The 144179-nt window shown below is 43.2% G+C and overlaps 2 protein-coding genes and 1 long non-coding RNA gene across 4 annotated transcripts; 2 read left to right on the top strand and 1 right to left on the bottom strand.

Annotated features, from left to right (window-relative positions):
• Positions 1–28241: 28241 nt before the first annotated feature.
• Positions 28242–29706, top strand: LOC122621248 (endonuclease G, mitochondrial). Its single transcript, XM_043799060.1, has 3 exons — positions 28242–28570; positions 28623–28799; positions 28855–29706. Exons 1-3 carry the CDS (start codon positions 28412–28414, stop codon positions 29656–29658), a joined length of 1140 nt encoding a protein of 379 aa, XP_043654995.1. The 5' UTR covers positions 28242–28411; the 3' UTR covers positions 29659–29706.
• Positions 29707–41038: 11332 nt separating this feature from the next.
• LOC122621537 lies at positions 41039–42149 on the bottom strand. The gene is made up of 2 exons (XR_006326225.1): positions 41936–42149; positions 41039–41604 (listed from the first exon to the last, which is right to left on the bottom strand). It is a non-coding gene; the product is annotated as an uncharacterized LOC122621537 (long non-coding RNA).
• A 25824-nt stretch (positions 42150–67973) lies between these two features.
• LOC122619976 (hemicentin-1) lies at positions 67974–125772 on the top strand. 2 transcript variants are annotated; one of them, XM_043797218.1, is made up of 16 exons: positions 67974–68387; positions 87230–87353; positions 87431–87554; positions 87643–87727; positions 88590–88700; positions 96161–96361; positions 99984–100135; positions 100190–100334; positions 103743–103873; positions 109029–109188; positions 111286–111494; positions 116642–116804; positions 120929–121150; positions 122216–122515; positions 123371–123528; positions 124332–125772. In XM_043797218.1, the coding sequence occupies exons 1-16, from the start codon at positions 68294–68296 to the stop codon at positions 125217–125219; spliced, it is 3267 nt and encodes a 1088-aa protein (XP_043653153.1). In that variant the 5' UTR covers positions 67974–68293; the 3' UTR covers positions 125220–125772. The 2 variants fall into 2 exon arrangements, with proteins under 2 accessions (XP_043653153.1, XP_043653154.1); XM_043797219.1 differs by lacking the exons at positions 67974–68387; positions 87230–87353; positions 87431–87554; ... (1 more) ...; positions 88590–88700; positions 96161–96361 and adding an exon at positions 99800–99896.
• The last annotated feature ends 18407 nt before the right edge of the window (positions 125773–144179 follow it).

Here is a 144179-nt window from a genome sequence, read left to right as displayed (position 1 = left end):
ACAAGAAATATAGACAATATTATGCCCCCGCACACACATACACATACACATAAAGGACACACTCAAAGGACATGCGGAGGGTCAGAGGCCCAGTGCAGACATGACAGGACATGTCGGCGCTGACACTTAACATGCCCGTAGACAGTTATTAGGGTCATTGCAGGAGCAAAACCAACACAGGCACAGGCACAGGCGATAGTCCACAAGATAAGTTTTTTGTTGTTTGCCGCCTGTTTGCTGGCTGTTTGTTGCCTGTTTGCTGTTTGCTGGCGTGTGTGTGCGTTTTAGAGTTTCAGGCCTGCTCGAAAGTATGCTACAATTTATAGAGCCTCCCTGCCCACAGCCCAAATGTTTATATCGACTTTATAGTGGCTTCTCTTTGGGGGATTGCTGTTGCTGCTCCTTTTTTCTTCCCTTTTTTTTTTTTGTAATTTTTTGTTTTTTTTGTGTGCCTTCTTCTGGTTTGCAGGGCAGGGGATGCAGTGAAGTGTCTTTGTCAATGGCGTCAGGGGAGAATTTACATATGACACTCACTGGCATCTGTGTGCGTGGCCAAGGGGGGTGGAAGTACGGGTTTTGGGGTCTGAAATGTGTGTATTTAGTGCTCTTTTGTGCACACTCACATACACACACACGAAGAAGCCTTTGTGTTATTTTTAGTAAATTGTATTATAGTTTTAGTGCTCCCAGCTTGACATTGTTATTTTTTTTCCCCCTGTAAACTGGCTCTTCCCTCTTCAAAGCGATTTTGATGTTGCAATTTCACGCTTTGCCAACTTTGTCGACTCCAGGGGCCGTAGACGAAACTCTGCTCTCGATCCAATCCTCAATCCTCGCAGGATGCTACTTTTAGTCTGGTCAGTTGCCTGGGGTTAAGCTAAAAAATTAGTTCATTTTGTTGGCTTTTATATCTGGTTTTTTGACAGCGAAGTGGCCCTCATTTGGGAAAAACACGCGCCGCAAATAGGCTGGCAAATTGCAGGCCAAAGTTAATGGGTTAGATAACTTCTAGAGGCATTTCTATTAGGTTTTATTGAAATGGAATATGGAATATGCCTGTCGAAGATATTTTAATTAAAACTAATACAGTTCGGAAATGTGCATACTTAAAAGTTTCGAGCAAAGTTCTGAAAAACTGCTCGTTCATAACTCATGAAATTTTACCCGCGTGCCGCACACATTCTGAATGTTTTATTAGATTTGGGTGGAGTGAAAGTTTAGCAGACAAATTCACCTCCGAAAGTGGATATATGTACATATGCACAAATGTGTATCCCTATCAGACCAAGCAACCAAGTTCTGTGGCCAACTTTAGCTTATTTGCCAACTTTTGTTATTTGGTCCAGAGAGATATTGGCTACCCGGCTACCCAATGGTAACCAACACCTTCCACCTTCCACCTTCTCGTATGTGGGCCACAACCAGCTCCTTCGAAATGCAGCGATTGGAATTCATTTGCCAACAAAAATACAACTTTTACATTTAACTGAGTAAATTTTCCAACATTTACGTTGCCTTCTCGCTAACCGTTTTTTTTTTGCGCTGGACTGAATTTTTTTATTTGGCGTCGAATTTGTTGCAAGTTTCAACTGTCAAACACAACATCAATTTGTTCAAAAAATAAGCATCGCCAACTTTCTCACCAATAAACTGTTTTTCCCTTTTCCCATTTGCATAAGTGTTCGTGTGCTTCACTCTTTGTCTGTGTGTGTTCGCATGTGAGAGTGTGTGTGTGTGTGTGCGTTCACGTTTGGGTGTGGGTGTGCAAACAACAATACAACATTAAAAAGTCACATTGCTGCTGATTTATTTCGTAATTCAAAGCAAACTTTCCGCCGCGGGCAAAACGTGCGAGACAATCGGCGGCATTTATGAGGCGTGGTGGGAGAGGGGGGTGGGTGAAGGGTTGGGATGGCGGGGATAAGATCATTAAAAAAACAATATTTTAAACTAAGTTGTGTGCATTACGCTGTAAGTTTGTATTGTGTGCTATATCGCTTGTTCTGCAAATTCGTTTGAGTTAAACTAAATACTTCAAGGACTCGTTTTATTCCAATCTATATGTATCAATTTATGGATCTATTGCAATCTATTGAGTTAATAAAGTATGAATTAAAACAAGACTCCGAATAAGATCAATCCTAAGCGGCTCCCCATGTATTATTATCAATTAATACCGTTTCGAGTGAAATTTAATTAAAAGTCCTGCGAGTTCTGACCCTCGGCTCAAACTTGCAACTTGGCGCACACACTTCGGGAAACTATTGCGCAAATTAAGTAAAATACCCAATGCGGTTATCATTTTTTTCCCTCCCTACCTCCCTCCATCCCTCCTCCTCTTTTTCCGCTTAGTTTTTGGCTTTTCCCCTGCGGCTTGGGCTGAGCAAAGTTTTTTTTTTGTGTTTTTCGCTTCCTTTTTGGCCACAAGTTGCGCGCTTGTTTGGCCAAGTTGGGATCTCGGGAGGGCGGCAGTGGCTGCTCCGCCGAAGTTGTGCACAATTTTCTAATTAAATTCATTTGAGACCCTCACGCACTCGGCGGGGCCAGCGAGCAGCTGCCGCGTGCCTTGCATTCGCGATGGGCGAACCCTTTTCGCGCTGACTGTACGGGCTGCACTCTGGCGAGTGACCGATGTGCAGTGCAGCTTCCTCAGGCCCCATTTGCAATCGGTATCTTGTTCTAGCAGATCCATAAGAAAGCTTGACTAGCTCAAAATCCTCAATAAGATCGAATTACTGTACTATATATAATATAATGTGTATTTTAAGGCTTCATTTGTCTGCGGCAAGGTATATGTATTGTCTTTCTGAGCTCAGTGTACCAATGCAGCCCACTTTCCCCCCCACCACCCCTCACCACATGCGTTGTCTGCGGCTGCTGCTGCTGTCTGCTTATGCGGCATCGATGACATTGTGTGTAGCATAAAGTAATTTCCGTCTTGCACAAGCAGTGCTTCCGGTGCGGCAAACGTGCGCCGATTCGAGTCCTGACACTTGCTGCATGTGTGCGAGTGTGTGTGTGTGAGCCTGCCGATGTGAGCCATCTCATTCTGGGCTTTCTTCTTCTGCTGCTGCTTGCCATCATCATTTTTTCCCCTGCTTGCACACACGCTAACATGGAAATAATCAAAATGTCGCATTGAGATTGAAAATCACTGCATTTGCCAACACTTCCGCTCAAGTGATGAGCCAGTTGTTGCCCCTCTGCTCGAGTGTGAGTATATGAGTCTGTGAGTGTGTGCGTGTGCGAGTGTGCGAGTGTGTGCGTGTCACAGCCAGCAGGCTGTCTGTGTAAGTGTGTGAGTGTGTTATCAGCCAAATTGACAATAAGTTGCTGTTAAAGACAGCCGTAAGAGAAATGTGCCATGTAAGCAATTTTGATGACTGCTTTTTGCTCGTTGACATTGGATTTCGGATTTTGGCTTAGCTTCGATTTTCTCTTAGCTGAGCTTAAAGGCGTGGTCGGTGGTACATTCTGGTACATTCGCTCGGCCCACGGAAAAGTGATGATCGAGCTGTAAGCGATGACACGTGGCGATTGGTTTGTTAGTTAGGCAATAAAGCAGCAGCATTTAATCATTGTTAACCAATCGATTGTATTTATAGGTCTGAATTAAAATTTAATATGAATTTATAAAAGTGGTGCATTACCTTTTAGATGTCTAATATTTCTTTCTATGAGTTTCAATAAAGTCACTTAAATGCCGACCACAATCTTTTTAAGAGAATTTCAAAACCAAAATTCGTAGGCAAACAATGTAAGCAAAAAAAAAGAAGGAACTTCCATAATAGTGCCACTAATGATAAAATAACAAGGCGAAAAGGCCAAAATCAACGTTTTTGGGGGCAGCAACTTCCTCGTCCGATGGCTAATGCAAAGTTCCCAGTTGCTTGTTCAACTGCTTAACATATTACGCATACGCCTAGTTGGCCCCGGGCATTAAGTATACGACCCACCATCAGCACACAAGATGGGGATGTGCGGGGGGGTGGGGAGGCAAAGCAGAAATAATATGGCCAACTAAAAGCCCAACACCCGTCAGCAGAATCAGCAACAACTGGCGGGCAGCTTCTTACTTAAAAAGCATTGAGCCTAAGTAAACTTTTACGCCAATCCCCACGCCCACGCTGACTGCACTTAAAGCGGCTGAAACCGCCGCAAGATGATCGTGGGGGGTTGGGTGGCGATGACAAGGACACGGCTCGGACCAAGGACACTGTGCTTGGAGAGCTTAATGCAAGCCAAATGATGTACAAACAGGCATTGGGCGGTGCGGTGGTGGCGGTGTCCCACGCTTTTGCTTTTGCTGCTGCTGCTGCTGTTGCTTTCGGGGGCATTAAAGTTATGCCAACTGCAAGTGAGAGTTACGCAAGGAAAAGCATCGGAGGGTCGCATGGAAAAATATTGACAGGCTCCTTGGCCGGCAGGAAAAGCGGGCAAGAAAAGCGGGCAGTAAAAGCGGGCGGTAAAAGCGGGCAGGAAAAGCGGGAGAGCTGGAAAGCCTCGCACTGCCAGTGGCAAGCGGCTTATAAATTAATGCAAAACAGATTGCCAAGCGCTGAGGGCGACACTTTGCACCTTTTTCGTCGCCGGCTTCGTCTTCCGTGTTTTTCGTTTCATTTTTATTCTTTTTTTTTTTTTCATTTTCATCTCAGCCGACTCTTAAATATTTACTCAGCTAGGAAAAACTACCCACCGTCCGTCGTTTAAATGGCACGCCCCAAGGTGGGCTTCCAAACACCTGAGTGGGGCTGCCTGTGACAACTGGTCGCTCCGCCCCTGATGAGGGTAACTGCTCCTGGGCTCCCTGGCTCTCGGGTTCCTGGCGGTTATCTTGAAGGCTTGATCAGCCGCTCTCGATGCCAGTATTTTCATTTTCAATTTGAATTTTTATGGCCGTCGCCTTGTAAAAAGCAAATATCCTGACCCTTGTTGCCGCGCCACCATTTCGTGCAGCAAATGTTTGTCGCTTTATTAGTTTATCACAACTTAAGCATCTCCTGGGAAGCGGAAGCAGCAGCAGATGTCCCAGCGCCCATTGTCCTTCATCAGTGCTGTTGCTTCCGTTTCCTGTGACTCTCCTCTTTTCTTTTTTTTTTTTGGCTCGCCAACATCTTAGACTCCATCTCAATCCAGTTGGCCAGCTCGCTTTCTATCGCACTTTCCCACTTATTGTTTCGCCACCTTCCCTTTATATTCACTCGCATATTTTTTGCTCTCGCGCGACATTCTATAAATTAATCAGACGGAGTGCTCTTGGCTCCGCCAGGTTCTTGCTCCTGGCGGAGTATCCAGCGAGGAGCCAGCGAGGAGCACTTCCTGGCCAGCCTCCCGCTGGCAACTCAATCGCGATAAAGCCCCAGGTGAATTATAGTTATTTGATTTTGTTTTGGTGATTTGTTTGCTTGAGTTTCGGTTCTTTAAAGCCCCGACATCTAATTGAATTGCCCTCGAGTTTTAGTGTAAGTTTTCCATTCCATTCCATTCCGTTCGAGTCCTCCTCTGTCCAGGATAACCAGAGACGGATGGGGGCGGGGGCAAAAGAAATAATAGTGCCCAAATTATGTGGCATGCATAAATTTTGCTGGCCAGGAAGCCGCCGACTCGTGCTGCTTATCGTCACGAAAACCAAAACGAAAACTTTGCATGTGTTAGGAATGCTCGGTGTGTGTGTGTGTGTGTCAGTGTGTGTGTGTGTGTGTGTGCTGCAGGAAACTCCATTAGGTTTAGAAACAAGAAGGATTCGTTATCGGGCTTTCACTTGAAGTGTGAATACACTTGCTTTATTTATCCCTCAAAAGATTTCATGCCGAACTGGAGAGCAACTTGTTAACATCACTAAATATTTTCATGCCGGATTCTTAATATATTTTTAAAAATAAAATGGAGTAATATATAATATACAAATATGCAAAATGGCTTAAAGATGTGTAATCTACTTCAAAAATTAAATTCTTCATAAATACTTTTATTTCAAAATTCATGACTTAGTTAACGAGCTCACCTCTTTGAAAGAGTATCAAGAAAGAGAATCTTGTGCTTGGAAAACCAGCCTGGCCAAGAAGGAGGAAGCGAGAGGGCACGATTAGGAGAGGGCGGGGAGTGAGCGAGACGGCAAGCACACTCCTGGCAGAATGGCAGTCAAATCTGTGCATACAAGTTGGCGGGATTGAAAGTGCATAAAGTTGAGTTTATTGTCGGCTAAAGTATATGCTTTATGCTCCATGCTTTATAGTGGTAATGCCGGCACTCCCTCTCGCTCGCACTGCGCACAAATACACTCGCAATCGCACTCACACTCACACTCAAACTCGTAGTTATACGCACACTAACTCACATGCACAAATCTTTATCTGGCGGGCCAAGAAATTATGACGGAAATCTAAAAAGTTGTGCATTAAAACTTGTTTGCGGTGGACTTTGTTCCCGACTGGAGTCATAAATATGAGAAGCAAGAAAGGCAAAGAAAAAACGTGTTGTTGTTGCTTAAATGGATAGCAATTATATGGGGATTTTCTGCGTGGCCCACAAAGCACTCACCTTTGGATTTGGAGAGGAAAACTTTGCAGAGTGCTTGCATTCCTGTAGCAGCTGCATGTATGCGTTTAATGTCCGACGCACTTTTCCAATTGTTTTGGCAATAAGTTGGCTTTTAACTATGCGCCGAGGTAGGCAAATGTTTTAGCTGAAGAATTTTTCCAAATGGTTTCATAAAGTTTTCATTTTGCTCGATGAATTTTAAACTCGTTTATATTGCTTGCCATTGAAAGTAAAAAAAACGGAGTAAGAACCCTTGCCATTCAGGCCAAACTGAATTGAAGCCATAACAAAATCCAATGAACATACAATAGGAATAGAAATGCTTGGTGACAGCTTCACCTGCAGATTTGGCTTTAGTCCGATGTCCTGACTTTTCCGACTTTCCCGGCTTTTCCGACTTTGGCCTTAGCTTTGGATTCTTGGATTCTTGGATTCCCGGGCTCAAGTTCGGCTTCTGCAACGACCGCAGCACAAGCACAAAAATATTTTCAATTATGATGCCGGAGTGAGGAACTCTAGAATTTTTCAATTAAGCTGCTTACTGCGGGGGGAGGGGCGGCGATGGGGAACTTGGCCAACTCAAAATGGAATTTCTTGGCAGCAACAAAAAATAAGTACGAAAAAAGATTGTCTGCAATAGTTTTCGACACTACTACTACTACTGCTGCTGCTGCTGCTGCTGTTGTTGTGGTTGTTGTTACTGCTGTTGTTCGGTGGGTAGTAAAAGTGTCGGACATAAAGGTAAAAGCATTAAAGTTATATGCGATTTAAACTAACAATTTCTGCCGATGTCGCCTCAGATGCTTGTGTTGTTGTTGCTGCTGCCGCTGCTTCTGTAAGGAAGTGGGCGGCACTTTTATGTGCCAAGGCAAAAGTTGTCGCAGCTTTAGTGGTGCCACCCAGCAACACCCACCAAACACCCACCACCACCCAATTTGCACCGCCCACAACGTGTCCGCGCGCCATAAAAATTTGCAACAGCTGCACCACTGCACCACCGCCTCGGGAATAGAGAGTGGTTTTGGTTGCGGGAGTGGGGAATTGGACTAAGAATGGGTCCGAGAGTTACCTTGACAGTAGTGAGCCAAAAAGGATTTCAGTTTTTTCGACCGGCTTTCCATACCCTGCAACCTAATTGCCAGGATGGGTAGATGGGGTTTCTTGGGAATATAATAAATATTATATATTTTCTATACATGATCATTACAAGTGCTATGCCTACTGCTTAGTCTTTGGGAAAACTGTTGAGTGAATATTAGTTTTCCTGGCACCTTTTCATTTCAATTTCAAAACTTAAAGCAAGCTGTAAGCATACTGTGCTATAGGGCATACATCTCGTCTCAGAGCTCTCAGGTTTTAGCCGCAACTTGCAGATCTTAGCCGGCTTTTGTTTTTGCGGTTGCTTTTGTCCAATAATTTGGTCTATCTAATGGCAGTCCCGAATGCAGTTGCAACGTATCTTCCAGTTGGCAAATAGCCTTAGACGCTCGGCCCCCAAAAGTCTGTGCATAAAATAACAATATAATGCAATGGCCAGAGTGCCAACTGGAAGCCAAGACGACTGGGGTTGGGTTGGCATAAGCAAGGATTGGCAACTGAGTGCGGGAGTATTGTACTTTGGGCGACTTACTTTTGCCCGGAGGATGTCAAGTTTTTAGTCCTCCAGTTTTGTGGGTGGCTGTTTTATTTGCCGGAGCTTTGCCGCACTGCTTAAGTTGCTTTTGCCTGTGGTGGTCAGCTTTGATGTTAATTTTTGGACAGCTGATTCGGTTTGCCCCTCGGCCTGATCCACATTCTATACCCACATACATATATGCGTATTTGTGCCAGTTAAGTCATACAGTACGCAGCTGAGTTGCCATTTACTTAATTAGTTTTCTTTGGCCGGCGCTTTAAAGCGCATCATTTATAAGTTATACAGATAGAAATGTATATATACATTCATTTCGAGTGGGGGCCAAAACGGTTCTCGGGTTTTTTGGCAGCCGAAACCTTGTGGCTGCTTTGGACGGGCCAATTACGATAATTGTCGCGTTCATTTTTCATTTGACAACGTGCGACAGTTACAATTTCAGTTTCAGTTTGCCAGTAGCCAGTTACCAGTTACCAGTAACCAGTATCCAGTAACCAGTAACCAGTAACCAGTTACTTGCCTTGACAACTCGCGCGTTGCCAACAAAAATAAAGAAATAAAAGGAAAAGGGGCAGTGGGAGTGGCTTTTGTAATAATTCAATGAGCGCTGCTTCATTTGTCACATTGCTCATACGCCATGTGCAACGGAAACGGAAACCTCGGCGACCAAGTGAAAGTATTCATTATACTTACATTACATCCTCCAGCTTCCTTGCCCCACCGCTTTCTCTGCCATCTCTCTCGCATTTTCTTGGTCGTCATTTCGGCTCTCGCCCTTTTCAGGCGAGCTTCTGCCATTATAATAAATATTTGATTATATATTTTTGCGCAAGGACCTTAAATCGGCACGGTGCGGTGCGGTAAATCGGGTTGAGCAGCATGTAAGCGAGAAATTGGCACACCTGCTCAGGGTTGCCACGTTGGCCAGGTTGGCCAGGCTGGCCGGGATTGCGACGACGCTTCGATGGAATGGAGTACAGTTGACCCAGTTGCCGGGCAGCTCAGCTCCGCAGCTCGGTTCCGTTCCGTTCCGTTCAGTTCAGTTCAGTTCAGTTGGTTCATAGTCCGTCCGGACGAGACGGAGATGAGATGAGATGAAGTTGGCTCGGTGCAGGGAATGAGCAAATTGAATGACCCCTGCCCTGAACTCCACTTGAGCAGTTCAATGCACCTTGGCGCTGGCTCAGAACTGGCGGGTTGTTCTTAAAGTTCTGCAAGTAAGTTCTACAGGTTATAACAATATGCATATTAATAACATATTTCTGATAAAGTTACTTTTACTACTCCTCCAATTACTGCTGTTCTAGTATTATTGGTATTGGGAAAAGTGTATTGTTGTGGCAAACTTAATTCAATAAGTGCCTGATAGCCAGAACCTCAATGGATTATATGACCTACACAATGGCATGGCACAAGCAAACTTTGCTCCCCACCCATTTAATAGATGGCTCTACATCTTGGGTCTACCCGAACATGCACCGACTCCTGTCAATGTATTTTAAAAGAAAACAAGAGGCGGCCATCGGCCCAGGCACTCGAACTCGAACTCTGTGATCAGAGGCACAGGCAGCTGGACGAATTTGCAAAAGTGCAACGTTATCTGCATGAGTAATTTGAAAGTTGCCAACCCCCCGTGTTGCAGTTGCAGTGGCTGCCGTGTTTCTGTTGATGTTGCTGCCGTGTTGCAATGGATGTTGCGGCTGCTGTTGCTCTGCCTAATCTCAATGCAATCACTCACAGCAGCAAACAGGGAAAGGACGACTACGACGCCGTCCAGGACATGGGAAAGGATGGCCAAGTTGGCCCTGCTGGTCGTAGGCTGTTCGGTTTCACACTTGCCTGTGTGGACCGAGAGCAACAAAGTGGCCGCTTGAGTTCGGTTTAAGTGCTGCCTGCTCTTATCCAATCCTCCAATGCCTTCCTGCCTCCCTGCCTCCCTGCCTCCCTGCCTCCCTGAGTTCCTGCCTTTCCTGCTGGCCAAATCTCGTTGCCTGCTACCCCTTCGAAGTCCCCCATCCATTGCACTTCCTGTTGCTGTTGGTGTCAATCACTTGGCAATTTACAAAATGCACTTTTAACCCCCGAAAAAAATGTGGGCTTGAAAGCGAATGAAACTCTGCTTGGAATGTCCTGCGGCTGACGTGGCCCTCGTATGATGAATGCCGTGCTTGTTTGGGGTTTTGTGCAAGTTTATTGTCTGCCATCCTCCAAAATCCATCCTCTAAAACTCCTCCCCAGCCGGGCCAGCACTCCATTTCACTATCACTTCTCCGCTGACAAGGAACGAGAGTCGAGGTGTCGTGTTGAGGCTTCTGACACGGATTGTCATTGGAGGAGTGCACGGCGAGAAATCAGACGTCGATATTCCATATTGGGTTGGTGGACTGAAGTAGCTTAATGAAGTTGAGGTATATGTTGTTCGAATTTAGTTTACAAATTTATCAGTGGTTATGCACAAGTTATTGATTTACAAGTGATATTGTGACTGTTAATTGTACTGTAACTACAAATGTCTTTACTAAGACTAGATGTATGGAATCATTAATTGTTACTAAGTATTTTAACTCCATATTTCATTCATTGCAGTTTGCAGTAGTGGGCGCCAAGTGAGTTACTGCCAAAGTCTAGACGATCGCCGCTTAGACAAGGCCCTCAAACACCTTTCCCACCCTCAAGTGGGTTCGCCAGAGCGGAAGTGCCTCCGAATCGGGCTTAGATCCCCAGATTAGTTGCCCCCCCACCCATCGGCCCACATATGTATGCATCTAGCCCCCTATTTGCGGGGGTGGCCATATTAATGTGCCAACAGCTCTCTCGGCTCCATGAACACACTACACACTACACCCTACACAGTCGCACAACAATTCACTGTTGGGGCGTTGGCATGTAGTTTAAAGTTTGGCGCGTCTCCTGACACTTAGACAGCAACAACTCATCAACGTCAGCAGCAGCAAAAACACTAGCTGGCTTTTGGACAAAAAAAATAAAAAGGGGGGAAAAAGCATGGCTAAAACTCAAAAACAACTAAACGAGCACTTGGCAAAAACTGTGAAACAATATTAGTGATAGTCTGGCTGGGTTACATTTCATTCCATTCCACATGTGTGAATTAAGCGTCAATCACAGTGAACACCACAGAAGCGGAATGAGCAGGGCGGAAAAACAAAATCGGGGATAAGCTGCTAAAATATTTTCCTTCTGACTTTTGGGCTCGTTGACAATTGGTGTGCTATTGTATGGGGGATTTTGTCAGGATTCAGGACTCGTGCTTAGGTGCTCAACTGCTACCTCAGTTAATGCGGATTTTGTTTAGAGTTCGAAATGCAATAGAGAATTCTAAGCCTGATACTCGATATTACAGAATCTATAATAAGTCAGTTGCAATGCATAAATTGAAGATCTATTCATTAGGTTTCAGTATGGGGACCTAAGTAGTGCCCAATGTCCAGTGCAAGAGTTAAATGAATCCAATGCCCGCCGGAGTTGTCCCCAGCAAATGAAATTAATCATGTAATCAAAGCTCCCATCGCGCTGATAGTGATTCCCATTTCTTTTTGGCCACGATGGCCGGTGGGTTTGCCTTTGACGCGACTGGGGGTCTGTCTGTTGACAGCCGGGTCTTGAAGTCTCAGAGTCTCCGAGTCTCAGGGTATCTGAGTCCTGGGGTCTCGGCACTCGGGACTCGGCTGGGTTGTCAACTTATTTGACTCCTGGCGACGGGGGAAGTGGCCCCCGGTTATGGCCTCCACTGGTTGCCCGGGGGTCCGCAGTTGAGCTCCTGGCTCTCGGGGAGTTGCTGCCTTAGTTTGGGACATTCTATTGTCTTTTCTTTTCTTTTCTTTTTCCTTTCTTTGGTTTCGTTGTGCGCTGTCATTAAGTTTTATTTAATTCGGCGTCCTTGTTGACTCGCTGGCTCCTGGTAGTTTTTATTGTTGCGACAGTTTTTGCTAACAAATTGCTTGGCGTCAAGTGTCGTGTAATTACGACGAACGGAGCGACTCGGCCCACATGTGCCAAAATGTTGTTATTAGATTGTTGCCGGCAAGTCGCTGGGGAAAGTTGCATTTAATTTTTTCTACTCCGCTGCCTTTGGCCCACAAATTGATGCCATAATAATAGCTGGCCCCCGTTTGTGGCTGCTAATGATGCCGAACTGGCCAACTGGCGGACTGGACAACTGGCCAACTGGACAACTGGCCAACTGGAGAACTGGACAACTGGACAAACTGAACAAACTGGCCAACTGGACTAACTGGCCAACTGTGGCCCCAATGCCAGCTGCTAATTATGCGTGGGTTGCCCTTTGACCGGACCCATGGGGGCGGAATGGTCGATGATGGACGATGATCGGAGTGAATCGAGGTCAGAGCGCCAAAAGAAAGTTTCGATTCCCTGGCAATTAAATCAGCTAACAGTTTTATGGGGGCCAAGCGTGGGCAAGCTGAAGAGAAAAAGTGAAAAAAGCTGGCGTTCAGCAATCATTTTGCATTGGCGATGTGATAGAAAGTCAATAGAAGAGTATTTAAAATTGATTGAATTGGGTTACCTGCTATCAAATAAGTTCGTAGAATTGCTGCAACAAACTGGTGCAACTTTCTCTCGACAAATTTAAACTGGCAATTTAGTGATTTAGATGGAGCCTTACTTTGTTATGTTGCTACTTTATATGTTTGATTTAGTGATTTAGATGGATCCTAACTTCGTTATGTTGCTACTTTATATGTATGATTTAGTGATTTAGATGGATCCCAACTTCGTTATTTGGGATATGTACTTTATATGACTTCATTTTGAAAACCACTGTTTTTCGCAATGCCTTCCACCTGACTACCGCTGCAGTAATATCTTTGCGAATTCCGCCCACTTTTTTGGCCATCCCAGGCTGCCAACATCATATCCAATTAACATCATTGGCTGGCCGCAGTGGACAACTGTGGCGGTGAGAGCATTTGGCTGGCCATAATTAAAACCAACTGCAATGAAAAAAGTGCGCCGGCTGGCCAAAACCAGAGTGCAGATACAAATGCCGCTGCAGTACTTGCCAGTGTGCCGCGTCCTGCAACCTGCGTCCTTCGTCCTGCATCCTTCTACCGCCGCTCAGTGTCCTGTTGGCCCGGCTAAATTGTTTGCCCTTCGCTGGCCGCATAATTACGGAGTTTCGGACAGAGGCCGCGTGTCAGGCGCCATGGCGACATTTTAAAATTGGCGCATAAAATGTCAATTTGATGTCATTGGATCAACTTAAATGCGCTGCTAGTCCGGCTAGTCCTTCCATCGCAACGGAGCCTGCCGGCTCCTGTTCGTCCTGGCGGGTTAATTTTGGCATCGCATAACACCCTAATGCACAGCAAAAATGTAAATTAATTTTCCCCACTTGTATTTCCATTGTATTTATTTTATACCTTTTATTTATTGTTTATTTATCTGCCTTTAATTATTATTTATTTGTTTTTTTCAAGTATTTCACTTAGTTTGGCTCAAATCATTTCTTCCTCTGCAGCTATTCACATGACTCTCGAGGAACATCCTCGCTCCCCCGAAAACGCCAACGATGTGTGTCATGTTATGTTGCAGGCCACGTTGTGCCATGAATTTCGTGGAGGACAGGGCATCTGGGGGCGGTGTGCTGCTGTCCTGTTGACATTGATGTTGTCATGTTGTGTTGGGCGTGGCCTTTCGGCCAGCTCGGCAAATACCTGTTTATGTTATGCCTGGCACATCAGGGCATCCTCCTTTCTCCTTACCCTCTCCACTGTCCACTGCCCAGTTTCCAGTGTCCGGTGTCCGGTGTCCGCTGTCCGGTGCTCAGTGCCCAGAGAGCTGTTGCCAGCGTCAAGCCGGAGCAGATTAGTTTGCTTAAATTGATGGCAACTTAGCGCTAATAACAATGCGCCGCCATGTGTTTGTGGCTCTTCACTGAGCAGAGGTAGAGGTTACCAATGGAAACGAACATGTCATTGAAAATATATAACACAAAGCAGTAAACAAGAATCCTACGATTCATAAAAAAATCACTAAAGCACTAAAATACGTTATTGTATATATAATTTTAACAAAAAGTAAATTTAAAAGGTAATAAACATAGGTTTCTCGCACTCCTTGCACCGCAATTTGAGCATCGACATCAAGCAATGGTAATTTAATGAAGGAATAACATATTCCCACCACTTATTTCCCACAGTGCATTGTGGCTGTATGCCTTGAGGCAATGCTAAGTGGGTCACCGAGTGGGCGGCGGCTGGTGGATTTCGGTGCATTAATGATGAAGTGGGGCCGCTGAGTGGTCAACGGTGTGCGGCTTAATTAAATGATCTGGCAGGTGCATTAATCAATTTTTTTTTTGCAACCCTCTGCTGTGCGGATCTGGCATAAAGTTTGCTTATTTCCCCGGCGATTTCGCCAGCTTCACCTGCCCAAGACACATGCATTATTTACCATTCTTATGGCGCCTTTTTTGGCATAACTTTGGCTTACTTTAAATAAATCAACGCTGGCCCGCCCAGACACGGCAACTCCCACTTTACTTTTAGGAGTAACTTTGCACGGGACGCGTGTGTGCAGGTTTTGAAATATGAGCAACCTACTGGGGGATGACCGCGCTGTAAAGTATGCAACAGTTGATGGGGAGTTTCCAGCGCAGGACACGAAGCTATTGGCTTCGAGTAATATATGACTGTGGGACAGTGAGGACTTACTCTGCGGATGAAGCTGGCTGAAAAATGGATGCCACCAAAAGCAGGTCAAGCAATGAGGTTCATATCCCTACGTATGGGTAAGTGCTGTTACTCAATCCATTTCAATTTGTTATTCATTGAATGTTCTGGTAACTCAAATTTCAAAAGATTCAAAGTACTCGTTTGGAAACACTTAATTTTAGCCTAAACATGGGATCGTCTTTAGGGGTCATCAATATGTGTAGCTTTAACCACTCTTGATAAAGTATTTCTACCCATCAATTTAATTCTATCACACATACTTAAGTTCTAGTCGTTAAATTAATCAATTTCAGCTCTCAGAAGTTGGAAACTTCGCTTTAAATTTGATCGAATATTCAGTCCATTCCTGTCAATCATTCGCCGTCAATTAACGCAAATATTTTAATTAGTTTCCAATTCAGTTATTTTCAGTGCCCAACTGCCCCGAGTCTAAGCCACAAAAAGGAAGCGGAAATTCTGGTGACAGCTGATTTACTCAGACCCAACTCCTTTGCAGCACCGAGTAGTCGGTTAATTATTTTTAGAAAATTCACGTGAAAATTATGAAAATTATAGCCCCGGCCAGGCTGGGTGAAAATATTCATTAAGTGCTCGCTGCTCATCAGAAATTTAGAGGCGACTGCTCGGAATCAAACCCTCCTGTAAAATTCTGGCCAAAAATAAATGGAGCAGAGAGTCGGGCCGAAACTATAGGTATTTTGAGAATGTAATTTTGCCGGCGACGATGAAAACTTTCCCCACTTTCCCCGAAAACGCTGGCCAGCAGGAGCAGCTCAGAAGCCGTTGGATGTTCGTGTTTATTACAGGTTTGCCTCTTGCACCTCGTTCAGTTTTTCACCTATACACTTGGAAAAATATAGACCTAAAAAAACCAATATGTGTATTTAATAAATATATATTAATAGGGAAATATGTTTTCTATAATGATGTTTTTATATCTGTTAGTCGTAGGAGAAGTAGTTACGGGTATGTGATAGGAACTTGATATATTATATCCTTATTATGTATAATAATGATACAAATTTTCTTTGTGTGTAGCTCGCCTTGGCCTTTTCTCTCTCGCTGGCCTTTATTTTATCTCTCCTCATCTCTTTAGTCCCGGCCTTTTGGGGTGAGGAACAACTTTTCATTTTTGTCTCGAGCGCACAGTTTGACACCCGGTGTCAAATGATGTGTCAAAATGTGCACAATTTACCGTATGCCGGACCTGCTAAAAGCTACCTGATGAGCAGATGAGCAGGTGGGCAGTGGGTGGGGGCTGTGGGTGGCTTTGGGTGGGATTTTATCTGGGCCGAGTGAGTGGAAGTGGGAGTGGGAGTGGGTCTGAGTTGGCGCTGTGGGGTTAAGTGTGTGCGGGATTAATAGCCGGCACACGCTGTGGAGTGCCTCTGGATTTGACTCTTGTACCTGTCACCTGCTCTCCATCCTGATCCCTCCACCGCCCCCGGCATCCAGCATCCAACTCCAGCTCCAACTCCACGGACACTTGGGCCTTTGTCAACGTGTTTCTTTGGGGGTCATAAATGTTTTGGCAACTTTAATGGGGCATCCGTTTATCCAGCACGTGTAATTGCCGTACAATTTTTCTTATGTGTGCGATATCTCTCGGCACTCAACCGGATCATTTTACCCCCTACAATGCCTTCTGGTTTCTTGCTCGTATTATAAATTATGCTTAGCTATTTGGGAAAATTAAAAGGCACACGGTACATTTTTAAATGCATACACGTGCATACGCCCAGTTTTCGACGCGTTTTGGGTTTCTCGCACCTTTGTGTTTTGCGCCAACGTCAATTTTTCACATAAAGTTTGTCAAACGCTTGACTTGCATATAAATGAGTTGGCCGGAAACGGAAAATGGAAAATGGAGAGCCGAGAGCGGGGCCACTGAGAAGGCCCCTCGTAGGTGGCGACCCAGGTGAGGGCTCCCAGAAGCATTCGAGTTGTCAACTCTTTCAACGTGCATTACATTTTCAGCTTGAGAACCGAACTGGCGATGGAAAATGGTAAATGGTAAATGGTTGCGAACATGCGAGCGAAAAAAATAATTTCCTTTGCGTAATATATGCTGTATGAGCTTCGCTTCGCTTTCCTTTCAATTTCTTTTCGCTTCCGTGTTTTGTTTTTCCAGCGCATAAAAAACGCTCACGGTGGGAGGTGTGAAAAATGTATGCCGGCTGTAGTTGCCGTCCGGTTTGGTGGAAATTTCAGTGCGGTTTTTGGAGGAAATGGAAAACACACAAGGGGAAACCAATTAAAAATGAAAACAAAGGTTTTTAGTCATTGGAAATAGTTACTACAATAATTATTTCCGGTTTTCTTTCAATGGAAATAATAGTAGAACCAATCCATTCGCAATTCATTAACTAAAGATTCCACTATTTTATTGTATCTCAGTATTCCCAAGCTGATAATTAAGTTTTGTACTTTTCAAGCGTTTTCAAGCCAATCGAAGGACCGAAACTGTTGCCCTACAGTAGGACATCGTTTTGGAACGTTAAAAGCTGCGCCCAAAGTGAATAATACTCCCACGACGTGCTGTCATTTCCAACTAAAATAAAAATAAAAACAGAAATACGCACAAGTACCCCGGCACTGGGGCATTATTCATAAATAGTACGCATATTACAGACAGTCACTAGATGGCTGAAGGAAATGAGATGGAGATGGAGATGAAGATGGAGTTTGAGTTTGAGTTGGATGTGGAGGTACTGGATCCGCTTCCTGCATTTGTAAGCGATCAAATTTGACGTGCACTTATGAAACAAATTGGCGTTCTTGCCGGCGAAGCACAGGCAACACTCGCTACGTGCAGCTATTTTTGCATAAATATGTTATACAGCTATTAAATTAAATTTTCGCACATTAAGTATACGCCATGTGGATGCTAAGTGTGCCAGGCAGAAACGTGTTTTCCAGCAAGTGCATTGAATCTGGAACTGCTAGACGCAGATGGCTTGGGGGATGCATTGGCAGCCAGATCAAAGCCTGAATCCATCCCATTTGTCATCAATCAAAGTTAAATCTCACCGTTTATGATTTGTGTCATTGCCGAAAACGACAGATGAGTGGAAATATAAAACTCCAGCAGATAAATAAATAAGCCTCCGAAAAATATCGCGTAAATGTGCGTGAAAATTGTTGTTGCGCCTCCTCCATTTGTGATTTTTATTTCGATGTGTGTGCGACGGCGGTGCAAATTATCAATAAATAAATAAAATTACCCACGCTTTGGCTTAATGTTTGGATTTCAAGTTGATGTCTGGCGTTTGATTGGTTTTGCTCTCGCTGCGGCCTCCTTTTTATGGCATTCAATGCGATGAACACATGATGATAAGTGCTGTCGGGGCTTGAGCATTGCGTCCCTCATACTTGGTGCCTGATTCTTGGATTTGGATTGAAATGTAATTGGGTAATTATCACAGAGATTGATACGCCGTATTTCAAGTGGAAAATGTTCTGGGGAGTCTTTTCTGCAGCCTGAAAAATCAATACGGGCAGCCTTTTTATTTTATTATCTTTTGTATATCATTGCACATTTTTTATGGAATTTAAAGAGACAATATTCTCTTAGTTTTCCTCATACAAAATACTATTCAAATATAGTTTGTTTGCTCGCCATTTTATATGTCATTCGTTTTTAATTGAATGATATAAAGTGCTGTTAAACAGCAATCTTATTATATACAATTTGAATACAACTGTTGCTTTCATAAATGACAAATTTCGCATATGATTTTCATTAAATAATTTCCCAAATTTAATGCTCAACATGAAAATTTCTATTATAATTTGCTTAAGTGATATTGCGATTACTCAAATGAAAACCCATGTTTCTAGCCTCTAAACCCGATTGAAGAGTGTATGTGTTATTCCGAATTAGCCAACTTGGATTCTCTAGAGCAGGCATATTAATTGCTCATAAACAGCTTGGCAATGGTCCAATGGATGAGGAGGACAAACTCCTGGGTGTCCCAAAGTTGTTTATTATTCAATGTCACTTGCCACTAAGCAATTACGCGCTCTTGTGACCCCATAAACAGCAAAAGGCTTAGACAACACAAACCCACATATTTCGGATTTTCAGGCAGCCAGACTACACCTGTCAGCAAGTTTGGGATGCCAAGTTGGTTTGCTTTTTTATGCCCCAAGTCTGGAGTGTGTGCGTATGTCAGTCGACTGAGATTTCATGACTTCAACGCAGGCTTTTCAATTTCTTGAAGCGTGTGGAGGGAGCCGAGCGAGTTGGGGAACAAAATGTTATCAAAATTTATTGAGCGCTGTCATGAAGCTGTCAAAGTCGATATCAAAAACATTTGATTTTTGACTTTATTTTGGCAGCCCGAAAAGCAACAAGCAGTCCCAGTCGCAGTCGTAGTCCCACGACCCGAGGCCAAAAGCCCAGCCCAATTTCAGAGTTCCCAACTCAGTCTCAACCCTCCCCCCCTCCACCACCATCGAAGTCCCAATCCCGCCCAGAAATCACCCACCAACGCACATTATAGCCGCGACCGTGTGTGATTCCCCTCTTTGTTGGCGTCTCGGCGAAAAGAAAGAAATAATCATAATAAAAAAGCCCATAAAAGAAGCCGTGAGCCATGCAGCCATCACAAAAATTTTCATGCTCTCCCAGGGCGCTGGCACATTGATAAATTAATGATTGCCAGGCTGGAAAAGTGGGTTAAAGCGGAGCGAAAGGCAAGCATATACATACATATATGGCAAATGAGGTGCAGACGACGATGGGGTTGAAAAAGGTGAGTCTGCGAATGGTTGGGTTTTATGGGAAATCAATCCTAATGTATGCATAAGTTGCTCCAAGTTCCTCTTTTAATAACGTTGATGTATGATGCGGAAGTTTGAGAGAGTTCAGCTTGGAGTGGGGTTTTCTTCAGCTTGGTTTCTGGATGTTGATAAATAGGAAAATACATTCAGAAATGCATAGCTCATTCTTTTAAGCTTGCTGTATTGTACTTTCGAATCTCTCGAGTGATAAAATATTAAGAGAGTTTTCAAAAATGCATCTGCTAGTATTGCTAAAACTAATTTGAATTCATATTAATATACTTATCCAGAAAATAGGATATACCCAAAATATTTATACTACAAAGTGTGGGTTAATTTGTATATATGTGATTCCTTCCTTTTCCCTGATACTTCCTCGGTTTTCCTGCGAATTTCCCGGACTCTCGAACTAATGAATATTAATCGTCGCCTGACCGACTGACTCACTGGATGAATGCCCACGGCTGGCCAATCGCACCTGTGTCTATATATCAAGAGTGGAAGCCACTTGTCTTATCAGCAGGGTCGACTGCGAGTTCCGATGAGTTGAGTGGGGACTATTAACAAAACAAATATAGTTTCTGCATGAGAGGTCCGCTGCTGGCATTTGTCGGCTTGCGGGAAATTTCTATGGTTTTTTGCGGCTTTGCCACTTGAAACGCCGAACATGGCGGATTAATGTCATTTATCACGCGCTCGCGTTGCGGTAAAAGGGGATTTTGGATGGGACTTTGGGCCATGGTTAGCATTGGCATTAGCAGGCATTTGAAATGTACAAAATAAATAAGGGACTACGCGCAGCATCGCAGGCCTACACACTCGCACACAGTTTAAGCCGTCAATGTAGATGGCTTTGTTCGCTCGGTTTTGCTTTGTTGCCGCAAAAAGGATAATGACAAATAATCAAGGATAAACGTTTTTGATTGATCTTTAATGGCAGCCACCACCCCACCACCCCACTCCCCCATCGAACATCCCCAGCTCGCTTTGACATCCGCCGTCGAATGTAAATCATATTAACTTAAATGTACCATAAAACAAACCAACGAGCCCATGTGAATTGGGTAGGTTTGCTGCCAAAAAAAAGAAGGAACGAAAGGAGAATACACTGGCATGGAGTGCGTGCCCAGGACACTTATTCCTCGGGCCACACACACGGGCTTATGAGCTCGCCACATTCCTTTGCAATTGTACTCTGTGGCGGAAAATGCTTTTCAATATATCAAAGGGAGCGGGCATATAAATAACAAGCTCAGGCCAAACGGCTAATGAAGCAGCCGACTGCTGAGTACTCTTCACCCTAAAAATGTTATATAAAGAGTAATAAATATATAAAACATGTGTAAGGTAATGAATTTTGTTATTTGTAACAACATACATTAAAAAGTTAAACATATGCTTGATTTATATAATAATATTAATATAATATAGCTTTTATCTTTCAAATCGGAAATTACATTTATTTTAGCTTCGAAAATAAATAAAATATAAAATATATAAAGAAATATGAACAGCAGAAAAATGACCATACTCATTTGCTGGCCATATCATTTTTGATTTGAAGCATACCCTCTTAAAGCTCTAATTGGAGCGCCTAAGAACGCAAGAACCCAGTTAGCAGGCCTTAATATTACCAGGAATCTGTTGGCAAAATAGTATCTAGCTGAAATTCACGGAAAAGCCAATTGGAGAAATGGCAGGGGGGAAATTGAGAGTGGGCGATGGGAGGGGGAGGAGGATGTGAAGTGAAAAAGGGAAGTCAGAGCAGTAAAGGAGGGCCATTCAAAGACGGCGAAATAAAGCAATTAAGCGGCTTACAAATGCCAGCCATTGCCGAATGTAGCCCAGTGTGGGTATCTGAATATCCCGGGACCAACTACAGATACAGATACAGATACTCCTACACACATACCCACACACATGTGGAGAGCACAGACAGTTGGTGCAAACAACTCTGACAAGACTGAAATGAGAATGAAGAAAACATCAGAAAATTAATTTACATGTGCGATTCATCAATCAGCCCCGGCCCACAGTCCAGTTCAGTTGAGTTCAGTTCAGTTGAAGATGCGCAGTTTTCTCCCAATTTTTTTGTTGCTGGCCAAAAGTCATAAGCGGACATATGTGTGAGTGCCACTGGACTGGTGTGCGTGTGTGCGAGTGTGCGAGTGTGCATGTGTGTGTTTGTGCAGCAGGCCGTGCGTTGATTGATGATAAATACTCCAGTCGGCGGACGGAAGGATCGCACTGGCCCGCTTGAGATAAAGCGTTCAAATGCGCCGCATATTAAATGATGCAACATGGAAAGTGAAAGGGAAATTCTGAGAGGGCTGGCAAGACAGCTACACCGAAAGAAAAAATATATTTTTGTATATAGAAAGTATGCAGAATTAGTTAGTAGTTATATAAACAATGTCTTAAATCTTATGAATCCTTTTTAAGGCAAAAAATAGCATAAATATCACATATATATACAGTATTCAGTGCTATGAAGTTTTGTTCAGTGTAGCCCTTGCGAGTCGCTGTTTATTTTATTATTATGTAATGCTTTATCCCCGCTTTCCCAACCCGTAACCTTTGGCCATCGTTATAAATGACCATTTGCGAGGGTCCTTCGGCTAGTTCCCATTTTTATTCCCCTTGTAGCCCCCACCACCCATTCCACCCACCTCTTCCGCCCCCTCGGCGGCCCCTCGTCATTGTCAGGCTTTGTATTGTTTGCCTGCGATAACATTTATGCCATTACGTAAATATATAAATAAATCAGTATTAGTTGAACTTCAGTTTGTCGCCATACAAGGCTTAGTGTATGGAATTGTGCGAGTATCTACGTGCTGGTGTGTGTGAAAACATTTAATATTTCATTGTGTGTTTAGGGTGGCCAGTAAAAAATATTATGTGGCTCGCTATTGGCGATTGGTTTATGTACATACATTAATTGTGGGTCAAACGGTGTTGAATATAGGGGAGTATTCCCATACATGGTGTAAAAAGATGAATAGGAAAGGATGGTAGCTGATAAAAAATGTTACTATACAAATATTTAAACAATTTTTACTGCTCTTTAAGGTAACACGCAGTATTTTGTACGCTTTAAAGCCACACATATGTAGACAAAGTCACGCACAAGAGAAATATAAACAATGAGAACTTATTTAATTCATTTTCTCATTTGTATAATGCGTCTGCCGCCGAGCTAAGCAATTTGCAACCAAAATACCCAAAGGACTCGTCTGCGAAGGTGTTGCGCCTCTGAGGCGCCCCCTTCGAGTGACCCCATCCCCCCCCGCGGAGCCCCTTAAAGGTCACAGACATTTCGAGCATTTTGTCGTCGCGACAATTTGCAGTCGCTGTGCTTGTTGTTGCTGCCATTGTTGTTTATAAGCGGCGGCGCACCCAATTCAGCAATTCACATGCATGCAGCGAACCCAGCGGAAACCCCTGTCTGTACCCCTTTTCCCCTTTTCTCGTTTTCCCATTTTACCATTTCCACATTTTCCCATTTTCCCTTTTTCAGCTTTCCCCTCTTCAGACATCGTTGTTTGACGCGGTTTTTCGCGATGTATTGTTTCCTTTGCTTGTCAACGACAGTTGGCGAATTTCTGTCTTATTGGCATGTGGGGAGTAATTCTACAGGGGCTCAGCGTAATGCAAAGCTACCCTAAATTTGTAACAAATAAATTTAAAATTAAAAACGTAGCAGATGCATTTAATAGAGGTTTTGCTGTGAATGTCAAAATATACCATAAAATTATATAAAAGAAAGTTATCATAATAGTTGGAGTAATACCATTTCATTTAAACGAATAATGAAGCTATTAAAATGTTTGGGTTTAAGAAAACTAACTTATTTCTACTTTGTTCAAAATAGAATTAATAGTAAGAATAGAATTATATTAAGATGGTTCAAAGCTCCTTGGAGCAATTAAACCTTTTGATGCCTTGCGAGTTTTTTTTCGGTGCATAGCCATATCGCATACTCGCATTTGCATGACCCACCCCTTTGGAAACTGCTGCAAACCGTTTGCCATTCATAAATTCAGTGTTCCTGCCATCGCTTCGGGGCTTCTAATAATAGTCAACCCCACCGCAGTGCCACCTGTACCGTCTGCATCCGCTATGCGCCCCACCGTGCTGCATGCGAGGCGGGCACAACAAGTTAATTACGGAGGCATGCAACTCACAGTTGCCGCCATAAATTGTGCGGGCTTGGGGGACCCAACTTGATGTGCAGCTTTTAATGAGTGTGCAAATGTTGGCCAGGAAAGCGGGATAAATTAGGAGGGGGGGCGGGGCCACACCTCTTGCAAGCGGGAGCCGGTGTGTCTTTAAAGTTTGCTGCTGGCGAAACTATTCGATTGACAAAGTTGTGCGGATTCTTGGCCAACTTAAATTGTTAAACTCTTCACGGCAAGCACTCTGCTCTCGACTGAAGCACTTCTCGGAAGTTTGGAGCAGCAGCGATGGAGATTCTTGCCAAAGGAATTTGCGCTTGCGGAATATTCATATTTATAGAACATCGATACGGGGACTCATTAATTGAAAATATATAATACTTGAAATATGAATTTCAACAAACATTTCTAAAATTCCACATTAAAGTATTTTCATCCTTCGAATTTCCAAAATTCCTAGCCACTCTCCTCTCTATCCCCTTGCGATCCTTTTTCTGCTTCTATTAATTGCGTATACGCACAGTTAGCCCGTCGCCCGGAGAGCTTTTAATCCTGCCACGTGGCAGCCTCCGGCCGTCCCACTGGCGAGGTGTTCAAATCCAAATCCGTACGGCAGCAGCCGGGGCAAAGAAATTGAATAATTTAAACGGATAGAATGCGGCAGGCCTTAAGTGCAGGGGAGATGACATAGTCGGGGTCATAACTATAAGCTATTGCTTGCTCCCGGCTGCTGAATATTCATTAGGTTTTCGGGCAAATTACTTGCAAGCATGCAATGCTCGTACAATCAAAAAAGTGCAACAAGGCCGCAATGAACTGGGCGAGGGAAATTAGCGTAAAATCCGAGCGAAACTGAACCGTAAACAAAAACTCAACTCGCAGTTCCCGGACCCGCATTTATTTATACGTATGTATGTGCCACTAAATATGTATGTGTGTATATGAGGGCAAAAAGTTGCGAGTGTTTGTCATGTGCCAACACTTTCAACTGCTTTGGTTTTTGTGCTAGTGTGTGCGGCTGTGTCTCTGTGTGTGTGCTAGTGTGTGTTGGCGAGGGTAGAGCAGACTAATTTGCGCATAATTAAATATAAATTGTATGCGTCATTGTTTGTTTTGCTACAAGCATTGGGCGTAAATATATTAAAGAAATTGCAGCTCCTCCAGCACGTTACGTATACGCCATGTATACGCGCAAGCTGCACTGCAGTTTTGTTTTACTTGGCACCGCTGTTTTACTGTTTTAGCCCCGTTTTTTGTCCTTTTTGCCACCGGCAAGTGACAGGTTGCAGCCAAAGGCAGCAGATGAGGGACAAGTGCATGGTGGCTGAGGATTCGAGTTCAAGGGGCATCAGAGCAGGAATTGCAACGTTTTGGCAACAGCACAAAGAAAATGTAATTACTTACGCTCTTGAGCAGGCGACGGCGACGACAACAACTTGCTGCCACTTCCTCATTCTGCCACCCTCCACCCACCACCCCCCATTCACCACCCAATGCCCGGCACCCAACTGTTGTTGTTGTTGTCGCGTCAACAGCAATTTATTTGAGTGTGAAAAAGATGAATTAATTTTACAGCATTGTGCAGCACAATTAAAAATTATTTGCTCTCCTGCCCCGCCCCCTTGCAACACTTTGCCTCGCTTTTGGGCCCAATGTCAGAACTGGCCCGAAGCTTAATTGCTGCAAAGTTGTTGTGGCTTAGCCGGTTGGGCGTGGCAGCAGCAGTGGGCGTGTACTTCGAGGTGGTCTTCGGGGGAGTTTGGCAATGCCATTGTCTACACAGTAAGTATTTCCAAGACAACTACTGCATTTCATTTCCATTTGATCACTTTAATCGTGAATCAGAAAAATGTTACATATTAAAGATGACAGATACTTCTCTTTAGAATTTTATAATAAAATAAAATATATTTTTTTAAATATTAATTTTAATAATTATTATATTAAATTCAAATATTTGAGTCAGCTCTTTACAAAGTTTCCAAAGTTCTTGGAACATTTATTTTGTAATACCAAAATGTGCGCTAATTTCGTAGATACTTTTCCCAGTGTCGACTACATTCTGTCCTGCAGCAATTTATGTTTTGGGCCTGGTCCACCGATTCGGGTCTCAGCTTTTTTCGGGCCCCTTCCCGCCCCTCTCCCCCCGGCCTGTAGTGCCGTCCCGCTTGCACTTCCATTGTTTTGGCCTTTGTTTGTGGTTGATGATGAGAAAAGTTTTTGCCTGGCAGGCAGGCAGGCAGGCAGGCAGCTGAAGTGTTGGCGACGTTGACGGCGAATGTTGGGCATGTTTTATGCATTTTCTTATGACTTTACTTTTGGCGTAGATTTGTGCGTGGTCCCCCCACCGCCCACCGTCCACCACCCACCGACACCCCCTACCCTCCCCCCGGCCAGTGAGTGTGAATTATTATGTACATTTCAAATGTGCAACAACAATAACGAGGAACAACTAAAAGCAATGCCGTAAATTTGTTTTCCTGCCAAGTGGACAAAGACCTCAGGGACAGAGTGAGTCCTGGCCAAAGGATGAAAAAGCGGTGCGTCCAGGGAGGTGGAGGAGGGGGAAATGGAGAATGGAGGAGGGGCTGTCAGTCAGAAGATGTACTCGCACATATAAAAACTATGACCTGCTTACGCCAGGCGATGCTGTAAAGTTTTTTCGGTAGGCGTTCTCGCCGGTACATTTGTCATTTTGGCCAACCGAAATGAACCCTCGATGGGCGGGGCAAATAACTTAATTAAAGTAAATGTGTTGCGGGACATAAGAAGTTGTAATTAGTTGGGCGTGGCTTTCAACAATATTTACCATCAGCATGGACCATCATTTTGCCAAAACGGAGGCAAACTCTCAGCAGAGGCAGCCAGTTATGCAGTTGATTATGGAGTAAATAAATAACATGCGTGGCATGAAATAACAAAATGAATAAACAATTAAGAAGGCTATTAGGAATTAATTTTTGTTTTAATAAAGACCACATTTTATCCAATTGTGACAAAGTGCTTTGTGAAGCGTGCAAAATGGATTTCCCGCTTAAACTGCATTAATCAAACTATTCGTTCTAAACTTTTGCGCAGATTTTATCGTGCAATCGGAAAATATTGCCTCTGTTCGCACTGCAGTTGAGGAGATGATGAGTGCCAAGTAATTTATTTCTCTCACCAACTGTCTGATATTTCTTGGTAGCACTGCAGGTTTTTCCTTTTCCACTCTTGTTTTTGCCGCTTTCTTCCATTTTTGTTACGTTTTGCTTGTTGTCTGCTCGAGCTGACTTCCATTGCACTTTGGAAAGAAGTTTTGAAAAACAGGATTTAACAACGGAAAATTACATTTAGCACAGGACGCGACATGCTGCCTCTTCCTGTTTCCTTCCAGGGGAAGGGGAAAGGGGAAAAGGGAAAGGCGACAGGCGCAACAAATGGAGACGGGTCGCGGGGGTAGAGGGGAAGGACTGGGACTGGTCAAGGAGGCATGAATAAATGAAATGCGCTAACTTTTCTGGGCCTCAAACAAAGGCAAACTAAACGCGGATGTAAACGTGCACTTTCCCCCTTCCTTCACCAAGTTTCCCCCATGGGAAGTGTAAGAATAAAAACTTGAAATTCACTTCCGTTTCCGTTTCCGCTTCCAACGCTGATTGAGCTCCTTAATAATGCAACCGTGCGCTGCTGTTCGCTGGCGAAAATGTTAATTGACAACGAAAAGTCGGGGACCTCGGCTGTGGAAAGATTGTTGCTGTTAATAGTTTTGAAAAGTTTTCAAAATTAATGAATCAACCATGACGCGCGCACTCGCACACACATTAACCCCTAAATGACGTCATAAAAACACCGTCTGGCGCAGGATGTCGCTTTGGGGACTCATATCCAGGCATTACAACATTGTAAAACATGAAAATGTTATCATTATAAAGTAGAAAAACGTCGCGAAAGGGAGCGGAAAACTCTAGCTTTCCTTGTGGCTGTCAAGGGATGGGTTTTCGAGGGTCGAAAATGGGGTTTCAGATTCTGACATGAATTAGCACAATCCATTTGCTTTAGGCAGACAACTTTCTTGAGCTGCTCAATGAAGCTGTCTTCGATGTGTTCCATAAAAGTGAGAAGTAACTTTAAAATACATTAAACGTGCTGACATATATGGCAAGTCATTAAGTTCACATTACTCATAATATTTACGAGTATGTAACACTACTGTGTGAATATCTTATCAGTTTAAGCGAAAGAAAATCGAAGTGGGAACATTTTTAAGCTACAGCATACTTTAATGAAGCTATTTCTCGTTTAATGTTTAGTATTTATCACCTTGTTCTACCCAGATGTTAGTTTTCATAAAAAACTTTTAAGGCAATAGGAACACTTTTGCTTAAACTGTCAAAATTGTGAACAATTATATATCTATTTTCCTAATACCCATTTAGTAATAAAAACCAAAGTCACAATTAAATGTTTGACGAAACGCCATTCAGTAAATTTCTTTAATATGTCTATTTTAATTTGTATACAGTCCAAAATTTTGGTGCCGAGAGTACAGTTTTATACACCCTAACTTAAGCATTCGGACAATGTCAACTTATGTAGCCGTAGCATTGTGTGCAATATCGGGAGTATCCTGTTTTATCATCGGAGCTCTCGTACAACAGCATCTTTCATTTAGAAAAATTAAATCTTTCATGGTTACTGATCCCTATGTCTATCAATGCCGTCGACAAATTTTCAGCTCAGTAAGTCATACAATATTTTAATAATCAGGCATTTAAAGCTTTAATATTGTAGTTGGCGATGTTTGGGCGTTCGTCTGAAAAGTTAGCTACAAGTGCAGAAACTGGACATTCCGTAGCTGGTGGATTGGAGCCTCGGAGTAGCAGAGGATTTTCAGAGGGACAAGATCCTGGTAGTGTATCCACATTCGATCACTTTGTACTTTGGGGTCGGACGGCGGCGCATAAAGCAGTGAGTCGATTCTATTAAGTGAAGCAAAATTCGATTGTGACTAAGGATTTTTTAGATCTCGTACATGACACTTTCCGTTGCGCAAAATGGACACCCACAGGAGAAACTTGAGCATGTAGCTAGGATCATGAAGTACGGATTTCCCGGCATGGATGACATACACGTCCACCAAAACTTTGTGCTCTCCTACGATCGTCGCAACCGTATTGCCCATTGGGTATGCGAACACGTCAGAGAGGAGTGCCTCATGACCAGGGATCAAAGGACTTTGATCAAGCCAAATGCGTACATAGCAGACACTGCCATACCGGCGACATTCAGTGCAAATATGCGGGACTTCAAGAACACCGACTGGGTTGGTGGCCACTTGGCCTCCCCTCAAAACTACAAATGCGATTCGGTGAAGTTCCTGGAGGCCTACAAGTTCTCCAACATAGTGCCCATCAATCGAGGGCTCAAAAACCACATTTGGTTCCGTTTGGAAAACTACGTCAGGGAAATGGCGCTCGAATACGGCTCAGTTCATGTGTATACCGGTCCGATGTTTATGCCCCAAAGGATTACGTTCAGGAACTGGTCGGTTCGCTACCATGTAATGGGCATGAACACGGTGGCCGTTCCCACGCACTTCTTCAAAATCATCATCAGGGAGGATAGGTTCAACAGTGAGTTGCCCATTATGGAGGGATATGTCGTGCCCAATGCGTATGTCGAAAAGGATATGGATCTGCGTTCGTTTTTATCCGATATTCGCGACATTGAACACTTCGCAGGACTCAAGTTCTGTGACGGCCAGCAGCGGGATCCACTTGATCTGCCTGTCAGAGCGCCCTCGATGTCGGATTTTCAGATTAACTAAAGTCAGTAGTACCCTATTATTTTATAAATAAATAACATTTTTAGCCAAGCCGTTTGTTGCATTGTTCTTGGTTTTTAACCCCACGATTTTCCACTTTAAAAATGTGGCATTAAAAGCGATTTTAGAATGCATTTAAGTTGGTGGATCAAAGAAAGTTCTTGTCAGTGGGGTGTGTACATCTTAAGTCATAATGTCTAGCTAAACGCTGTTTCGCACGCCCCCTGTTTTACAAGCCGCCCCCTTTGCGTATTCACCAGCTTCCACAGTTGTTGCTGCTCATGTGCTAAGCTAAACAAATGAGTTAAAGGGTTTTTACTTGCTAACTGGTGGCGCCACCCCGTCGCCAAGCAACCCAGCAGCCCAGCAACCAAGCAGCAAAGCAGCCAAGCAGCCAAGCAGCCAAACCACCAAACCAACTCATTGTGCATGGTCTGGTGGGCAGCTGCTGGGCCCCTTGGCTTTATGGAGACCATGGTGGAGCTGGTGGAGCTGGTGGAGCCAGAGAAGCCGGCATAATGGCCCCAACATAATGTGCACATTAGTGTTCGCACATTTATAGATGTGTCTATGGGTGTGTATATGTGTGTGCTGCATGTTTACGGCTGTCTCTCTGTGTGTGCGCGCAAAGGATGTGCGACCCAAGGAGGTGGCAGGAGTGAAAAAATCACAGAAAAATATGTGGCACAAAATCACGGCACATGTGCAACAGCAACAGCAAAAGCAACACCAAAAGCAAAAGCAACAGCAACAGCAACAGTAGACGCAGCATAAGCTTCCAGAGCATCCGCAGCATTTGTGAGCTAATGACATTATAAACATGAAAACTCCATTAATATTTTTTTGCTGTTGATTATGATGTTTCTGCTACTTTTTATGGTCGGTGTTACTCCTTTTTTCCAGCAGATGGTGCTGCTTCTGTTGCTGCTGCTGCAACGCCGCCAACAGAAATTTTCACTCTTTTAGTCTGATTTTCCATTGCTCGTCGTTTACACTTTTTATTTTCCCTACAACATAAGCATATGAATAGGCTAGGGATTGAGCGGGGCGAAGAGCCACCATTTCTCACACTTTGCCTTGGTTTTTCCATAATTTATTTGATTTATTTGCACGCACGGCACGCGGCTGCCTGACAAGTAACTTGGCCAAGTAACTTGGTCTCCACCTATGTGTGTGTGTGTGTGTACCTTCGGGCTGGGGAAAGCTCTAAAAGTATTTTGATGCTTGACAATTTTTTCAAATTAAAGAACAGCAAGAAAGGCAGCAGCTTCTTGCCTACGCTTCTTAGCTCACTTACTCGGCCAGGTGGCTATGTGGCCAGGACCTTGCCACCAGTTGGTGGAAGGTGTTTGCTCCACTTGCCCCATCATGCGATGCAAATTGTGCTGCATACGAGATGACAGCTGCTGGCAAAGTGTGTGTGTGAGAGTGTGGGCCAAATGCCAAGAAAGCGATCAGCATCGGTCGAACTCCAGTTTATGGCTTACTTTATGGCAAAGTTGAAGGAACTGCAGATAGCGCTTTTTGCATAACCTGAAGAGCTTATCGATTCATTTGTATGATATTAGTTACTTATATTAAAGAGAATTTTCTGAAATATTGTGCCGACTAAGGTCTGTGATTAACTGACAGCAGTTATCCCTAAAAGCTGCGCTAACTTATGCAAAAACTATTTATCTTTGACTGCGTCTACTTGCCCACTGAATTTTTATTGCCGGTGGGCCGGGTGGCGGCAATTTCATTTAATTTTTATTGCACTTCTGCGCCAAGGTCCTTTCAGTCTGCGAAACTTGGCCGTCTCCTGCCAGTGCACATGCAATAAGTTGCACTCCATTAAGCGGTTTTTAATATAAAAGCGCTGGCAGGAAAAGCGGGCAATCGTCGGAGATCTTTGGGCTGAAAGCAGTTACATTTTCATTGGGCGTATTTTTTCTATTTTCTATTTCTGTTTTCAAAGGCAGCCAGCCAGCCAGGCAGCCAGCCCTTGGCGGAAAGGCAAAACTGCCTTGGCGTCGTCGATAATGGCAATTGAGTGTTGCATTTGCTTTGATTTGCTTCTGGCTTGGATTGGACTTGGATTTGGATTGGCGATGGGTTTGCGATGGAGTTGACTGTTCCATGGGTCCTCCCGCTTTTCGGTGGGGCGTATTTCGCATTTCGCATTTGGCATTTTGTTTTTATGCCCGCTAAGCTTTTGTTTGCCTTCGCCATGCTACGCTCGGCTTGGTTCCCTTGGTTGTGAATGCAGTTGCAGTTGCAACTACATCTGCAGCTGCTTCTGTTAGCGGCTTACGCCGGTTTCGATGCCCCGATTGGCTACACATTGCCCCCCCCCCCCCCCCCCCTCTTCGCGACCCCTTTGGGGCAACCCCCACCCCATTGGCAGCGTTTGAGAAATGTTATAGCGGCTTAGGGATTTGCGGTTTTGTGTTATTGCTGCTGCCACAACCGCTGAGTGCCTTTGGGCGACGACTGGCGCCCTGCTTTTGTCAATTTGCTTGGCGCTTTCGTTGCGATTTGGCGCTGGCAAAGCCACATTCCACACAGCACATTGCACATTGCACGTTGCACATACGCACTGTTGCCGCAGGACGGCCACAGTCCCAAATGAATTCGATTTCCGCCAATGGCTGATGCACTTACTCTCCAGCGGATCGCTCACGGAAAAAAGGGTTTCGTTCGTGGAGCCGTTTCGAATTAATCAACTCGGGTTTTATTCTAAATTGAGTGCTCTACAGATTGCTCCACCTTTTGCAGCTTGGGATATATACAAAAAATATAAAAAGAAACTCATTTTATTCAAGAGCAAAACAAATACCTGTTTTTCTGTCAACTGCCAAGCTCAACAAGCAATAGCCAGGTTAGCACAACTAACTAGTTGCATTGCAGTGATTTCTGTGTCTCTGTTACATTGCACCTTCCACAGAACAGAACTTTAATGTTGCATATACGAGTATATATGCAGATCATATTCCGATAAAAGTGTAGATGCCTTAATGCCTTAAACAAAATTCAAAGATATTTATATCCGTCTATGCGAAATGCAGAAGTCATAACTTTTCGCTGGCTTCAGCCGGAAAATTCAATCAATGCCGCAACAAAGCTGAGGAAGCCTGGCAGTGGCCCAGAAGCCGCTGGAATCGCAGTGACCCTCCTTTTCAGTTTTCCAGTTGTCCCGCCCAGCAGGTCACTTATATTTCAGCACTAAATGCTGCACAACACAATTCATTTTTGTGCAATTTCCCGCTGTGTTGCAAGCTGACACTCCCACCCACACCAGCGCATACGTGCAACACCCATATAGCATCCATATAGCACCCATATAGCACCCATATAGCTTTTATTTTTGGTATTTCGACTCGTACTTTCCTTCTTTCTTCTATTTTTTTCTTCTTTTTTTTGTGTGCTGACCGCCTTTCTGGCTTTGGCCAGTTTTGAGCTGCAGCAATAGCTGCTTGAGCTGCGGTCAGCTTTGCTTTTTGGCTTTTTTATGGCGGGCTGCGCTTTGGATTTTTAGATTTTGTAGATTTTTTATATGCGGCCCCCACTCGCTGGCCGTATTCGCATTCAGCTTGGTTGTTTTGTTATATATATTTACAGAGCTTATCTTTGACCACACGTATGTTGGCAGAGCAAAATTGTTTTTGAAATTGAAAAATTGCAATACAAGCTGGGCCGGCGCTTCTGTGGGGTCTGACATAGTAGGCTAGTAGTGGTGAATGTACTGGGTACTGGGATACTGGGTACTGGGGACGCTGTAATACAAAATAATGCGAACTGAACCCCCCTCTCGGTGACCCCTGACCCCTGGGCGGAGCACTCTACTCTTGGCCAAAAGCGCGGCATTTTTCTTTGGCTTTTAGTTTTGCCTTGCGCCCATTTTTTGTATAGCTCGCTGCCGCCTGCTTTTATTTTCTTTGTTTAGCATTTTCATTTTTTCGTTTTTCCAGCACTTTTTGTAATTCTTTTTTTTTTAGCAGTTTTCTTTCTTGTTTTGCTATGAAATATGCAGTCAGAAGCGAAGAGCGTAGTAAGAAAAAAATGCTTTGTACGTTGGCATCTTTTTTGTACATACTCATACACACACATATATATATATATATATTTTGGGTTTTCTTTATTTATATATGTTTTCTTTTTTCCAAGGATGCTGCAGGTGCTTTGGCTGCATCTGTCCAGAAGTTATGCACATATTTAAATAAAGTACTTCGAATAAAAGGAGATAGAATAATAAATAAATGATGGCCAGTACGGACATAATATTACGATTACTATTATAGCCAGCTTGGTGTTACAGGCCAACTGCGTTTAGGATGGAAACTTGAGCGTATGAGTTGTATAATTAGCATATTTGGCTTGTGGGCATTTCATTAACGCTTTGTCAAGCCGCAATCAAAGTCTGTTTGATTAATCTTGTTGGCCAAATCGAAAGCCCGCCATATCCACCATGTGCAATCACCAAGGCAAGCCAATAATGGCGGAATAAAATTTGGCAAATTTCTGGACACGTTTCGGTGTAAACATGGGCACGAACATTTTGTCAGGCGCATTTTGTTGGGCGACCGAAAATGGCAAATAAAATCAGCAAATAAATGAAAAGCCTGACAATTTGTTGATGGTTTTTCGATGCCGATCGGCGCGCATCGGGCTTAGATGGAAATTAATTTTCAATGTTTTCCCGCCTCTCCATCTCCGGCCATGTGTGTGAGCGAGAGAGCGTATGAGCGGGTGTTTTGGTTGAAAATGAAATAATTTTAATTACGTTTGGCTGCATGTGAAAATTGGGAAAATTTTGCTGCTGCCGCTGCCGCTGTGAGTCGGCCATAATTATGCAATGCTGCAGTGCGAGAATTTTAAAGCGGCGTTGGCCTAAACCAATGCGAGTAAAGCGCTAAGCCTCGACATTTTAGCAAATTGTTACACGATGACGCGGCGCGGGGTCAAAGGCGACAAAGCATAACGGAATTAATTGTGCGCATTAAAAGGGATTGCACAAACATTAAAAAGGGATTTCTGCAAACGCATTCAAATGCCAGCGACAAACCAAACCAAATGCGATAATGAGCAATTCACTTGCATAATGTCCGTTCGCGGTTTGCGATGCCTCATAAAAAATGCAGCACAACAATGTGGCTGCCCAGTGCTGCGATACATACACACATTTATTTATATACTATTAAGCCGCATAAATATCTAAATCAATTGAAGGGAAGTGTTATTGATTATCTTTCACTTGCACGCTTGTTTGCCATGCTCGGCCGTTTGTGGGCAGCGCGGCTTAAATAAATAAGTTGCGTTTATTGTTTTTAGACGAATTAAGCCGCTTTAAATTATGGGCTTAGGCGTGGCGCAATTTGAAATCATTTGAAGCCAGGCAAAAATACTTACTTACTTACTACTTACTACTATACTTAATACCTACTTAATATATTTAGTAAAAAGTATTTCATTTTGTGCAGACAAGCATAGCCTGTGTATCAATCAAAAGATTTCCATTAATGCCTCTAAAGTTTAGAGTCTAAACAATTAAATGAAATTCAGTCACAGTTCTATTTAAAGCTTATTCAGATTGCAGTTGATACATTTGGCCAACTGTTGCAGCCTCACTGAACTACAGCTCATTACCAAGGGGCTGGTAACCATTTAAATCAGGAATCTATGGCTTCCATATTGGTTTCGATGGCCGCACCCACTCAGATTCAGATTCAGTTTCGGTTTCAGATTCAGATTCGCTGGCGATCCGAACGGCTCACCAAGGCAAACAATCGGTGATGGTTAGCCGGGCCAAGTACTTGATTAAGTGCCAGTTGAAAATTGAATGATTGTACTTCGAATCGATGCGAGTCGAGTACTCGTATCTGGTGGATACGCGCTGACAACGGCCGTGGCTTCCTATAATTGCATGAAGGCTTCCAACGCCTCCGGAAGTGCAACAGTTATCTTGCCCTGGCCCAGTTCATACCCTTTCTCCAGAGTCGGTCATAATGGTTTAGCTAACAAGTAGGGTATAAATATCACACTTTAAGGTGTCCAAATGTATGCGGCACTGCTTATAATCAGCGCCATTGAACAGGTATTGTAGTCAGCTTTAAGAAACTTTTGAAAAGATTTCTAAGCTGCAGCGACTGCAGTCGAGAGTGACTTTGATATTCTATAGAAACCCGTTTTTCGAAAGGGTAATGCAGAGTACATTTCTGTCTACAATCTAGAGAGCACCTCATGCGTTTTCCTGGTACTTCCGCATTCTGTCCAGTCGCAGCGACAAGGGGCAAACGATGAATGCGTGGCATTTAAAACAATATAAACGTCGGCCGCGCACGAAGATGAAGGCAGATGGGGAGTTGGAGGGGTTGGGGATTCCTGGATGCCATGCGATGGCATGGGGATAGGTCCTGGCCATCGTGGCCATCCTGGCTATCCGTATCCTTTGCACGGCCAGAAGCATGACCACCAATTAACGCAAGGCGATGCTTCCTTTTCCGCTGGCAGCATAATGTGCGCACACACGTCTGTCTCTCTCTCTCTGTCTCTTCCTCTGTCTCTGTCTCTTTCGCCGCTTCTATGCCCCTCTCTTTCCGTCTGCGTGGGTGCATTGTGGTTTCCCCTGGTTGCCCATGTGTGTGCGTGTGTGTAGGCGGCGGTGCATTGTGTGTTCTCACAGGAGAATGCAATTTAAATTGCATTAAAATTGATTGAATTCATGGAACGCAGTTGCCTGGGCCGCTTTTCCCGCCGCTGACTGCATGCCAGCAGGCCGGGCATCCTGTCAATGGATCTCGGGATTTGCCCTTTGCCCCGACATCACTGCTTCAGCTCCTTGCTCCTTGCTCCAAAGTCCTTCGTCCTTCGAGTGGATGGTGTTTGTTTTGTGCGCCGTTAAGTGGGCAGCCTGCTTTAAAAGTTGTTTATACACAGACGTCTCAGCATTTCACTTTACGCACACATGGCCCCAATTTAAAAGGACTCGTGAATTGCCTTTCTTTGGCTTACGCCAAGTGTTTGTTTTGTTAATGCACATGAGCCACTTGAAAATGTATAATATCGATTAATTATATAATATTACATATTTCAGTAATTACCACCAATGAAAATTTCATGGCTAAAAGCTAACACCTGTAAGCCCTTGGCACTAGTAATAAACCATTTTCCCCTCAATGCACTGGGTGTATTAGAAAGGGCTTTATATCGCTTATTGCATGATGGTTTCTTTGTGGGAAAGTGCCATTGTGTTGTTGGCCGGCACTTGTCCATCACAATTCCATTAGCGGCTGGTTAAAGCGAACGACCATAATTTGCGTGTGTGTCACAATTACACAATTATAGCAATCTGGCCGACACGAAGACGGCTCCCAGGACTCGAACAAAAGCGCACTATACAATATTTATTTTCCCACGATTATTTCGCCAGTCAGTCAGCACAACCCCCTCCACACCCCCCTTGTTCGCAATTCCATGATGCTGATTCTTCGGCGGTGGACTTCTTTTTGTGTGCGGCTTTTAATAAATGCATGTCATGTGCACGGCGGTGGCAACAAAAATGGCAACAAACAAAAAAAAGAGAAAAAACACTAACGGCTCGTTGACCGCAGCACTCAACAAAGGTAGCAATTTAAATGGCCCAAAGGATGAAGGATGCAGGATGGGGACCACTGATGCACTACGAAATAAAATCGCAATAAATATAAGCGATGCTGACATAAATGCGCTATTTTAGTCTGATTAAACAAAGGCCGCAATTAATTTGCCAGCATTGAGGCGATTATAGAGCCTTGCCGATCGGCATTGGGATTGGAATTGGTATTGGGATTGGTATTGAAATTGGTATTGGGAAATGGGAAATGGGCCATGGCCAATGAGCATATGCATTTATTTTCAATTTTCCGCGGCAGTTGCAGCGCTCAGATGCTGCTGCAGCGCAACAATTAATGCGCATTAATGAATTATTAATTTGTGTACGCGCCGCCGTCGCCCCCAAAAGTATGCAATTAAATTCTATTTGTTAATTTATGGCCGCATCCAAATATGCATTGATTATGCAAATGGAATTGGTCTGGCCAACGGCTTTGGTTTCAGACTCTGCGCTCTGATTCTCATTCTGATTCTGATTCCGAATATGATTCAGATTCTCATTCGGATTCGTATACTGGCCCTGGGAATGCCGGCTTTAATCACGGCGGATTTCAGCTCGCTTCTTTTTAGCCGCATTCGGTTGCGTTTTATCTGCGTCGCTTTGTTTAATTCATGATCTCTCCTTTTGCAGCGAAACAAATTGTTAATGTTTAATTGCATTTTTGATATTTGCCTTGGCCCGCTTGAGTCGGCACTTCGTCCGAAACGCCGTGGCACTTAATTTATTATAATTAGAGTTAATCTTACGTTTAATTACATTTAATTGCCATCGCCCAGGCGCCCAAAAAGCAGGCGGAGGTGCGCCCGTGATTTAATGTAATGAATAAACAGGCAGCTCCACTGAGGCACGAAGTCGCCTAACTGGGCGACAATCGGACAATTTAACAGAAGGTGACAGCCGTGGGTGTGGACAGGCCCGAGGAGATGAGATAAGAGATAAGGGATTGTAGATGTTATCGATTACTCGGCCAGAGTAAGCTGCAGGTAAAACCAGGTGGGTGGACCAATTAGAAAGGTAATGGGTCTGCAGCAGAAGGGGCTCACTAAACGTGCTGAGAAATGAATACGCATACATCAAGGACTGTAAGTGTGGGAAAAGCAAAAGCAGGGGATTCAAAGGGGCTTCAGATAATTATATTTCTAACAAACTATAAATGGTTATGTGTATGTTGCATACTTTAATAAAAAACTGCGATTCGGTGTCTTGTTAAGTGAAAGGAATCAATCTCCTGCTCTTACTATCTATATCGATATTATTAACGCAATGACATTAAGCATAGATCAAAAACCACTCAATCAATAAATAAAGTATCTGTATCTGTAGTATCTGTACAACTAAATTGTGAAATCAATTTCTGTCTAGCTGTGGCTCATATCTGATTCCAAATTCAGATCGCTAGAACTTTAGTCTTTAAAGTGTGCTAGCCTGCGAATGGAGCGAGTCGCCTTGCGGCAGAGTACATGGATCTCCCAGAGCGTGGCTTTCAGCTTTTAACGCCATTTTTATAATCTTGGCAACTTGCAAACTTTTCGGGCGCGTCGTCTCCTAAGCTTGCACCCACGCAAGTGCAACATCGATAAGTTTTCGTTGTAGTTCGCTGCTCTTACCCCCACCGCATCGCCACATCGCCACATTTCCACGTCTCCATCTTGCCGATTTCTCGATTTCCCACAGCCAGCCCACTTCCTGTTTCGTCCTTTTGGATATCCTGTCACCGCGGCAAAGGGGAGGGAGGTGGTCGAAAGTGTCCATTAAGCTCGCCCATTCGCCCGGCAAGCTTTTGGGGCAGCCAAGTGCTGGCGGTGCTAAAACATCTGTACCGTGTGCGGCGTGGCGTGTCCGATGGCCAGGTGAGCTTGCTCCGCCGTGCAGATGCATGTGTATCTATGCATCCGTAATTCACATGCTCACAATTTGAAATTGTAAATTTTGTGTCTTGTTAGTTGGGGAGCTGGGCCAAATTGCGGAGCTGGGGAGCTGGGAAACTGGGGATCGCTGGAGCTGGGGAGCTGGGCAACTGGGTAGCTGGGGAACTGGGGAAACGTGAAGCGAAATAAAACAACGAGGAACAAAATCAACAAACATGAGGTAAAGTGCTGATTTGTTGCTGTTGTTTTAGTACGCTCCATCCCTTACCCTCACTCGCTTTTTCTCGACTGCTCGTTGTTTTCATTGTTTGTCGAGTAAAACTGTTACTTGTTTTTTCAGGCTGCCATTTTTGCTTATTTTAGACCGCACATATTCTCACACAGACGAGCGCACGTGAAAACAAACACAAACACAAACGCAGACACAGACACAGACACAGAGATACATTTGTACTATAGTGCAGGTAGCTAAAGAATAATGTGGCGTAGATACCACCTACGCCCAAGACGTTCCCATTTCCATTTCCAACTTCAACTTGAACTCCAACTCCAACTCCAACTGGATGCTGGATATGGCAAACTGAATACGGGATGCTCGCAATTTATGCCCACTGTATTTGTTTATACAAATTTAATGAATACACACTGTGGCAGCAGCCAGGCAGCCATTCCCCATTGTTGAACCTATGTTATGTACGTACATGGATGTGCCCAAATATATATCCGGAACCCAAGGCGTCGTCTATACTTTATGCACCTTTTCCAGCCGTGCGTTTTGCATACGGCGGAGTAATACCCAGCCTGCAAGGCATCCAGTAAACTGTGGGAGCGATGTGTTGGATGTGCAGGTGCAAGCTGCCGGGCAGTAGTTGCATTCAACAATTCACGTGCCCCAACAATGTCTGATGAGTTGCAATTGGCGAAGGATTCGCTTATCCAGCCGAATTGCTCCTGCTGCCTAATAGTTTTCTCAAATGCGCATTTTAAAGCTGATGCCTCCGATTAATGGTCAGTAATCTGTTTTTAGAGTATAGCTTATCTATCTATGTATTTTTATAATATTATAACTCTATTTCTTAAGTCTGTTACATTTGAAATAAATAGTGCTTTGTTGTTCAGCACTTGGCCGAACATATATTTCGCAGCTAAAGTATTTCCAAGAAGGCGAGCTGTGCTGTCAAACTATTTTTAAATTTCCAAACACGTTTTCTTGGTGGGAAAATCCTTAAAAAAATAAAACAAGAAACCCAGAAAACAAATAGAAAGTCGTGGCTAGCAAGAGAAAAAATTGTTGCAACTAGTGTAGTTTGTTTATGTTAAATGCGCGGCATTCATGTGTGCGTGTGTATATGTGTGTGTGTGTGTGTTGTGGGAAAATGGCAACAGTGTTTGCAATGGTGTGGGTGTGCCAAAACTTTAGCTTAGCTTAACGCGTGTCCTTGTGCGCTCGTCACAGTTTGCAGTTGTAGTTGTTACTTTAAACACAGACCGCAGGCAAGAGCATTGAAGGGGGCCAAAAGATGGGGGAATCTAGAAAAAAACCCGGGGGGAAGGGGTGGTGCTGGAAGGTGCAGTGAAGGGGCAAAGGAGGGGCCATGTGACTGACAGCACACTGCGAAGAGAAAACTTTGCGTTTTGCCTAAGTGACGACGTGCGACAAGCGGCGGCAGTTGGCCAAAAAAGAGCTGGGCAGCACTGCAAGAAATTACCTAAAAGTTCTAAAAGTTCTTTTGGCATATTTTTAATAATTTTACTGTCTTTCAATCTGCTTTCTGTTAATAAATCACTTCGATAAATTTTCATATATTACAGAGGGGTAACAGAAATATAACTTTAATAAATTAATACAATTAACCAAAATCTAGAGATACAGAAGAGAAATATATTATTTTAGTCAGCATGGTATTTATTTATTTATATATATAAATTATATTAGCCAGTTTTGCATTTCGATTATTATCAGCCAGTTTTGATGCGGCATCATCAACAGTTGTCATATTTCTCTTGGTGCAAAACATTGCTGCCCCACACACTTGCCACAAGCAACTGTGTTTGTTCCCTCCTGCCTGGACTTTTAATATTTAAGGAAGCCTGGTCCTGGTCCTGGTCCTCGTCCTGGCCAGGAGGCTCCCATCGTCCATCGGCGATCGTCCGTCTGCCGCTGCTGCGTTTGCTTGCCTCACTGGCTGCCAACAGCAAGAAAGCAGCAGCAGCAGCAACAGCAGCAACATTGACTCACACACACACACACAGCAACATGTGTTGAAAGTTTTTGTTGCAAGGACTTGGTTACACCTCTGCGGCTGGCTGTGAATCTAGATTGCTGCAACAAGGAGTTGCCGGCGCCGGTGCTGCTGTTTCCTTTTAGTTCGGCTTCCCCCAGCTTTTTTGCAAGTTTCGGTAAACTTGCCACTTGGCCAAAAAGCAGAAGACTTGTCCCCGCCGTGCTCCCTATGGAATGTATCTCAATGTGTGGTAAAATAAATTTACAGCTTGACCGAAAGGAAGCAGGATAGAAGGGCAGACAAAGGAGTAAAAAAAGTTTGGAAGCTTCGGAGAAGCACAACGAATACGAAACACTCTTAGTATTTGTTGCTGTTGCATAGAGTCTTTTAAAAAGTTTGCGCTATAATACATTTGTTTGCTCAATAGATAATAATTATAATGATACATAGTTAATTTTTGCTCCTAAGTACAAAAGCAAATTCTATTAGGTTAAGAAGACGGGAATTATGCACCGCCCACACATTGCACTTATACACTCGGAATTCAAATATCTTACCTGTTGAATAATTAACGGATAACTTTTTAGCTCGCCAAAGGATAAAGCAATCCTTTGAGTACCCATTGGTCAGTTTGATGTGCGCCACGTTTGAGCACAGCCCGTTCGGTTTCTGTGGTTACTATTTGAAGTTTTGATTAATTAATGAGTGAAACCCATCTGAGGTTCGCCCGCCAGAGGTTGAAAAAGGTCTCAATGACTTGGCTTTGGCAGGCCGTAATTTTGTATTGCTTGCTATTCATTAGCAGGCCATCAGTAACCGTATCCAATTTGAGCCCGGCGCTCCAAATTCGATTCGTCCTCAGTTTAATTGAGTGTTTGATTTAATTATAGACCATTTAAATGCCGTTGTGCTGCCGCTGCCGCTGCCGCTGCCGCTGTTGGTGCTGCATCATTAAGCATTGATTACGCAAGCTGATTAATTAGTTGCCCTGCCCGCACACATACATAGGCATGTCGATGCCACACACACACAAGCATAGTCCTATTTATGACAATGCATCAAAAGTGCGTTATAATTATGTAATTGTTGCTCACTGCGCGTCGTGTTCGCCTGCAAATTGCGCGTGTTGTCGGGCTAATTGTGATTGCAGGTCTCTGGTTTTCCCTCTTTTTTTTTTTGGGGCGGTTAGCAGCAGTCAAGCCAAAAGCTTTGCAATGAACCAGCTCAACTTTTAATGACAAAACGTTGAACAGCGCTTGGCCCCAACTTTACCCAGCTCCAGCTCATTTCAGCTCAGCTCACTTTGGATCAGGCTCGGGATCACTCGAAAAAATTAGAAATATTCTATCCTAAAAACCCAAATATTAAAAGAGCAGTTAGCCCTCTAAACCACCTAAGTTTCGCTTCAAGTCAGGCCAGAAAATACATCTTTTTGCCACATAATTAACTTGATCTGGCCAGAAAGTACATCGTTCTTTTCCTTAACTAGCTTGCACAGCCCTGAAAGTGCACACATTTAATTAGCCGAATATATTTTCGACAGTGTGGGTTCATCAGAGAGCGGTGGCCACAGAAACCGCCGTCTCATGATTTAAATTTAATGCAACTTTTGCTTCATAGCCAAACTGTCGCGCACACAGACACACAAGCACACACACACACACACACCCAGACCCCCCACCCACACACACGTTAATGTAAAAGCTATAAAGTCATGTGCAACACCATTGCCACTTCCGGGCGGTGGCAAGAGCAGCAAAACAGGAGCAGGAGCAGCAGCAGGAGCAGGAGCAGGAGCAGGAGCGGAGCAGGATCAGCCGCCGGTTCGGGACTCTCTGGCAGCTATTTGGTCACTGCACTTAGTGCACTTCCTTTGCTCGCATTGCTGGGGTTTTTCGCCAGCCAGGGAAAAGGGGTTAAGGGTTTTTTAAACTTGCTACTCATTTCGGTTAGGGGTAGTTACAAATAATACTATACTATACAAATAATTGAATTGATTTTACATTTTTTGAATAATGGAATAATGAATAATAATAATACGAATCACAATGAATATTAACCAATTAGTATAAATTGCTGTAAATCATTAGTTAGGGAAACGCCACACTCAATTGTCCAATCGCAACATTCCTATGATATGATAACGAATTTGAAATACGAATATTTAAGTTCAATATTTACTATTTATTGCAATCCAGAAGGCAAAAAGCAGAACTGATTATGAAATATAAGGGAACTATGCTAATTGTACCGTAAAATCTGAGGAGAAGTAACTAGAGGGTATCAAAGCGCCCACTCCTGATTAGTTTCAGGCTGATTCTGGTGCTGCTGCTCTCGTTGCAGTCGCCTGATGAAATGCCATGCTTGGCGGTTGAGCACTGAGATTTTGCAGGAACAGAAGACCGACAATCTACACCATGTGTGTGTGAGTGTCGTCCTGGGCTTTTGATTATGTGTATGTGTGTGTGTGTGAGTGATGGAATTTTGCAGTTTTAGTTAATGTTTAGCCAGCGCAATTTTGGCCCAAAGAATGTCGCGTTGAGGAGCCAAATACTTTGACAACATCACTAGTTACATTTTCTATATGTGCACTCTATCTATGTGTGGAAACTGAGGAAAAGCAGCCCGCGAATGTGTGTACGTGTGTGTGTGTGTGTGTGTGTGTGCTGACGAAAGTGGTTTAGTGTTATTTTCATTTCGGCATTGGATTTGCCATTAGAGTTTGGCCAAGCGTGTAAATGAAATTTGATAAGATTAGGCTGTGCAATTGTTGCAGTGCTACCCATTCTACCCCATTCTTCGTCCTTTGAGTGGGTCTCCTTGCGCAACGGGAGCTTTCTTTGAGTGGTATAAGAGTGAAACCGTTGGAAATTTTGAAAAAATCCCATTCATGCCAAGCGAAAGTTTTCGCGTTCCACAATTTAGTTTTTTTCTTTTTGTTGCTGGTTTCGGGCGCATGTCTGGCGAAACCATGAATTCGAAATCGAAAAGAGAGAGAGAGAGAGAGAGGGAGAGGAGAAAGCCGAGAGTAAGTTGAGAGAGAGCGCAGAGATGCGAGCTTCGGGTCTCGTGGTCCCATGTCAACTTACATGCTTACACCCCATTGTAGTAGAGTTTTTTGTAAGCGGTGTGATGCGTGATTTTGATGGTGGCGTAGGTTAAGTTGTAGCGGTGCCATTTTTTAGCCTACAACTTGACGAAATCCCGATTTGATTTCAATTCTGATTAATTAAGCACGCTGCTTGGCTTGAATGTCAAGTGTAATAAGTTCCCTATCAGAACCCGGAAATGGTTCTATTAGTATTTCCCTTGCTTATTCAGCTTTTATGTGGTCTATATACTCGTATATTCTACAAAGTTAGTAGTTTTACTTTGGCCATATATTAGTGCAGTATTCATTGTAATCTGTGATCCTTGACTGGCTGCCTTGGCCAGCGAAACTGCAGCAAGTGCGAGATGCTCTTGGTGACCGCTTGCTGCAACTCTCATTCATCTAGGTAGATGCGATTTGGAAGAGAGCCATCCCGAGCGTTGGATGGAAATGGAAACGCGAAAGAGCGGGAAAGGAAAAGGTTCCACAGGAATGCGTGGTGGAAGACGTTTGCAGAAGGTTCGTTCGCAAGGGCAAAAGGGTGTTGAGGTAGGACTGAACACCCAGCAGAGGGGAAGGGGCGTGGGAACTCGCAAATATATCATGATCGGGATTTCATATTGATATACCTTCATAATCGTAGCAGCATATTTGGATATTGATAAATATAAAATTTAGCATAATTTTTAGATAGGTATTTATTGAGTTGCCAATATTTTTATAGAACAAAAACAGATTTTTAAATTTATTATTGATATTACTATACATAATAACCAAAACAATAAATATTGAACAAGCAAAATATTTTGTATAACTTTAAGTATTATTATAAATAGGTAAAAAATAATAATTTTGTTAATAAAAATAAACTTTTTTTTATCATTTTCTACTGGTAGCTTACATCTCGCTCACAAACATGACAATTCAAGTTCATGAAGCGTTTGAGGTAAGCTTACCTACCACTTGGCTTCCACAGATTCACAACCAAGACGGCTTTTGGATTTTACAACCGAAACTCTTATACTCTGGCCCTTGCCAGCCGTTCTGGCTTTCGAACTCGAATCGGCGACAAGCGTTGGCCCACTTACAGGGCTCCCTCACCCACACACACACACACAGGGAAACTCAAAGGATTCGCACGTTCGGCAAGTCGAAAATGCGCGAGCCGAGCGAAAGCCGAAGGATCCGAATCGTGGAGGGCGATGGCAAAAGTGGCCAAAGCCACGAATGAATGGCCAGGCGCTTTAGTACTGAAAAGGTCGTGGATTTGTGTAGTTGTCGTGCTCCGTTGCCGCCGCTTGTCGTTGTCGTTGTCGTTCTCGTTGTCGTGTTGTCGTTGTCGTTGTCGCTGTCGTACGGGCATCGCATCGCATCGCATGGCATCGCCTCACATCGCGTAGCCGCAGTGTTGACCGTCCGCATCCGCAAACTGGCAAACGAAGCAATTGGGCTGGAAATCAAGAAACAAGTGCCAGCCAAGCTCTGCGAAGGTATATCTCAATCGGTTATCGCAATTGTTGAATGCTGAATATACAACACAACAACAACAAATAAAAAAAGAATAAAATATAGAAAAACGTCAAGCGAGACGAGAGTGCACGTGCTAGAAGTTGAAGTAGAAGTAGAAACATCTCAAACGCCTGCGTTAAGTTTCTGAATGTGTTGTTATGCAAATCGCGTCCTTTTTGGCTTGAGGCAACAATACAGTGAGTGTGTGTGAGTGAGTGCGATTGGGAGCGTGTGTGTGTGTGCCGCAGTTGTACCGCACAGTGTACGACTATATATGTGCGCTTGTGTACGCGCCCACAATGCATAAATCAAAATACACATTATTGAGTCATAAATAAAGTTCGCATCGGCTGCTACTTTAAATATTGGCCTCGCGGCTGCCGGCGATTCGAAGACGAGAAAGTTAGCACCAGAAGCAGAAGCAAAAGCAAGGCCGACGAAATCGAAATTTATGCCTCGCACCCGCCAAATACTTTGCCATATTTTTTGCTCAATTGCCTGCCGCTCCTCCAGCTCCTTCGGCTCCTTCAGATCCTTTTGATATGATGTGTGTGCGTCTCTGTGCGCTGGCTGCATAAAAACTCGCTCAATGCCAACACGCCCTCCACAGCAGCAATAAGCCATAAGCACAGCAGCAGCAACAACTCCATTTCCTAACCCCTGCGGGCTGATTTTATTACAAAGGCCGTAAACGTAAAAAACGCCAGAAAGCGGAGTAAACGCCACAGCAAAAGGATACAATACGGCCAAAAACAGGGGTAAGTGCATGTGGGAAGTAAATAGCAGCCAAAATAAACCTACACATACTTTTGTACACCGACGTACCTAATCTTCAGCCGAAAGTGAGCGCTCAAAAGTATGCTAGGAATAATAATGCAGGCCATTGTGCTGCGAAGGCTGGAGCATTAAAAATAGAAACATTTATTCTATTCAGCTTGGAGGCATGTGGGAATGTAATGGCATTAAAGCGTAAACAATTGCAAACAAAAGAAATACATTCAGCACTTTAATTCAGGCAGTATTCTTGTAATAATATTTCGAAATTGAATGAAAATAAACTGTATTGGAAACAAATATAAGGCGCTGCATGAAAATTGGGGGATTAAAATCTCGCTTAGGAATTTCATTTTGAATAAAATGCCTTAAATCCCTAAGTAACAAAGTCTCGTTTTGTTGTCATTTGTCAGGTTTGTCTCAAAAATTATAAAATAATTATGGCAAAACAAACTTGTAACAAAATAAGGGTCGGTCTTCTGTTTTGTTTTATGCTTAGTAAAAGGAATTTTAAATCTGCTCACAGTCATTGAGCACAACTTGTGCGTCCCTAAATTTGTTAGCTGCGAATACATTTTTCATAAACATTTGTCAGGCTTTGCTGGAATAAAGCGTAATAAGTTTAGTCATCAGCATCGCTAAAAATCCCTGCTGATCTCTTTGAAGGCGCAACGCCAAAGTGGGTCACACAAATGAGTGGAACTTACAATTTGTCTGCGATTGTGTGCCAGGGATAATATTTCCCATTGCCTTTGATCATTTGGCTGATGCCGGGGTGTCAGTTAGTCAGTCTGAGAAGTGCGTTAGTCTATCCCGAGGAGACATAAGCCATGGAAATCATATTAAAATGCTGTCTGTGCATAACCTACTTTTTATTTCTATATATGCACTATATATCGTCGTATGTGGCAAGCAGAGTAGTATACAACTCAGTGAGTCTCGCACCCGGTTGCATTGTGGATGCATTCGTATTCGCATTCGCATTTGCACATATATTGTTGCCATTTCACTTTTGCTGAGCACGTCTTCGCATGTGGATGTGAATGTAAGTGTGGATATGGGTAGCGGTATAGTATATGTATGTGGCTATGGGTACGGGTGCTGGCAAGGCTGCAGGCTCTTGCCAAATGCGCTTTGTTGCCGCCATTGTCAACATGGCCAGAAACGAGGAGCGGTGGCAGGAGATTTTTGCATTTTTCGGCTCAGTCAGCGCAACGTGGCTTGGCAACCGGCCAGGGAAGCAACGGGGGTGGAGATGGGGATGGGGATGGGGAGCTATCTCGTCTCTGATTTTCTGCAGAGCTTAAATTATTAAAAGGCTGGTCCAAAAACTTAAGGCTTCTGCTCGCATAAATCAAGCTGGCCAGGGGACAACCTGGCGTATGCGCAACTTTAATAACATGAGCAGCAGCTGCGAAAGTTTCGCCTGTCATGGGGAGCAAGTTTAATGCAGCATGTAAATATTGTCATGACACACGAAAACTTTCACTGGCCCTTTGTTGACAGGCTCTCGAGGACAACGGCTGAAAGGATGCGAGCTGGTGTGTGTAGACAGCCCAGATTTATGAGCACAAATGGAAGACGAAGCGTGTGACTCGCATAAAGCTGGGAGTGAAAAGTTTCACAATTAATTTTAATAGTTAATAGCGAAACTATCCAAGATGACTCTTGGGACATCCGATATAAGCAGCAGGACGCTGCAAACAGCGCAAGTAAATGCTCCGGAAATGCTTCTAAAATCAAGACTCTGAAACCATTAGCAGAAGTAACGTATTCCTGGTATTAAAAAATTTGTACGATCAAATTATTTATTCCATCAAAAAAACTAGATTAAAACGCAATTTATAATAGAGATGAATTGGAATGATTTAAAACCATGGAAATAATAGTTTTGGTTAATTTTTCAAAAATAAGGGATATAAAAAAGAGGGAATGTAAAAGGAATCAATTACATTGGTGGTCAGTTGTTGAAAAACTTTGTTTGCCTGTGGATACTTTTTTATAAAAATTTAAGACGGATTTAAATAACATTTTTTTAGGGTTGGATAAAAGAATTGGATTTTGGGCGAAACAAAAGAAGCAAAAGAAGTATGTCCACTGTCCACAAATCGCGTTATCAAATGACCTGAGGCGTACTAATTAAAACCATTTTTGAATTAAATGGCGATGAAGTAGATTTCGTACGTTGTTAGCTCGTTGATAAATTAAAAGAGCTAATTTAATTTGTTTTTATGTTGATCAAAGAGCGTTTAGTACATGCTTTCTATCACGTATTTCGCTTTGCCAAATCGTTTTGCCTCTTTCAAATGAAAGCGCTTTAAATCGCACTGGCGAATATCACATTTCAAAGTAAAGAAAAATTGAAATCAAAGCTTTGGCTGTACAAAGCCAAATAATCCATCAAGTGGCATTAACTTGAAACAATAAATTTCACACACAGCTGCAGAGGTAAGCCCAAACCAACACAGGTCTCGAACAACTCGAGCTCGGGCACTTGAAGTGCTTGACAACTAATCAGGTTTCAAATACCTAAGCACACACACTCGTACACTGCGGGAAAAAAGTGGCAGTAGATCGGGCAAGGGGAAATAAATCCGCCGAGAGTGTCGGTAATCAAAGCTGCTTACAACGTGCGCTTTTATTGTATTTTATGGCGAATTGGGCATCGGTTTTGCGAAAATTTCATTGCGGATTTTATTTTGTGCCCAATGCGATTGACTTAAAATAGATGGGAATGACCGATTGAGTTTCGTTGGAAAACCCATCAAAATTTGGGAAGACAGCAATTGGCTTTGAATAAATTGCTGATCAGCTTAACTTCGGAAATTAACTTATGAGGCTTCTTGTTTTATAAATAATAATGTTTGGAATACTATTAAGTATGAGATGCGGAAGGCTAACAAAACATTTGTTTAAAATTAATCACAAATTGTTTAAAAATGTGCAGCCATGCGTTTAGTTCGGCTAATGCTGAGTCTCGAATGCTTATGCATGCAACGATTGCCTGAAGTTTTACAAAATAACTGAAAAGGCTAATGTACATTCAATGTTGACCAGTACACAAAAGTGTACCGTGAAAAAGCGAAATCCGAAGGATGAATTTTTTAGGTGCGGCATTACTAGCTGCAGAAATGAACCCATTCAAATGGGCGACCCAAATCTGCACGGGGCAAGAAAATGAAGGAAAGAAATGCGGCATAAAAAGTGAAAGAGCAACATGAGCTCAAAACTATGGCCAGAACTCAACTGGCATATTGCTATAGCCCCGGAATATAGTAAACTTTGCACTAGTTACAAGGAAAGGGTATAGGGATTACATCAAGAGCTAGACTCCATATACAGGAGGTTTGTACATAGAGTCATAGGGTTTCGAAGGCATTTGCGTTTACCATTTTTCATAAGATATCTACATAATATCTTGTTCATAAAACCATTTATCTAAGCGTCAGTTTTCTTATGCTGCCCCCCAACGTTTCCATCAAAAGGTAATTCTATCATATCGTAAAACTATAAAAGCCGTGACAGCTAGTTATGCAAAGTGTATTAAAAGCATCGTCTTGCCGGGCAACTTTCAACTCTCTCCCACACTTTTTTACTCCTTGGGGCTTTTAGTTTTGCAGCAGTTTTCCCTCTGCGTTTACCGTTGGCATTGTGTGCGCATAATAGTCTGAAATTAAATCAGCGAGCGCGTGGGTAACTTAAAATAATAGCCATTGCTTATGTTTAAGTAAAATATGTACTTTGTGTACGAAATAAGTGACCGGGATGGAGGGAGCAGAATGAAGTTCCTGCAGCTGCTGCGTCCTCTTTTCGGATCTCTCTCTCTCTCTCTTCTGATTTCGGACTGCTTGCTTATTTCCGTTTCCGCTTGGCCTGCTGCTGGCTGCATTTTTTATTACCAGCTCACCGTTCTGGCACATTATTTAGACCGCTCCCCCGACTTCCCCCCTCCGTCGCACTTTCTTTTATTACTGAATTTCCATTGCATACTTTGCGGGGGGAGGCGCGTCTAAGAGCTTAGCTTAATTTTTGGCTGCAGTTTGGCCAGGTTTATCATGGCTAAGAACAAACAAAAATCGGCTACACTATAATTTAAGGCTGACAGGGTAACCTTTCCAATTCCCCGTCTCTATTGACACTGGCTAATGTCTGTAATTCTCTGTTTGCCCAACGTTGGTCAGTGCGACTGCGGCAGATATATTTCAATAATGATAATTAATATAACGAAACGGAGACTACGACTGCTTGGTCCTATTGATTTATGGCCCTTGGTAAACTGTGGCACTTAGTGTAAGTGTTTATATACATATATGCAAAAGGTTCCACAAATGGGGCCTGGGGTGGCCACTTGATTAGACTTCACACACCGACATGAGTACACCTACACACCTACATGGATACACCTGGTGAGCACACGCACACACACATTGCTGACATACATTTTCCAGGAATTTCATTACTATTTTAATTGAATTATTCATTTCCATTCAAGCCGGGCCATTTGTTTGCCATTCCAGCTTTTCGTATAGCGCCTCACTTTATTTTAACTAATTGTTTAGCTGTGCTTTATTAGAACATGTTTTGTAAAATAGTTACTTAAATATTAATTTTGTATTTTTAATGATCGTTTAACCATCATGAACACTTAAATATTCCTCTTTAAACTGTAATTAGTACTACTTACATTAGTTTATATATATTAAACATTTTATTTCTGTCAGATTTAGTGGTATATTCAATTGGAGAAAGCCTAATTTAATTTGCTATAAAGCACATGGGCACTGAAACTTCCGTTCCCATCTGTACTTGCTCGCTTATTTGCTTAATTTTAAGTTCTTTAAACAAATCGATGGCAGACTGAGCGGAAACTTTGGCAACTTGTAATAAAAAAACATTTACTCACCCAAAATGTAGGAAGATAAACCACAGCAAGGCAAACATGCAAACGGAATGGGCGGAAGCGGACTTCTGGCATATGAAATGAGCAAATAAAAGAGACATTCAATTATCTAAAAAGCAAAACAAATATGAAAATTAATTTGACATGTTTGACATTTTGGGCAAACACAAGCATGAACATCAAAGGGGGCGCCAGGGCGCAGGGGCGTGGTCCACTGAGAGTGACAGAAAATGCCAGAAAAACATTTGATTAACCCAGATAAAAGGGCATGCAGAGCAGGTTGCTGGAAGTTGGGGGGAAAATGGCATGACAAACGCTTAACTCTTTAATCAGGGATTCTTTTTGACCTCAGCTCTGCTAATTTTCCACGCGAATGTGAGCATTACCGCTGGTCCTTCTCAATTCCCAAGCATTTTCTTGCCGTTTTCGGTTTTCGTTCCTCTTCTGGTTTCTGCCATAATTTCGTTCCTCTTTTGGTTTCTGCCATAATTTCTGCGCGCGAGTCACGCAAACTTTTGCGTCTCGAGTCGAGTATCCCCCTATGTCCTCCCAGCTCCTGTGTCTCCGTGTGTTTGTCACGCATGAAGCGCTGACAGCAGAGCAAACAGCAAACAGCAAACACAGGACGAGCGAACTATTAAAAGCAAACTGAGGCGCACACACACGTTGAACACGAAGGCGGACGGGGCCTAAAAAGTGTGCAAAAGCAAGGACATTGCGAAAGGATTTTTTCGCAATAATCAGCAGGGGCTACCATGTTGCCACTGCTACCGCCTTTGCTGCTGCTGCTGCTGTTCATGCTGCTGATGATGATAATGATGATGATGATGGTGATGGGATGGCTAAGATGAGAGAAAAGGGCAACAGAATATTTCCTGTCTGCGCTTAAAGATTTCCCAGACTCACACACACTCTGCCAAACGGGCAGCTAGCCTGAGGCCCTGAAATTGAAAGCGCGTTGCATGTCAGCGACCCTCTCTCCCTCGGCCACGCCCCTTTTCCCACCCACCGGGCCACGCCCACATCCGTCTGCTTAGGCCTTTGCCGGGCTTGCGAAACTTTAGCGACGCATATGAAAATGATGCCAGCACACGCATGAATGTCTGTGGACAAGCACATCATTTTTGCCTTTGCTGCCGTCTTTTGATATTATTCATACCCTAAAAAAAGGAAAAAAGGATCGCATAGATAGGAAGCTGTATGTGCAGCTAAAAAATTACTTTATAATTTATTTTCTTAGCTTAAATTTCTCCATATTCGCTTTATTCGATTTATTGCCATACAACAATATTATATTTATTTATATGAGGCAATGAAAGAAAGCCTTTACAAACGATTTCAAAATATTAGGAAGCCTGGCAGTTAGAGTATTTTGCGGTTTACTTAGCTCGCCCTTCCTGCAAGCACACTCGTATACATATTTTTCCGCAATTTACCGCGCCATCAAAATAAAGTTGAAGTTGACTGTTGCCGGTTCTTGCCAATGGCAAAAGTGAGAAGACCCCAAAGAGCCATCGTTCTGGCACTGTTTGTTTTTCGTCTGCCGCGAACATCATCAGTATTTGCCTTGCCATTTGACTGTCTGATAAATTTAAACTTTTCGTATTTAGAGCCTCATGGAAAGCAGATCATTTTTGCATTTAAATGGGTCTCAACCCACGTGAAATGTGCTACACGCTTCCTTTTGTGTTTGTGTCTAGAGCTTGAGCCAGTAACTAAGCTCTAATGCCGATAGAGCCCCTATAGATTTCCCCTTTTGGGCTTTCAGTTCATATTTTCATAATACACATAAATAAAGTCATTTTGGCCCACTAATACCCACTCTCCCTTTTGCCAACACACGCACACGCAAGCCCGGCAAAAGTTGGCCAAAAAAAAAAGAAGTGAAGAGAAAAGTTTTGGTAAAAGTTTTTTACCTAGCTTTCGAATCGAAGCGTAATCAAAGCAGCCGAACACAAACAAATGCTAATGCCAGGACTTAGTTTTCGGGTAATGATGTAGATGTAGACGCATGTGTGTGATGGTGATGGTGTGCTGCTGCTGCGCTGGTGTGGGTGAAGCGCGTGTGCGGCACTAGAGGAAACGACAGCCAGTTACGTGACTTTTATATTCTCAACGCATTTTTGGCCCACACACACACTAACAGGCACACACACACAGTAACAGGCAGGGAGAAAGGATTGGGGAATAGAGTGTTTTATCCTGATATGCTGCCCTGACCAACTTTATATAAGCCGTTTTTCGAAGGGGCGCCGCTGTCAAAGGCAAAGGTCAAGTCCGCCGGTTGAGTGCTTCGCCAGCTACGCTTGCTTATGCGGTGACATGTCCTCTGAAGGAGCGACGTGACCGGGATGAGGATCAAGCAGTGCTCAATGCAGCATTACTCTGGGTCTCTGATCCGGGCAAATCAATGTGTATGGCTGGGGCTAATTATAAAACCCAGCGGCGCAACACCTTCTGTCTCAATTAAGACAATTTGGCCCAGTCATTAATGTCAATTGAGAGTGCGCGGCGGCAAGTGTGGCAAATGACAATGAATAGACAAAAATGGCAAGTGGCAAGTGGCAGCGATTGGCAGCGAGTGGGGTGCGAGTCCAAGGACGAGAAAATTAGCGCATGACTTTCAGGCGTAAAATTGAAAATCATTGCGGCAACACCTGACGCCTCAAGTGCCTCAAGTGGGTCGCACGCATTACGTGATTTTCGTTTATGATTTCAGCTTACTTTAACTGCTTGCCCGCTTCCGTTTCCGTTTCAAGTCTCCCAGTTCCTCCAGTTCCTCCAGCTCCAGCTGCACGACTCCACTTTTGTCCCCGTCTCCGGCCATAAAAATGAATATTTATGCGCAGTGCCACAGACATAAATATGTTGATATTCGTGCACATAATACAACCGATATATGGCAATGGCCCCCTCACCAGCACACACCAGTTGTCATTCATCAAATCGCATCGATTATTGTATGTATATATCCATATATGGAACATAACTGAACCAGCAGCACCAGCACCAGCAGCATCAGAATTTTCCCTTTTCCCTAACATCTCCGCACCCGCGTCATTTGTCATGGCAAGGAGAAACAGCAGAGCAATGGTGATTTATCATATTTACCTTGGCCGCACAAGCTGTACATGCACAGGTGCAAGGGTTCAGGACCCTAATGCAATTTGTTTCGCGCTCTGGCTGTCGAGCATTTTATGGCCCCAACTAGAAACCGGGCAGGATATCCAAATCGAGAGAGAGAGAGAGCGAGCCGAATCCGGCTAAGAGCACTCTGCGTTCGTACATGTGTGAGTGTGGGTGCGAGTGTGAGTGCCGGCTTCAATGTGTTTGTGCATTCATTTAAGTGCTTTGCATAATATCTAAAAGGCGATGGGACAGATAGTGCAGCTGTATGGGGTCACGATTTACGGCAATCATTATGCTGTCGAAGATATAAAAGATTGTCCACTAATGCAAGTATTGAAAGGGTGAATGAAGCTTCAAAGTTCAAGGTTCTGCACTGAATAATGATATATAAATGAACTCAGCGTCAGTCTGCAAAACATTTGCTTTTAAAATATTAACGAACATTTGGTACCGAGTTTACCATAACATTTTTTGTGCAACTGAAGTATTACGCATCCGCCATGTTGGCCGTGCTTATTTATTATCTTATCTGCAAACTTTTTCCAAATTTACTCAACATTTTCTCCCAAGTCTAGAGTTCTTCCAGAACTCAGATTTGAGTTGCTACAATACTCCAGCCTCAGCATGCGAAGAAAATGCGAACTTAATCGCCATCGCGCTTCTTGGAAAGCATATACAAATACATAAGTATTTGTGAGCAGCTTTCTGCATAAGAGAGCTGCGTTATTGTTCCCCTCAGAGAGGATATAAAAAAGGAAATGCCGCAGAAATAAGAAGGAAAATCATGAATAAGTGAGTGCAATCAATGCCACAATGTTTGCGGGCCAAGCGAAATTCGAGCGTATTTTCGTATTTTCGTGTGTGCCTGCATACGTGAAGAGCTTAAAACGATTTGTAGCCTTTAATGCGCCCCGTGGCCTGACATAAGACACGTGGCATTCGCCAACTTCCTGCTTCCCGCTTCCTGCTTCCTGCGTCCTGCTTCCCGAGGTCCTTTGTGTTTTATGCGACACGTTTGGTAATTCGATAGCCCGGCGTACGTACACATTTAAATGGCAAGCTTACACAATTTACCAAAATACTACACCTCCACACCCACCCATGTTGTTTGTATTTGCCTGGGCTGCGAATCGATTATTCAATTTCGGGCTACTCGGCGATTGATTTTGATTGATTCGCCCCACATATCGAATATCGAATGACGCTGTTTGGCTGCTCTGTTAATTTGCATCAATTTCGGACGTCTAATTTGATTTGATTAATGTGATTAATGTGGCCACTCACTGGTCCTTCCACCCACTCGCCAAAGGGTTGGCATGAGGGTGAACGGAAAAATGCGGAAAAAGGGAAAAACAGCGGAAAAGCGGAAAATCGAAAAAAGGCGAAAGCGAGAAGCTGCTCCAAAGAAGTGCCAACTGGCTGATGGGTTTGTCAGTTGGCATCAAAGCGCATTAGTTTGTATGGCAGCCAAATTGGTAAGGCGGCGGGCACTTTGCAAACACACACCTCTCTCAAACATATCAGCGCCCAAATCTGCCAGTCGCTCTATTTTTGGCCCACACACACACAGATACACCCACACCGGCTCACATACACAAAAGGCGAGAGCCAAACAATACAAAAAGCCCAAAAGTGGGCTAACTCTCCTCCGAGTGCAAAGCTACCAAAAAAAGAGACAGAAAACAGGAAAACAAGGTGGAAAATAGAGGAAAACAGCCCACTGCAAAGCCTGTCAGCCAGCAGGGAAAAAGGGCCATTGGATGGGGGCACTTATGTGATAGCTCCCGCTTTGACGGCGGCACCTTTTGTCTATCCACGTGTTTGGCCCAATCACAGCACAAAAGGGCGGAAGAGGGCGACACGTCTTTGGGGCTGGGTACACTGGCCACAAATACTTGTGTTTACAAAGCAATGCCGCTAAATGAAAGCCATGCGAAGTAAAAGTTTCGAGCTTAATGTAATGAATATCATATAGGATTGGTAATCGCCGTACTATCACTTAACAATAAATTGAACTTATAGTATAAATACAACATTCTAAGTGCAGCAACTTCTTTGAGTTTTATTTGCATGTCGCTTGTCGCCTTTCGCCTCTTTAATCTCCACTTTTAGCCATGGGCGTTTCGGCATCTCAACTCTGACATGTGACAAGAGGAGTCTGCTTAAGAGGGGGAAAGTGAAAGCCTGGAAGTTGGCCCACACTGCGAGTGGCGTGGCTCATTAGGCCAGAGCCAGCTTAATTACGGCTCCTGGAGCTGCTGGAGAACGTTCAATTTAAGATGTGGCCGGGACAGCTGCCAGTGACCACTTGCCAATGCCTAATTGGGATTTAAGGGGGAGCTGGGCAAATAATTTCAATTTAATCGCCGCGCGAAACTTTTACCTAATTGTTAAATCAATGAAACCGAAATTCAAACACAATGCACTAATTACAAAAGTTGCGAGCGGCGCTAATTAGAGGACAAAGGCAATCGATACGAAAACGGAAACTTGTTACCCAAAAGCTCAGGAATCACCGGGAAACAACAACCGAATGCCTCGGCATTAGCCCAGCAAATACCCAGCGTCTTTCGAGGGCTTTTCAATCAAGCCCGAGACTCGCTGTCTGAGACGGACTCCGTTTGAATTTCAGTCAAATCAAACCGATATCCTCTCGACAAACAAGGGCAGTGGAAAAGGCAATGGCAAAGGCAGTGGCAATGGCAAAACAAAACAAAAGCCAGGAAAACCCAGCACGAGTGCAAAATAAAAATCGATTGCGCCGGCAGCTGAAATGCTGGCAGCAAATAAAATAAACGACACATGGCTGCGAAACGGAAACTGCGATATGCGAGCCGAGAAACAAACAGACACAAAAAGATAGACAGACGGCGGGGCTGAGACAGACGAGGCCAATAAAAAAAAAAGCGGTGGTGGGGTGCAAAAAGCAGAATGGAGACAGCGGCAAGGACACGATAAGTTGCAGGATATTCAGGCCAAGACAGGCGAAAGAGTCACAGTCACCATTAGATGTTTGCGCTAGGACGACACCATACTTTCACGCCATATTCCCTGCCCCATCTATCCCCGCTCTACGTGCCAGAGTAAATCCAAAAGTCATGTAATTTATTTATTGCCGATTGCAGATAAGCGAGCCAAGGCTACTTACAAAATGTATTAACTAATTGCTTCCCGTCAAGGTCGCGTCCTGCCACCCCAGTCCACCAACAGGGCCTGAAAAATCAGATTCTCGAGGGCATCGCCCCCCAGTTTCGCTGCTTTCTTGATAAATGAGCATATTTCCCATCCCGCTGCAAAGAGCACAGCCAACTCGGCCAACACCAAAATGATTCGAGGCTTGTTTTTGTGGCTGATTATCTCTAGGTTGGACAGGACTAATGACCAGCAGGAGTGTGGGGTCCTGAGTGACGGACACAAATATTGGTATTGCCTTGGCAGTTAGCTAAAATGTTTGAGTCGGGGGTCTACATTCCATTGTAATACTGCCTTAGTCACTACAATACTAAGAAGAGATTTTATGAAAAGCGAGATTGCGTTTTTCGTTGATTTAGTTCACACAGATTTAAGTTTGCATTCCAAGTAATTTCTTGCCATTAAGTTAAGGTAATCGCATAACATGAATAAAGTTTCCTCTGTCAATTTGCAGCCCTTCAAGCCCTAGGGTTTAATTAAATTGCCAACACAAACTGCTTATTGCGACACAAAAGAGTTGTGAAAATATACGACTCGGTGATGAATATCAGTAAAAACTTTTACATTTTTTCATACTCCTTCATACTCATCATTACTTCCGCTGCTTTCAAAAGCCAGTTAGACCTCGTCCTGCTGCGGAGCTTGGTGATCCGCTGTCCCGAAGGACAACCGTCGGAGTGCACCGACATATTGAAATTTGATGGCGGCAGTGCACTATGGGAAATTTGACCCCTTTTTCTGGCCAAAACCCATTTTCTGAAAGTCGGAATATTAAAATAATATTTAGTGTACGCATTCATAATCGACCAATCTTTAGTGCTGCATACTAGAAATTTTAATAGATGGCGCCACAACAAAGAAATCAGCTGTTAAAAACAGCTGTTGCGCGTACAAAAAACAACAATCTGCTACGTTAAGTTTTTCTTTCGTTACAAAAGTTCTAATATCTTTGGAACCATAGCATTAATTTCCATTCTGTAAAAAGTATTTTAATCAGTGGGCTTTCTATTAAGTGTTTGCCACCTTCAATAGAAAAAAAAACTAGTGCTGTACCCGTAATTTAATAAAAATGTAAGTTGCCCTACAAAAGCATTTTTTTTGATAATGACATAACTTTGAATAGAGATTTAAAGTGATTGCAGCAGATTGCATCAATGAAATATACCTCATGTTGTAGCTTATTTAATTCTTGTTAAGATTATTGTAATTTAAAAAGCCACTTTTACCGATTCTTGGAGAAATTATAGATTTTAGACTTAACCCTACTTTTCCAAATTCAGAGTAATCTCATGCTAAACGGGAGTTAAACAAGGCGGTTTGTAAATTGTTTTGTTATTTTTATTAATATTATTGTTGTAAACTTTTGTAAAATAATTTAGAATGCAAGCACCATCACGAAATCAGTTGTTTTTGCTAAGATAAGAAAAAGCATACAAAATTATGGAAATGCTTTACGAAAATAATTTATATAAATATAAGGGACGGTGCCACGCCCACAGTTTTTGGGATACGTATAGATATGGTCTAGCGCAAATTAATGCAAAAAAAAAAAAGTAAAAATCTTTCTTCGTTCTGGAGTTATATATTACAAAACATAGAAGGGGCGGTGCCACGCCCACAATTTTTCGTACCATTAAAGATATGGACTAGTGTAACTCAATACAAAAAACCCAATCTAAATATCTCTCCCCGTTCTGGAGTTATTAATTTAGGCCAGAAAAAGTGGTCAAATTTCCCATAGTGCAGTGCACCGCTCGCAAATGTCCCCGGCGGCATTAATTTTATCAAAGTTGAGCTGCCTGAGAGTGTGTGCGTGTGCTGGTGTGTTGGTGTGCCGGTTGCGAGTGTGTGTGTCTGTGCTTGTGTTTGTGGCAAGTAAAATTTGATCCAGTGCAACAGGAGCGCGTTACAAAGGATCCTGCGAGGATGTCTGCGCGTGTGTGAGCCTGTGTGTGTGTGGGTGTGAGCCTGAGCCTTCCCCTGAACTAAACTGAACTCGTCGGGTATTATAAATCAAAGCCAGGTGGCTGCCACGCCCACAGACGACGACGACGACGCCATAGGCGGCAGCATCCTTTTCATTTTGCCTACGTGAAATTAGTTGCGTAAATCCCAACACGAGAACGCACTCGACAGCAACAAATTAGGCAAAAAGCTTATGTAAGAGGGGAATAAAAATGAAGGCAGCTTGTAAACTATGCGCTTAATAGCGGAGCGCTGTGTGCAATAAACCAACTCGGGGCGAGCGAGATGGCTACATTGTTGGAGCGAGACAGAGTCGCACACATGCCACACATATGTACACATACTCGTATGTATGTGTGTTGGGGGGCTCGTCTTTGGGGAAATTAAAGCGTGGCAAAAAGTGCCAGGCTTCATGTTAATTTTCATTAAAATTATATTAACTTGTAACGTGGCTGCTGCTGTCGCTTTTGCAGCGCAAAAAGTGAAAGAGATAGCGCGCTGCAGAGCGAGGGAGATGGGGATACACACACACACCCACACACACACACGAGTGCGGCCAGGCGACTAATTTTTAGTGTCCTTGCAAGTTTATCAAGAGCGGGAGGGCGTAGAAGCGGGGTACCAAAAAAGCGAGTTCAGGTCCTGCGGGACACTTAAAATATTTAAATGCGCAAAATAATAAATTAGAAAATTTTTGTGGCCCCGAAAACCTTTTGCCCCCTTCTAAAGGAAACCCAGCGAACGGGACACAATGCGCCTGTACTTTCACCCCCTTTCGTGGTTACTGGGGTTTGGAGGAGGCAAAAGGCAGAAGGCTGGGCAGCTGGGTTGCTGAGAGATTTGGCCCAAGACCTTGTTCGTGTCCGTGTCCAGGGCCTGACACTTAACATGACAGCGCAGGGCGAGGTGGGCGAAGGTTCCCAAGGCTCAACTGGGTCACTAGGATGCGGAGCGGAAGAAGAAACAGGGCTAAGCGACTGGAAAAGTAGCTAAATAAGGCAGCACATGCATATGCGAAATTATACGAATAATCACAGGTGGAAAGGAAAGCTACTACCTTCTTTTTAACAATAAAGATGCATTACCTATTCTCAACCTGCTAATTCTTTTAAGATCACTTGATACCTTCAGAACTCGTATGTATACATTGAATATTGTAGGGAACATAAATAAAGGCTGTAGGATACCATAGCTATAAATGTTCCACCTTCTGAAATAAGTTATGTGATTGCAAGTGTCACACCTGAGTTCCATAACACCGCACACCAGCCATAGCCTTTCAGTGCCTCTTTGCCCAACGCAAACAAACGTCTAAACATTTATTTACACTTGAAGTGGCCCAAAGTTTTGCCCCAGCACGTCGGCCACATCTGTCATTATTGTAATTGTCAAGTGTGCAGCCATAGAGGAACATTCGGTGGGCTTCTATTGACGCCGAGATATATAAACCATTATGAGTTGCTCTCGGTCATAATAATGTCGATGTGAATGCGATGGTGAATGCGATGGTGAATGTGAATGCGAATGGGAGTGTCTAGGTGTGTGCTTTACGAGTCGGTTGGCGGCAGTTGGCCATTTATTATGTTGCCACATAAACAATATTTTATTTAACATCATTTCCACAGTGTGTCTGTGTTTGTGTGTGCGTGTCGGTGTGTTTTCTCGTATATATGTATATATGTGCGCTGGAGGGACTATAAAAATTGTCAGCTTCTGCGGCTGCTGCGCTACATTCTTTCGCTTCGCAAAGGACCACATAGAGCTGTGAATTATTTCACGCTTTGCTTTATTATAAAACACTTTTATGTCTTCATATAACCCAAACATTTTGAGTGCCACACACACAGGCACATCCATCGCAGGATCTTCCGTTTCCGCTTGGCATTGTTCTTGGCGAGCTTTCATTGCACATCCCACTTGTGCTGTAAACATAAATTTGACGCCATAAAGAAATATCAAAAGTATTTCGCCACGCTTCGCGTGACAATAAAGCGCATCATAATAACAATAAGTGAAGGTTCTGCTTTAAGGAGCGTCTTCCTTTCCGCCGAAGGCCTAGAAGTCAACCAACACATTCGCATCCGCCGTCACACACATTTCAGCTGCAAAAATTCGCTTCAGTTAATTAAAACAAAACATTTTCAATTACAAATGTGGCGGGACGCGGGGGGCTGTAATGGCTGGCGGCAACTGCAGCTGCTGCTCCTGCTGTTGCATAGATACATACAAGTATACACAGTGCAGACACAAACAGGCGCACACACACCTATGCCCGTCGCTGAGTTGCAAGGCAGCTGCAAAAAGTGCAGCATACTTATGTGGGCAACAGCAGTGGCTGTTTGCATAGGTGTGCGTATGCGTGGGTGTGCGTGTGCAGCGCCAGGAGTTATTGTCATTGCAGCTGTTGCTCTTACTGCCACATTTTATTATTATTGTTGTTTTTTCGACGCTGCCAGTGTTGTTTTTTCTTGTCAACAGCAGCGATGCATCATGAATATATTAAAATACAAAATTGTTCTCAGTGTGGGCGCTGTGCCGCACTTCCCTACAAAATTTAAGTAGTTAAGCTTTTAAGTATTTGAAATATTTAAAAAAAAGAAAATGCGACACTAGCTTGAAATTCGTTTACTGCCGTTAGTTTAATGATTTAAAATTTGATTAGTGAACAAATGCACTCAATCAAATTAGTTCTTCTAAAGAAATCAAAACAGTTGATCCACAGTAATCAAAATGAAATTGATACTATATCAATTCTGATACTAACGACAATGTTTATCAAAGACTTTGAACAAAAATGATATAAGGTCAAGCTGCGTATTGATTTCTAATCACTTTTGGCTACGCAATGAACATTCAAACGCCTCATCATCGTGGCTAAGTGTTCAGGGAGTTTCCAGTTTCAGTTTCAGAGGACGAGAGTGCAATCAATCAATCAATCAGTGGTCACACATTCAACATGATTAGACTCCGTCTCGTTTAATTAGTCCGTGGTCGGTGTGAGCCGTGAAAAAGTTGTTAACACCGGGGCCAACACGGCAATTGTTTGTGCCGTGTCCAAAGTGGTTTAGATTAATGGTTAGCTTCGGCTTAAAAGGGGGAATTGGTGGTTAAGTAGGTCATTTTCACGTGTGCATGTCGCTTATCACACTATTAGCGGTGGTTCTCTTTTACCCCTATACCTACAGAGCTACACTGGAAAATAAATCACAATAGTAATTGCACACTGTCATACTGGCACTAGTATAATGTGATATGTGAAATAAGTATACTTTCCCCGGTGTATATGAAATTCCCCCCAATTTCTCTATTAAAAATGGACTCAGTTTCATAATTTACATTTCCCCCCATTGGCTGTGTAACCGAATTTCGTCTGGGGTGAATGGAGACCCCAAAGAGGACATAAATAGCTTCCCGGTGGGGCATAGATAAACCCTCAGACGGAGCTCCACACAGCCCCCCCCTCCGCCGACCCCGCTGCGCAAGACGCAGACAAATTATGGACAAATTATGTCGACCTGGAAATGAGCAGCGGGCGAATGCGAGCGTGGTTTCAGCCTCATTATATACCTGGCTGCTTCCTACGCTGCCCCACTTCCTTGCCACGCCCCCCTGCGCCCCCCTATGCCACCACTTTACACCCACCTGCCCTTCTGTTCGCATGCGTTGTCGTCTGTTTGGCTTTCGGCTTTGGCTTTGGCTCTGCGGCTTGGCCATATTTAAATCGCAGGAAGTCAGCGCCAGGTTAGCTACGGGCCATACTATCCCATGTGCAGCGCTCTACACACGCACACACAAACGCCGTGTGTGTGTTTGCTGGTGGCCACTTCCGGTCGTTTGTCGCCATTTTCATAATGTCTGCCTTTGGCCCGCAGGCGTTTGTTGATTTAGTTTTGCCTTTTATTTCTCGCACCAGCAATGCTGACTCTTGTTTTATTCCATCTCTTTTAATTTAACAACAGGGCAAATATTTAGGTCGTCCAGGCCGCGCAGCCTGCTCGATTTTAAAAATGCAATTCAAGTTGCAAAATACATACATATATAAATTCTCGACAGGTTTTAAATTTTGTTGCGTCGAGGGTGCTTGGCGTGGGCCCCACTGCACAATTTGCTGTATTATTTAGCAAAGTTCACTTGAGCGTGTAGTTGAAATGAAAGTGGGCATGGTCCAGGTGCCTGGGGGCGAAAGAAGCGGGGGCCAGCGATTCGGATAAGCCGTGTCGGCAGTTTGCCGGAAATTGAAGCAGCAAAAAATATACAAAAAAAAAATATATATTTATATATACACCTACAAAAATGGAAAACAACAACGGGAAGCAGAAGAAATTGTTGCAGTTGCAGGTGCAAAAGTGGAGCTCGACCACTCAGCCGCCCGTTTCATCCCGAAAAATTTCGTGCGCTGTAAATATAAAGCATAAAATATGCAGTAGACGTGAGACAGGCTTTTAAAATATTGCTTAAATTTTAATGCGAATTGCACTTAAACGGGGAGGCGGTATTTAATTGGAGTGCCCGGCCCGTCGGCGGACTTTCATTTGGCATTAAAGGCTGGCATTAAATTAATTTGCATTTGGCCAATCAATTTGCATAGCTATCCCGCTGTCGAACAGCTCCAAATCTCCTAACAAACGCAGATGGATATATATAGATAGATGGCCACACACAAAACTATCTACCTATCTGTCTAACTATCTAACAATCGCAGGAAATGCAAATGCCAAGCGAATGCAATGCTGTAAAAACAAGTGCGGGAAATCTCGATGGGGAAGCGGAGTGAATTGAAGTGAAATGAAAAACGTTTGGCAGTTTGAAAAGCATGTCAAGCGACTAAATTACCTTTATGCTGGGTGCCACTCACTCAGTCCGTTCACTTGAGTTTTCCTACTCTTCTGCTATTTCCCCATATTTATCGATTTCGACGGCTTGCGACAGTTTTTCCCAGCGCAATTTTCGCGACATATGGCTCGGTGTGCTCCTTAAGTTTCTTCCGCTCCAGGTTGCTGACTTTGCTTTGTTTGCCTACGACTCAACCGCAATTCATTTCATTTCAATTGCCTCACAGCAAAAAAAAAGAAAACCAAAAGCAGAGAACTCACTTATGTGTGAGTATGTGTCTGTGTCGGTGCTGCACTTCCGGTTCCTGCTGTGGCTCTGACATTCGTCCTGGCTGCGTCCTTTCGCCACTTTTGCCCCTTTTGCCGCCTTTCGCCAGCCTGGACTGCATTATGCATGTTGCTCGCAAATTTAATGTGATTTACAATTTAGACGATGTGCAGACATAAACGACACAACACACCGACTGAGACGAAGGCAACGAAAATGCTCGAGGGTCATGAACTAAGTTTATTGTGCACATTTAAATGAAATTGCTGCGCTCAATTTATTCGCTAAGCGCCCAAAGGCACTGCCAGGTAACTTGCAATGAAAATGTGAATACAACAGAGGAACGACTGAAAAATGTGCACTTTCCTGGTCGATGTTTTCCATATACTTTAATGTACACAAAATAGTTATTTATTAAAAATAATTATAGCAAGCTTAAAAAGCATTTTCAAAATATAATCAAATATTCTTTGTATGGTAAAAAATATGATATCATTTTAATATCATTACCAACATGTGTCATTCAATAATCAATAAATGAAGAATAATAAGATATTTATTTTATTTTTGATACCAATGGCAGCAGCAATTTTCACTTTTAATGATTTCAATTGCATCTGGAAAGCAAAGCACTTTTTAAAAGCGTAGCCAGAGTCGGAAAAAATAAAACTATCGCCGCAGGGCAAAAAACATTCAACCAACTTCACACTGACTCCATTTCCCATTTTCCATTTCCCAGCACTCCCCACTACCACCATAGCTTATTCATTTCATTTCATTTCAGTTCAGTCCGTTCGGTTTGGTTGGGTTTTTCTGACCCCACTTCGCATTTTCCCTCGTGCTCGGCCACCTTGTTTTTTGTTCCTGCTTAACATTGCCATAGTTTTATGCAATATCCTTGTTGTCCTTGCCGCTCTAGTTGTTGTTGTTGTTGATTTTGCTGTTGCTTTTATACTGATTCCTGGACTGGCATCGTTTTTGAAATGTGTGCATATTGTTGGCATAATTGACTGGGTTTTTGTCAATGCTTTTTGTTTGCTCCCCTGTTTTTTCAGCCGCTGCCATCGGTTTTAGGTCCTAATGTGCCATTTGTTGACTGTTTCTATAGGCATAGGCAAATGGGTTCACTGACTAGCCAAGTGACGTGGAATTTGTCGGCCCTAAACGGGGAAAAAACGGCGCAGAAATATTACTTGGCTAGATCCATATCAAAGGGGATTATACTTACAATTACACATTCCCAAGATCGATTTATACGTACATAATGAGCTTCTAGGATAGTTAGGTTCATAGTAAGATGATGGCAAAAGTTCCCAGATAGCTGCCAAGAATTTATTTATAACGGGGTGTTTGTGATTATTATATCCCGCACAATTATGTCCCAAGAATATTAACGAAGATGGTATCTTACCCGCACTAATCGTTCTCAGCACTCGAAGTTTTTTCCCCATTTCCCTTCTGCGGTCTGCGCGGCTGGGAAAAACTAAACTTTCCCAGCCCCGCGACGAAACCCCACTCACATACATAAGTAGAGACACTCTCCGCCGACAATCTCTCAATAAACACTTGCACAGCTCTTAATTACCCAATGCAAACTTGCTCAAGTAACACAACTTGTCCCTGAGGTGTGTGTTTCTGGGTGGCGGAGGTGTTGGTTGTGGGGTGTGGTGCTCAGGTGAGACTGCTCCTCTGACCCATCACACCTGCACCTGCCTGCCTGCACCCACTTCCAGTTCCGTCGTCCTTCTCCTGGCAGCCAACCAACCAACCAGCCAGTCATCTAGAGTTTTTCCCAGGCGCTGGCGGGAGAACTTCGCTTGACTGGCTGTCATACAAGTTTGTCAGCTTGTTTGGCTGCGTGTTAAACAAAAACGTGGCAACAACTTTCAAGTCAAAGTTTTCATGACTCTTTTGTCAATTACCGTTAGTTAGCAAGGTGGTGGTGTGGGTGGCCGGGGGAGGAGGGAGGGGAGATGCCAAGTTTTACCTGCTTAAGACCGTGGCCACACATTAGGCCATTGACAAGGCGATTGGGAGTGTCATGTGGCAGAGATCTCCCTTTGTCGCTGCGCATGGGAATCTGCATGTCCTGATGCACTGCAAAAAATTGGTTATCAATGAGCAGCTGCAAGTAAAAGAATTACTTACTAACAAGAAGAATATGCTTTGCTATGCAAACCTCTGGTTTATGTAATAATTATGGAGCATATTGGTTTATAAAAGTTCCATCATGTCGGTCCATTTTCTTGTTCAGTGTTCCTTTGCTTTCTGTTTCCCCAATTAATTCCCATCTAAACTCCATCCAAACTTGGGCTATTCGTTTGCGTAACCCCAGCTGATAGATGGAATTCTCCTGGGTGTCTGCCCGGCTAATCCATCATTATTGATTGGCATTAAGTTGTTCTCGGTTTGTGTCCTGCCATTACGTAATGGCCTTCGAATTAATGAGCATTTATTTATGGCAGAGCAGCGGCGACGGGAAATTCCCCAATAGGAACTGGCTTAGTGGGCAAATATGCGAGCATTTTAATTAAAAGCCCACTAACCACATGAAACGACCGTTATCCTGGCTCACTATACAACTGTCTCTCTTTCTGTTTAATTGCAGCTATCACTTGAGGAGGAAAGGACACGGCGAAGCTGCAGGATGCGAGGCAAAAGGATTTGAAATTACATTTTTAATGCCGAGGCGGGCAAGAAAAAGAGCGCGAAATGAGCAGCACGTGCGCGCTTTATTTTAAATATTTATAAACAAACAAACACACACACAGTGCACGAGCACACGCGCACACCCACCCACACACACCTATCCACACACCCAAACACACACACACACATATTTAGGTGACCAAAGTTAAGCCTCGTCAAATTGTATTAAAAATTCATCTTAACGGTTATGCGTTTCGTACAAACAGTCGAGCGGCTAAGGAGCCGGGCAAAAAATGTTTGTAAATATTAAAATGAATTTATGTGCAGAGCTAAAGTTTTTAATTAAGTGAAAAGCGAAAACGCCGAGTGCAAACGATAAAAACGGAAGGAATCATCAACGAGCGTGTGAATTAGAGCAACGAGCTTACATATTCGAAGCGATGTTCCAGTTCGAGTTCGAGTTCGAGCAGCCAGAACCCAGTTTATTTGCATACCTAATGCCCGTGCAGTGAGCCTCGGCAGATTGCGAAGCCCAGGAGCGCAGAGTACTCACCAAACCAGTTATCACCCATTGGCCAATCGGATCGGCAGCAGCCAGCTATAGCCATGTCCTTCGCCGGCCCACTCCTTATATCCTGCCTGATCATGGGAGCCATTGCCTATGGCAATTCACACGAGCACGCCGATGGCTTCAAGCCAGGTGAGTGTTGAAATCGAGCCAGTAGTGTGTACATTTATCCCCATCAAATTAAAATTATCCATTCAAGCCAACGAGCTATTATTATTTCCCCCCATGTAAGCGGCATATTTTATTAACCAATTGTTTTGCCTGCCATTTGGGATGCCTTTCATCTGTAATGACAATTTTTCACATTCACTGTGTTTACTCAAATTTTTTGCCGCCTTCAGTCAGCAGGCTTTAAAACGCGATTGTTTTTGTTTTCCAACTTTTGTCTGACGCCAAGGACAAATAAAATTTAATTATGCAGCAAAAGTTACACACTTTTAATTAGTCGTTTGTGACTTGTGAAGTCAAGAAAAAGTCTGTCGCGAGATAAGGTTTACTTGGCTAATTAGGCGCAAGATGGAATCTTTTTTGAATTTAAAGCAAAATTTAAATGCAAATATGTGCGCTGATGTATACCTGTGTTATTGAAGCTATCTGAGTTGCGCCCTCGACAATTTATTCACGCGTTGCCCTTAATTGAACATTTAAATCCATTGTTTGGAGTTGAGTACATATTTTTTCTGACCAAACATTTAAAAATGTGGTCAGCCAACTTTTTTTTCCCTTCGGTTTTGTCGTTTGCATAAACGAACAAAACTTTTTTCCCAGCGAGAGCGGTTGAAATGTTTAAATTAATACGGAAAAGAAGGAAATAAAATTTTTGCAATTTTTACAACTTCATTATGGATATGCCGTTGCCGTAGCTTTTTGTTCCTGGGCGACATGTGCGCACTTCCTTCCTCTCCGCGCGGCAGCCAGTAATAAACGCCAATGTTGGCCACAAATCCACAGAAGCGTCACCTGTGTCACCTCCGATGCTCCAGGATGCCCATCGTCCCCCTCCACCATCCACCATCCATTCACCTGGCCAGGATGCTGTGGCTCCCACTCCCCGCGGTGGCTACTTTGGCCCACTGTTCCAGCCCCGAAAAAATGCATAAATTCACATTTTTATGTGTCTGCGCTGGACTTTACATTAGCTTTGCCACCGATGCTGCTCCTGGTCGCTGATTATCCCCCGAGAGCTATAAAAAATATATATAACATAGCACTATATATATATACATGGGATAGTTAATATGTGTGTGTATACAAGTGCTGGCGATATGTGTGTACAAATTTATTTTGCTGTCCACTTTGGGCCAGGGGAATTCACCCGACGCTGGCATGCGAAATTGAGTTAAAACCTGAACATTATCATATTGCGGAGCAGGAGTTTCGCCAGCAAGGTTAACTTTATTTTATGGGTGGAAATTATCGATCATTTGCCTTGTGCTGGGTTTAAAAACGTGTTAGACACAGCTGGCACATAAATTACGTAATGGAAAATTAGAGGCGATGGCTGGATGGCTGGATGCTTGGGTGGTTTGAAGGCGCTTTAATTTCATTAACCAACACTTGATGCCGTTGGACGGCGCTGCGCTTACATAATAATTAGTAAAATAAATTTCACCTAAATACACACAGCGAGAAAAGGAGCAGCATCCCGGGGAAAACAAGCCCTTCCCTCTTCCCTTGGTCACCAGCCAACTGCTACAATATTTTTCCATCTCCTGGAAGGTGCGCCAAATGGCCACGTCAAACGCACGTTCACGACCCACTTTAGCCGGGGTCCTTTTCGCCGGCGAAGGACACAGTGTCGTTGGCAAATTATTTCCCATCATTTTTCACGCAAAAAAGCAAAATTTGCTTCTTTTTTTTTTGCAACCAGATGGAGATACATGCAAAGTGGCATTTCGCAGGACGGCAGCCAGTTGTCAACGGGCGCCGATGTCCGCCAAGAATAATATCAGCAGACTAGCAGGACGAGCATGTCCTTGCTGGAATGAAATCTAATTAAAGGCCGCCGAACGTGCAGTTGCCGGACTGCAGTTAGCGGCATCAACTTTGGCAAAACAGACGACCAGACCAGACACTGGCAAATGTTTTGGTAACCAAAGCGAGCCATCTTCGCCAGATAACGTGGCCATTGAAATGCAGAGAAGAGGTTAAAAGGGCCATTAAAGGGCTTGCTTTGCTTTCAAATGAAATCTGCATTTGCACTGCAGTTTGAAAACCACGTCGAGGTTGGAACATTGATATTTGGGATATCTATGAAAAGCGACAGCCATATTTAAGCCTCGTAATAATGAAATCTAGCCATTTAATTGTATTTTAGGGTGTGAGCTTGTGTTTGGAAGGGTGATGTATGTGATTTATGTTTGTCTTGCCTCAAACTAGATGCAGCTTAGTTTCTGCTTGTTTGTGGTACATGAAACTATAGACGTGTTGACTTAAATTTTGAGTAAATAGTTAAAAGCAACCTCTATTGCCACAGTTTTCACAGAGTTGAGAACCATTTGGCGCTCCGGTGTGGCTGGCAGCACAAGCGATTTCTAATTCAATTTCGGTGACAGCACATAAATAAAAGAAACATTTTGAGCAGCAGCAGTCAAAAGCAAAGCAAACCAACGAAAAAACTGTAAAAGCAATTCCTTGGCCGAAAACGAGGGGGGAAAATGTAAAGAAAAATACTGAAGGAAAAGGCGCACAAATGTCAGTTTTCCCAGGACTCGAGCGGCCGCAACTACAGACCAACTGCCACTACAAAAATATCCCACTGTGCTGGTGTGTGTGTGTGTGTGTGCATGTGTTTGTGTTGCTGTTGGTGCTGGTGTTAGTGCCCTAACAACATTTCGACGAATCGTTTACCAATTTTTCTGACTGCTGCAAATCAAAAACGAGAGACGACAGAGAAATTTCTCCGCCAGCCAGGAGCTGCAAAAAAAAACTTTTTAAATTAACTAAAAAACGGCAAACACAAAGGAGGAGGTTTTATTTTTTGGGGTCGCTGTGGGTGGGTTGGGGGTGAGTGGGTGAGTGGGTGAGTGGGGCACGTTGACGCTGGTGTTGGCATTCGGTTTGAGTATTTTAGAGCAAAGTGGAAAACTTTTAGTGGCATGTTTACAAAATAAACTTCAGCTTGCAAAACGGGCAGAAATAAAGAAAAATGCTGATTGCTAGCAACAACAGAGTGGCCGAAAAAAAATGATTATGATGCGTGGTGGGTGGTGGGTGGTGGGTGGTGTTGTATAGTAGCTCTTATGCATCAGCTGACACACATTTTCGGGACAAGGTAAGAACAACGAGACGCGGCTTTGGCAACTTTTGTTTGGTTTGTTGTCACTGTCACTGTGTTGTGTGTAGGCCAGGAAAGTTTTTTACACCACCATTTTTTCATTCTGCTCGCCGTTTTGTTGTCTTTTTTATTTTTTGAAAGGGGGCGTTTTTCGATGTCGTACGTATTGTTGTTGCTCGTGCTTTTCTGCTGACAGTTGGGCAAACAAAGCATAATTTTTAATCTGGCCGAGCAAACATTGTTACATATGCGACACACACTCACATGCGCCCCCTTAAAATGCAAAAAATATGGAAGGAAAATACTGAAAACTCCACCTGAACGGGGCTTTTAGCTTGATTGTTGATGGGCCACAGCAAAAGCAACAGAGCCGCTTGCGAAAAAAGGAGAAAATTATGTTTATTTGGCTTTGGCCTGGATTTGTTGCGCATACGCGGCGTATGACGCCGTACGTGACAATATCATCAAGTGGGGCAGCGGGAATCTGTTGATTTAGCGTTTTTCATTTCGCTGCTTTTATAAAATGATTTATGCCACATGCGAAAAACTAATTAACAGTTCCGGCTAGCAGGTGAAAATAAACCCACAAAATATTGCAACCAACCAGCAAGCAAGAAATCCGTATTGAAAAATCATTAAAGCTGCATTAAACTTGTATGCAAAGTGAAAACACTTTCTATACTAAATGCAGGATGGCCTGTGGCTGAACTAAAATTAATGAACCTGTCTAGGGGAGTGGATTGCCTGCATTGGTAATGTCAAGTATGACAGTTATTGGCGTCGTTTCAAAAGCGCTCCCAGCTTATTAATGCGTAATGTGCGCCGCTCCAAAGGTCTGCTGAACATTTGATTTTTTCCTGTCTGCCGCTGACATTTAATGACCACAGACAACACCGCACACACACACATGTTACTTGCGGTTCGGCGTTTAAAATTCAAGTTCAGCTCGGCCCCCATTGACAGACAGGCATACATATGTACATACAGAAATACAGGCAGACGAACAGCTGCCACTGACAGGCGGAATGTGGAGGGTTTGGGTGAGCGGACCCTCGTCTAGACTCCTTTGAAAAACGCCCTTTTGGGCCCATTGACAAATGGGCCCCGGGCTGGCAAGTTGCGAGCGGGTTGTTTGCAAATTTCTTAACACGAAATTAGTCGCCATAAACAATGGGCAAACAAACTGCAGCTGACGAGACGTTAGTTGGGTCTAATCGAAAGCAAATAAAATGCATGCCATACCTGCATGCCATAAACTGTCACTTGCATTGCGCCAAAGACACTCGTGCAGACAGGCCAGGCCATACACTGGCAGAAAAGTGTCACACTAACTAGATGTTCACTCCACATATGTAAGAACAATCCGAGTACAAAAAATGTATCGTATTAAATCTAGTTACAAATTGAAAAATCAATCAAATTAACTATTGGATTCAAATGAACATGCCATGCGGTCATAATTTACCAATTTCAAACACATTATTGGCTACAAGCGTTTTATTTGCCACTAATTGTGGCCGAGAGTCCTCGATTTTATCTCAAAGTGTGCAGACAGACAAACGGCATGCCAGCCCTGCCTGTCTGCCTCCTTCGCCCTTTCCACCTGCCACGACTTGGTTTGCATGCCAAGTCCTCGTTTCATATGCCTCCGCCCACCCGGCCACGCCCCCTGTATGTTTTACCATAATTTGCCACCAGTTTGTGTGCCCCAGGTTTGTGTTGTTGGCGTTGTTGGCGTTGTTGCACCAGCCCATTTGCGGGCTTGTCGCCTCTTATCGAATGCAACTGCGAACTGATGGAAATGGGAATGCGAATGCAAAACTTGCCGCAGTCGTTGGGAAATTAAAATTGTTTACGCAAAGAGACATTAATGGGCCGGGTCATTCTATAGAAAATAGTTACAACGAATTGCTTTTAGGCGCCAACAGGCCACGCACACTTGCCATGTAACGAGCGGAACGGGATTGACTGCGGATCCCTATCCCGATCCCGATCCCCATAATGTCAACAATGATAAGTGCACAGTATGTGGGGCAATTGCCGAGGGAAAGCTGGTGGGTGGCACGGTTGGTTTTTGGTGACAAATGATGAATTACCCTCGCTAATGGCAAATCAATCTGTGTGTGTGGGTGCCGGCAGTTTAATCATAAGTAATTGGGCCGGTAAAACGAGACCTCAAAAAGGTTACTAAAGCAAAGTTCAGCTTGCAGCTCAGATTTGAAAAATATTTTATTCTCATCATCAGATTATTGAAAACCTCTTCAATTTAATACCACTAAAATCTGAATTGGTGCTTATTTCATGGGATTTTTAGAACGGTGTTTGCTTCAGTTGGAAAAGCACACCCACATCTAAAGGAAAACCCCCAAACCAGAATCCAAAAACCAAGCAAACTGCACAGGGAAATAATTGAAAAGGTTTCGCGGTGTGTGTACATTTCAGAGTTTTCCCGCGTATGTGTGAGTGCTCATGTTGGGGGGATCTAGCTCGCTTTTTATGGGGCACACACACATAAATAACCAAAGGATCTCGAGTGCTAATCCAAAGGGGAAAAGGAGCGGATGGGTGCGATTCCGAGTGGAATGCTGTCAGTGGCAGAGCCGCAGCGCTGGTGTCGTTTACATTGTCAGCGCATGTCGCGCTTTAAATGCTTTGATTTCATTTTTCATTCGGCTTGTCACACACACCCACACACACACACACACATGCACACAACCCGTGTTACCTTGATGTACCCACACACTCACAGACGACGACAATTGCCAGGTGAGCGAAAGGTAAAGGACTTCGGTTCGGGGCAACGACTGCTGGCTCAATTCAATCACAAGCTACTTACAGACAAAGCCATTATTCGATGTTGCTGCTGTAATGAATTTGTGTTCATTTCCCAGACATTGTGTGCTTGTGTCGCACACGTGAAAATGTCTAACACACTTTCCCAAATCACCCACTTTCCCACACCCCCCTGTATTGCCCAAGAACTGCGGTTGTTGCCATAAATAATCCAATTGAAATTTAGACTGAAAGCAAGGAAAACAGGAAATGTTTTCTTATTGAGATCCTATGTCAGGGTATAAATAATGAGTGCTGAACCCTTGGCTTCAGGCCGATTTCCCCCCAAGCTGCGGTGGAAATAAGCTGGATTAAGGATGCTCGAAAGGAACTCTATGTGACTTCCATAAGAGGAATGTTCGCTCGCATGAAGGGCCACTCAGGAAAATGTATCAAAAAAATGTTTAAGCTATATATATGTATAGTGAAAGTAAGAAGCTTTTCGGCGGCTGCAGTCTTAAAAAAGAAGTGAGTTTGATCACTACTATTAATTTATGAAACATAAGCTCAAATAAAACGGTTGATTATTTTACACTGAACATTTCAGGAAGCACTTTTTAGACTGAAATGTAATGCAATCACTGTTCAGCAGTTGATTCAAGGATTCGTGTATATGAATACCAGAATTTAACAAACTTAGCCAGATTTCTGCGAGGTGCTCTTAATTGTATAGCTCGCACTTAGCCAGTTCATTATTAAAGCTTCCCGTTTGCAGTAAGAGCGAAATAAACTACCAAACCGTAAACATGCGAGCCTCCGCAGGTGCCTGTCTATGCTTTAAGGAAAATCAACACCCGCGAACGAGCGAAAAGGGTGGCTGGGAAAGCCGTTTATTTAGTTAGGCGGCCAAGTGATTTTCCTCGGCCTGCTCACCGCCACTAATGCGCAGAAAAAGAAGCAAAAATGGCTGGCGGATGGGGGAACAAACAACAAGCAGCGCAAATTGTCGTTTCGCGCTTCAGTTGAGCAGCTTAAAGCCAGAGTCAACACACACAACGAGTAATCCCCGGAATTCCTTGAAGCCTTTGTAAGCAGCCGGAAAAAAAACACATTAAATTGTGTAAATTTTTTCCATGCCTCAGCGGCCCAAGCAACAAAAAAAATCAAAGAAGAACCAAAAATACTAAGCATCTTAGGCATTTTCCTGCTGGCCTTTTAAAGATGTTTGGGCCTTCCTTACTAGTCCTTCTTTGGCGGCTGCTGCCTTGCTTCTCAAATTGTTTTCGGGTTTTTATTTTATTTATTTACTTTCGCAAGAGGAAAGGTGTCCTTCCTCCTTATTCCGCTGGCTGATTGAATTTTCCGAGCGAGTAATTTTTAAATTGTGCTTCGGTCAAGGCGGATAATTCAATTTTAGTGTTTAGGTTTCTATTACTAAACTCACCGCCCTCCGAAAAAAAGCAGCTTGGAGCTTGTGGTTTCCTTTGGGCTGCCTTCATTTACATTGAACTTTATTATGTTTTTCGGGGAAATGGTTTTGTGGAATTTATGTTAAGCAAACTAAAAGCTATACATGTTCATAGTCAGCGTAACTACAAATATTAAATTGGTATCTCCTTTGTAAATGTAATGTACTAAAATTAATAAAAATCAGTTTATAACATATCTTTGTTTGGGACTATATTAGTTAGTAGTTAAGTTAAGTCAGCTAAATTCTGCACTTCGCGCATCAACTGTTATCCCTTGAAATGATTTCACCTCCACCTGACCCTTGAAGTTGCCGAAGTGCACTTTGTTCCAGGGCAGCGCCACGCCCTTATCAATGGGCAATCGTTAAATGTCATGTTCAATGCCCTCGGAAAATGGCAGGGAAAATGGCATGCCACAACGGACTCTCCTCTCACTGGGAGCAGTTGAGCATTTGAACCAGTTGAGCAGTTGAGCTGGCAGAGAAAATGCCACAATTTGTATGCATTATGCTTGCTACGAGTAACAGATACTGCCGGAGATACAGCCAAGGCTCCATGGCGCTTGGCGCTTGGCGCAGCAGAGAACTAAGCCAAAAATGCCACAAAACATTTACCATATATCATGCATTTTTACGTACACTCTTAGCCACTTGCTGTTGCCGTCTCGCTCTCTGCGCCACTATCTCTCCCTTTCTATGGCCCCGCCCCCGCCCTCGCCATCACTCTGCCGTAATTTACACATGTAGTCGGCGGGACTCGTACAACTCTTGTGGCTGCTGCAGTCCATGGTCCGTTTATCTGGCAAAAGCTCTGTGTGGTAAGCTGGCTCTATCTCTCTCCCTCTCTCTCTCTCGCTGTCTCTGTCTCACTCTGGCCGCACACGCTGCGTATGCGTAATATTTGATGCTTTAAAGCCCTTTGGCTCAGAGCCTGTTGTGTTTACTTGCGCTCGGTTTCGACCTGGTCCAAACAAAAAGATTTTTAAGATTTATCGATTTATTTTGCTTCCGAGAATTGTGCCATTGTGCGTATACGTGTTTTTGTGCGGGCTAAGCTGTTTATGGCCCAGTTGTTGTTGTTGTTGTTGTTGCTGCGGAGAAGACATGCACTAAACAATTTACTGTTAAATTGATGAAATAAATTTTCCAACACACTTGTTTCGCTGTATAACATTTTCTCTTCTGAGTTTATTTTCTACTTGCTTTCTCCTTACTTTGCTGGTAAGTGTTTGTTGTGAGGACTTTCTTTTTGGCTGACGACATTTGAGCAGCGGGGAAATCCGATTTTAGTTGGCAATCCATTTATATCTGAAAAACTTACGCAACGGTTTCTATAAATAAGCGCCTTTCAAACTCATTATAATTTCTAAGCCTATTATCCCTCCTGCCAACTGCTAGCTCTGTATCCCTATGTCGCTTCATTTGTTCAGCCAAATTAATTTCCTCCTCCTCGATAAAAAGGCCTACTTGAGAACCCAACAGATATATGCAGTAAAACTACAAGTGCTGAACCTGTGCCCCACTTCATAGGGATTACTACGATTTTATCCCAGCCCCACCCACTTGCAATCCCCTTGTTGGGATGGCACTTTTTCTAGAGCTTGTAAGTTACACTCGAGTGACATTTGTTCGTAGTTGGTAATGGAAGACGCAAACTACAGGCAGGACTAGAATAGCTACAAATTCCTGCTCTGCTTGAGATCAATGCGTTATTCCTGCATATAAAGAAATAATTTATCTCAAAAAGGATTCAAAATATGATATAAAAATATCAAACATTTAAATAGATTAAGCCTGATATCGAAATATGAAATATTTAAATAAATATAAAACCTAAAAGGTATTTAACTTGTTATTATTTATTATTTCTTCCAACTCTTTTCAAATTCCCAGTGAGTCCATCACAATTTGTACGTATATTGCACTATTTTGTATGTACAAATGCTCTCCATGTCTGCATTCCGTATTCCGACAATTGCCAGCCATACATCTCTCTTCGCCTTGACTTATCCTGTCTGTCCTTTTGTGCCGTTTTCATCCTGGCAGACATATCAATTTGACCTCGGCTAAATACTCAGCATGCGATGGGAGTCTAGGGCCAGGTATATTGGCCTCTGGCCCAACTCAATGTCTCTGCCTCTGGCCTGGGAATTTTTAATGATTTTCTCACAATTTCTTGAGGTCCTTTCATTCGTTGGTTCGTTTCCTTGCCCGCTTCGTCGTTTCTTTGTTGGCAAACATTTTTCTTGTCCTACACTTTAAGCTGGCCATTATTAAAATGGCTGATAACAGTTTTGGCTGCAAGCCCAAAGTCAAACACAGGACCCCCAAACGCACGGAGACACACACACACACATGGCTGCATGGGATCATGGATACGGATGTGCCTTGGAGCTGTCTGGACTTTTGCTCCTTTTCATCGTCCTTTTGGTGCGATGAACTTGTCCTTTTTTCCCCACCTCCCCACCTTTTCCGCATAGAGTTGCTGCCTGACTTTGCTGCGCCGACAACTTTCGACATGCGAAGTGGAATGCGAGTGACTGTGGCTGTGGCTGTCTGAAGAGGCTTTGCAAGGTCAGCTACATTTTGTTTGTGGGCCGCCACACCTCTGGCCAACCACAAAACGTGATAAAGTCAATAACTAAACGAATTTTACCTTAAATTTCCATACAAAAACGAATGGCAAGTAAAAACTTTCGACCACTGCCGAAATTGGCGGTCAATTAAAACGGTGGCCTGATTGAAATTCATTTTAGGGCGAAAACCAACTGGGCTTTGAAAAATATGCTTACTGCTTTTGAAGCTGCTGCCCTTTTTTTTGCCATTTTTCTTTGGCAACCACAACAAAGTGTTAGAGGGGCAGGTTAATTGATACACAGACACCGGATCACCATCTACCCCAGCCCCAAACATGCCCATCGGCACCGCCCTCCGCCCCCTTTTCATCCTGGCATGTGCGTGAAACCTTTTGAAATATTCATGAAATCAATTTCGAGGCGTGCCCCGGCAGCTCACTAATCTCGTTCGGATCGGTTTCATATATGCGTGCGAGAGTGTGTGCTGGCGATTATATCAAAATATGGCTATGGTTATGGCTCTTTCTGCAGAAGGGCAACTTTTCCTGCACTTTGCCTGAGCTCTAATGGCACCGGCAAAATGAAGCCAGCTGGCTCCTGGGCCAGAAGGCGAGATATATATCCCATATATATTCGGTTTCATCACAGACTTTTGATATACCCAGTGTATGCACTGAACAAAGATATTCTAGCAACTTTCAAAACTTAAAGAGAAACGATACTTCTCTTTCAAGCACATGTGACCTAAATTATATTAAATACTCTTAAAAATATATACCATACTACCATGTTTTACCCTTTCCATGCCCTGTATTAGCAATTTACCAGCACCGCCGACAATAATTAATCAAAGCCCATAGCCCACATCTCGCATTCACATCTAAGGCAAAACGAGAGAATAAAACTGAATTCCCCAACATCTGTTGCCACATTAGCCGCAGGCTGAGAATGGCTCAGCGTGGATTTTCAGCCTCCACGGCCACGCCCCTGTCACTCGGCTATATCCTTTCGCTTTCGAAAGTAGCCGCTGCCAGTTGCTGTGGCTAAGCGCAAAATTAAGCAAATTAAAAGCCGCACCGAGAGCAGCTGCATAACTCGTGTGTGTGTGTGTGAGCCTTTTTCTATGCCCGGCCAACAGCCAACTGCCAACAGGCAACAGCTAACAGGCAACAGCCAACAACGTGCAGGAAAAACAACAAGAAGCGCTGGGAAAACAAAACCGCAGCCGCAACCCACCGCCGCCCAGTTCAGGGTCACCTACAGAAAAATTTCTACCACGGCAAACAAAAATGAAGCGGGAAAAAAATGTACTGGCTTGGTTGGTGTAAAAAATAAAAAAAAAATTGAGAGGGGTGGGAGAAAAAAAAAACAAGAAAATCCCATTGAAAAATGTTCGCTTTGGCGGGCATTTTCAGATTTTCATCAAGCTCAGCGCTCGCCCACTCAGTCGCCCAATTTTCCCAGCCCCCTCGCCCACAAAATCAGCGCATAAAAGCCGCGTATGTGTGTGCGGTGCGGGTGTGCGAGTGTGCGGGTGCGGTGAGCGGCCAAAAGGCTGCCAAAAACATTTAAATTAAAATTTCTCTATATATATGTTCATAGGTTCATATATATTTGGGTATATTCGAGATTTGCCTACGCGAATAAAAAAAAGAAAAGAAGCAGGGAATTTTCATGGTCTCCGCTGGCATTAACTGTTGTGGCACCGAACGGTGGGCCGTGGGCGGTGGGTGGTGGGTGGTGCTGGTTGGATGTGTGGTGGGCGTGCTTGCCGGCGTAGGCGTGGCCATGTAAGCCGTTTAGCGCTCTTTTGATGGCAGCAGCAAAAATTTATGACTCGCTTTTAGGCGAACCATCAGCGAACCGAATCGCAATCGGAGCCAGGCAATTGGGCAATAACCAGAACCAGAACCAGAAATGCAGGCGGCCAAAACGCAAGGCAAACACAATCGGCAAACAAATGACAGTTTAAAGTGTTTCGGCTCACACACACACACCCACACACACACGCACATATGGGCCGCAACTATTACCAAGGCACACAAATGAAAGGATTGAAGGGCCAGCACTTTGGGTGCATGTTTAATGGCATTTGTTGCTAATCAATGAATAATTTATGTGCCAAGGTTTTGCCGCTGGCCAACACAGTGAATCTGTCCCTTCAAGAAAGTCCTTTGATTCTCAGATTGATTACAGTCAGATTGTAGTATTTATTTTAATATTCTATAAACATATTATTAGAAACACTTCAATGTTTATTCATAGTGTTTATATTATAGAAAGGATGAACCTTTAAACTCTTTCTTTTTGTAATGTTTTACCGTCTAAGCAAGTTATAAAATCAATAACATTTTTTTTGAAATTTGCAAGATAAATTAATGGATATGAATGAGATATTTGTATAACTGGAATTTATATTTTGAAAGGGCATTCTTTCGCCTTGTTTCGAATAAGCCTAGTGCTCTGTTCCATGTGAGGGGCTGAAAATGCTGTTGGGCGTCAGCGTTACACATTCCCGCCACTTGTTTTGGGCCCGAGTGTTGCACGTTGCACGTTGCAGGTTGCACGTTGCAGGCTGATGTTTTTGTCGTGTCGCATTTAATATGCAACTTTTAATAGCGCAATTATTATTTGCATGTTGTAATAGGTTTTTTTTTACATGCCCACTTGCCAGCGGTGGGTTCAAAGAGTTGCGTCAAAGGAATCGAAACGAGTTCCAAAGAAAAGCGGGAAAACTCCACCGTCAACCCTCTGGAGACAGCTTCAAAACCCGGCACGGTTTTTCATTAGAATAATGTAACGTAGCGAGCGTGTGAGCATATCGATCGATTTGGCCCGACTATTTAGCCATTCAAGTATTCAACATGCTGGTAAATATTTAAGTAGCACACCACCAACAAGAACAACAACAACAATAAGAACAACAACAAATGGGGCGAGAGATGAAAAGACATTAGGCTAAAAGTGTCGTTGGGGCATAACAATTTTCCAGCAATTAATCTTGATAAAGGCTTTTCAACCAGTGCCATAAACACGGCCATAATCATAACTAACACAAGTCCCTCTTGCCAACTACAAAACACAAATAAATTGGCAGGGAAAAACTTTTAGACAAAAGCTTCACTTCGCACACACACACACAGATGTGTGATTGTGTGGCCCAAAGTGGGCAAGTGTGTGTTTGGTGTGATGTGGTGTGTCTGGCATTTAACCGTTAGATAAATGTTGACGAGGTCAATGGGCGCCAAGCGGAAGTTATAGTCTCGTAGCCGGGGCGCAGGTCCTTCGGTGACACGTACAAATAAACTGGAGGCAACTCGCCAAGATGCCGATGCCCCTGCCCCTGCCCCTTCTTCTGCTTCTGCTCCTGCGGCATCTACATCTACCAGCAGTCAACTTTGGCCCATTAGCAAAAGGCAAACGGATTTGAGCGCCGGGGGCCTTTAGCTGCATTACGTGCCCGGACCAATAATCTCTGTCAACATCAATTTGCCCGCCGAACAACTGAAACTAATTAAATGGTGTCCCATAAATTGCACATTAAAGCAAATTTATTGCAATCCCCAGCCAGAGCGCCGATGTCGATGTCGAAGTCGCAGTCGAAATCGAAGTTATGGCCAAAGTCGCGAAGCGTTTAATAAACTTTGTGGCAGCGCGAACGTGTCGCGATCGTTGGCCAAATACCGACGGTGATTTATCGAGGAGCAGATGTGATTAGAACAGGCGGTGCATTCTCAAGATAAACTGGCAAAAAATGTAATTATTTTTACTTATGCTCCACTAAGAGTTAGTGGATACATATCGGATCTACGATTAATTGCTAAGAACTAAGAACCTATCTTAGATACCAACAATTGCCTGTGAGATGTATAAAGCCAATGCTTTATTTCTTGAGTCGCTGCTGATTGCGCCAACTGGCTAACGAATGCTTTTGAACTTCAACTTGATTTCGGGCTGCCTTTGATTTGAGCAGCCCAGCACTGGCTCAGCATTTTGCTACCTCCGTTTCCGCTGCTCCACAACAATTTCCACTAACGATGTCCGTGAGCCATGAAAGAAAAATATATTTCCCAGGCACAACAGCCACAACAGCACGTGTCTGTTGCGATCCATAACTCTGTGTGCTGTGTTTTATTTTTGGCTTGGGTTTATATTTCACTCATGTGTCGCTGCAGGCTCTGCATTCTTGATTCCCACATTGCTCCGCTCCGGATGATTTATACATTTATGTTGAATTTACCCATTCCATCTGATTTGGAAGCAACCCTTTGGGTTGTATTAAACCGCGTAACCGCAGGCCACTTGTCTGGTCTGGTCTGGGTCGGAGATGTAGTGAAATCGGTATGACATTATCATTGCACTTGCAGGCCGCAGTTCTCCAGCCATGTACGACTATACGAGTATATGTATGTTCCTGTGAGCGACTTCTGTCAATTACTGCTGGATGGCAGCTGTCTCCTTGCGGAGCTCCTCGTCCTTCCGCTCTGGCAACCCCCAGCACTACAAAAAAAAACAAAAAAAAAAGGCAGCCAGCACTCTTTTTTGAGGGTTGCCTGTCTAACTGTCTCTGGTGATTGTATGTTATTTTAGCTGCTCTTGTTGTTGTGGGCGCTGTCTGTCTTGTTATTGGATTTAACGAAGTGCACTGCATAACGCGCATACGACATGTGCGCCCGTTCCCAGGCCATGTTTTTGTAAAGTCATGCAATTCGTATTTAAAGGGCTCTGCAGGATGTAACTTTAAGCTTGTAAACTTCCTTCGCTCGATTTATGTAATATTTACCTATTTAAAAGTATAAAAAATGATTTAAAAAGGAAATGGAAAATTTTTAAAGCAAGGGATAGAAGAAAGAATAGGAAATTTGAATACAAAAAAAGGAGGTGAGATGAGATGAGAGAAATTATACAGATAAGGAACTACAGGGCAGTGGGTGAAATACATTTCTGCCCAGCTGCATCAAAGAGAAAAGGTCAACTATAAGCAAGCACATGCATACAAATCATATGCACATCCCCAGTGATGCTTAAAGACAAACTATAATCGGAAGTTTTCACCTCTGAATTTCTGTAGTTTCCCTTCGCCGCACAACCACACATCACGCATACGCCCAGTTATCCAGAATTGCGGCGTTCGCCGTCTGCTTTCAGCTGCCAGCTCCTCGCAACTTGATGCATTCCCATGCGGTTTTCTTTCTGCGAATGCGACACAAAGTTACTGTTGGCTGTTGGCTGCTGGCTGTTGGCTGCTGTCTGCTGGATACACGGCAACACGGATACATCCAACTGTGCCGCACCACTGAATTGTGTGCTCTTCAGCCACCGAGCCACCGAGCCAGCGAGTTCGTCATCGGAGAGGGGGGAGGAAAACATTGTCACGTGGTTTTTGTATTTAGTTGTGTCCTCTGTGTGTTCTCCGCCAGGATCTGAAGCATGCTGCTCTCCACCTGACGCAGCCACAGCTCCTGCAGCTTTTTCTTTGCGGTTACTGCAACCACTCCTACGACTTCCCATTCCCATTCCCATCACATTCAAGCTCACACCAGTGCAATAAATTCGCCAGCCCGAGTTACGTTCTGTGTGCCATTGTCGAGGAGCATTTCATTGTGCCACAAACACAGAGACACACACAACCTCCCTCACCCTACTGTTTTTATTTGTTTGTGTGGGTGTAGTTATCCTGATGCGAGTTTCTGTGTGGTAGTTGAGCTGGCATTGTTTTGTTTGCCACTGCGACTACTTCGCTACGCTCCCTTTGTTGCGCTCGGAAATTGAAATAAATGTATGTGTAAATGCGTCAAAATTAAGTTTATTTCTTTTTCGCTGCTGCTTTTTAAATGTCTTTGCCAGTGACAAGTGTCAATTAGAAAAAGTTCAATTACATTAAACCAAAGAGGGGGCACAACAAGTGGCGGCATTGTTATAGGCATCGCATCCCCGTGAAGGATATCCAGAGAGTCATTGTCAGTGTCGTTGTTTGTGCTTTTGTGCTTTTGTGTCGGTGACAAAGCAACGTCGCCCAGATGTTCGCCTATGCGAATGGAATTAGGACAACTCGGTCGTAGTTTCTGCGACGAATGAAGACATATAAATTGGCAAGACTCCCACATGAGACTGTCTAATTATCCATGGATGTGTAGGCATACACACGATAAGAGCCATCTTATCTTAAGAAAGGACTTCTTTAAAATAAAAGAAAGAAATACAAAATTTAGATATTTAAAAAAGGGAAGCTACCAATTTCCGACTTTAATAGAATAATATACTACTGCAATTTGCTGGGAGATGTTTATGCATTAATATTAATTCACATATAGCTTCCTTTCTCCAAGTGTGGAGAATATACATTAACCAAGCTTAATGAGCCTTCCTAGTCCTTTCAACGGCTAGCCGGAGAAGGGAAAAGTTAAGTTTCACTCACCACAGACATTGACAAGCCCAATTACTTGGCCCTATCTATTGCAAAATGTTTGCTTGTCCAGCTAATTGTCTGCTTTTGGCCCAGCGACCGACCACCTTATCAAATGTGGTTTAAACTCTGTCAGCTTTCTGTGACGACACATGTCACTTCCTGGCCAATCTGCTAATGAAATAAAATATTAATTAAGGAACTCCAAACGCCAGTCGCCAGACGCCAGACGGCAGACAGCGATAGAGATGGTAATAGTTGTACAGATAGTAGGAATGGCCAGGACATTGTTGCATTGTTTCATCGCTGGACATATTCAGCTGTCGTTTCGGTAATTGTAATGTTTGGCATGCAATTAAGCCGTATAGCCAAATGATGAATGAATCATTCAGCGTCGAGGAGATGCGACTGTGTTGTCTGGAGTCCAGACAACTTGACACTCTGCCAAGTTGGCCAAGTGCGTTAACATGGCGTATGCGCAATAATTTAGTGTATAGCAAACAATTCCCTCGCAGCCAAACGAACGACGAATGTTTAGTCAGCAGACAGCGACGTTTATAATTTGATCATTATTTATATTTAAATAGGTCCTTCCCCCTACGCACCCGACACACATCTGTTCGCTGCTGTTTTCCGCTTTCTGTATATATATATTTTTTTTGGTTTTTTGTTGGTTTCTATCGCATTGCTGCTTTGTTGTTTTGCGCTGGCCTGGCTAACAACAAATTGAAGGGAAATGATTCCATTTCATGCTAGATTAAACATGTGTCCACATAATTTATCGATTATTTATCATGTGGTCCGCTACGGGTGTGCTCTCTGTGTGGACAAAGTGAAGTGAACCCGGAGGCCCCAGGCCACGGACATGGCTCCTCGTTTGCGGCTGGCAGAGGAGTGAGAAGGGGGAGAAAGTGGGGCATAGTGGGCGAATGCCCCCAATGCGTAGGCCTTTGCGGCCACATTGCGCACACAAGTGCAAAATTAGAAACAAAAGCTGTGCCAAAGGCGGCCAACGTTTACCCTCTGTCGCAGCAAGTGAAGTTCGATGTCGTTTGCCATCCAAGGCACTTATCGCTCCAATCCCCAATCCCCAACCCCAAATCCCCCAAGGATATCCAGGAATGTGCTGCCAACAAAAGTCAGAGACAGGACTCGAATATGCTAGCAAATGGCCCAGTGGATTCTACTAATACGATTGATGATTACGTCTCCAGCAAATGTAACCTCACTTGTCAATTCCAAATGCACCCTTCTAGAAATCAAATCTAGCAATTATAGAGTTCCATTTGCTGTTTGTAATCATGACAGTTAGTTTCTTTTAGGACTATACTAGTGCACATTTGAACCATGATTTATGATATTTCTGGCAGCTAAAACAAGAGTAGTTATGCAGTTTTTATTAAATTAAAGCGGATTCCAGCAGGCCAGGAAATTCAATCTTCGATCAGTAAACTGCGGACTGTGAACTGTGCTTTTATTTTCTTTCTCTGTATTTGCCTTTTCCCCCCGGCTCTTTTTACAAGTCAGACGCAGTTGCCAATGCATTTTTACCGCATAAACACACAGAGACGGGCGCCGGGGAGAGGGGCGGGGAAATGGCAACCACTGGGCAGCACAACACGAAAATGGCGGCCATTTTGTAATCCGCATGTGGCCGGGTAATCACCCCTAAGCTCCGCTTTGCCACTATCCCCCTGGACCATCATCCATCCCCTCATCCCCTCATCCCTTGACCGCCACCCAGCCTGCCGCTTACTTACCCCTCCCCTTCATTCGTGCCCCACTGTCCACAGGCTTTTTCCGAGTTTGCAGAACGGTGTTTTTTCCCCTGTTTTGTTTTGCAGCATTATGTGGTCGCTTGTCGCTGCATTTTCCCTTCTATATCTGGTTTTTCATCGCCATCACCATCAGAATCGCCATGGCCATCGCCATCACCCATTCCCGTATCTCCAACTCTCTATGAATGCTGTGATTTCGTTTGGCGATTTTCGGCTATTTTTGGTTTTCATTTTTCGGGCCGCAGAAACAGCCGCAGATCGATCGATATTTTAAAGCTTAGCCAAATGGTGTGAATGCCGGCTCCACTGGTCAGCTTTTGGCTAATTAGATAACGGGGGCAAAGGGAAGCCTTTGGCTGCCCCAAAAAGTAGCCACATTTATCAGAGTAGAGCTCGTTGAACGTTTGCCAGAAAATATGAAATATTCCGCTAGTTTTTCCTGGCACAAACAACTTGATCAACATTTTCGGGAACTCCATGAGGCTTCTTTGCTGCATTTTGGAGGAATGTGTGTGTATGTGTGCAATAATAATGCAATTGTTGAACACTTTGTGACAAATTGTTGCGGCAGCCACTTGAAAATCAATTTGCCAGCTAAATTGACTTCCATTCTCAGCCAAGAGCAAGGAACTTGGAAATATAACTTGCCAACTTGCAGCGACTCTCGTGCTCATGCCAATCCACATCCTTCTTTCAGATGGCGAAATCCTGCGCGTCCTGGTGAACAGCTCGGCACAAATCAAATGCGATGTGGGCTCCAGCCAGGCCGATGACAAAGTGCTTCTGGTCGTTTGGTACAAGAATAATTTACCCATTTACAGGTGGGTCCATCTGGCCGTTTTTCCTTATCCCTTATCCCGTATCTATATGGGTTAACGAATCGCAATTCCTTTGACAGCTACGACACACGTGGCGCCCACGCAGGCACCCCATCCCATTGGCGGGACGAGGAGGTCCTCGAAGATCGGGCCGTATTCCGAACGCACAAGGAGCCGGCGGAATTGATTATAAATCCGGTTAAGGTAACCCATTCGCTTGCCTCACTCGCGAGTGCCAACAGCGCTCCATAACAGTGCTCTATAATTGGAATTTCATTTCGTTTCGTTTCAGGAAAAGGATGCGGGCAACTTTCGGTGTCGCGTGGACTTCAAGCTCTCGCAGACCCGCAACAGCAACGTCAATTTGGAGGTTGTCGGTGCGTATACCCAGAACCGAAAAATGTCAGGAAAGCAATCTATTTCGGGTGCCTCACACTGCCACTTATAATTGATAATGGGCGAATACTTTTAATTAACATAAAACCATTGTAAAGGAAGCATAAACGGTCGCCCACAAATTTAAATAAGTATTTAAGCAAAGGCAAACCACTAGAATTCAACTGGAAATTTTGAAATACTTCTAATTTGAATACTCCCCTTTATTTATAAGCAAACTAAAATATAAACTTTTCGAAATATTTTTTCGAAATTTACAAAGAACAGTTTTCCTTCCAACACAACTAAATTTTTGATATTTTGGAGGGAAACATTATTGTAACTTTTGCAAACAATGTACCCAAAATGAAGAGAACCAAATAGAAAGCAGATATTTCTCGGTTTGCCCAACACAAATCTCAATTAAAAATTTTCCACTTCAAAGAGTTGAAATAAAAAGAGCCATTAATAAATATATATTCTGTGTACTGTCTACGTGCATATAAAATCAACATTCACATAAATAAATAAATATGGCCAGCCAGAAACGATTATAAAAGCAATTAATATTTGTTTCGTACCGAACACACACACACACACACACACACACATTGAGCCAAACGAGTTGCACATAAATTAGCTGAAATGATTTTTGGTTAGCCGCAAAACTTACAATTTATTATTCCAGCTATGAGAATAAAAGCGTTGTATAACTTTTTCCTTTGCATTGCTTTTGACAGTGCCAAATTGTTTCTGATTTGCGGCTGTTTAAAATCATTGAAAGCGATCCGGGATTTGGCGAGTTCTTTAAAAGTTAAACCGATTTAGTTAATGCATAATTAAATTATGTGCAATATTTTTCAGTGCCGCCCACGCAGCCGATCATCTTCAACGAGCGTCGCCTGCGAATCGATTCGAGGGCAGGTCCTTATGAGGAAGGAGGCAGCCTGGAAGTCACCTGCGTTGTTTACGGAGGTAAGTGCTCGTAGTGATGAGTGAAGGATATTTTCTTAGGAACTGAATGCGGGGCGGGGATATTCCAGTGAAATAAAAAATTAATTGCTGGCCCCTGTAAAATGCAATCAATAATTGAACTTTACAAGTGGCTGTAAAAACATAAAAGTATCCGACACGAGTACAATCAAAAATTAACTGCGGGGTGGGTAACTAAGCTTTGTTGGCATGCAAACAAAGGCACGAGCATAAACAACAAACCATAAATGAAGAAAAGTTCAATTGTAAGGAGGACGAACACAAATGTCAGTGAAACTGGAGCCAATTGAAAGGATATTGTGGGCCAGGCTGGGAACCTTGGGAGCCAAGTTAATTTCGCAAATGTGTCGGCTTAACAAAAGGATTAAAAATTGCTCAAGCTGAAGGAGAAGTGGAGAATGAGGTCCGCCGAAGTCAACAGCCTTTGTTATCGATGATTCCCAGTGGCCGATACGTTGACAATGGCTATACAGGCAGCAAATCTGGGCACTACCGTGCCAATCTATGTTTATAAGCGAATGCTAACATTTTCTTGTGAAAATATATCCACAACATAATATCATTCATAACTTATGAGAGACAGTTCTCAGTTTTTTAGCACATTTATTAGGAATTTATACATCATGTTGGCTCAACTTTTTCGCATGGTGTACAATCCGAGCATCGCACACAAAACCCTCAAGTCAATTGTTGTTAATGAGAGGCAAAATACAGATTGGTCCTCGCGAAACTCGAGGAAAGTCCGAGTGTCGCAGCTCAAGAACGCCGTGCACTTTTCGCTTCGAATGCCGTCACAGTGCGCGACATAAGTGTGTCACCAGCGAACGGCAATCGCGTGCTTTATCGCTGCGTACTCCCCTTTGTTTTCTGGGTCTGGGCGGAAGCGAAACCACTTTGAATGGTTTGACATGTCAACGTTGACATAAAATAAATCACCAAGCAGGCAAACTGCACTTGAAACTGCCCGCCAACTGTTAACTGGTCAGTAGTTTTCTGCCCAGCACTGTATGTGTGTGTGTTTGTTGGGAGGGGGGAAGGGGGGTTGAACCCGCGAAAGGGCTGAAGCCGAGGGAGGGGGTGACAAGGAAGAGGGGAACCAGCAAAATTGGGCACTCAAAATGTTGTATGTGGCAATTAAATGGGGGCAAGTAAAATGTTGCCAATGTACAAATGTGAATACATACGAGGTGGGTGGATAGTTGAGAGGGGGGGGGGTGGTGGTGAGTGGACAACCAAGTTGTTGACAAGCAAAAAGGAAGTCAGTTGATGTTGGCAAATGAGCCGGGGGGTTGGGGGAATGGGGGGTGAGGTAAAGCAATCGAAGTACTTGAAACTTGTACAAAGCGAGTGGGAGAATGTGAGTGTGTGTGTGTGTGTGTGTGTGTGTGTGTGTGTGTGGTCAGGCTCGTTGACAGTTGAAACGAACAAATTGATCCTAGTAGTAGCGAAAATGCTTGCACTCGAAATAAAGTTTGACGACATAAAAGAAGAAATAATAAATAATAATAATAATAAGAAATAATAAATATAAATAAAAATGTAAGTAAATGGTATTTCTTGGGTCTTTGAGTTAAGGTAAGTGATGTATTAAACAAATATAAGAAACTAGATTTCATTAAGTACAATTTACTAGCCAAAAATCCACACAATCCATTTAGTTTCTCCTTGTGGACTCGATAGCCATTATCCTTTAAACGGACACGTGCAGGACACTCAACCGCTGAACATCCCAATTATGTTGCAACGACCCAGTAGCAATGGTGTGAATTTGAAAATGCTACTGAAATCTTAAACAGCGGGCGGAAATAAATTGTAGGCAAATGCTGACATTATGCTCGGTCCGGTGCGGCACCATCTCCGTTTCCATTCTTGGCTCTTTCGATTCTGGGTCTAGTGCGGTCAGGTCTTTGGCATTCAACATGCAATGTCCATTACAGAAATTGCAATTCTGTGGCCAAAACAAAAAGCCAGCCGGGAGAAGAAGGTAGCGGGCGCATAAAGTGCTGAAAAAGTTGCCACTTAAACAAGTGCAATCAGCAGAAGTAAGTCAAAAGCGGCAGGCGATGAGGATGGAGTGGCCCCGGAATGGAAATGCTTGGTGTTTTCGGGGATTTTGGGTATGGGTACATGGTATGGGGTATGGGGTACAAGGAGAGCCAGCCGGCTTGGGCTTAAGAGTGTGCGAAATCGACAAAGGAGCAGTAAATTTTATTGCAGCCTAGGAGGAGGACCACAATTGCAAATGAGCGCGACACGCCAGCCCCCAAAAAGAAAAAAAAAAAGAAACGAGAAGCGGAGTTACGGGGAGCGAAATGAAGTTATAACCCAGCACAGTCTGTGTGGGTAGTAAAAATTACCAATCTGCCCCACCAGCTCACTTCCCCTCCCCCCGCCGAAATCATAAAGAATATATACATTGCAACCGAGGGGCAGCCATTGTGCGCCGCCATTGGAGGCCAAGAGGGCGAGAAGTGGGCCAAAAGCGGGCGAAAGCCCTGGCTTTCTGTGGCCACTAATGCATAATATTCAGCGTTGCCTTCTTCTGCACGTCATGAATTTTACACACGGCGGTTTCGGCCCCCCCGACTCCCATCCCCCCTCGCTCCACAGCTCTTGGCCTGAAACTCCACGGATCATATAGTGCAATAAAGGCTCCAGCTCGCGGGAAACAACATTAACTAAACGGATGGGTGACATCGTGGTTAAGCATTATAGTTACCCTATGTAATTTGTTGGGTGTACGACTGTTTTAAAAAGTAAATATCTCCTGCTCAATAAGAAAAGAGAGTGCATGCTTGGCTCAAAGCAAAAGGATAAACAGGACTTCTTCTTTAAGTCTTGTACGAGTATATCCCAATCCAGCCAATAAACATATTCATCTGCCGTTCGCATATACCCCTCAGAACTTGCAACATTGCTAAAGTGTGCTAAAAATGGCTTTTTACCCTCCTTTCCTTTCCTTTTCTGTATTTTTTTTTTTTTTTTTTTGGTGTGTGTCAAACGGAAGTGCAGGCGTTTTCCGCTTTGGCCAAAGTGAGCGTTGGCCATATTGTTATTGTGCTTGCTGTTGTTGTTCTAGGCAGGTTGCCGAGTACAAAATTGTGTGCATTTTTATAAAAAATTTCGCTCTACAGTTTTCTCGTGTTGTTATTATTACTATTACGACCGACGTTGCTGCCCCGTTGTTGTGGCACATTTCGGAGCACGGAAGTGCAACAATACGGGGCCATGCAACAACACAAGTTATTTACTAAGGCGAAAGTGGGATGAGCAAAATGGGCGAAATACTTAAGGGGGTGGGGGGAAGAGCTGAAATGGTATATTGTCTGCCACAAAAGTTTGCATAATTTCAACTTCATTTATTTTTCATTTATGGGTTCTCTTTCAGAGCAAAAGGCGTCCTAAGAGGTATAAAACCTTGAAGTTATCAATTATTTGTTATTTCTCCTTTAATATTGCGAGCGAAGGAATTCAGCGGCTCACTTCATAAACAAAGTACAAATAACAATTGAGTGTGGCAATTTCTGCTGTTCTTTCAAAAAAATCCTTGAAGTCGGCAAGCCTTAAATTTATTTTACAGCTTCCTCTCACTGGACAAAAGGTCAAATGGCAAAGAGCACACGAAACAGGGAGTGAGGGAGGGGGCGAAGAGTCAGGGGGATTGCGAACTGAATAAACAGAAATTGTGCCAAAGACAACAGCATAAAAAATATTTATGTGCCATGGCAGAGTTTCTTCGTTTTAGTTTACTTTTTGTTACTATCACGAGTTCTAAATTTCTGCTGTTTTTTCTTCTATCGCTTAAGAGCTTGTCTTTGTGGTCCCACCCACTCACACTCTTTTTTTAGCAGTGTATGTGTATCTATTTCAGCCGAGACAAATGCAAAGCCAAAACAGATGCACAAGATGCAGAGATATGCAAAACTAAACAAGCAAATAGTTCAGCATTGCATAACTAGACCGTTTGCTTGCCTAAGTTCATGTGTAGTTTCCTTACACAAAGACAAAAGATTACTTAAACTCTCATAAGTGTTTAATTTAATTTATGTTCTGTAATAACCAAAACACAAACGATGGAATTTAATTGGCTGTTGAAACAAAATCAATATTGAAACATAACGTAATACAATTATTTCATAATTTATTTTGTTATTATTAAATTTATGGAAATATTGCCAGCAAGTTTCAAAAATATTTAGTAAAATCCCCCAGATAGCTGACATTTTTGTGGTAGTTTCTTTTCGCTGTGCACTTTTCCGGGATGTAGGTAGTCAAAACAATGTGCAACCGAAAAAAGAGGGACTCTTTTGAGTTCTGGTAACGTGTGTGCCAAAGTGCATAAGTGAGTCGGACTTGGCTGGTGGCGGCTTTAAGTCTTCGCCGCAAAAAACGCTGAAAACTGGCACGCATTTGAATGCTGCTGCTCATTAGGAAGTGGGCGTGGCTGGGGCTGGTGGGTGGTGGTTGTTGGTGGGGGGTGAGCGATGGGCGGTGGGAGGTGGACAAGTGCATGCCAGGTGGACATGGCAAAGAAATGCTAATGTCGCTCTTGCCGCTGCTTCTGCTCCTCTGCTGTGTGGCACAAAAACCCGTTTTTTGATGCCTGCTCTAAAAATGGCAAAGCACTTGGCTAAAAAGCAAAAGGAAATAAAAGAGAAGAGCGGGTTTTTAAAAGGACTATGACATAAGTACTCTCTACGAGGGATAGGTCATACCGAGATACATTTTGCGTACATTATCCTTTGCGACTATTTATCTAATATATTATTTAAAATTATTTATAATTTTAATAATAAAACAAATGTTTGTTTCTTTTTAATTATATAATTTTTATGTTTTAAAATATTTTATTGAAATATTTGGGTTTGCTCTTAGGTACGTAAGTACAACTTAATTGTTTACATTTTCCTGCAGGCTTGAGTTTTTCCAAAACCATTGTCTACTTTTCGGAGATTCCAAGTTGCCTTCGTCCAGAGTATGAAACTGCAAGTTAGAAGAAAGCAAAGCAGAGAGAAAGCGTAAAAAACTAGTGCAAACTTTGGCTATGTTTGTGTGGAGAGTAAATGCAAGTCAGCTGCAGCAGTCTATGTGTGTGTGAGTGTGTGTGTTTGTGTGGGTTGTGGCACCTTATGTTGACATTAAAAAACAGCAGACATCACCCGATTTCTGAAAGCAAACTTGGCCGGTGCCTTAAAGTGAATGCAAGGGTCAGTAAAAGAAACTGCTGGTTTAAAGTGCTCCATGCAGGATCAGCAACAATTGCATCCCCAAATCACACTTTTCACTGGAATTTCTCTGGCTCTGCAAGCGTTTTTTGTTATATTTCCCATTGTATTGCTGGTCGAGGAGAGGCCAATAAATCACTGGCAACCATTAAGCCGCCTTGCTACACATGCGCTAATCTACTCCGGCACACACACACACACACACACACACACACATACACACAGGGAGAGCCTTGTGCGAGTATGTGAAATATTTTCATAAACAACATAAAACTCTACCAAATGGCAGTTATTAATCAAAGTAATGTGCGTTTACCTCTCCGTATATCCGCATACACACTCGTATGTGTGTACGTATCAGAGAACTGCATGGGTAGCCTTTTTTGCCACCTTAATCACACTCAACAAATTTGGGTATCGGGTGCCACTCACGCCGGTCACGGCGGGTACTTGCAAACACCCGCTCAAAATATTCGGGTGTCTGCAGGCACCCTGGTGTGCGCGCACCCGAATCAATGCGGCACTCTAGGTAGCGGGTACCGATCACACTCGCCACTCATAACGAAGGATAGGGAAGGCAAACATGCAGAAAAAGGCAAGTGCCCAAAAAGGGATGAGTGGCAAAAACACTCATTTATTTCTCGGAATCACCCGGGTGTCTCGCCAAACACCCGGGTGTCTGGTAGACACTCCAGTGCCTGTGGTAGCATAATTCCTGCATTCTTTTTAAGAAATTTTAACAACACGAAATAGACTTTTCTTTTTTATATATTATATTATATGTTTTGTTAAAATTTTTAATATCGGCTTCCCATATTTAACTTTATAAATGTATAATTTTAAAATAATAATAAAAAATTTTTTTTATTAATAAAATTGTATAATAAAAAAACAAGCGAAAAAACAATAGTGTTAATAATGTATAAATATTATTTAATAATATATAAGATTGTTTTTTCTTAAGATATTAGAGACATCAAAACGCAAAAACATGTGCTCGACCTTTTTCTTGGGTGTTCCCTTTCACCCTTCATTTTTGAGACCGTCTCGCTTCCACCCATACAAATTTTATGCATACAGAAAAGTACCTGCGGCCGATCGTTGCTTGCGCGTCACTCACCCTAAACTTTGTTGCACAGCAGACACCCGGGTGTTTTTGTGCAAGTAGCAAAAGACACCCGGGTGGCAAAACACCCGGGTGTTTGTCTTTGCTGAAAATAGAGTGTCTACAAACACCCGGGTGCTGAAATACCCGGTGTTTACCGGGTGCACTTAGGGTGCCGGTGGCTTGCTGCAGTTCTCTGGTACGTATACCACGTATTTGTAGGGAAATCTATGTTTATGTGTGTGTGTGCGCCAGAGCGACACATTTTTCAAACATATCAAGTGCAGTTTTGGGCCCATCCGTGGCTTAGTTTTAGTGAATTTCCAGGTGGATTTAATGGCACTTGTTCAGTCGCATTGCTTTTTATGGCTACTCATCAAGCATTTTGCGTAATAACTATGTAATAATAGAAAAATATACAACAAGCTTGTCACAGAATTTATTTGTGTCAGCGCCAGACACTGAAAGAAACGTTTGCCAAGCTCAGGCAATTAAATAAAATTTAATTGCATTTTTGGACTCCTCAAATAACACTTAATCAAATACAGCTGGTAGTCTGGATAATCTATCTTGCTGCACATATGATTTATTACAATTTTTTAGCAGTGTATTATTTGCTCTCCTTTTGAGTGAGTGACCGACCACCCGTTGCTATTAAATTAATGTGCGCTCATATACGCACACAAAAGCTAATTTCAGCGCTTGATTAAGTTGAAGTCGTTAAAGGCGGCCAAGTGCGCCACGCTGCGTATGAGTAATGTGGTTGTGCGTCTGTGTGCTGATTTAAGTGGCACCAACTCCGCAGCAATTGCACCGCTGTGGCGCCTAGTCAAGCAGCCCCAGCAGCTAACTAAATTAGAGGTTCTAAGGATAGATTACAACAGGCACTTTACTCCAGCTGATGGTTAATTTTGGGACAAGCCTTGTTAGGGAAAAGGGATTTATTGGGTTTCGGTAGCAGTAATTTATTACCATCAGGATTTTATACTATGACAAAGTGCACTTATGCATTTTCTGGTTAAAATTAAAGCCGAACTCAAGTTGAAACACAGTAATCGTATTTCACAGCATCTTTAATAAAGATTTAAACCACATATTTGCTACTTTTCCAGGCTCTCCGCCGCCGACAGTCATCTGGCTGATGAATGGGCAGCTGCAGAACAGCGTTGTCGATTACACATACGATGGCGCCATCAACAGCAAGCTGGTGGTGCGCAACCTGTCAAGAATCCACCAGCACGCGGTCTACACCTGCCAGGCCAGCAATTTCCACAAGAAATATGTGGCCACCAACATCACGATCGACCTCTACCGTGAGTATAAGAATGCCTCTCTTACAAAATGTAATATTAAAAAAATATATACGTATATATGGTACAATGTCCTTGGTGCACTATTAAAAGCAGCTAATCAATAATGGCTTTTGTGCCTTGTTTTTGGCCATTTGGTAAACAAGCATTTGTGCGCTTTCTGTTTCATTAGGCGCCTTCTGACTTTCCTGTTTGCAATAAACTGAAACATGTTTCGGCATTGAAGCGGTTTAAAACGACCCAAATATGGTGCTAAAAGCGTTTTGCCAAACAATTTATTTATTTATTGTATTTATTTCACTCTTTCCCGATCCCGATTGTGTGCTCTTGCTTTTGTTGCTCGCTTTTAAGCATTGCGATAAAAGTTTTAACAAATAGCTGCGCAGATAAAAACGAACCAAAAACCCCCCGAAAACACCCCAAAACCCCCGAAAGCACCCAAAAAATAAGTAATGCAAAACCCAGAGAGGCTGAGCGGGAAAAAATAGATAATAAAATGGCTTATGCAAATATAACAAAATGCAAACGGCAACAGCAGCAACATTGCATGCAATACCCACGTTCCCAAAAAAAATATACAGCGAATAGGAAAAACGGCCAACAGAAATTCCTGTGCGTAACTTATCCCACCTACATTCTATGGCCTCTGACCTGGCACATATTGTACGGCCAACATCATATCGAACTTCATGTACTATATATTTCTTTTTGGATTTTTGTGTGTTTTATATAATGGTAGCGTTCAGGTTAGTGGACTGTGCATGACCCGAATGGATTTATTATTTTGTGACAATTTTTTAAATGCCCTTTTTCAACGCTCCGCCAGTGCAAATTGTTAAATTGAATTAAATTGTTGCCAATTTCGAGTGCCCGAGTGCGAGTGGTTAAGAGATTTGTGTTCGGAAAAGCTGTTGGCGAATAAATTCGATGTGACAAAAATGTATTTGGAAATTCTGTCAGCTTTATTAGTGGACGCACAATGCAACACACAGTATCCAAAAGTTATTATTTCGTTACAAATTATAGTCTGTAGTTTACTACGCTTTTAAATCAACTGCAAATGGAGTAAAATGTACTTAAACTTCTTTAAACATTTACAACTTGTAATAGCTACAAGGTCCAGCTACCTCTGCCTGATTGCTGGAAATGCCATATAATATTTGGCTATCAGGTCCTTGGCAATGCGCAAACAGCCAAAGATTGGCCATAGAATTTTATGGCACTTTGGCGCGTCTGGCATGGCCCTCAAAACGCCAAAGCAATTGGACGGCAATTCCTACTTAGGCCCTCCCAGTGCCCCAAAAAATAATGCCAAAATGTTGCACAGACAGCAGCTGGTGATGCGCATATTTGATATTATTGCTCTGGGATGGGCAGAAATGCTGGGCAGAACATGGGAATGTGTCGCAGTCGCGAAGACATAAAAGTTAACACACCAATAAGAAAAGTGGAAGATGAGGCGCTGGAATGTCGCTAACTTGGCCAATTAATGTGGCCACAATTTCGTACTACGATTAACAAATGACCTTGAACGGAAGCGAGCCGTTGTGGTTGTAACCAGAATTTGCCACTTTTCCTTGACAGAAATTGTGGTGTTTTTATTTCGCTTTGCGTGTAATGACAGAATAGAGTAGACCGGGGAACTGGGAACGGGGGAAACGGGGCAGTTGAATAATAAGTACGACCTTAATTAGTTAATTTTATGGCCACTAACAATTAGATTACGCCCGTCACGACACTCAGTCACTCACACAAAACAATTATGAGAGTTCCTCATTAGCACACAATTTAAGGCCCCAAAAGGGCTGCTCGAATTTAAAATGCAGCATTTAATTGAATAAAAATATTCCCTCAGAATTCACGATTCCTCTTGCAATTGTGGATCGGATGTCTTTCCCAATCGAAAGTTTGAGGAGGCAGCACAGCAAATCGATAAATGGTAAATAGGCCAGCAGGAAAATGCAGCTTTTCTTTCTTATCGATTAAATGTCCTTCGGGGATTTCGCTCTGTGAGCCTTTAACAATTTAATGGATCTGTTTGCATAATTGGTGGCCATTCAGTCCTCGGGGCCGGGTCTTCTATGCTCGCTGGTGTAGTGCGTTTAATTAAACATTTAAATGATTTTCCAATGCAAATGTGCATAATTAATTTAATTACAATAAAGCGCTGCAGCAACAACCGCACTGAAACCTGTTCAATGCCTATAAAAACAATGCAAAAAACTACAATAATATTGTAATGTATGCAAGGGGAAAAAAGGCAGGTTAAAATGGCATTGAAATAAATAAAATTGTAGATAGTTGCCCAGCACTCTGCGCCGCGCCTCTTTTGGTTTTTTGCTTTTTTATTATCGCATTTGGGCTTAACTGAAATGTCACGCCTTTAAATTAACGCATAAAATGCGCGGCCAACCGCAGCAAATGTAAAAACAAATGAAAAAAGCCAACGAACAGTTGGCTTAACTCGTTAAATTGCAAGAAATATTCCCATTGAAGGTATCTTAAAGGTATCTGTTAAATGATACCCTCTAAGCGGCTTGTTGCAAATATTTAACCGAAAATTCACTCAATTGGCTGATTCTAATTTATTCCGACAACATAAATCGCTGAATAATACAAATTTTGCCATTCAAACCCAAATAGCGTAATTTATAATTCTCACGAGCGCTCGAAAAAAGAAAACTGCAGGCGCGAAAAACAAAAACAATCGCAGTGACATCTCGATAACGATGGAAATTGTGTAATGCTGATAATGAACCCAGACTCCAAAGCTATACGTGACCATATTTGGGTGGCCGGGGAAAAAATATGTTTGTTATTGTTTATTGGTTTGTGCAATTTTCAATTTTGCGGGTAAACAAATTGCTGTCAGCATGAATATTAACAAATATTCAAATTACATAAATGTAATTGCATGAATATTTATTGGCTGAACTTTAATGCATTGTTTGTTTGTGATCTACCAATCCATATGCCAATTATTTATTAAACAGCCAACCATTGCGATTCGGAAGTTATATATTTTTCCATTGAGTGTGTTTTCAAGCTATCGATAGATTTAGGGAACCGGAAAGAGCTACCATTAATGGGAATTTACGCAGTTTTAATTGCTGCCCTGAATGCTGAACGTCTCATCGATTTCCCATAGTTTTTCTGCGAAAATTAAATATTTAATTATACTGAAAATATAGGAGAAAAATGGCAGAAGCTGCGAATTGTTACGAGTCGGTTCCTTTGCCCTTGCCGTCTGACATTTATTATTCGGCATTATGAGTCCTTTTGGCAAAAACAGAAATATTTGCTGCCCTATGCTCGATATTGTTGCATTGCCCCGTTGCTGTTGCTGCAGTTACTGCCGCTGGTGGCAATCATAATTTGTTGCAATTAATTTTAATTGCATTGCCTGTCATTTCCATTTCCATTTCGATTTCGATTTTTCACACACAATTTAAATAAATCAACAAAATGCTGCTGTCGCACCAAACAAAATAGCGCAAGCGAAAAACAAAACCAGAAAAATTTCGAACGCGTGGCGAGAGTAAAAACCAACCTTAACCTCCATTTAAGCAAATAAATTATCGATGGAAATAAATGCACGTTCATAACCAAACTGTTTGCCTTGCAGTGCGCCCTCTGCTGGTGGAAATCAGCTTCAACAATCAGCCGATGTCAGCGGATCGCAAGTACGAGATCGAGTGCCAGGCGATCGGATCGCGGCCACCGGCCAAAATCACCTGGTGGATGGGCAACCTGGAGCTGCACGGCCACAGCCAGAAGGTGGGTGTATTTAAACTATATAATTTGTGGTTTAATATATAAATTCAACTGTAGGTTTCGGAGGACGGCAATGTCAGCACGTCGGTGCTTTCGATCACACCCACAAGAGAGGATCATGGCAAGGCCTTGTCCTGCCGCGCAACCAATGAACTCGTTCGCAATGGCATTCGCGAAACGGCCATGAAGCTGAATGTGTTCTGTAAGTATACCTTTAGACTCTTAATCGAACTTTTTATCACAAATTAAACAATCGATAATGGAACGTTTAAATTGCACTTATCCAGGGAGCCATTAAATGAATTAAACAGCGACAGTAATCAGGGAAAATATTGCAGTTATAATAAAAAATGCAGAAGAACTTCTCAGCCAACTGTCATTGAATAACATTCAAATTAGGCACGCTAATGTAATCTTAAATGATTTAGTTGACCCAATAACTCGGGGTAACCTATATAACGCCCCTGTTAGCAGTTGGTCCTAGAATCAATCAATCGTTTCCCCAACCCTTTCTGAGTACCAGGAACAGGCGACCCCGGCCGCTTTAATAACACCCCCGAGTTGACATATGTCGCTGCTTTATGAGTGGCCCATAAACCATCGATGGGCCCGCGTTCTGGTGCTCGTGCGATCCCATAAACTATGTCAACCGCTTATCGCCCATGTCCTTTGGGGAATCAATACTGTTTTGCATACCAATGCCATAGTGACATAACAGGCGGTAGTCGGGATTTCGGAACTCTGTTCCAAATATTGGCGGCGCCCTTACATAATACGTTCAATTTTTGGTTGGTTCTTTTTCGATTTGGTTCGGCTCGTATGTCAAACGTTTGTTTTATGGGCCGCGTCAACAATATGTGCGCTGTGCTGGGGGCTAAAGTTTGTTAATAAAATTTCTATGGCCAAATATTAAAAACGCGCACGGCCGAGAAAGTTATGCACACAATACACGACAAGCCGGAAGAGCTCACTTTAAGCCACACCCACACATGCAACATACTCGTATATGTACATGTGTGTGTGAGATGGGATAAACCTTAATGTTTCAATAGTCCTGGGGTCCAGGGTCCTCGTCTTCGGGGCTGTGACGACGGCGTCTTGGGCAAACAGTTGCCACGTCTATTATCTAAAAAGCTTACCGCCTCGTTGTTCCCCAATGTCATTGAAACTTTTACTCCTTTCGCTGGCTGCCGCGATGATGGGGATGTTTCCCGGCTTGCTGCGCAGCATGCACTGAAAGAAAATATTTCACATACAATTATTTGTTGTAAAGTTTATATAGTAAGAAAGACGCTCATAGAGTTTTATCCTAAAGTGTATAAGCTTGCACTATCAGTACTCGATTCGCTTCGAAGTGCTGCCTTTTCGCTCAGTGTAGTGCCTTGTGCAAAGGAGTCGGGCGCAGCTTCTGCGCGAGCGCTGATATAAAAAATTAGATAACAATTTCAATTTCCATGCTCATTTACATGTTTATAGCGTGCTTAAAATATTTTGGCCCCCTCCGTTTTCCCTCTGCTGACACTTCCTGAGATTTCATATTTCCCGCCCGACTTTCCTCGCTGCCGCGAAGAGATTTTGTGTCTTTTTTAAGCGACTTCTTTGTTTGCCTCCTGCGACGGGGGTAAATTGAAAAGTTGATGCAATGTCGGCTGCTACCAGAGATGGGATGGCGGCCCAGGTTCAAGTTGACGCTGCCAATAATTTTCTCATTATATTACATCACATTTAGCCGGGCCATAAAAAAGTTATCTCTAATATCTTAATCAGAGACCAGAGACCCTCGACGCAGCCAGGCAGACCTCTTATTTTCCACACAATCAACGCAGGTTAGACAACCGAAATTAAATCAAGGGGAAAACCAAGAAAAGCCAAGAATGGAAGTCATATCCGCAATAAACTTAATGACGAGGCACATTTTTATTTAGTAATAATCTTGGTCTGTTTGGGAAAACCTTTTTTAATTATTTATGGCAGTGGGAGTATCATATACAATTTAGGAATACTTACAAATTACAATGACTTTTATTTTGGATGAAAAGTGGAAGTCCAACTGCAGTCCTTTTCAAACTTCCAGATATAACTGAATTACACTCGAAGGGGATTTAGAAATAGGACGAAACAAATAAGCTCCCAGGCCAATGCAATTTATTTGGCTAGAGAGAATGGTAGAATCAATTTAAGAACTGCTAACGAGAACTGGTTCAACTTTGTGCAATAGACAATGACAGGCCTCACCCACACACACTCATGCACCCATGGCGAGCACACAGACGCAATCCTTGCAATTCAACTGCAGCTGCAACATAATGTGGCACAGGCACTCAAAAGTCGTTACGTTAAGCTGCAGTTACGACTGGGATGGGCTTGCTTTGGTTTTTCCTCTCGTTTTCGGGACATTCGCTCCACGATGGATCGTGGGACCGGGGGAGCGGGGGAGCGGGGGTCACCGAGATGGAGGACCATAAAATGCATTAGCCCGACGTAGTTGGCCAGCTTGGCCAGTGACAGTTATTACCACTTAAGCCCATCCTAACCGCAACAGTGTGGCCTGCCAGCCACTTGGAACTTCCTTCGGAAAATATCTCACTGTCATTATGCAGTTAAAGAAACTGGGCGTTGCCATTTTAACACCAGCTCGGATTTTAATTATCCCGAAAGAGCCAATGAGTTTGGCACATACTTCAAGTGAAGAAGATTTAAAGTGAAGAACTTTTCTTATTCCCTCAGAATAGTTTCATTTCCTCTGCATTCAGAATGCCACCGATTTTCGCTCAGTGCACAACCTTTATTTCCCTTGTCCCTTCGTTATAGTTTAGTTTTCTGTGCCGGCTTAAAGTCGTCGCTAATGAACTTGTTGAGCGGGAAAAGGATAGACACAGTGGGGGGGGCAGGCGGCAGTGGGAAAAGTCTTTAAATTATGCAAACTGCTTTGACTCGTTCTTCCTGTTCGCATTGTCCTTGTCAGTCCTTCTCCAAAGCCCCCTACTTTTATTCGGCTCACGCCCACTCTCTTCTCATTTCTGCGTTGGTGTGTGTTAAAGCACTTTTCATTTTCATTAACAAGTCTTTGCAAAAGACGAAATCGGCTTAAAGAAACTTGCTTATAGAACGTGCCCCACCCCCTTCCCCCCACAGAAAGTAGAAAAGAAAAAGGCAGAAACACTAAGCAGACAGAGTGCGAAGTAGAGAGACCAGAACTACGCTGGCAGGGAAAGTTGCCAAAAACAATGTGCAAAATAATAATAAACAAGTGGAAGGTGGCAAAATGCCGAGGGACAACTGGGATACATACGTAGATAGATGGATGGAAGGCAAGGAAGGAGCGACACTAATCACAGATAAGCCCAGATTAACCCCCTTACTCTCCTCCCACCACCACCACCACTACCTACCATCCACCATTTCATGCCTCTTTCTTGGGCTCGAGTTGAAGGATTGTCCAAAACAGACAGCAAATTACGTTTGATGGACTCTTCCAAGCTCTTCCCGAGTAAATCCCAATCCCAATTCCAAACCCAATCCAAGTCTAAGTCTCTGCCTTAGTCAAATGAATACAATGCTCATCCAGTGTTTTGTTTTCCGTCTTACCCACTTTCTACTTTCTTTGCAGTCATTCCCACCTTGCAGCTGGACCTGGGCTCCAATCTGAATCCGGAGGATATCGAGGAAGGCGATGATGTCTACTTTGAGTGTAAAGTGCATGCAAATCCGGCTGCTTATAAAGTTGTATGGAAGCATAATGTAAGTGAGCAAACTAACAACTTTCCTCGACTTGACTTGCAATATTTATGAAGGGCTTTTCCAAGAGGGCACTTCTTATTGAGACATATGCAAAAAGCGGAAGAGAAGGGCCAGAAACTGTATGGTCTAAAGTGTAAAGTATACTTTGGGCAAAATATACCTTTTAGTGCCATCAAAAATATATTATTTTTGGCTCTAACTCTTGCGAAACTTTGACAGACAAACAGTTTCAGATGCACAGGGAAAAATAGTCAGAAATATACCTATTGGATCTTAAAATAATTCAACTATGTAATAAGAAATCCAAAATAAATGGTAATTTCTATAAAAATTCTTACATAAAAATTATATCAAAATATTATTTAAATGGTTTGTTGTCGACTGACCTTCAAACATGCCTCAAATGTTGCACTCCAGGCAATTGAGCGTACAACTGCCGAACTTCCGGCAATTCCCAAGACATTGGCGTGCCTCTCCCACACACACGAGCCTGCCTTCAGCTGGCTAAATTATTATGAAGCCGAAATTAAGTGGTCATTTTTACTGAATTATTGGCCAATTATTTTAAGGCAATAGAGTCAAGTGGCTGGCATAGGACAGAGTTATGTGCAGGGGGTAGGAAGTTCGGGAGTTCGTACAAGTTTACAAGGCAAATCATTTGTTTATTAGTGGTGCCACAAAGAAGGAGCTCAAACCACGGCAACAACAATGGTGGCCAAATAAATGTTATTCAATGCCGAACAAGAAACGAATCAAGTGTATGAATAATATGAATGCTAATTGAATTCATTCACAATGAAGTACATGACCAAACAAAGAGCCAAGCTAAACAACGGCAACAGCAAAGCCAACAACTTAGCCATAACTTTTACCGAAAACAACAATAAGCAAATACAAATACAAATACAAATACAAATACTCGAAGACGACCAAAAAGTTTTTCGTGTGGGGGGCGGCAAACGAAGGATATTTAGTACAAAGGAACTTCCACAAGACATTTGCCCAGGCAACTGGGTAGGTAGATAAAAAGTTTATATGAAATAATAATTTGCCCCAGAGAGAGACAATGGAATGGTTGGGTTCGAGTGCTGATTCCATTACAATCTATCTAACATCGAACAAAATGCTAATTATATGGGGATAGACAAAAGCCATAGAAAGTGAAAGACAGATAGCTGCAGATAGGGAAGCGACCAATCAATGCCTAGGAAGTCTATGCAAATGAACTGAGAACTGAGAAATGGCTCAAATCGATGCAGCAATACCCTTACTGTAATATTTGTTTAAGTTTGAAGATGGTCTTTGGGACTATTTTAATACCCTATTATGTAAGGCAAGAGATCTCGCCCTGGCTAACTAATGCCCCGTTACGAGACGGGATTTGTATGACTGGCTAACAAGGCAGAAAGCGACAGCAGCGCAGTTAGTTAGTTGGTTAGTTGGCAATCGTCACTTACGTTTACCCAGCTCAGCGTGAAATCCCCTGCAGATTCTCTGCCCCCCTCTGCTCCCCTCTCACTTTGCTCTTAGCCAAGTGTCATAACAATAAAAGTTCACTGCGGCAGTGGCAGTACAAAAATGGAAATGAAATGGATACGAAACTAAGCCAAACACACACACACACACACACACCCAGGGAAAATAGTAATGTAAAATGGCGAGAGTGGAGGTGGAAGGTTAGACAGACAGCCACGCTTGGGCGAGCTGTGCACATGGCGTATGCGTAATGAGTTCAAGGCCAGGCGGAAAATTGCAAATGGCTTGGGCCAAAGGCGAATGCGAAGGCGAGGAAGCCAAGTCGGGCGTTCATTAAAAGTCAATTGTTAATTGGCAACAGCCAAGGCAATGGCAATGGCGACGCTGCAACCTACAAATGCAATTAGAAGTCAAATCAAGTTAAATCAACTCCGTTGCACACAGTTAACAAGTAAATTAATTTTTGTTTTGCCACCACATCGATTCGGTTTGAACGCAGCTATTCTTCCTCGCCGAAGGGCTAAAAGTGGAGCCCTGGCAACTTGTCTTCGTCTGTTATTATTCAATTAGACAAGCTGACAATTAACGACGAGCTGGCAAATTAAATTAACAATTAGTTTTATTAAACTTGCACACACACACCCACACACACACACGCTGAAGTAGGGGCCAAAGTTCTCAAGCGAATGTGCGTGCGGGTAAAAGTTTTTACATGTTCATTAACAACAACAAGTCGAAGAAGGAGCAAAACTTTGATGGAATCGTTGCCGGAGCAACCAGCTAGCCTCGGATGAATCCGAATACTGTTGGCGGTAAAACTTACTTGGGCCACACACACACTCGCATTTATCTCAGCTGCGCCAGGAACCGCAGAAATAGCAAACATAGCCGGAAAATTTGATTAGAGAACAAAGTCGGTGGAAACGACTTTAGAGTTTTGCAGCAACTTGAGCATAAATATTTACATAGCTCCACAAGGCGCAAGGCGCAAGGCAAGTGGCAATGCTTGGTTGCCCCATATAAAGGCAGTCGAAAATGTATATTGATGTAAACGAAAGTTTTTATTCATTATCTTGAATTCTGAACTGCATGTTTCCGGTTAACGAACAAACATACATATTGCAAATTGAATAGATGTTGCAATTGAGCGGTGATATCTTTAATTGCGGATCTTGTTTATGGTTGTTAACTGGACGTACAGAAATCAATAAGCGTGCATGTCAACAGCCACTTAAAATTGATATCTATATAGCTATTTGGCTTTCTCCAACAAAAGATATTATCTAAAAGCATCAAATTGATGTAAGTTTAAGACTAAGTATATTAAAGTATAAGATGTTCATTGAAAGTACGGTTTCAGGAGATCCAAACTTTAAAGAAGAGCAGCCGCGTGAAATGCGCTTGGGGAAGGCGGAAAGCAAATCAACTCAATCAGTCCGAGCCATCAGATAAATTACGGAAACTAATTGGGTATTTATAGTCGGAACTAACATCAATGACAGACACAAGAGCACAAGAGCACAAGAGGGCGGCCTGGATTGGATTGTGGCCCAAGGCCCAAGGCTCCTGGCGCTCGAGGAGTGGCTGGCAAACAAGTCGAAAACACGGCCGAGAGACAGACAAACAGAAATGGCAACGCATAAAATGCGCCATTAGCATTGAGGGGCACTAAAGGGTTGTGCAGACATCATCAAGTCAGCGTGGCTGGTTTTCGGGGGGAAGTGGTAAGTGGGTGGGATGGGTGGTCCTGGGGGGTGGTGACCTCGAACGGGCGTTGGTTAGCGGGCGGAAATTCTGCAGCGGATGTGCCTCGAACTATTTGAAATAATCCCCAACGCGCGGGCCCACCTTCTTCTTTTTATCATTCTATTTGCCTTTGTTTACACTTTTTGGTTTGCCTCATTCTGTTCTTTTTTTTGTGCTTTTTCTCATTTTGCTTTTTTGGCTGCGACAACCTTGAACTTTATTTACTTTTCGTATATGCATGGCGACATTTTTATTTGTTTTATGACAACAAGGTCGCTGAGCCGAGCCACAGTTCGTTCCCCCACCCACTTGGGCTATTTAAGTAGACCCTACGGGAATTGAGGCTGTGCGGATAGTGGGAAAGGTCCTTTTTATAAAAAAAAAGAGAGAGAGAGAGGGGCCGGGCACACAATGCCTTGGGGGCTCTTCTGCACTTTAAGGATCTTTAAACAAGTCGAGGGATATGCTAATAGCGACCGAGCATTGCATATGTAATGGATACATCTGTATCTGTATCTGGAAGTGTATCTGCAATCTGGCATCGGATAGCGCCGACACTTTGCCAATAGTATCAATCATTCGCACACAAAGCAAATGGAATTCAATAGCCGAAATGTGACTAGTGGGCAAATATTGTCCTGACCCGGCATTCACCGTATGTCTACCCATCTAAATAATTGTTTACATCTGCACAATGGCAGGGGTCGCCGAACAAAAGACGCGGCATGGAATTCCCAGGATACACGACCCCTTCGCAATGCATTCGACTATCAGCTCTAGCCCTCCATCTCAGCTCCAGTTACTGCCCTATTATGTACACTTCAAAGTAGCCGAAGCTATTATTTGCAAATTAAACCATATAATTAGAGCTATTTTACAACTTGCTTGACTAAAATGCTTGCACTCTATCAAACTTTCATAGTATTCATAGGGTATTTGAGCAAGTTTTTAATTCAGTTGAATTTGGCTCATTCTCAAAGCATCAGTATGTTTTTGCAATAAAACTTTTGTCTTTTGGAAACTGTTTTTTGCAGTGTACTGGGCCACACTATTATCCAAGTGCCGGGCCTGGCTGGCTGCATTGTTTCTATTTATTTGCTCACACATCCCGATACAGGCACCTCAGCATGGATGTGTGCTAAGGTCGTTGAGGCTTTGTTCGCCGCACTCTGGCTTTTTGACTTTTGTCGACCATATTTATACACATTTTTATTTCTATTTCTATTTCTATTTATTTCAATGCTTTCATTGTTCCCGCCCATATTCCCCCCCGCCCCCCGCCCGCCGCTCGTTTGTTTGCTGAGCTCGGGCAAAGTGCGAATTTGTTTTGCTGCTAAATGGCACAAGGCTCTGGGGAAATGCGTCAAAATGTTGTCGAGTGCCGGCCTGCTGGGGAAAAGGCTACAAACCAAACCAAAAGGCGAACATCGGGCTTCGAGCATTATTTCAAAATGAGAGCGAAAGTGCGAGAAAGTGGGAGAAAGTGCGGCCAGAAGGTCAAGCCTCTGTAAGCATTTGAGTGTGAAGGCCTACTTACGAATATGTGGGAGGTGGTAGGTGTGTTTAAGGGAAAACTTAAAGTAAATATCGGCCGATTTTTCAGCTTCGATGCCAGGCACGTAGTCGGCAAAGGCGCAGCTTCCTAATGAAGCTGCCAGCTCACTGATGCGCAAATTTATGAGTGTTTTTCCGGGGGGCAAAAAGGGCAAAGGATGGGTGACCTTGTCTCCCTGGGATTTAAGTGCCCAAAAGTTGGCAACTCCGACTTAAACTTAAAGCAAAGGAATGGTTAAATCTACAGAGCTACTGATGTCAGATTCCATAGGTAAAATTAAGCTAAGAGTTGAATAAAATCCATTTATAGTAGTCTAATGATACTTGTCTACTTTAACTGACAATCCCTGTAATAATGCCTTTATCCTGCCAATTGCAGCACCAAATCATCCAGCACAACCAGCGAGCGGGCGTGATTGTCAGCAGCGGAGATCTGGCGCTGCAGGGTGTCACTCGTCACCAGGCTGGAAACTACACCTGCACCGCTTCGAATGTGGAGGGCGACGGGGACTCCAATGTGGTCGAGCTGAAAGTGATGTGTGAGTATCGCGATGAGTGGGGCAAGGATATGGGGCGGGATATGTTGATTTGTGGCCATTGTGCGCACCGCATTGTGTTTTAGCTGACCCATAAAAACGCTCTCTCTCCTCCTGCTTCGTTCGGGCCGTTAACGAACGCTTCGGCGGTGGCTTAAATACCAAATCGAATTGTGGTCCAAAAACCACCCACTTAAATCCTTCTTCGCCGCTCCAGCTCCTGCTCCTGCTCCGGCTGGTCCATCTCCACCTCCAGCTGCTGCCGTTTGGTTTCTCGAGTGGACCTTTGACACACAAAAACGAGCATTATTGAGTGTTCGAGTATGGCCAGAGACGAGGACGGATGGCAAACAGCGGGGCATTGGGATACTGGGATACCGATGAACGGCGAGCCCAACTCCCCGCATTGTGCGCTCGTGCGGGCCTCTTGCAGTTTTATTGCGTATACGCCCCATTATTGTGCGCTGCTTGAATGCTCCTTTGTGTGTCGCCGAGCCATGGACGTGGCGCAAAAGTGGATCTGCAAAAAGGGGGGAAGTGTATTCACAGGCTTCGAACTTTTGTGGCGCGGCACCATAAGAAACACAGCTTTGATTGCCTGGTATTTATCTTACAAACAAAGGATTAACCAAGAAAAGATTTTTAGTAAACTATTTAAACAATATTATCATTTCAGCTCCTTATTTGCTTTAAGTTGATTTGCTCTAAATTGCCATTTATTTTTGCATATATTTCATATCTTACATAGATTTTACTTGATTGATAGCCATAATTATAGAAAGATGAAAAGATTTTTAGTAAACTATTTAAACAATATTATCATTTCACCAACCTATTTGTTGATTTGTTTTAAATTGCTATTTATTTTCGTATATATTTCATATCTTACATAGATTTCACTTGATTGATAGCCATAATTATAGAAAGTGCTGCCAACTTCCAAAATAACCGAGTATATTCCTAAAACGGCTTGGGTCTGCAGCTTAAGTTTGTTGCGAGGCTTCTGCCCTCGAAGGACAGGACCGCAAATCTTCTGCTCAATTTGTGCCGGATTCCTGAACTTGGCCCGGTCTTGAGTCAAACTTTGGTTAATTAGTTTGCCTTTTTCGAGCAATTTAGCAGGCCAAAGATGCTTCTATTCATTTTCGTCAGCCGACGCACTGCCTTTGAGCAGTCCCTCTGCTGTTGTGGCCTTATGCCTTTGGTTTTTCCGGTGCCATTTCCCCTTTATCACTTCCACTTCTGCCTTTTTCCAGCTTTTCGTGCTTTTGTTTCAAGCAGCGAGCTTCCGCCGGCCACAAAACTCAGTGTCCAACTGGTAGCGTTTCCTTCGTCATCATAGCCCCCCGCTTTCTGCCAGTGTACTCCCCGAGCTGCGCTGAGAAGTTGTTTACTGGTCCAGTTTGGCATGCAATATTGACAGTTGTCAAATGGCACAATAAATTCGCCACTTGCAACTTGCAAAAGTTTCGTGACTGTGGCAAGACAGTTGAAAGATTTTCGCCGGCCAAGGATTAGAAAATTGAATATTCCCTGGCTTGCTTGCATTTCTCCTTGATGTCGCTGAAAGTTTTCGCAGCGCAAAGTTTTCCTTTCATTCGAGACGTCTTCTCGTAGTTTTATAAAATTATATGAATTTTGAACGGAGGAATTCACGAGGGCCTTACCCACTGCAGTATCCCTTTTTAAATGTTTTATTTAGGATTGATTAAAAAAATACATTTTAGTAAAGAAAAAGCAAAGGTATTTAAGTGCTTTAAAAGTGAGCCAACTCTTCAGTTTCTTTGTTGGTTCACCCGTTTCGGTTCGGTTATTTTTCGGCATCTGTTCACTGTTCAGTGTTCAACCGCCCTTGTTGAGCTTATTGGGCTGCTCGAATGGCCAAAAATGGAGGCTGATAGGAAGGAACACAAAAGGGTAAACTTTTCTACTTGGCATTTCAGAGCCAGGCTAAAACAAAGAAGCCACCGCGCCCAGAGTTTGATGCGATTATTGATTCCAGCTGCAGATGCAAACAGCAGACTGCACTATACATAGCCAACTTTGATTCGATCTCCGCACTCACCGACTGCTTTTCCCCGACTTTCCGATAACTTGCAGATAAACCAATTTGCCGGCCCGATCAAAAGAAAATCTATGGAGTGGCGCGCAACGAGGCCGCCGAAATAGTGTGCGAAGTGGATGCCTTTCCGCCGCCGGAGAACTTCAAGTGGTCCTTCAACAACACGGCGGAGACCTTCGACATGCCGCAGAGCGGTTTCCGGCCCCATTCCGCCCAGGGTTCGACCCTCACCTACACCCCCGTCAAGGTAAGTTCAAAAACAGTAAAAAAAAAAAAGTAAAAGTGTCCAAAAAGTGGCGAGGTTCAGGAAAATCGCCTGGGAACCGACAAATGTCGGCGGGATTGAGGTTTGCAGATGATGCGTGACGCATTCGTCATGTTGAATGTTAAATGCTAAACACGTCAGACATTCGATTCATTTCTGGTAAAAGCATGCGGCTCTTTGATAAATTTTTCATTTCATATTTCGCTGCGCTCGCTTTTAATGTGAAATTGTTATTGACACATTTGACATTTTGGTTGCCGGCCATACTGGGCGAAAAAATGCCAGCCAGAAATTTACAAAACAATCAAAAAAGGCATTTAAAAAGAAGAAACAAACGGTGTACATCTTTATTACATGTTTTTACTTCATTAGGCAAATGGATTTATCAACGATCTAAACAAGCGTGCAAGAGGTTTTTTTTCCAGTGCAGGGTGCCTATCATTGAACTCCACGGGGGCTGTCTGTTATTGAATAGCAAAAATTTTAATTAATAGGCGGGTCACATGGTTGTTGCCATTTATTTGGGCCTCTGTGTGCGTGTCATGTTGCCAGCCAGCAACAGGGAAAGTAAAGTGGAGCAGAGCCTTTCCTGATAGAGACAACAGCCAGCCATTGCTGGCAGTCGAGCGATTTTAATTAAAAATTCTATTAGCACTGCTTTCTAATTAAAAATCCAATAGCAGCACTGCCACCACCACCACCACCATCATCATCATTATCATTCACAACAACACCATTGAATGTCAAAGGTTATTGGGAAGCACAAACAAAAAAAACAAAACAAAAAAACAAGAGGGAGCTAAAATAAAACGCTAGCACAAAAGAGCAGGAAAAATTATTGGAAGTAAATGCCATTGACTTTAATAGTTATCATCATTGGCCAAAATGAAGAGGATAAAGCTCAGCACCTTCCACCACTCCATCCCACTCGTCCCGAACACTTTTGGCTCTGGTCTCTGGTCTCTGTCGCTTTTTGGCAGCATTTCCGCATTAATGGCCCCAATGGCCAGCAGCAATTGCGATTGCAGTTTTTGGAGCTCCTCCCCAGCAATTGGCCGAGCAAATTGGCCATCAATGAGCTACACTCCCATCAATGTCCGAATCGTTGGGATTTTGGGTTCTTGCATTTGATATTCCCCATGTCAGCCTCTCCGACAGCAGATGTGTACATTTTTACGGTCAGCTAAACCCAGTTGCATGTGGAGTGGCCCATAGAAACTTGCAGCTCAGCAGATGATACTGGCAATCATTGCCGCTTGTTGAAGTTCAAATGTGGGGAGACTTCAAATTAAGTGGTGCAAAGGAAAGATTACAGAAGTGATAGTCATAGCAGCGATTTTAACTAAAATCCGCAATTAATTACTAATATACTATTTAATTTTATGATCGAAAAAGAAGGCATCATCTGTTTAAAGAAAGATTTAAGAAATCAAGGACGACACCTTTCATCGTGCATAGTTAGGGAAAGTTGTATTATAAAATCCCCAGCAACATTGAAGTTTTTTTGATTGCCATCTTGAAGACCTAGCCAACTCCGGCCAGAGATTTTTTATGGCCAGATTTCGCCCATCAGCCGGTCGCCACCTACATTTCCGCTTGGCTGTCTGACCACAAACGTGTTAAGTTTTTCGGACTGGGCTTGTGGTCGCTTGTAAGCCAACATGGCTGCCATTATGCGATGACAGTGGAGGAGCTGCAACTGGATGCTGTAAATGGCGTGGCCCAGCACAGGAAGGGGGGTTTTCCAGGGGGGATGTGCTGAGAAGAGGCACTCAACACAGTTGTTCAAGTTGCATGGCACCCAGTTGGTTCGGTTTGGTTTGGCTTGGTTTGGTTTAGGGTTTTGGGTCCTTCGCTCCGTCTGGTTTTTCTAGTTGACCCAGTTTAAAATGTTGCGGTTCCTTCTGCCCTCTTCCTTGCTCTTCCTTTTTCTGTTTTTTTCTTCCTTTTTCGATCCTTTTTTTCGGTATGGAACTAATCAAACTGGCGGCGACAGCCTCGGCTTACATTTCAGCGATCAAACGAACCAATTGCGAGGCAGTCAAACGGCATTCAAATGAGTTCCGCTCACAAACACTAGTCCATCGCACTGATTGGACACACACAATCACACACACACAGACACACAGACATAAATCATTTAGCTCAATTGAATATGAAAAATCCCTTCCGTTCCGTTGTCATATATGCTGTTTCCGGTTTCCGCCAACCGCAGCTCAAACGTCGTCGTTGCCGTCATCACATTTTGGTTGGGATTTTTCTTTTCGCTTTTCCTTCCCAATTTTTTCTTCTTTTTCCTTTTTTTTCCTTCAGCCCGTGCGATTTGCTCAAAGGCAGCCAACAGCTCATTAATTTTGTTTTGTGCATGGGCATTTCTCCTTCTCCATTTCCACACATTTTTTCCCCTCGATTCCATTGCTATTTTCTATGTGTGAGCAGAGCAATTTTTGCCAGGCTTTCATGTCAAGCAATTTCCGCTGCTGACATATAAATTTCTCAAATATTTCACAAAAATAAATGTCGGTCTCTCCGGCTTTTTGAGGCATAGCTCCAGCGCTTTCTGTGTGAAGCCCAGTGCAAGAAACTCATTAAAATGTCACTTAAATGTTTAAATTTTTAATTAAAATGCATAAATAATAACAGTAGACTTGACTTGAAACGAAATGCACAGAATGCAGTGCCTTGAAGTGGCATTTTGTCCTCTTTAGAGCCCTTAAACACACACACACACACACAGATAGACACAGGCGCACACACACACAGGGAAAAATATCAAGTATACGTTGGCATATACTTGCATTCTATGGATTTTGTTTTCGTTTGTACGGCTGCAACTGCTGCTCCTGCTGCTTCTACTGCTGCTGCTGCTGCTGCTGCAACAATATTTACACTGTTGCTGGCGCAACATTAGAACAATATAAACAAAATGAAATAATCATAATAAATAGAGGGGCATAAATTCAGGGGCCCCAGGGACTGGAAATTATCAAGGATTGTCGGCCCGGGCGATGACAGTTGCAAATAGAAAAAGCAGAGCGTGCTGTGCATCTCCCACATTGATTATTACTTAAAATGCCTGGCAATTGTCTCTGTGTGTGTGTTTTGTGTGTGTGTGTGATAGTGAGTTGGTTTCTGGTTACTGGTTTCTGGTTTGTGCTTTTGGCCCTGGCAGCTCCATTATTATATTGCCGCAGACGTAGCTCCTGCTTTTAGCCACTTTCCCTTTTGGCCCGGTGGTGTTGATGCGCAGTGTTGGCAGCTGCCAACATGGCGCCTTTGTGCCAACACTTTGGCCACATATAGTATAGTATAGTACAAACACTAACACAGCACAACAAAAACTGCAAACGCAATTACACACTAGGCTAACACACGCATAGCTGAACACCTATTTTAATTTTCATAAATTTGTCATAAATTTGCATAAGCACTGTTGCTTAAATTCCGAGTCAAAGGCTGCAGAATATTCGCAATTTATTTTCGTCTGACGGCAGAATAAGCTGGTTGTACACAAAGCAAGTGAAGTACTTGAAGTACGTTTTAATTTAAAGATAGTTGCTGGAAAAGAAAGTAGTTTTAATGCTTTTAATTGGTTAAAAGAAATTAGTATTTACATAATTTATTTTAAAAGCAATATATAATATTTGTTTAGGAACTATGTATTTTAAAGTGTGTCAATCAAAGTTAAAAAGCTTTACTTTTGCTGATTAGTCTTAGTATCTCAATTTCAGTTAATTGGATGTTCGTGGTTCGGGAACTCAATAAAATCCTAATGGCAAACCCATCGATTTTTATTAGAAAGAATGAAATAGGCCCCGTAATCAATCAGAGCTGCCAACTCTCAAACTCTTTTTCTAAACGATTGGAGTTTCCATCACCATTCTCTCAATTTCCATAAATCTCGACTTTTCCCCCAGGCTGTTGGCAAACTTTTCTTTTGGTGTGTGTTGGTTTCGTTTTTTTTTTCGTTTTGTTTTTTGTGACCCATGTTTTTCTTTTCTTGCCCTAATTAAAATGACAGCCACGCCCACGTTGCGAGTCAAAAAGATAGCAGAAGCGAGGTTAAAACGCGTGCGGACTGACAAATAGGCTGCAATTTGCGTTGACTTTTCGCCGTGCACCCGAAGTGATTTCAATTTTTAATGAGTGCTGCCAGCCTGAAGTTGATTAAGTGCGTTGATTCTGCTGTTCGCAGTCAACGGAAAAGGACAAAGGTAAACACGCCCCGCCAGGACACAATGATACGTAGATACGCAGTTACGTAGTTACGTAGTTACGGGCCACGAAAGCGAATCGATTGCTGGGGACGTGTTGTGCGAATGGTCCACTAGTTTGATGGGTGTGTGTGTGTGCGTGGGTGTGCACTTGACCGGAGACGAAGGATTTCATTAGCACAACATTTGACAAAATGCAAACAAACAAACAAAACAAGCGGCACAAACAATGGCCAAGACCGCAGGCGGCCACTTAGCACTGGGATACAATGGGATAGACAGGCATTAGAGCCATGTTAACATGACTTCCTTCCTCGCCCACAATTCGCACGGATATGGATGTAAATGTACGAATGTATGTATATATTATACTCCCATATATGGGGATAGCCGTGGGGCAGGACCACAAAATGCTTCATTTGTTTTTACTGCCGGGCATTTTTCCTTCCGGCTTTCACTACGGCCTTCCAGCATTGACATGACATGAAATTATATTAATGAAAAACTTATTGACAGCTGCAATCAATCAGGGGCAACTCTGACAACGCACTGGCCCCGTATCCATATTGATTTAATGAATTAAGTTCACATTGATGTCGAGCGCGGCTGCCTTCAATTCCATTCAACTGAGTGTCCAAGTGTTGGATTTAAGTAGTTGCACAAAAAGAATTTTAAGAGCTATATACATATTTCCAAGGCATTAAAATGAATTTTTGATTTCGCATCACTAGAATGTAGAATAATTCATGGCACAACATTATCGTGGTAATTTCTAAAAATAAAAATATGTATGCGTTTGGGGCCCTGAATGGATCGAACGATTGTCCTCGTGTTCAATCTATTTTTACCCATGTAACCTGTACCCATGTTCACCCTTGAGTATTGACGAAACACTGTCTCCTCCGCTTTTTGCAGGAAATGGACTTTGGCACCATCATGTGCTGGGCCGACAACAATGTGGGTCAGCAGAAGGAGCCCTGTGTGTTCCATTTGATAGCCGCTGGAAAACCGGAAGCGCCCACCAATTGTACGGTGGTCAATCAAACGTCCGACTCGCTGGAGGTTTATTGCATTGAAGGTGAGTTATATGGCCCACACAGAGCTCATACATATATATATACATACATATATATAACATATATATACGTCAAATTGCCAGCCAATTTGTTGCCCTTTTTCATTCGCTTCGGTTCGCTCGCTTTTTTTCCCTCCCATTTTGTTTCTATAATTGCTGATGAGCCAATCAATGGCCGAAAAAGGCATTGGTCAATGGCAGAGGGGCCAAAGGAGGAAGGAGGCAGGCGCAAGTGGGAGTGGTCATGTCCTGAGACTTCCTTTGCAGCATGAACACGAGTGTGCGAGCGCTGTAACATGTATATGTTGAGTTTCCTGCAACGCTTTTCAGACTCATTTAAAATACATGAGCGACTTAAGTGCACTTTGGCAGCCATCTACGAGTATGTCTATCCACTCATACAGATACCGATTCGTATTCCGCCATACACACACACACACACAAAGTTACACACACTAAGAGATATCCACACAATCGTAAAGCACAGCCAACTTCCTTTCGTGATGCAGACACAAATAATAAAAACGCAATGAAAGCATAAAACTAGAAAGGAAACGCTTCGCAGAGCGGGTGGAAATAATGTTCCTAAAATTTCAATTCCAGTTTAAAATTTGCAGTAATAAATAAAATAGAAGAAGACTGAAGACTGCAGACCGGTGATGAGCGGAGCTGTAAGCTGCAAGGACGAAGAGTGCACGGCCGAAAGTTAAGCGCAAATTTGTACATACAAAATGTTTTGGCTTGTTAGGCAACTTGCTGCCTTCCAGTTGCCAGTTACCAGTTGCCAGTTACCAGTTACCAGTTTCCGAAGACTGAGAAGACCGAGAGCGGAAACTTTAAATACAAATTCAATTCGCATATTTTATGCGCAGCGCAAGAGTGCAAAACGCAAAGACAGAAAAATGCCAGCAAAGCGCAAAATAAGCAGCACAAATTGCAGTCCCAGAGTTCAAAGTTCGCAGCGATAGAGTTGCACATTAGCGCAGACAGAGAAATGTCCTCGCAAATTGCAACAGCTCCGAGCTTATGATGCATTTATGCAGTCCTTGAGTGCCGAACCGGAGACAGAGACATCGAGGGGATGGACAAAAGGTGGGGGGGTTGGAAAGCGGAGGAAAAACCGGAGGGAAAAGCATGCGGATCCTGCGAAAAGGCAACGCAAATCAAAGCGTTGCATAACGAGGCGGCTGCTGCAAGAAGTGCAACAAAAAGCGCATAATAACTGCATACTTAATGGCGCTCTTTCCCGCTGCTGTTTGTTACGCCCCCGCATGGCGCTTTCCACTTTTCCTCCCCCTCCCTCGCCATCCGCTTTAAGCGCTCGATGTTTTCCACCAATTGCCGGCAATCGCAATTGTTGTGCTTACTTAATGTTGTCTCAAGTGCTTGCCCACTTCGCGTATGCGTAATGTGTAATTGCATTACTACGCGCTGCAGAATGGCGAAAAGCGGGGAAATTCCTCGGCAGTTACGATTCATTGTTGCGATTCATGGAACCGCTCGGAAATGCTTGAGTTTTCCCTTTTTTTGTATACGTTTGATATGCCGTCTGGCAGCAATTACTTTGTTGACTTAATCTTTGGCTTTAGAGGTTGCCAAATTGAAAGGATGCACATAAAGTAGTTTTGTTAATTCTAATAAATAACTCTGCTAAACTATAGATTCAATTCAAAATGGAAAGCACATTTTAATTTTGTTATGCAATTAATGCATTTGGAGTAAACTTACTAACAATTCGATCTGAGTAGAACAACCGCTTTGAATTCCTTATCAAACTATCTACTTATCTGGCCCTCGTTAGGCGGCCACGTTGCGTATACTTGATGACCAAACTTTAGTTTCCATTACGTATGCAGTGCAGCGACGGCTTAAAGCTGCTACTGTTCCATCTCTCCCTCGCCGTCTTGAAAAGCCATTGTTCGCCTTATTACCGCATCACTCCCACAGTCCACCCACTTCCGCCCCCTTTTCCCTTTCCGACCCTCCGGCTGCTAATTTAGTGGCTGCACATTATTATCATAGTCATCAGCATCATTAAAACTTTAACGCAAGTTGTTTAAGCACAACACAAGAGCAGCAGCATCGGGATCAGGGTAGCGCACACAATGCGATACTTTTTATATTGCACTTCACATTAAGGCGAACGACTGCTGAAATGCCACGCCCCTTGCTGCCATATACCAAACACCGCCCCATGCCCACCGCCCACCGTCCAACGCCCACCGCCCACAGCCCTTGGTCGTTTGTTTTTATAATAACTCAACTTTAGCTGCGGTCGACTTTAATAAGCCAGCACGCAAGTTGGCCAACTCAACTCGACGTGGCCAACGCCGCAGCTCAACTCGGCTCAAACCGAAGCGAACGGAACTTAAACCAGCGACTTGAATCGAAACCAATGTGCGGTGCTGAAGACAACTCCACATCTTTGGGGGCCAAGTTCGGTTGGCCACTGCTGTTTTTATTTTTCCATTGCGCGGAAAACAAAAAATATAACAAACTTACAGGGCAGCGGGAATGGGAATGGGAGCGGCAGCTAACCAAACTCATCAAGCGTCGGTTTAATATAATAAAATTTCAGTTTATAACATTTTGCTTCGCTGCTGACGATGCTGCTGCACTGAGAAATAATCGAATTGAATGGCAAATAAAGTAATGCAGATGAAAGTGCATTTTCAGAATATAGTTGTGAGCAGTGCAGTCTAAAAGCAACCATTTGAAAATGTTACTGGATCAAAATTCAAGATTAAATGGTTTTAAATACTGTTAATCTCATTTTATGTTATATATTGACGCTGATGAATAAGTGTTTTGAGAGTGCCTAAATGCATTTTTTTGAGTGTACTGCCGCTTCTGCTGCTGGTCGCTCTTGCTTTATTATTTTTACTCCACTTGCGCTGCTTCCATTGTTGCTGTAGCCAAGTAAATAAAATTAACCCATTACAATGAAGTTTTTTTTTGCTCTGACAACGGAGCTGCGGCAAATTTCATTAGCTAAACGTTTTAAAGTGCGCACAAAATGGCCGCCGACGAGAGGGAGTAGGAGGGGGTGGATTCCTTGAAAGGGAGCAGAAAATAAGAATGGAATAAACCCACCGAATCACCCAGCCACCCAACCACCCACCTAACCACCCACCGAACAATGACGCTTTGAGGCAAAGGCCAAGCACATTCTCTTTACTCTATTTCCGTGGCCTTTTCTTTGTGCCGGCGAATTCGGGTGGCTAAAAAGGCGGCCAACAACAACTGAAATTCATAGCAACATATAAAACATTTTCCACAACAATTTCTCCTTGGGACCCCGAGGCTGAAGTAGTTGTTGCTGGTGGAAAAACCCGCTCTAAACCTTTTCACTGGCCGCCGCTTTTATTACAAAATATTTGAACATTTTTCGCAAGTGTTTTAAGTCGGCTTTTGTGTCTACAATGAAGTGGCATTTGAGCTGCCAAAGCTAGGCAAAAACAGCCGCTAAAGAAGTGGCCCAACATTAGCCTCTTACTTTTGTCCAAAAACCGCTTCGCCGCTCCTCTTCAGTCAAAGGGGCAAAGTGGAGTGGGTTTTGGGCCAGTTCTTTTGTGGTGTGATTAAATGGCATTTAAAATGTAACTTTAGATTACTCTAAATATATATTTTCGGCCGCACTTGAGAGTTGAGGGGCACTTCAATTACCAGAGAGTTCAACTCAAAGGGATGACCTTAAGTTGGGTGTTTCTAAGTAAGGCTTTATGTACTTGAAATAATTTTAAAAGCACATAAAGTTGAGTTCATGGTCAACAAATAATTTCTTAACTCGATGGCTATTGTAAATGGTTTCATTTGATGTACAGGTTTTCTCACTGACTTGGCATTGCAAAGTTTGAAAGCTTTTAGTCAGTGATAAAGCCATTTATCTGTTTTACCTGGCATCAAATGAAATCCCCAAACCAAAGTCCTGGCATTTGCAGTCATCAATAAATCCCGCCAAGCCCCTGAGCAAAGTATAAATAAGACTCGCCAGTCCATTGGCAACTACTTAATATTAATAAGCTCCAAGTTTCGTCCCCTTGGCCAATACCAATACCGGCCAATATGCAAAGTAAGCCGCAGTTCGTGACAAGTTATGCAATCGCTGTGTGCTCTTATTTCCGCAGGATTCGATGGCGGAATGCGGCAGTGGTTCCTCATGGAAATCTTCGACCAGCACAGTGGTCAGCTCCAGGCCAACATCAGTGCCAAGTTTGCGGCCCTCAGTGTTACGGGTCTGGATGCAGGTCGTCTCTTCCGGATCTATGTGTATGCCGTCAATGGACGAGGACGCAGCGATGCCATTGCCCTCGATGGATACACTTTGAAGGCGGCCGAGAAGCAAACCGGTTAGTAAAATAAATACTATTACTACTGTTTTAAATGTTAAATTCATAAATCAATAAGACTGGGCAAGCCAGCACTGCGAGAAATATTTCCTACTTAGATATACATATAGTGCGCTTACATTCATACCTGTTTTTTCCAAAATTATAAAAAGTTAGCTCTTTTCCTGACTGTTCCTTTGTTTCTTATGATTTTATTATGCTAATATCGAGACTTACTCTCATTTCCTCGCAAAACGATGCTAACTGCATAACTTAATGCGGCGAAAAGCCGCTGTATCAGTTTCACAGCAAAGATTGTCCTGCGTTTTATGATTATTATGCCACCTCGCAATTTAATTACGCTAAACTGCTCAATGAATTGTAAATTCAGCGACACAAAACTGCAGGCGAAAGTTTTCGCCCAGTAAACGCCAAATTTTATGAATTTTATGCAGCCTTCCCACGCAGAAAGTAGCGCAAAAAAATCTGAAATGATTAGCATTAATGAATTGGGGTTGGAAGAATGCGCATAGCGACTTTCTTTTATTGAGGGTAAGGGTGAGGGTAAGGGTAAGGGGTCTAAACGAAAAAGGAAATTGTAATGCTAATTAGCCAAAGGAAGAGCTGACAAGAATTTTATTTCCATTTTGGTACATTTCCCGCTTGGGGAAACCAAACGAAAGGAAGTCGAAAAGCGAGCAGGGCATCTAGAAGGGACAGTCACATTTTGTGTAAACAACTTGAGCCGACATTTCAATTTTTCATAAAGTCAGTCCGAGAGCAGCGGCAACTGGGGAAAGAAAAGTGCAAAGCAAACACGGCAAACGGCAGGAAAAGCGGAGAAAAGCTGAGATGGAAATCAGAAAAGAAAATTGTCTTGGCTGGGTCAAAGCGTAGATGCTCTGGGTAAAGGTTAAGCCTGATTATGATCAGCATTTATAGAGGATTCATTCAGTCAACGCAGATATTTGTACTCCTCCTACAAACACGGAAAGAAATCGAAATATTTTCTTAAGTCAAAGTAGCGCAAGAGAATAGAATACTATTGTAAAATGATTCATCTTTTAATCGGATTTACCTTTGCAGTTGCCTTGACCTCCTACAAGGGCAGTGCGCAGAGCCCGGATAACTTTGAGCTGACACCGATCCTGTCGATTGGCATCTTCGTGGGCATCCTGGTGGCCATCGTGTGCATCGGCATCGGCACCATTGCCGCACTGAAGCTGCGCTCGCACAAGCATCAGCAGCAGCAGAAATTCGTGCATCCGAATGCGAAATTCTCACGTCCGGGCAATTTGCAAATTAAGGATAAAATCTCATTGCCACTGAGTCACTCCGAGGAGATGTACGACGAGAAGAATCCCGATGTGGTGCCCTACAACGAGGGTAAGTTACCGGTTCCCAAAAATCCCTTTTGCTTAGATCCCCAACCTCCGGGTGGGGCGGGGTGCCCTCAAGATAAATGGCGTCTGCCCAGGCGGTTCTGTGCACAATTTATGGCCGCCGGCTTGGGGGCTTCCCCCTATGCAAATGCATTTGACAGGCCGTCCAGGGCTCATGCAGGCAAAACAAACAGGACCCAAAGTCCTGAGGAGCTGGCTGGAGGAGAGCTGGCTGCATTTTTGTGCCAGTGCTGAAATATTTAAATGACAGCTAATTGCTGTCAGCTCCTCGCCGGCTAGCTTGTTTGCTCGTGTGTCTGCAGTCGAGGGCCTTAAAGACCCTGTTAAATGCGGAAAATGGGTAGTAGCAGCAGCAACAGCAGCAGCAGCAGAAGGAGCAGCAGCAATTTCACTCACTGCACGTGCTCGCTTGATTAATGGCAATCAAGAAATCAAGCGGCAGCTAAAGCAGAAGCAGAAGCAGAAGCAGCTCCACCAGCTCAGCACAACAATTTAATCAATTTTCCAAACGTAAAGCAATTTCATGGCCAAAAAAAAAGGGAGAGAAAAAAGTAAACTATGGGGAAAGCCAAGAAAGCTGGCGATGGGCGGCCAAATGGGGCAGGGAGAAAACTTGGTGCCGAAAATCACCAAAAGATTTGAGGGCGTCGGCCGGGCCAGAAACTTTGGCCATGCTCCTGCTACTTAACAACAAAGCAGAGAAACGAAAACGAAAACGACTCAAAACTTTCCAAACTAACTAAGCGTTCTCCATTCTGATCCGTTCCATGATGTTCTCTCAATCAACCCAACCCCAACACCAACGCCAACCCGAACCCCAACCGGAATTTCCATCCAGTTGATGGCGAATATAAACAAAAATCAGCAACACAAACGCCATCGGGACATCTTTCAACGACCAGCGAGGTGGAAATCAGCTGCAAGCCGGGCTCAACATCCGGCACCGGAATCGTCCAGGCCAACTCGGCGGACAGTGGCACCTATCAGAGCAGCAAGGTGAGTCCACGGCAGTTGGCCAAACTTTTGGCCACCGAAAACTTTTAATTACAGTCGAACTACTCTATGACGAACTCCGCTTTTCCTCCCCCATCAGCCATCCCAAGTGCCGGCAGCATTGCCATGACAAATGCTTTGATTTGATGTCGCAAATTTCTTGCGAAAATCCTAATGCTCTTGAAAACAATTTGGGCCAGATTAGAAAATAAACTTGTGATTTTAGCCCTGCCCGGAAAACTGTTGGCAATTGGCACTGAGGATTTTTGCCTCACTTAAGGAGTTATCTGGCTGGTATTCCTGCATTTCCAAGAAAGCCCAAATGGTTTTTTTTAATAAATTGAAAATTAAGTTACTTGTAGTTACCTTGCCATTTCCAAAAACTCTTCTAATACTCTTTTCTCAGAAATTTCATTTAATTAGCAAACAAATTCAGAATAATAACAGCTGTTAATTAAAAGAGTTTTTGACCTTAGAATTATATCTATTTTGATTAAATGCTGAGGATATTTATAAAAACTAACAAATAAATGATTTGTGTCTTAGTTTTTCATTTAACGTAAATTAAATATTATCTCTATTTAACATTTAATATTTCTGAGAATTTTTTAATTCCCTGTTTGTGATTATTTGCTAAACTCAACAGCAAGCGTGATGTTTTTCAATTATTCTTCAGAATGTTGAAATGAAATGTTCACAAGTATTTGGGTTCATCAAGCAAATTGTTCGCTAGTGGAATCTCGACTGTTTCAAGAAATTCTCTGATGGCGGTTTATTAAATGCCTGCCCCATTCTCTTTCCTGCAGGACGATGAGCTGCACTACGCGGAGCTGTCGCTGACCAACATGCCATCCGGCAGCAGTGGCGCCTCCAAGAAGGGCCAGCCCATGGGCGGTGTGGGTGTGGTGCAGCACGTGGTGCAGCAGCAGCAGCAGCAACAGCAGCAGCAGCAGGGGCAGGTTCAGCATCCCCATGCGATGCTGGGTGGCACCTTGCCACACGGCTCCAGTATGCGGAAGCTGCTGCCCACCATTCCGGCGACGGCGACGCTGCAGCGCCACAAGCCAAATGCGGGCGGAATGCAGCATCCGCACCAGCACGCTCCGCCGCCCACGTACGACTACGATTACTTTGAGGAGCCGACGATATATGCGCAAATCGATGCGTACAAGACGATGCAGGTGGACACTGGCACAGGTGTGGCAGGTGTCGGTGTCGGTGTTGGTGTCGGTGTAACTGGTGCGGCGGCAAGCATCTCATCGCCGGGGTCGCATGGCACACCATCCACGGTGTCGCCGGGCACCGTGCAAATGTACACCCTGCCCCAGCATCCCGGTGGCTACCACACACTGCCGCACAACCATCACGCACAGCAGCAGCTGGCGGGCGGTCCGCAGAACTCCGCTTCGATGATGCAAATGATGCAGCAGCAGCAGCAGCAAATGCACCACCATCCTGCGTCCAACATGCCGCCCTCCTACCAGCAACACCAGCAGCAACAGCAGCAGCAGCAAATGGCCCATGGCCAGATGCTGGTCTCGAGCAACAGCAGCGGATTGGCCTCCACCACGGCGGCCGTGGCCAGTCCCAGTAGCTCATTATCGGGTCTTTCGGGCGTGGGCAAGTCCTATTCGCGCGAAATAGTCACCGTGCGCACCCCGCTCATGTACTCGCAGCAGGAGAGCTGCGTCTAAGGTCTCCCCCTGCTATCTTACGGATACACCAAGTCCCCGATTCCACATTCCCCATTCCCGATTCCCCATTCCCGATTTATGTAGTCATGTAAGTCTTGAGCTCTTCGTGGTTGGTGTCTAGGCTAAGTGTTGCCAAAACGAATTGAAGTAGATTGCAGCGTTCTGTGGATTTGAAGCGATGTGAATCGCTTGTGTGCTCGTCGGGGAACTGAATATTTTTTAATATAAAGCTCATACAAAGGCTGCCACGAAATCTTCTGCACTGAGCATTACAATCCTAATATACAAACAATAATTCGGTTACCGCACCAATGTGCAACCAGTAAGCCCACATTACTTTTAACTTTAGGCCACAAATGAATAATTCAATCACGAAATATACATATTTTATTTTCGATTTGCGGCTGCTGCGGCAGTAACATATCACATAACGAGATTATAATTTAGGTGTACATACAAACAACAATGTTTAATTAATGCGTCAGAAAAATTTGAACCATAATTTAAAACCCAAGCTGTAATATAAATAAATCAAAATTCAATGCGAAAAATTAACAGAATTACATAGCAAATTTTGCACAGATTGCAACATTTTTGAATGCAGTTAGAGAAATTATGTTTTATTTCTATCAGGTATATTTTCAATCAATTAAAAGATGTGAGTAATGCAGCAGAAGATGATTGTTCCTTCCTTACAGTAAGTACTCAGATGGACACACAGCCTAAGCCATATTTTTTCATCAGATTACCACACACTAAGTAAGAAGAAGTATGTAATAATTTCGAAGGATACTTTGTAAATGTTTGTAAATGTCAGCTGAACAGCAAGGAGCTGCAATTTGTTAGGAATTGGGCTCAATGAACGCATACAAGTAGAATAAATTTAGTAAGTATATCCTCGATATAATAGACTTAAAGCTCACGCTCACTCAACCGAAGATGGGCGAGCAATGCGAAAGCGCACCTTCTTGGCAATTATATTGAAAATTAATTACATTATTCAAATATATGGTAAACAATATAAATAAAACAAACACTCACACTCAAAGACCCAACAGACACAGATACACACACACACACAAGCAAATTAGCTGCAATTAGCTTAGCATAAATGAATACTAAGTATTAATGTGTAAATAGCAAAATCGTAAATCAAATGTATTAACGAACCCAAAAAGCAAATCAAACAGAAACGCTGCAAATTAATGAATGTAAATTAGTTGCACATTCTATTCAAAAAAAAAAAAAAAGAAACTCCCAAAGACTATAAATAACAAAAAGAAAACACAACAAGGACCTATTGTTGGTATGTAAAGTTTGAAAATAAAAAAAAGAATTGGAAAACCAAGAAAAACATGTGGGAAAGTTGTTGTTTGTAAATGGCATTTATATATCAAATTGTATTTTTTCTCTTCAATGTTTGAACTGTGAAAAGGCATAAAGTAACAAAATAAATGCACATTGTAAATTATTGTTACATTTTAATATTTACGTTTTTAGGAAATGGAGGAGAGAACACACACACACAGAAATCAATACTTCTTTAAAAGTGTGTATAAAACCAAAAGTTGAGCCGTAAGTGTAAAAGACAGATTATTGGCCCAGCATGGCAACTGCAATTTCCATTTCCAGCTAGTTAAGATCAAAATAAGAAAAACGAAAAAACAAACTAAAAAAAAAAGAAACAAGTGATTTCTCTTACATCAATTAGAACGAAATACAAACAAACGTGCATATATGGTTCGGTCATCATCATGTGTGCGTATATTTCTGCATGTAAGTGTTCCAACCAATCTGAATATAAACTAAGTGTAGCTAATTTAACGTCTAAACGAAGCCATAAAAGATAATTGTAAAATATACTAATGATTTAGTTTAACGCCAGGCATATACTCTACAAATGAATTATGAATGTATGTTATGATTAAGCACTCGAAACGATATGGAAAATACCCCTCCCCTATCCCAAATGAATACAAGGAATACAATAATAACTTGCGACACAAGAAACAAACTGAACAGCAAACAACTGAATGAACTCAACCAAATAAATCCATACAAAATTTCAATGAAAAGCGTTCCAGCATTGTTTTCTTTGCCAGCGGGACTCAAAGATTTTTCACAGATTTTTCACAGATTTCAGATGTCTGCCTTGGTGGCATTATCCCGTCTCAGTCAGCGATGAGGCTCAAAAGAAGTCTCGGCCCATTAGCGACAAGGCTTTCACTGCTGCAGCACTGCAACAATTTCAATGCACAGTCAAGTGCAGTGAAAAAAAAATCATACAATCTTTAACATTTCATACAAAAAGTTTCTATTTTTATTGATATATACCCCAATCATCCTAATTTATATCAAATAGATGCATAGTTTGTTTTTAATCAGCTAAAACGCAGCTTAAACTTAGTTAGTTTAAAATATTATAAAATATTTGTTCAGTGTAGAAACACAGTCGGAGGTAAATTGACAATGCTGAGTTGCTGGCGTCTTCTTGTAGCGGAGGCCCCAAGGCCAAAAGCAAGGCAAGTAGCCTTTTCAAATTGTGCACTCAAATGGACACAGGCGAGGACACGCGACAACGTGGCGTATGAGTTATTTTGGCTTGTGTGTGCGAGTATGTGAGCGGTACACTAGCATCGCTTCCATTTGGCTTTCCTCATTTTTCCTGGTCGTGTGTTTGGTTTACACACTTTTTTTTCTATTTTGGCAAACGTTTGCATGTGCAGCGAAGCGAAGATCTAAGAGAAATGAGACAGCAGGAGACATCACATGGATTTGTGGCCTGGCAATGGCAATGGTCATGTTTGACAAGCTACCCGGGTTGCTCATGACTTTGCTCTCTGCCCATTTCGCTCGGTATTTTAAAGTATTTGCTTTATTCTGCCTTGCTTGGCTTAAAATTAAAAAGCACACACACAATGATTCGCAAAAATGATAGGGAGAGGAGACAGAAATGGTGATTGCTGCGGGGGACCAAATTGAAGTTGCCGACCAAAAATTACGGCATCGTCGGGAGTTACATAAGAAATACATATATTTATTTATTAAAAAATATACATTTTAATATTTAATATTATTTTAACAGTATTTCTATTAATTTACCCTTTACTTATGTTGACTAAATATTTAAAAGTGTTCGGAAACACTTTGCAGTCCATTAGCCCTGAAAGATTTCTTCCGGCGTAATTATTAATTAAAAAATGTCATTGGCCCTTCGTTTTGGTGACAGATTTAGCAAATTTAAAAACTGCAAGGACTACAAAGACTATGCTCAATTAAACATTTATTCCGATGGCTTGAGTTTAAACGCGTTTAAGAAACAAAATACTTTAATTGAGGAAACCCCATTTATATTATAAAGTACAGCACTTTTTTTGCGATTTGCACATGCATATTTATAAGCGGCATCGATCCACTCTCGACGGAATATGAAAGGCACCTCAATCAGGATCCCCCGATGGCTGTTTGGTTGGCTGGCACTTGAACAACCCTTCAGTGGGTTCCTCCTCGCTTTTGTACCCATCATCCATTGTTATCTGCTGGCCATTTGTTATGCGCAGACCAGGCACCAAACACCGTACCGTTCGATGGCAATGGCGATGGCGATGGCAACCAGGTCAGTTTATCCTGGCCGAAGGGTTATCCTGGCTGGAGAGGAGCCTGGAGAGGCAAGGAGATTTGTTGGACATCCATTCATCAGAATCGGTGCGCATAATGCAGGCGTATTTATAACATTTGACAGAGCATCCACAAAGCAAAACGTAGCGCAGCCAGGCAATCCGTAATCGCACTCACAGCCCCCCACACTCTCGAGCACTATTTATAATTATTGAACTCGGGGATTACGGACGGACTCTCCTGCACATGTGAGCTGCACATGGAGCAATGCATCTGAGCAATGCATTTGAGCACTGCGAGTGCAAGCAAAACAATCTCATTACCATTACTTTTAAGATGCTCAAACTTTCAATCAATTTCCCTGGCAATATCCGCCGGGGCACTCGGCAGAGCCTGGGGAACTCGAGGAAGTCTCAAGCACTCGCTTCTTGGCCATTGTTGCCTCTTCTGAAGCCCATTAGTTTTTGTGAGAGAGGGTTGCTCCATTAATAAGAAATCAAGTAAAGAAACTTATTATCAAATTTCTAGGAATATAGATAAATGAATTCATAATCTTAGAAGAAATTCACTTTAATGAGCGAGTTCATTATGGATAAAAACTATTTTGCATCCTATATAACATATGTTTAACACGAACTCGTGTTCGAGGGGTATCTGACAGTCGAGTTCGGCCCAAGTGCTGCCACTTTCAATGCTCCTCTTGCAGTGCTGATGGCGCTGTGCGATGGCAGCGACGCCCAAGTTGACAGCATTGTTTTGCGCCATGACGCAGCTGATGCTCCAGGAATTGCTTGCTTTGAAGTAAACAAGCAATTTTGCAAAAGAAAGCAACGCAGCACCCTTTCCTGCCCCAGACGTACTCGCATGCATAACTTGGGGCCGGCTCAGCCTCTTTGCTGTCAGTTGTCAATGCACTCGACGCGTCTGCTCCCCATTTCCCCCAGCCCCATATTTCCCAACCCCATTTCTCGCAACCCCATTTGCCATCAACATTTCCCGGCCCGCTTTTTCTTTTCCTGCATTTTTTATGCTGCATTGCACTTTGACTTGGCGGGGTTTTGTTTGCTCGTTCGATACTCGCAGACTGCCTTATCGCGAGTGTTATTTTTTGTGCCCCCCGCCATCGTTGACAGCGTTGTCATCAACATAATCATCAGTGGTAAAGTTTTGGCGTTCACCCCGCTTCATATTAAAATGTCTTTGAAGCCAGCTCGCCAGCTTTTTCCCCCTGTTTTTCGCAATGGCATAATTAACAAATGCCTCACATGCAGCAGGGACTGCCAACGGACTGCAGCACGGAGATCTTGCAACTCACATGACAAATGTTGGCCAATAAATTACTGCTACGCCTGCAATAAATATTCAAATAGCTACGACCAAAGCCGAAAAAAGCAAGGGCAGACAACCCCAGAAATGGTCACAGCAGCACAACTGCTAACTAATGATCTATTAGCCCGGGACTACTGTCCTCCCCACATGGTCTGTGTATCTGTATCTGTATGTGTATTTGTATCTTTAGCTGTAGCTGTAGCTGTATCTGAGTTTCTCATATCCGGTGCTCGTCTTATTAGTTCACAAAAGCGACCACGTTTGACTTTTATTACACTCACACTGAGTCAGTCGCTGCAAAAGTAGTTTTCCGACACAGAAAACATTTATCTTGCTTTGCCCGGTTTTCGGGTTTCCACCGGATGTTGACTAACTTACAAATGAGCAAGGGTATTCAATTTGTCCAAACTGATGCAAATATGATTGAACCCATTTGTTAGCGCCGCAAATGGGGAAGGAATCTCCGAGCGGATGGCAGCCAATTTTTGGAGGGTGCCTCAAGGTCCAGAAATAGCTTTGCTTAGCTTGTTATTTCTTAAAGGAAAATGCAAATCCCACACAGGAATACAGGAATACATTTCATGACATAAAAATGCAGTGACTTAAAATACAATTTACACATAAAGTTAATTTAACTCCAGCAGGGAAATGCATAGATGGCTTTATGGACTGCGGTGTGGCCAAGTGGCCAAGTTTCAAGTGAATCAATTGTGTTTCTCTCATCATCAAAATCTTTCAAACAGCAATTGCTTTGGCTGCCGAAAGAGTTTGCCACCTCAGTCAAACTTTGCAAACCCGAAAACTTTAACTGCCATCTGGATGCAATGCCATTTATCGCAGTGGCATTGGCGATGCCGGGCAAAGTGTCTAATGCGCGTTTTGGCGACACTTTTCATATGGGCAGTCGGACAATGAAAAGCGGCGAGGGAGAAAAGGACTTAAGCAAAACTGCAAATGCAACTAAAAACTGAACTGAAAACTCAGCGGCAAGGCAAAAGTATTTCACGGAAAGAGTTTTGCCTGCCAGTCGAAGCTGAAACAAAAGTTTTTGCAAGCACAAAACATTTTATTGCACTCTTAAGAAGCTGCACTACACATTACGTATACGCCATGCAGTACGCTAGCAGTACGGCACCATATATAGCTAAGAGAGACCGTAACTCCCCGAGCCCAAGTAAAATATGAAATATATTTCAACTTTTGCACACACCGAAATATGTGCGGCATTATGGCGCTGTGGGTTGTGGATTGTGGGTGGTGGTGGTGCTGCTGCAAATATGCGGCCAAGTCGCTGCCTGGAACAAGCCTTAAGCATCTGGGGCATGCTACAAACGAGTGCAAAGAATGCCGAGCGTAAAGTACAAAAAAAAAAGGAAAAAATTGGGGAAAACTCAAACTTGCTGCTGCGAAAATATGCCATGACACAAATACGCGCTGCATGACCCAACGAGGTGGAAAAGTTTACCTTGGCAGGCGAACGGGGCTGGAATGAAATCCAAAATCCAAGTCCGAGCTCAGGTGAAAACTATGTGCGCCCGTTGGTTGGCGGTGGCAGTGGAGGGGGAGGGGGAGAGGAGGTGCGATTGCATTTCAAGGCCATTCCGGCCAAATGGAAAATTATTTGCTCCCTGTCATTATTTTCCCCAGCGCAGCTTGGCTTAGTCTGAGTGCATTCCGTGCCGATGTCAGAAAACCTGTTCAAGGTCCAACGGATTGCTATTATTTATTTAACTCAACACACTTTCTGTGTTTTATTTTTTGCATTGCCACTCTCTAAAGTCCGAGGCTTTATAAAGATTAGTTAGATCTCTTGAAATATTTTTTTCAATTTATTCCGGCAGTTCGGAAGAACGAAAAGTTGGCGAGGACATATATATTTTTAGCCATTGTCTAAAGCGATTTAAATATATATCGTTGTATGCATTTAATGGGCAAAATAGATGCAACTGGACACGTAAGTATAGATGTAATTTCCAATTACTTTGAACCCTTATTTGGTTATTCACCAACTACCCATTTGCTCATATTTAAGGCCACAAGTATTAAATATTTAGGGCTTGGCACAGATTTGGAAGTCCATCTTAATTGTTAAAACTTTTCCTCCATCCCGAAACCTTCCCATTTTAAGTGGGCATAGGAATATATTTCTGACAGTAAATCGATAACACAGTTTTGCACTCTATCCCGAAAAAGTATTTCGCATTGTACTCAAACACGACTGGCTCGTTGACCAATCGGTAGATTATTACCCGCACTTTGGATATCTTGCTGGCGATTCATGTTTAACATTTATGAGCTGTCACGCCTCCGTTGCAAAGAGCTCCTATTTATCATGTGACCCACGGCAAACACAGGATGTGGCAGGGGGATCGGGACAGGGGGATTCCCTGGCCACAGTGCGTATGCGTGACATTGCTGGGCATGGGATGGTCGGGGATTGGGCATAAAATGCACTTTTAGCCGCAGGACCCGCGCCGCTTTGCGCAATGTTTAATTAATTATCAATTAATGTGTTACAAACCGCAACGGCATTAATTTCATACGCCGCGTTGCACATCCGTAATAACGCAGTCAGACGATTGGATTGGTTTGGATTCGATTGGATTGCATTGCATTGCATTGCATGGCATCGCATTGGATTGGATTGGATTGGACTGGGTTGAGATGAGATGGGGCTGCGGCGCAGCATCCTCATCATCATTATCATGCACACCGCCAGTAAAGCTGTCATAGCTTTGATTATTATCGATTTCTTATTAAGCTTAACGTGCTTGCATGTGTGTGTGTGCGTGTGCGTGTGTGGGTGTGAGCCAGCTTCAGTTTGGCCGGCCAACACATATGATGATTAGTGCGTCAGTGTGAACGGGCTGCAGTTGGGCCATCAGCAAATAGCCAAATTGGTGGGTTAGCGCATAAATATTTGGGTCAAGCAATGGCTATGGCTATGGCCACATTGGCCCCAAGGCAAACATGGCCTGCCATTCAACGCACATTACGGGGACAAACAAAGGGGTTAATTCTATGGTTATCTGGTCAGAGGCTTATGTTTTGGCTCAACTCAGGTAAGTGCATACATTGTAATTAGGCATTCTTATTGTCCTCCAACCAACAATGGCTGTAGACTCGATAATATTTCCATAGTCCTAAATGCATTCGGCATTTTATATCAATTTTGCTGTGGGTGAAGTGTAAAAGTTTTCTTATCGGTATTCAGCGACCTATCTCAACATAAAACCTTTCAGACCAGACCCGAAAGATAACTATCTTGGCCGAGCTGATGCTTCTGTTCTATTTCCCAGATCCACATATTTATGAATGCCCCAAATGTCCAGGGCTGAGTTCCCAGCTCGACTCTGTGCGGCTGCTCCGTTTTCATCCTCCTCGGTCTTTGGTCTTCGGTCTTTGGTAGCCGGTTGTTGTTCTCACTCAAAGTCAACTCATTTTTTCTCATCTAATGCACGCTGGGGATCAATTTGCCATGTAAACAATTTATTGACTGTTTTGTTTAGTGCGCTTTTGGGATACTTTCGCTCAAGTTTTGCTGCTGCTGCTGCGCAAGCTGGCTAAGTAAACAGAATGCTATAAGCTACAAGGGCCAATGGGAAGGCCTTTAACTTGGCCTGCCTCTAGGAATTTTAAAGCGTGAAAATTCATTAGTGAATTTCCGGCAAAAGGCGTGTTAATTAAGGTGCTCTGCCTGACCACAGCCAAAGCCTCCAATTAATTTTAATTACAGTTTGGCAGCAGGGCAGCGAAAGGAAGCAAAGTGATAGAAAGGCGAGGGATAAGCGGCCAAGATGCAGAAAACAGCAACAAACTGTTTGTGTTTTCACACCGTTTGCCCAGCAAATGCTCTGTGAGGCAGCAGAGCCGGGAGACATCCACCTCACCTGGCCTCACCGCAACTTTGTGCGCAGTTCGAGTTCTTCTTCAATTTTTCTTATACTCTGCATACCCAGCAGAGAGTGGGGTATGCTGGTTGAACTACTGCAAACTGGAAACTAGCTTACTGGTGAAAATCATATCTCAGTGAAGATAACTAAACAATTAATTAAGACGTAATTGTTGTAATGCTTCAAGTTAATAATCCTGTGGAAGAATTGAGCTTTGGCTTTAGGTATCACAGAGTCTCAATGCTGGTTTAAGCCGCTTTCACCTTATGCCACTTTCCTTTGCTGTCGCTTGTTAAAAATATTCTTCTCCGTGGTTTTCTCGCTACTTTGCGGGTATTTGCATTTCTTTTTGGCCTCCACTAAGATTTCTTTTCTACATTTGCCTACACTAATTATGACCCCGGGTAAGTTGGCCTGTCCCGCCTGTCCCGACACTGCATGTAATTAGTGGTTAAATTGTCGCCCAGAGGTCAGCGAAGCCAAGACATCTTGGCGGTTGGGTAACGTAACGTAACGTAACGGCAATGTAGCCCTTGGCGTCAAGGTGTCATGCTCATTATCAAGTGGTTTACACTCGCAGGGGGTAAAACTCAAAGTGCTTCGACACGAGGCCATCCTGCCCTTTGCCTCAGTGGATTAATTTGCCCCTTCTTCGCGCTAATTAGAATGCGGATCGGAATTTGGCTGGGCTGTCGAACGTTGGCCTCCACCGAAGATCGGTCACAATTATCCGCTGGCTTATACACACAAAATGTCGCCACAGACAAATAGAACAGATTTCGCGCAATACAAAGAGACTGCCGGCGGCGAGAAGGGGGAAGGGGGAAGAGAAATAAAATCCGCATCATAAGGCATTTTAATTCATAAGCTGACATTTGTTTCGCTGGCCAACGTTGACTGCCTGACTGGATGACTGCCTGACTGGCTGACTGAAATGGAAAAGATATTTCATGCTCATTTACATGAAATTTTCATTATGCGCCGCACGCTGGAACGCTGAAACTTATGCAATGCCAGCCAGCAGACGGATTTGGCCAGAAAAGCGGGGGACGGCAGCCGGGGGACGGGGGACGATGGCGGCACTGACGGAAAGACAGAAAGCCAGCTACAAAATCACGTTCGTTTATCATCGCCGGCGACATCGTCCCGACTATGATGTTGATGCTGATGTTGATGAGCGCACAGACAGCCAAGGACATGATAAAGAACAGGAGCAGGAGCGGGAGCAGGAGCAGGAGCGGGAGCAGGAACAGGAACGGGATTGGTCGGATGATGATGCCAGGGAGCGGACGACAAAGCGTGTGACAGCATTTTGCATACGCTGATGAATCCATCATCTTTACTCAACGTCACATCATCAAATCCGCAGCGCTTAGTTATACTTTGCGAGCGGTGACGATGGCAGCGGCGACTGCACTCCAGCATTCTACATTCTGCATCCTGCATCCTGCATCCTGAATCCAAAATCCTGCGGATCCCCAACATATCCGGTCGCAAGTCTGAGTCCCTGGCAGCCACCTGCAGATCCCACGTATGCAAATATATGCGGGCTCATGGCATTTGCAACTGGAAGCACGACACATCAAACACTTATCATCAGACATTGCATTCGCATTGGCAGTCCGCTGCTGCTGGCTCCACACCTTTGATTTCAATACACTGAACCAATGTGATACGTACAATAAATTTAACATTTTCTATTAACTGTAGGCCTTGAAGAGATTATTTGCAGTGCACTTGGCAGCGATTTGAGTGCTTTGTTTACGCGGCGTATACGTAATGGCCGTTTTTCAAGTGCATTCCTGTAATTGTTTAACGCAAAGATCCCAGACTTCAGTCTGTGTTGACAAAGTGGCCCCCATGCTGCAGCCCCAGCCCTAAAATAGCCACGCCCATCTGCCCGCCCACTGCACGTACACTCGTTGGCACTTAAGGGGATTTGTTTAATTGAAACGAATGCAGGGCCAAAAGCGAGGGCGGCAAGCAAAACAGAATGAACCATCCGCATCCGAAACGAAACGAAACAAAGCGAACGAAAGAAAGACGTTGGCCAAATGGAAAACGAAAGACAAACTGCTGTTGGCCAAAGGCAGGGGGTGGTGGTGGTATGAGGGTTGGGGATGGGAGGCTTGTGTTTGAGTTAAGATGTGACAGCAGCTTAGTCCGACAAATAAACAAAAATGCACTTGGCTTTCTGTGGGCGGTGGGTGGCAAATGGGCGGATTTGTTGCGAACAAACGTTGGCCAATGCCAAAAGCTGTCACTGAGGCTTCTGCAAGGCAGCTGTAACAATAAATGGCCATTTGGCTAATTAGAAAACGCTTTCGTCATTAGATGGCCAAGGTCAAATGGTTGGGGCTTATCTTTTACCGAAAATGGAGTCCAACTTTGGCCCACCCAGGGGATAATTGGCCATGTCAAAGGTCGAAAAGCTAAGAGCCGATTCAAAAAAGCAGTCAAATAATGCGGCACTCGATGGGAACAGCAATGAAATCTGAAAAGAAATGATTTTGTTTGGCAGCAATAGCAGAATTAAAAATAATTATTTATTGTATTTTTTTTAAATAGCCAACAAGATGAGCATTACAGCTTCAATGCATTTTTATGTCCACAAAATCGAAGATTCCAACTGTTAAAGTGGCCGACAACAAGTGTCAGCCACAAGGTTGAATTAAATATCCAAAAAATGAAGCATATTTCGATGGAACAGGAGGGAGCCCAATTCAATGTAAATTAAACTGTCAACGAAACCATCACGAAGGCAGGGCACTTATTGTCAATTGGATAATATCCCAGAAAAGAGTCGAAGGGTCCGCAGGACACTCGCAGAGGGATATTCGTAAACAGTCCACTTGATGACTGAAAATTGAAATTGAAACCCGTAAGACGAGTCTGCAGCGGCAAGTGGAAGGAATCTGGCAAATGGCCAGCTTAGTCAGTTGGTCAGGAGCGGCAAGGAGCATTTTGAGTGACCCAGGACCTCAGACACACTCACTGGACGACTAGGCGAGGGCATGACAAAGGGAATGGTCTTTAATTAAATTACGAGCAGTCAAAAGCAACTTTGATCCCTTTTTACATGGCTCTCTATTGCAGCTTCGTCGCTCAGTCTTCCTGTCAGTTAGCCTCCTGATTCTCTCTCTCTCTCTCTTGGGCCAGTGGAAAACTTGACTTGTGTTTGTAATTGCGTTTCTTTTCAGTGGCCAAGCCAAGCTGATTTTCAAGTTTTGACCTTCTTTCAATGCCCTACAAAAGAAAGTCCCTTGCCTGCGATCGTGGAACTGATAAATAGTATTTTCTTTTATATCTTAAAATATGTTGGATTTTATTCACGTATATCTATATATATTTATATGTCTATTTATTCATTAAAAATATGCACAACACAAAACTTTACTAGGGTATTTTAAACTTTGCTGTAGCAACCTTTTTGGGTTTATATATTTTTTTTGACTTTCGTTTACTTTGGCTGGCTTTTCATTACTTTTGCGTTCGTCAGTTGGCTGAAGCCGCTCCTCGTCTTGTTTTTCTTGCCATCCTTTTTTTTTTTTTTGTTTTAACTTTGGCCAACGTTGCTTTTGCTTATGACAAACAAAACTTTTGCCAGCCGAGGCTGACGTGTGCAGCCTCCAAGAAAAGTGCCAAGATGAAGTGAAATTTTCTCCTGCCCCGGAAAAAGGGAAAGTCAAACGGCATAAGTAAACAGTGGGCGAGGGGAAGAGGAGGAGAGTAGGAGGATGTATTTTCTCAAATGGAAAGTGTCGCTTGGCCGGAGCCAATTAAACTTGCAATGCTAATTAATAACCTGCAATCGTGTGCAAGTCGCCTAAAATAAAAGCGACAGCCAGCAGTCATTTGCATAAATTTCTTTTCGTTTAGCTATTTTTGAAAAATATTTCCTCTGCGCCTGTGCCTGTGCTTGTGCATATAATTAAAATATATTTTCTCACAGCAATTAAACAGAGCATAAATACGAGCCCAGCCAAAGTTTTCGACGAGCAAGCAAGAGATGAAAATTTGTAGGGAGCGGATTCAAAGACGGAAAACCGCTCTTGAAGTAGAAGTAAAAGCAAAAGTAAAACGATTAAAAAGCTTTCAATTTAATTGAAGCAATTCGGGTTGCTCGCTCTCTCTCTCTCTCTTTCGCACCCCAGGGTTTTAATTGGCCCCCGAAAAACTTTGAAGCAATTTCGCATTATTGCAACAAAAAGAGCGTTAATTGCTCAAGTCTGGCACACACGAACAATACACATCGATGATGTACGATAGACCAAATGAGGGGCCAAAAGTTATTTTTATGACGTCCCGCCTTTGATGTGGTCATAAAAACGCCGAACCGCCCTGCAGGCGGCACACTGAACACGAAACACGAGGCATGAAACTGCGTACGGCCTGCAGTGGCGCTGGCCACAGGGCGTATGATTAACATAAAGCCAAGAACAGACAGAACAGACAGGGCCAAGCAGCGGCAGGCTCAAAAGGCAAAGCTGATTGCAGCATTAAGTGGGATTGGGCGCAACAGTCGCCGGCCGTATATACGTACATATATGCCTATCTATATATGTATATATATTTATATGACCGTAGGCCAAGAGAAGGCCAGCAGAAGGCCAGATTTCCCGGCTAACAGACGGACTTGGCCGGCCAAAGAAGTGCAAATCGAGGTGCAGATGGCCAGACGGGCAAAAGGCTGCCAAATGGACATTAACCACATGCACAATTCATTGAATTTTTCCCTGTATTGGCTGCTTTTTCTTTAGCTTTCCCGCCTCGCACACCAGTTTTCTGTTCAGTTTTTTCTCGCTCAACTTTTATATAGAGGATATTGCCTATACCCTTTTAAGGAAATACATTCCTGACATTTTACAATAAAGCAAATATATGTTACTCCATAAATATCTATATAAAACAGTTTCGTACATTTTATGTTTAATGTATTTTGTGTTAACAAACTTGGTGCCTAATTGTACTATTTCAAAGAGTATTTCTGTGTCGCCAAATTGATCCTATTCCCGATGACGCGTTTTAATTTGCCACTCTTCAATTGCAGCTCATTGCTTATTGCCATGTCTGTCGACAGCCTTCTCCACTGCAACCCCTACCCATATATCTTTAAGGTAAGCTAGCATTTAATGTTAAGCCAGTGGGTGGGAGTGGGGGGATGGGGGTGGTGGGAATGTGGCAATGTGGAATGCCTGTGGTCACAGAACAGGCAGAGAAATTTAAATAAAGCCAGAGTGAAAAAAATCGCTGCACATAAAGGCACATAAATCGAAATCTGTCACAAAGAACATGCGCAGCCAATAAATTTCCTTATCTCAATAGCAGCGACAAGTGGCAAGGAGCTGGGGGGTGGCACTGTGCTACAGTGGAGCCTCGGATGCCTCGAAGGCGTGTCCGTTGCAAGGAATTCGAACATGTTGCATATGCAATGCGGACACCACTCTCGGTCTCTCCCCCATCCTTCGTGGTGTGACTGTGTGTGTGTGTGTGTGTGTCAGTGCGTGTGTGCGTGTGTGTGTGTGTGGGTATCTGTGTGTTTTCAGGGACAAGTGTTTGTGTGCTGGCTGTGCTTTTGCCTTTCATCTGCCGCGCTATTTGTTTTCCCTGTTGTTGCCGCCTGTCACATTGCAGCGAAAATTGAAATTATTGCCGCAGTAGCAGCAGCAGCAGCAGCAGCAGCAACAGCAGCAGCAGCAGCCGCAGCATCCTCCGAAACATTGTGATTAATATTTCTTTTTATACACATTTAATTTGCTCTTTCGCTGCCTGATTTCCGAATGTTCTGCCAAAAGGGACGCGCATATCAATATCCGATTTTGCAAGCCACTTTCCAAAAAAACAAATTATCTTCTACTTACGATCAAAATAAAATTGCAAATGCTTTGGCATTACTTCACTTAGATTTTAAATCTGATTTATGAACAAAGCACATCCTTAAATCCATCCAATTAGGCCAGCTAACCGAATCGCCAGTATTCTACGAACTAGCAGGTCAAACAGGGGTTGGAGTTAAGCGAGAGACTCAGGGGACGGGCTCGCATTAAGTATACAGTTTTAAATCCATAAATCACACATATAATTATGCAAATTACAAAAATATGCCCAGACCGAGTTGTAGGCCTCATTCCAGCTCCCAGAAAAAAAACAGTGGTTGCTCCTGTCCAGTGGAAACTAAGCCATCATCAACTTGCTCAGACGAAAATAGAAACCGAAAACCGAAAACTGAAAACGAAACTCAAGTTGGATGCGGGCACGTGTTTGGCTTGCTGAAATCTACATAAGCTGGCTGGCAGCCAATTTGGTAAGGGACTAACTATCCGAGCCAGGGAGTCACTCTGTCAGCCAGCTGGCCAAGAAATCCTTCCGGGAGAAGAGCCCAAAAAAAAAAAAAAATAGGTGGTTAAAAATCTGTTTTGCCAACATTTGCATGGAATGCGTTGCCGTTTCCCCCAACCATCGCCATACCGGTCATAGTTTTTCGGGTGCCATTTTGCATAACTTGGCCCGAAAAGCACACAGTGATCCGCATTTGTAGAATTTCGACTGTTCATACATACATATCTATATATCTATCTATATATGTATGATGTAGGTATATGCTGGGATATATATCAACTTTTTGGTTCGTTGGTTTTCCGTGATTTTGACAGCCGGCCTAACGAAACGAAACGAAACGAGAAGCGAGTCTCCACCGTAAAAATATGCATACATTTTAATGGGTAGGTAAGAGGAAAATAAATAGAAAGCCTATGCTCTGCCGCATGTCAACTTTTCAATATTTTCTTTTCCCTGTTAAATCCCCAAACGAAACCCAAGCCATCCAATATCCAAACACTCTGGCCCAGACCATCTTAATGTGGTCAAGTGTGCTTAAGAATTCATTCAACAGTTTGGCTCTCAATCTCTCCCTCTCTATCATCGTCTCTTTGTTTATTACATTTGCATATAATTTATTATTTATACACAGACACATGTATTTGTGTAAGTTCTTTTATGACTTCCACCACATCGCCGCCCACCACCGACCAGCACTCAAAAAATGAAGAAGGCAAATACATTTTCCATCAGTGGGTGTCTATATTTTGGCTCGCAGTCCAATTGCGCTGCTTATTTCATTAGTAATTCTTTTGAATGCGAAAGCGAAATATACAATATACTTTTCAAAGTAGAAAAACGCGAATAAAAAAAATGAAAAAAAAATGAATTTATAAAGGAAAATTCAAGAAAATATGCTGAGAAAGCTGAGAAATCGTTGGCAGCGCTTTAACTACCGGAAATTCCTTTGTGCTGCTGGCGCTCATTTGCAGCCAACCACGCCCCCCTCCCCAGCACAGGACACTACGCCCACTTTCTCACTCCCTTTCACCAGCGGCGAACTCACGCCCGCACAATTTTTCGCTGTTGACAATTTTGGCGGTTGTTGTGGCAACACGTGACTTGCAAGCCAAGCGAGAAAAGCGGCGAAAAGCGAGGGGAAACCCGGGGAAAACGCGGGGAAAAGTTCCTCGGAATGCGAAAGAATGTTTGCTCCTGTGCTGGTGGAAGATACTCGTCGTACTTTAAACTGGTTGTCGCACGCCGTTGACCCACCCCAACGATCGAATCGAAATCAGTTTCAAAATAATTTGCTGTTGAAATTCAATTTGTTATTTCCACTTGCCAATCTCTTCCACAATTTACTCATCCTCCGCCGCATCGCTTTTTCCCGGTGTCGCATTAATGCTTCGATGGCTTAATTGGCAACAACGTTTTTATTTGCCGGAATAAAAAGTAAATTATGTCATTAGGGCTCAATTTGCCCATTAATGCAAGCACCGGCAGAGAACAAAACCGGCTTTGGATTGCGAATTTCGAATTCGAGTGCTTCGGCACACATGTCGAATACGCAATCGTCTTGAGTGGCCACTCGAGGAAATAGTAGCGACTAAAAGTGAAGTGGCACAAAGAGAAGGAAAAGTGGGCCAGTTGAGCCATTCAGCAGTGGGATGAAAGGATTTTAAACTTTGCTCAAGGATGCTCGGGCAGAGAACTACCCGATGTCACCAATTGGGAGCTTCCGTTGTATTAACTTTTCTGCAAGGCATTCAGAGGACTTAAAATAATGAAATAATGCCCAGCAATTCGGCATCATTGTGCTTAAAACTTATAAATACATCTTCTTATACAGAGAGAGAGAGATTTATATTATTCGATGTATATTTAGGGTGCATACATTAAACTCCAGTTGAGGTCGCATTGATACCTTGAACCCGTGCGATTTTTCATTATCGCCACCTGCTGCGACTTGCCCTTCGAAGGCAATGAAGTACACGCAGCAGCTTAATCAGCCTGATTTTGAACTTCATCATCGAGACTCACATTGGCTGTGTGTCTAGACGGGCCTTAGACATGTTGTGTCTTTGGCTGGTAGTATTTTTTGTAAATTCATTATGCCGAGACATTTGCATTTTGAAAGTCAGATATGGGCATTGAACCAAGTTGAAAATCGAAAGACAAATCGTTTATCATCTCGATGGGGTGGCTGGCTAGGCAAATCAAATGAAGTTACAACCGTGATGCTGTACTAGCTCACTTATAAATTGACTGCCAACTTTAGCAGAACAGCTCAACTTGAAGCAGAGCGACGAGCAAATCTCGATGTGCGCATAATTTATTGTTGCGATTGTCTGGCTGGCCTGTTTTTGGAACACAGCAGATAACGAGCCACGTCAATGTGCGCTAATAAACTCAAGAAGGATTAATTTCGTGATTTATGATATGCGCCGGAGACTGGACAATGAAGCAGATCAAGGGAAAGCTTAGAAGCTGTCCAAAGTAAAATCCCTAGCATACTTTTCAGCTGTCTCCGGCATGAAGGGCACTTATTAATTAATTATTTTTCTCTACCAGGGAACATGCTCCTTCATTAAATGGTTTCTCAGCTAATTAAATGTATAAATATATTATCTTATACATATCATAGAACTTTCAAGACAGAGAATTTTTTAAATTGACTCTTGAGGATTTCTTACTTTGCTTTTTGAATGAAATCAACCTTGTGGGTTTCGTAATGTCAGGAGCACTGCTCAGTTTATTTACTTGCCATGAACATCTCGATGTTTTGTTTTGTGCCTCCAACCATTTTGAAGTCAATAACTTGCAGTACACACACAGGAACCAAACCGACAGAAATGCGGCAGCTGGAAAGGGTCGGGATTCTGGTCCTGGTGCCCGCTTTAGACTCCTTTGGCAGACAACTTTGCATTGAGCCATTTATGCCATCATGTATGAAATGGGCGCCCACATAAAATGTATATATGCTACTCGTATATGGACCAGTATTTGTATTACGGCAGAGGCCACAAAACAAGCTGTTAAAACAGCTGCCATCGGCTCAGTGCTCCGACTGCAGCCAAGTCCTCTGACAGTTTTGTGCCCCGACTATAAAAATTGTTTGCTGAGGCATTAAATTGAATGAAAATTTATGATCTTTTCATATTTGCCTATGCGACTGCAAAAGGGCCCACCACCAAACAGGCGGCGAAGGAGCTCAACTGCCGGTGGCTAAAAACCTGCCCATGTGGCTGGTTGTCTTATGGCCCACACAGTGTGTGTGGTGGCATGTGTGGGGCCGTTTAAACACGTGGCAAATTTAAATTCGCAGGCCGCACCGTTTGCAAATCAAACAAATTCCGGCAGAGTCAACAGACCATCAATCAAAGTGAGCAGCGTGCATATTTGCAATATATCCAATAACTGACCTATGACCTCAGGTAGCAGCCGCCGGCGATTTATCATCGCAAATGGCAAACAAAATGGACCGTGTGACAAAGAGGCGATGAAAGCTAAGCCTCACTCTGGCCACCAGTTTAGCCGCCCCGCCAATCATGGCTAACAAGCAGCCAGAGCGCTTTGTTTTTTATGAGCCATCTCCCCTCAGGTGACAAGACTGTTCTCGTGGAATGGCGAAAGGAATTTTTCGGGCAGGTCGCGATGCCTAAACAACAGCGGGCACGTCCTTACACTCCTTACACTCCCCAGTTTGCAGCTAAGAAAGATTAATGATCCCGATGGCTGTGGCAGTAGCTTAGGGCATTTATATCTACACAATATGCAAAGATAGCACAGTGCCCGTGCC

This window comes from Drosophila teissieri, chromosome 3R (genome assembly GCF_016746235.2).
Source record: "Drosophila teissieri strain GT53w chromosome 3R, Prin_Dtei_1.1, whole genome shotgun sequence".
NCBI classification, from domain to species: domain Eukaryota; kingdom Metazoa; phylum Arthropoda; class Insecta; order Diptera; family Drosophilidae; genus Drosophila; species Drosophila teissieri.
Note: the sequence above shows the minus strand (reverse complement) of the source record. Positions and strands in the feature narration are given on the sequence as shown.

Coding starts and splice junctions, on each gene's coding strand:
- LOC122621248 (XM_043799060.1), top strand. CDS start 28,412: ATGTCAACTTATGTAGCCGTAGCATTGTGTGCAATATCGGGAGTATCC. Junction 28,571..28,622: donor GTCGACAAATTTTCAGCTCA/GTAAGTCATACA, acceptor TTAATATTGTAG/TTGGCGATGTTTGGGCGTTC. Junction 28,800..28,854: donor GGACGGCGGCGCATAAAGCA/GTGAGTCGATTC, acceptor AGGATTTTTTAG/ATCTCGTACATGACACTTTC.
- LOC122619976 (XM_043797218.1), top strand. CDS start 68,294: ATGTCCTTCGCCGGCCCACTCCTTATATCCTGCCTGATCATGGGAGCC. Junction 68,388..87,229: donor CGCCGATGGCTTCAAGCCAG/GTGAGTGTTGAA, acceptor TCCTTCTTTCAG/ATGGCGAAATCCTGCGCGTC. Junction 121,151..122,215: donor GGCGGCCGAGAAGCAAACCG/GTTAGTAAAATA, acceptor TTACCTTTGCAG/TTGCCTTGACCTCCTACAAG.